This window comes from Pteronotus mesoamericanus, unplaced genomic scaffold (assembly GCF_021234165.1).
Source record: "Pteronotus mesoamericanus isolate MK-2021 breed Mesoamerican mustached bat unplaced genomic scaffold, CSHL_Meso_final contig_752, whole genome shotgun sequence".
In the NCBI taxonomy this organism is placed as follows: domain Eukaryota; kingdom Metazoa; phylum Chordata; class Mammalia; order Chiroptera; family Mormoopidae; genus Pteronotus; species Pteronotus mesoamericanus.
Genome location: NW_026555251.1, coordinates 1,325,143 through 1,469,321, shown reverse-complemented (window position 1 = coordinate 1,469,321; position 144,179 = coordinate 1,325,143). Strand labels below are relative to the sequence as shown.

The 144,179-nt window shown below is 43.7% G+C and overlaps 1 protein-coding gene, 1 long non-coding RNA gene, 3 other non-coding genes and 2 pseudogenes across 10 annotated transcripts; 3 read left to right on the top strand and 4 right to left on the bottom strand.

The window, feature by feature from the left end:
* Positions 1–9,954: 9,954 nt before the first annotated feature.
* Positions 9,955–14,372, bottom strand: LOC129079086 (collectrin-like; annotated as a pseudogene).
* A 60,231-nt stretch (positions 14,373–74,603) lies between these two features.
* Positions 74,604–78,799, bottom strand: LOC129079106 (voltage-dependent anion-selective channel protein 2-like; annotated as a pseudogene).
* Positions 78,800–81,127: 2,328 nt separating this feature from the next.
* On the top strand, positions 81,128–81,269 carry LOC129079109 (small nucleolar RNA SNORA48). Its single transcript, XR_008530046.1, has one exon. It is a non-coding gene; the product is annotated as a small nucleolar RNA SNORA48 (small nucleolar RNA).
* A 4,875-nt stretch (positions 81,270–86,144) lies between these two features.
* On the bottom strand, positions 86,145–86,216 carry TRNAE-CUC (transfer RNA glutamic acid (anticodon CUC)). The gene has a single exon. It is a non-coding gene; the product is annotated as a tRNA-Glu (tRNA).
* Positions 86,217–86,481: 265 nt separating this feature from the next.
* Positions 86,482–86,586, bottom strand: TRNAL-CAA (transfer RNA leucine (anticodon CAA)). Its single transcript has 2 exons — positions 86,549–86,586; positions 86,482–86,527 (listed from the first exon to the last, which is right to left on the bottom strand). It is a non-coding gene; the product is annotated as a tRNA-Leu (tRNA).
* Positions 86,587–86,742: 156 nt separating this feature from the next.
* Positions 86,743–109,297, top strand: LOC129079075 (uncharacterized). Its single transcript, XR_008530041.1, has 3 exons — positions 86,743–87,556; positions 107,908–107,959; positions 108,527–109,297. It is a non-coding gene; the product is annotated as an uncharacterized LOC129079075 (long non-coding RNA).
* Positions 109,298–119,897: 10,600 nt separating this feature from the next.
* On the top strand, positions 119,898–126,936 carry ZNF692 (zinc finger protein 692). 6 transcript variants are annotated; one of them, XM_054584039.1, is made up of 11 exons: positions 119,898–120,132; positions 120,401–120,432; positions 120,772–121,035; positions 121,531–121,579; positions 121,667–121,792; positions 122,083–122,304; positions 122,392–122,469; positions 122,570–122,648; positions 123,909–124,023; positions 126,294–126,393; positions 126,492–126,936. In XM_054584039.1, the coding sequence occupies exons 1-11, from the start codon at positions 119,957–119,959 to the stop codon at positions 126,793–126,795; spliced, it is 1,545 nt and encodes a 514-aa protein (XP_054440014.1). In that variant the 5' UTR covers positions 119,898–119,956; the 3' UTR covers positions 126,796–126,936. The 6 variants fall into 6 exon arrangements, with proteins under 6 accessions (XP_054440014.1, XP_054440016.1, XP_054440017.1 ...); XM_054584041.1 differs by having other exon boundaries at positions 119,945–120,132; positions 120,772–120,795; XM_054584043.1 differs by having other exon boundaries at positions 120,048–120,132; positions 121,705–121,792.
* The last annotated feature ends 17,243 nt before the right edge of the window (positions 126,937–144,179 follow it).

Here is a 144,179-nt window from a genome sequence, read left to right as displayed (position 1 = left end):
ATATTGGAATAAAATATTCAAAGCAATAACAGGCAAGGACCTACAACCAAGATTCATGTACCCCACAGAAATATCATTTAAAATTTAAAATCAAAGGATAGATCAAGAACTTCCCAGACAAGAAAAAGCTAAAGGAGTTCATCATCACCAAGGCTACATTACAAGAAATGTTAAAGGAACAAGAAGAGGAAGAAGAGGAGGAAGAATAAGAAGAATAAGAATAAGGAGAAGAAGAAGGAGGAGGAGGAGGAGGAAGAGAAGAAGAAGGAGGAGGTGGAGGAGGAAGAGAAGATGGAGGAGGAGAAGAAGGAGGAGGAGAAGAAGGTGGAGGAGGAGAAGAAGGAGATGAAGGAGAAGAAGAAAGCTCAAACTATGAATAACAAAAAGCCAATAACTGCATATCTAACAATAATTACTTTAAATGCAAATGGATAAAATGTTTTAATCAAAAAAAAAAAACATAGAAGTGGCTGAATGGATAAGAAAACAAGACCCATACAATATGCTGTCTACAAGAGACTCACTTCAGGTTGATAGATGCACACAGACAGAAAGTAAATGGATAAAAAATATTTTATGAAAATGGAAACAAAAAAAGCTAAGGTAGCAATATTTAGACAAAATAGACCACAAGAGATAAGAAGGACCAGATTCCACTTCCGGATATTTATCTGAAAAAATCCAAAACACTAATTCAAAAAGACACATGCATCTATCTATTTATTGCGGCATTATTTAAAATAGCCAAGATATGGAAGCAACGTAAGTGTCCATTTATTGATGAATGGATAAAGAAGAAGTGGTGTGTGTGTGTGTGTATATATATATATATATATATATACAATGAAATATGACTTAACCATTAAAAAAATGAAATATTGCCTTCTACTACAGCATGGATGGGTTTAGAGGGTATTGTGCTCAGTGAAATATATCAGTGAAAGACAATGCAATATAATTTCACTTATATGCAGAATCTAAAACCAAATAAATAAACAGAACAGAAAAAACCCCATAGACACAGAATATTTTGATAGGTGACAAATAGGAGATGGATTGCAAGACTAGGTGAATGAGGTGAAGGGGTTAAGAAGAACAAATTGGTAGTTATGAAATGGTCATGGGGATGTAAAGTACAGGATAGGAATACAGTCAATAATATTGTAATGACTGTATGCAGTCAGATGAGTACTAGAATCATTGGGGTGATCATTTTATGAGTTATATAAATGTCTAATTACTAGGTTATGCACCTGAAATTAATAAAATATTGGTATGTCAATGGTAATTGAAAAATTAAATATTATTTTTAAATTAATATTTTTTATTTTTAAATCATGTTTATTCTATTACAGTTGTCTCAATTTTTACCCCTTTGCTCCCCTCCACCCATCCTACCTGACCTCCCACTCCCCCAGTCTGTTGTCCCACTCTGTTGTCCATGCCCACGGGTCATTCATACATGTTCTTTGTCAGGTCCCTTCTTCTGTCCACCATTGTCCTCCTTCCCCATCCCTTCTGGTCACTTCCAGTCTGCTCCACGTTTCGATGTCTCTGATTCATTTTGTTTGTTAGTTCATTTTATTGAATAGATTCCACTTATAGGTGAGATCATGTGGTATTTATCTTTCACCGACTGGCTTCTTTCACTTAGCATAATATTCTCCATTTCCATCCATGTTGTTGTAAAAGGTAGGAGTTCCTCCTTTCTTTCTTTTTTTTTAAGAAAAAGTGCAGATTGATTTTATTTATTTATTTTTTAAATGTCAAATCCATTATAAAATATTAAAAAATTTAAATCCATTATAAAGTCTCAGCAATTAAAACAGCATGATACCAGCACAGAAATAATCAAGTAGATCAATGAAATATTATGAGCATTTCTAGAGACAAACATATATAGCTAAAAATATAATATATGATCACGTTGATATTTCAAATCAATAGGGGAAAATAAGACTTATTCAACAAATAAGGTGCATGGACCACTATTACTTGAAATAAAACAAATACAGAGCCCTATTTCACACATTATACAAGAAATATTCAGGTGAGTTAAAAATCAATATGTAGAATCTAAGGAGTTTTAGGAGAAAATACAAACAAATATTTTTCTTACCCTGAAGTAAAATATTCAAACCCAGAAGCAATAAAGTAAAATATTGACAATATGACTATATTAAACATTTAAGCCTATACGGTAATATACATATAAAAAAGTTAAAAGATAAGTAATAAAATAGGAAAGTATTTGCAACACATCTAAAAATGGGTTAATAGATTGTTTTCTTTAGGGGAAAAAAATCTATAAACATTTAATCAAAAAATGAGTGAAGAATACCAAAAAGTCATTGAAAGCTTTTAAAAATAATAGAAATAGGCAATAAATATACAAAAAACAGGTTTAGTTTCAACAAATAATAAAGGAACAATTAAAAACAAACATATCACTGTCACAATCAGATTAATAAGTATTAAAAATATTGGTAATATCAAGTATTGACAACTGTGAAAAGAACTAGGTATTCATAGAAACCTTTTCTTATCTTCTTAAAGCAGTCCCTTTAGCATATCTTGCAATGCTGCTTTGGTGGAGGTATATTCCTTTAGCCTTCTTTTGTCTGGGAAACTCCTTATTTCATCTTCCATTTTAATTGAGAGCTTTGCTGGATAGAGCAGTCTTGGTTGCAAGACTTTGCTTGTCATTACTTGGAATATTTCTTGCCATTCCCTTCTGGCTTGTAGTGTTTCCGTTAAGTCAGCTGCCAGATGTACTGGGGCTCCCTTATATGTTACTACCTCTATCTTCCTTGCAGCCTTTAGGATTCTCTGTTTGTCTTCGATATTTGCCATTTTAATGATGATGTGTCTTGGAGTGGGCCTCATTGGGTTTCTCTCAAATGGGACTCTGTGCTACCTGGACTTGTGTGACTTTTTCTCTCCTCTAGCTAGGGAAGTTTTCCATCATGACTTTTTCAAAGAGGTTCTCTATCCCTTCCTCCTCCTCTTATCCTTCTGGTATCCCTATTATATTGGATATTATTATGTTTCAGGCTGCCCTGCATTTCCCTCAATGCCTCTTCATTCTTTTTGAGTCTTTTTTCATTTTCTTGCTTTTTCTGGGAGCTTTTTTCTACCTTGTCCTCCAGCTTACTTATTTGTTCCTCTGTTTCATCTAGCCTGTTTTTGATTCATTCTACTGCATTCTTCAATTCAGAAATTGTAGTCTTCATTTCCTGTTGTTCTCATTGATAGTTTCGATGTCCTTTTTCGTGCTGATATAGTTTTCTGTAAGTTCCTCGTAGTTTCCCTGTAGTTTTTGGTAATTCTCTCTGAGCTCAATGAAAAAAACCCATAGATACAGAGATCATTGAGCTTCCTTAGCACCATTGTTTTGAACCTAATATCTGATAGTTTACTTGCCTTATTTCATTGAGTCAGCACCAGGATCCCATCAGCTACTTTCCCTGTTCTCTCCCTAAAGCTTCCATCTCCAGTGTCTCCTCGGGCATCTATAGCTCACTCTGCCCCCGCCTTTGCCGGAGACCAGGGTAAGTGGCTGCAAAAAAAACTTATGTGTTGGCCCTTTAAAAGGTTCTTTGCATCTCCAGCTGCCTGTCTCTGGCAGTGAGCAATCCTGCAAGTTTTCACAGCTCAGATGTTATCTGTGTACTTTTGGGGCTCTGGTGCTATGGGCTGGAGATCCCTGCTTATGGTTTAGACCCCACTTTTCTCAGGGGGATCCAACTGGCTGTTCCAATATCCTTCTGGTGCTGCCACCAATGGGCACCCCGCCCGCCTTCTTGAGTCTCCACCACACTCCTTACCAGTTAGATTGCGCTAAGCCGATTCTTTTGTGTCCAAGGTTACAAGGCTCCTCTCTCGCCATTGTTCAGTTGTTTTGTTCCAGGGGATTTCTCCACAATTTAGTTGTAATTCCAGATTGGTCCTGGGAGGAGGTCAGTGTGACTTCTATTCACTCCTCCGCCATCTTGATTTTCCGAAATTACTACACACCAGCGAGCACAGAAAGAGGCAGGAAACCAGGTCCAAGGCCCACCAGTACTCCTTCATCTTCTCCTCCTTCTCCCCCGGCCAGACAGCAACACATCCTCCTGGCAGCCGCCGCTTCTGAGGCCACGATGGAGGAGCTGGAGCAGAAGTGCAGGCATCAGAGCGAGAGTCTGAAGGGCTGTGGTGCCTGGAGTGCCTTTTTTAAAATTACTATTGTTAAAGAATATCCATGGAGACAATAAATGTGTGCACAGTTACATATAATATGTACTACATAATATCAAGAATACAATGTATATGCTTATAGTAATGTACTACATGATATTAATGCATGACCGCATATAGTGTTTTCTACGCAAAATTAAACATATATAGTGTTAGTCCAAAAATGATTGGGGAAATAAACTAAAGCACAGCATGTAGAAGAGTAAATTATTCTTTTTCATGTCTTCAACACTGATATGACATAGGAAAAGAGTTGCAATAAGTATAAATAATTTATTATTTTGATTGTTTTTGGTATATATGCTTACATTTTTTTAAATATTCATTATCTGCTCATCAGTAAATGAGTTGACCAAAACACTGTGGTATATTTATACAATGGGATATCATGCCACAGAAAGAAAGAAGGAACACTTACCCTTCAGGACCTCATGAATTATGCTAAGTGAAATAAGCCAGGCGGTGAAAGACAAATACCATGTGATCTCACTTATAAGTGGAACCTAATCAACAAAACAAAGTAGCGAGCAAAATAGAACCAGAGGCATGGAAATACAGAACAAACTGACAGTGACCAGAAAGAGGGGGAAGTGGGATAACAGGAGAAAAGAAGGGGAAGGGTCAGCAAGGAATGTGCATAAAGGACACATGGACAAAGAACGGGGTGGGGAGGATTGAATGTGGGAGGTGTGGGTGGGTAGAGCAGGGGAGAGTAATGGGGGACAACTGTAATTGAACAACAATAAAAAACAAATTAAATAAAAAATATTCATTATCTGTGATTCATATTTAATTGAGAGTTTTTCAACCCATAGTATATAGTCCCCTCATTTGTAGGTAAAGTCATGGAGGTAAGGTCTCCTGCTGCTCTGCTGACAGTATACAAGGAGAAATGGCAGATACAAAGAGAGGAGGGAGCGAGCTGTGAGGTTGTTATGGAGACAGCCTGGCAGAAAGTGAGGGTGGGTTGAACAGGGTGAGAGCAGTAAAAGTGACAGAGATGTGGTGGATTTTGGAGGTAGAACTCACCTAGTTTGCTGAGGTGTGCAAGACAGGAGTCCAGGATGATCCTTCGGTTTTGTCTTGAGCACCGGGAAACATGGAGGAGCCATTATTCAAGGCCAGAAAGTCAGCTGTGGTCGATGCAGGCCTGTCTGGGTGGGCAGAGATCAGGAGCTCAATGATCTATGTTAGGCGCTTATTTGGTATGCTGGGAGACCCCGTTGGAGGTCAGGAAGGAACCCTACCTAAAGAAATGAGTTGGCTGGAGAGCACAGTGGTATTTAAAGCTGCAGGCCTGGGTGAGAACACCAGTCATGAGGGTAAGTGAGTTGAGTCACAGAGCAGGAGCTGAGCCCCTTCCTGACTGACTGTCCTTCCACCAGGAAAGCTGAGCTGGGTGGACTTAGATCCCTAAGCTGGCCTTGAAGCTTGCCTGTGCATGCAGGCCAGATCTCCAGTGCCACACTGATCTCCCAGACATGAACTGGGAGCTGAGGGAACTCAGACGGATCTCAAAGAAGAGCACAGAGTTCTATATTCAACTCAAGTTTTTGTTATGTGGAGATAAAAAACTTCAGGTTGAACTCTTCCTGAAACCCATTGATCATGCTCATAGTACAGTGACCATCACTAAGTCACTCTCAAATCACTGGTTCCTTTTTCCTTTCAATTTTATTTTGTACTGGTTTCAGGTGTGCAGCTTACTGTCCTTAACACAGTGTTCTCCTCAGTGCTTTCAATACCCAACTGACACCACACATAGTTGTTAGGATGTCCAGCAATGTGGGCTGTGAAAGAAGGTTTTTTTCACCAATGAGTTCTGCTGAAGGCAAAATTTAAGTCCATCATGTTTGTATCTCTAATACTTAACACAGCACTCACAAGAAAACATGAACAATTATGCCTTCTAATCTAAAGGACAATAGGGTTAAATTAAGATAGCAGAAGGAAATTTCTAGAACTGTGCATTCAAATATAAGAGATTTTTATACTGCAGTCAAGGCAGACATAAAGAGTTAAGAATGTTAATGAAAAGGTCAAATAAATTATTTACCATATACATAAAGTAATTGTAGCAGGAAACAAAATTTGCTGAGCTGCTCAAAGATTCTATGTTCTGACAAAGAATGTGCAGAGAGCAAAGTTTTATTCACTTTCCAAGAGAGGGAAAGTGGCTTGATGTGGAGACATACACCAGCAGCAAAAAGGTGGGCCTGCGAGCTTTTATTGGGTGATAAGTGGGAAGGGGGCTGCAGTTGGGTAGTCCTGGTAATTAGCTGTAAATCAAGAGGTTTCATCAAGAGGATTGTGCAGCTTCAGTGTGTCCTGCTGTTATCTTTGGGTTCAGGGTCCGGGCGCTCTGGTCTGATATGTCCTATTTGTATAAACACCTGCATGGGAATTCATTTAGTAATCTTTCCTGTCCTGAGAATAGGGGCTCAGAGAAACAACAGTTAATTGTGCCTAACACGCTCAAGAAACAGAGAGCTGGCTCTAGCAAAGGGGGCCTTTTTATCCTTTCAACAGTTACTGCAATATTATTGACTATATTGTCTACCCTGTACTTTACATCCCCATGACTATTTTGTAACTATCAAACTGTACTTCTTAATCCCTTCACCTCTTTTGCCCAGTTTCTCAACACCCCTCCCATCTAACAACCCCCAGTCTGCTCTCAGTTTCTATGAGTCTTGAAATTTTTTTTGTTCACTTACTTTGTCAGTTAGATTCCACACATAAGTAAAATCATACGGTCATTTGTCTTTTTCTGACCGGCTTATTTCACTGAGCATAATACCCTCTAGATCCACCGATGCTGTCGCAAATGGTAATATTTCATTCTTTTTAATGGCTGAGTCATGTTCCCTTGCATGTGTATGTCACAGCTTTTTTATACATGTGCCTATTGATGGGTACTTGGATTGCTTTCATACCATGACTATTATTGTAAGCAGGCTGTAACAAACATAGGAGTACATATAGTCTTTTGAATTAGCATTTTGGGTTTCTTCATATAAATTCTAAGAAGTGGAATTGCTGGGTCATAAGGCAGTTCCATTTTTAATTTTTTCCTGACTTTTAACATGTTTTTATTAAATTTATTGGAGTGACACTGGTTAATAACATTACATAGGTTTCAAATGTACAGTAATATAATAATCATCTGTATATTGCATTGTGTACCCAGCAGCCAAAGTCAAATCTTCTATCACCATGTATTTGACCCCTTATACCCACCCTGTACTGTCCGTGCCACCTCTTTCCCTCTGGTGACCTGTATATTGTCACATGTCTATTAGTTTTTGTTCATTCTTTTTTTAAAGATTTTATTTATTTATTCTTAGAGAGGGGAAGGAAGGGACAGAACCATCAATGTGTGGTTGCATTTTGTGCACTCCCTGCTGGGGATCTGGCCCGCAACCCAGGCATGTGCTCTATACTGGGAATTGAACCAGCGACCCTTTGGTTCACAGACGGGAACGCAATCCACTGAGCCACACCAGCTAGGGCTGTGTGTTTATTCTTGCTTTCCGTTATATACCCCATATATGAGTAAAACCATATGGTTCTTAATTTTTCCTGTCTAAATTATTTTGCTTAGCATGATATTTTCGAGGTCCATTCATGTTGTTGCAAATACCAGTATCTCAACATTTCTTGTAGCTGAGTAGTATTCCATTGTGTATATGTGCCATTTATTTATTCAGTCATCTACTGAAGGACAATTTGGTTGTCTCTGTGTCTTGGCCATCATGAATAATGTTGCAATGAACATAGGGATGCATATATCTTTGCAAATAAATATTTCTAATTTTACAGGTAGTTAGCAAGAAGAGGGGTTGCCGGATCATGTGGTAACTCCATTTTTAATTTTCGAGGAAACTTTGTACTGTTTTTCATAATGGGTGTATCAGTTTACATTCTCACCAGCAGTTAATGAAGGTTCCCTTTTTTCCACAACTTCTTCAACAGTTGTTATTACTTGTCTTTTTGATAATAGCCTTTCTAACAGGTATGATTTGGTATCACATTGTAGTTTTGATTTGCATTTTTTAATAGCTAGCGAAGTTGAGCATCTTTTCATATATCTGTTGGCCATTTGTATGTCTTCTTTGGAGAAGTGTCTGTTCAGGTCCTCTGCTCTTTTTAAATTAGATTGTTTGGTATTGAGTTGTACAAGTTCTTTATGTATTTTGGATATTACCTGCTTGTCAGAGCTGTTGTTTGCAAATATCATCTCCCATTCAGTTGGTTGCCATTATGTATTTTTGTTAGTTTCTTGGACGTGCAGAAGCTTTTTAAGTTGGATATAGTCCCATTCATTTATTATTGTCGTTACCTCTCCTCCCTTTGGAGTCAAATTCATAACATCGTCTCTAAGACCAAGGTCCATAGGTTTAGTACCTGTGTTTTCTTTTAGGTAATTTATTGTTTCAGGTCTTACATTTAAATCTTTGATCCAATTTGATAATTGTTGTTCATGGGAACAAATAGTAGTCTAGTTTCATCCTTTTGCATGTGGCTTTTCCATTTTCTCAGCACCATTTATTAAAGAGGCTTTCTTTTCTCAATTGTATGTTTTTGGATTCTTTGTCAGAAATGATTTTCCCATGTACATGTGGGGTTCTGCAAAGGGCTCTCAATTCTCTTTCATTTGTCTGTGTGTCTGTTTTCTGCTGATACCATGCTGTTTTGATTATTATTGCTTTGTAGCATAACTTGAAAGCAGGAAGTATGATACCTCTGGCTTTGTTTCCCCCAACCCATGATTGCTTTAGCTATTCAAGGTCTTTTGTGATTCCATACAGACCTAATAATTTTTTGTTCTATTTATTTTTTAAAATGTCATTGGAATTTTTATGGAGACTGCATAAATCTGTATTTTGCTTTGGGTAATATGGACCTTTTAACTACATTGATTCTTCTAATCCGTAAAAATGGAATATCTTTATATTTCATTGTGTTTATTTTACTTTTTAAGTCAAATTTATTGGGGTGACACTGGTTAATAGGGTCATGTAGGTTTCAAGTGTACATTTCCTTTTTTTTCCAAAAAGAGATAATTAGCACTTTATTATATTAGCCTAGATTGTACTTTTACAAATTGCAGGACTACTCAACAAACAGAGCTGCCCTATTAGAGACTGATAGAAATTACACAAGCAACTGTTGGTATAATTACAGGATCAAATTCCACCTTGTTTATCAACACTCCAATTTTTAGCCATCGCATTTACAATAATTACTTTTATTCTTGCTTATTACTTGTCATATACAGAGTGATATAAACAATATTCAAAAGGATCAATTTTCAATGATTTCTACACCATATTATAGGTATTTGCCACAGGAAAAATGTTTTTCCTTAGGTTTTTCTTCAGAGTGTGAAATATATATTGTGGCCTGACCTTATTTTTAGAAATGCTTAAATACAGATGGGCTTTTAAATCAATAGTTACAAACGCCAAATGACTACACTTACACACTGTGTTGTCAGGAAAATATTTTAGAATTCCTTGAGTACTCAGCAGCTTATGATTCCAACGGTCTTCATGGGTATAACTGATTGCCTTTCACTTTCGTGTGCATTCAAAATTTCTCACAAAAGAAGAAAGGTGAAAAAAATATGTAATCTGCCCTTGATAATTTGTGGTGCTCAACAGCTGCACAGAAACAAGTGTTGAGTTCCTTGGGAAGCAAAACTGCAGCCCTTCAAAGAGGGATGAGCCACTCATCCTCTGTCATAAAGGTATCATTAATGTGCCATCTCTTCGTGTCCAGGGGGGTCACAGGGAATGCCATTTTCAATTGTGACAGTGTTTTTACACTTATCTTCAGTGTCCTCCACTTCAGATGGTCCTTTGTTCTTCCTTCTACGTTGCCAGATTCCTGATAAAATCAATAGTGTAAATGTAAGTATGGCGATACAAAATATCATACCAAATATAATAATCCAGATGGGCACAGATGGGTCAACGGGTGGTGCAAGAGTGGAAGGAATTTTTTAAAATTCCAGAGTCTGGTCTTTCAAAAAGAAGGCATTATTGATCCGGTTCCTATTCATTCTATGGCTGACTGTATCTCATCACAGGAAGGGTGTGATTTTTCGAAGGATCTGTAACCACAAACCAGAATGACACCCACTGGGTTACATTGCAAGGTAGGACATGGGAAATTTCTGGTTTTTCTCTCTTGGGAACTTTTCTCATGAAGAAAACTACCATTGCTTTGAAGAGATATTCTTCATTTGTATCCCAGGCATATGCTTTATCTCCCAGAGCTGTTTTGATACTAAGCCTAACTTGAAACCCATTTTCTGCACCTTGAATGTGAGAGCGTGCCCCTTCCGTGGGGCGTAGCTTTGTCGCTCTCACAGGCGTCGCAAGGCTGGCCCAGCTGGAAGGAGGACTGGACCCAGGCGGAGGGTAGGGGTGCGACCACGTTAGCGGGCGCGCGCATGGCCGCTGCAGAGGTTTGGAGCGACCTAAGCAGAGGTGCCATTAGGGAGCATGGCCTGGCCGGGGCGGGGGCTCAAGTGCGCATTTCTGTAATATATGATCTGAATATTGCACTGTGTGCCCACCACCCACACTCAAATAATCTCCCATCGCCATATGCTTGGCTACCCTTTATACTTTACTTCTCTCCTCACCCCCGTCCCTCTGATAAACACCATACTATTGTCTGTGTCTTTGAGTTTTAGTTTTATATCCTACATATGAGTGAAATCATATGGTTATTAGTTTTTTCTGACTAATTTATTGCGTTTAGCATAATCTCAAGGTCCATGCATTTTGTCGTAAATGGCAGTATTTCATTCTCTCTTGTGGCCAAGTACTATTCCATAGTTATATATACACTGTATTTTCCTTACCTAATCATCTATCAAAGGACACTTTGGTTGTCTTCATGTCTTAGTCACCATGAATAATGCTGCAGTTAACACAGGAGTGTGTATATCTTCATTAATAAATGTTTTCTAGTTTTGTGGTTAGCCAACCAGAAAAGGAATTGCTGAGTTATATGGTAACTTTATTGTTAATTTTTTGAGAAATCATTGTAGTGTTTTCTATAGTGGCTGCATCAATTTACATTCCCACCACCAGTGAATGAGAATTCCTTTCTCTCCACAGGCTCTCCAACACTTGTTATTAGCTTATTTGTTGATTAAAACTATTACAACAGATGTCGGGTGGTATCTCATTGTAGTTTATTTGCACTTCCCTAATAGCTAGTGAAGTTGAATATCTTTTAAAATATCTGTTGGCCATTTGTGTGTCTTCTTAGAAGTTTCTGTTCAGGTTCTCTGCTCATTTTTTTTAATTGGATGTTTGTTAGGTGTTGAGTTGTTGGAGTTCTCTATATATTTTGAATGTTAATCCCTTATCAGAGCTGTCATTTGCAAATATCATCTTCCATTCAGTTGGTTGCCATTTTGTTTTGTTGTCAGTTTCTGTTGTTGTGTAGGAGCTTTTTAGTTTGATATAGTCCCATTCACTTATTTTTGCCTCCACTTGCTTTGCCTTTGGAGTCAAATTCATAGAATGTTCTCTACAACCAAGAACTATAAGTTTAGAACATATGTTTTATTCCTTGTAATTTATTGTTTCACATCTTATATTTAGATCTTTGATCCATTTCGAATTAATTTTTGTACATGGAGAAAAGCTGTAATCTAGTTTCATTCTTTTGCATGTGGCTTTCTGTTTTTCCCAGCACCATTTGCTAAAGAGGTGTTCTTTTCTCCATTGTGGTTTTTTATTGACCACTTTGTCAAAAATTACTTGCTCATATATATGTGGTTTTGTTTCTGGGCTCTCATTTCTGTTCAGTTTGTCATTGTATATGTTTTTCTGCCAACACCATGCTGTTTGATTATCGTAGCTATGTAGTGTAATTTGAAGTCAAGTACTGTGATACCTCCAACTTTATTCTTTTTTCTCATGATTTCTTTGGCTATCCAGGGCCTTTTGTGGTTCCATATAAATCTGATGATTTTTTGTTCTCGTTCTTTAAAAATTAGGATTTTTATAGGGATTGCATTAAATGTGTATAATGCTGTGGGTAACATGGCCATTTTAACTATGTTAATTCTTCCAGTCCATCAACATGGAATATCTTTCCACTTCATTGTGTCTATTCCAATCTCTCTTAATAATGCTTTATAGTTTTCAGCACATAGATCTTTCACATTCTTTGGTAAATTTATTTATTCCTAGGTATTTTATTCTTTTTTGTTGCATTTGCAAAAGAATTTTTATTACTTTTTTAAATTGATTTTTTTCTAAAGATTTTATCAAAATCTTTATCTAAATTGATTTTATCTAAAGATTTATTTATTTTTAGACAGAGGGGAATGGACAGGGAGAGGGAGAGAAACATTGAAGTGTGAGAGAAACACCGATTGGCTGCCTCTCTTGCACACCCCAACTGGGGACCTGGCCTGCACCCCAGGCCTGTGCCCTGACTGGGAGGTGAACCCATGGCCTTTCCGTTTGCAGGCTGACACCAACCCACTGAGCCACACCAGTCATGGCTATAATTGCTATATATTCTTGATAAATCAATCCTTTTATGATTACATGACTTCTTTCTTTGTCTCTTGTGACAATTATTTACCTACAATCTCTTTCGTTTGATATAATTATGGCCACCATTGATCTCTTTGGGTTACTTCTGGATGGAATATCTTTTTCTGTCATTTCACTTTTATGCTATGCCTCCTCTTAAATCTAAGGATAGTAACTCATAGATAAAATGTAGTTTTTTTTGTTTATATCCACTCAGCCAAATTAAATTTATTTTTAGAAAAAGAAAGAAGGAAGGAGGGGGGGAGAGAGAGAGAGAGAAAGAAAGAAAGAAACATTGATTTTGTTGTTCCACTTATTTATGCATTCATTTCTTGCTTCTTGTATGTGCCCTGACTGGAGAGTGAACCCACAACCCTGGCATATCCTGATGACACTCTAAAGAACTGAGCCACCCAGCCAGGGCTGTTTTTATTATTTTTTTCTGAAGTTTTATTGTTAGTATATAGAAAAGCAGTGGATTTTTGTACATTGATTCATTTCATATCCTGCAACTTTACTGCATTTTTCAATTGTTTCTAATAGTCTTTTGGTGGAGTCATTAGGGTTTTCTATATACAGAATTATGTCATCTGCAAAAGTAATATTTTTACTTCTTCCTTCTAAATTTAAATATATATTATTTCTTCCTCTTGCCTGAATGCTCTGGCTAAACTTCCAGAACTATGTTGAATAAGAGTGGTGCCAGTGGGCATCCTTATCTTCTTCCTGATTTTAGAGGAAAAGCTTTCAGTTTTTCACCATTGAGAGTGATACTGGCTGAGGGTTTGTCACATGTGGCCTTTTTTTGTTGAGGTATTTTCCTTCTATGCTCATTTTATTGGGTGTTCTAATCATAACATGATTATGATTAGATAGCATGTTGTATTTTGTCTAATGTTTTTTCTGCGCCTGTTGATAAGATCATACAGTTTTTTTTTTATTTTGTTAATATGGTGTATCACGTTGATTGATTTGCATATGTTGAACAATTTTTGTGCCTCTAGAATGATTCCCACTCTATCATGGTGTATTACTTTTTAATGTATTGTTGCATCCAATTTGCTAGTATTTTGTTTAAGATTTTTGCATCTGTATTCATCAGAGAACTTAGCCTGTAGTTTTTGTGCATTATCCTTGTCAGGTTTTGATGTCAGGGTTATATTCATCTCATAAAACATGCTAGGAAATATTACATAACTGTGCAGCATAAGTTCAGCCACTTGTGACCTAGTATACACCTGACCTAAAGATTTGTGTGGAAGGAAACAGGTTTTTATTAACAGGGTTCCAATTTTGGTGGGCAGGGTGGTGCTGAGAGTACTCCTTCTCTGAGCACTTCTCTCTCATGAGGCCCAGAACTTCTCTTGCTCCCCAAAAGATTACAAGCCAAAATCATGCCCAGAAGTTCCCCATTTCCTAATCTGTCATTTCAGAGTGTAAGCTAGCCATGCAACCAGATCTCCATCCTCTCTGGAATGTGCACTCACAGGTTTCAAAGTCGCCATCTTTTTTCAGCAGCTCTTTTCTCAGGTTCTGGGGTGCACTGCTCTCAGTCTCCATGTAGCTGTCCGGGACCCACGTGCCTTGCTGCACTGGATCATAACATCTCAGAGACTGGAGCCTGGTAAGGCACTCATCCCAGTGTAGAACTCTGCCTCCAGGAGCAAGCTTCCCACCCTTCAGGGCCTAAGCCCCTGGTGGGACCAGCAGATACAAGTGTTCCCATCCAATCTGGGAACAAGGGCCAGAGACCCAGAGCATCCTAGCACATGTAAGACCAAGAGCCCCGAGTCAAAGCACCATGATCCAAGAGCCAAGGGAACAAGCTTCTCTCCTCCTGCTATTTAAAAGTCCTCTCTCCTGGAATCCCATGTGCTCTGGAAGCCAGTGGGAATGTCCAGCTTTCCAACCAATGAGGGCTATTATTGGCCATATTTGCTTTGCCCCACCTCTAGCGGAGTAAGAGACAACATGTCCTCCCACTCCCTCCCTGCTGTGAAGGCCTAGGCTGCCTGGTTGTCAGGGTAATGGGGGCTTGCTTCTTCACAGTTGATGGCTGCCTTTGTTATGCAATATGCCTTCTGCTCCGTAAGCTTCTCCCTATCTTGGAGAAGGCAGGGTGCTTTTAATCTGCAGCCTGGGCAGCTTTCCCTACCTCCCTGCCTTTTCTTGGTGGGGGAGCATCCTCTAGTCCTGAATTTGGGGGAGTTCCCCTTGATCTGGGGTCTCCCCTACTTTCCAGAGATCTCAGGTCCAATCTACCTTGTTACATTGCCCCTTCAAATTTTTGGAAGAGTTTGAAGAGGATAGTTATCAAATCTTATTCAAATGATTGCTAGAATTTACTAGTAAAGCGATCTGGCCCTGGACATTTACTTTTGGGGAGGTATTTGATGGCTGTTTTAATTACTTCACTATTGATCAGCCCACTTATATTTTCCAATTGATTCAATCTAGGAAGGTTATATATTTCTAGAAACTTACCCACCTCTGCTAGGTTATTGAATTTTGTGGCATACATAGTCTTTCTTAGTATTCTTTTATGAGCCTTTGTGTTTATTTGATGGCTGTGTAACTTTTTCTCTTTCATTTCTTATTTTGTTTATTTGTGTGTTTTCTCTTTTTTTCACAGTGAGTTTAGGAAGAGGTTTGTCAATTTTATTAATATTTTTAAAGAACCAGCTCTTTGTTGCATTGATTTTTTTTTTGTATTGTCTGCTCTCTATTTTATTCAGTTCTGCTCTAATGTTTATTATTTCTTTTCTTCTCCTGACTTTGGGCTCCTTTTGTTTTTCTTTTTCCAGTTCCTTAAGATGTAATGTTAGGTTATTTGCTTGGTGTTTCTCTTGTTTCTTGAAAGAAGCTTGTAATGATAGAAACTTCTCTCTTATTATTGCTTTTACTGCATCCCAAAAGTTTTGACATATTATACTGTCATTCTCATTTGTCTTGCATATATTTTGATCTCACCTTTTATTTCTTCTTTGACCCAGTCATTTCCTTAGTAGCATGTTGTTTAATCTCCCCATATTTGTATATGTGTTTTCACTTTCTTTTAGTAATTGATTTTTAACTTCAAAACATTGTGGTTGGAGAATATGCTTTGTATGATTTCAGTCTTCTTAAATTTGTTGACACTAATTTTGTGTCCCCACATATGGTCTGTTTTTGAGAATGTTTCATGTGTGATAGAGAAGAATGTATATTTAATGTAGTGTGTCATTTAAGGCTGATATTTCTGTATTGATTTTCTGTTTGGAAGCTGTAAATGAGTATTTAGGTCCCCTATTATTATTGTGTTTTTATCTGTTTCAGACACACACACACACACACACGCTCTGATGGGGTGTCTTCTTGATGTAGTGTCCCCTTTATCATTATAAAGTGTCCACATTTATCTTTTTTTACTTTTGTTGTGCTGAAATCTGTTTTGTCAGATATAAGTATGGATATACTTGCTTTTCTATAGGTACTATTTGCTTGAAGAATCATTTTCTACCCTTTCACTTTAAATCTTTGCAGTGCAAGCTTGTCTCCTGAAGGCAGCATATGGTTGGGGTTTTTGTTTGTTTGTTTGTTTTTGTTTTTTAATCCAATCTGCTACTCTCTGCCTTTTTATTGATGAATTCAGTCCATTCACATTCAGGGTAATTATTGATGTTTGAGAATTTTCTGTAGCCATTTTATCTTTTGTTTCTTTATAGCTCTGTGCCTCCATTGTGTTTCCTTTGTGTTTCTGTCTGTTTCTTTTGTTTTGTTGTATTCTATACTTTTTCTTTTTTTAACTTATGTGTTTCAGTTTTGGGGTTTTTGTGTGAGGTTACCATTTGGAGTATGTAAAAGAAACTTCCTTATATACATAGCTTTTTTTTTTCTTCTGAATGTGTCTAAACCGCATTTCCCTGTGCAAATTCAGACTTATTCCTTTTTTGTCACATATTATTCTTATTTACACTCTGAGTTCATTTCTAAGTTTCAGTAGCTATTGTCTTTTCTCTTTTTAAATGTTATTACTGCCTTTAAACTTTATGTGCTATTTAAGTGTATAGTGCCTTATTCTGAAAAATAGTTGTAATTTTCTACTTCTGACTGCGTGTTGGTGATCATACTTGTAGTTTTTGTGACATATTGTTTGTTGTTTCAGGTAGACTAACCCCTTGAGTGTTTCATCAAATGGGGGCCTTCTGGTGGTAAATTTTTTCAGTTTTTATATGTCTGGAAAAGTCTTGATTTCTCCTTGTATCTAAAGTATAATTTTGCTGGATTTATTATTCTTGAATGGTAATTTATCCCTGTTGGTAGTGTGAATATTTGATTTCCCTCTCTCTTAGCATATGGAGTTTCTGCTGAGAAGTCCAGTTCCATTTTAATAGGCTTTCCTTTATAGGTTGCTGTTATTCTCTTTTCCTGGCTGCCTTGAGATTACTTTCTCTGTCATTAATTTTTGACAGCTTTAATACACTGTGCCTTGGAGAAGGCCTTTTTGGATTGAGGTAGCTGTTTTCTTCTTAGATTTGAGGATTAGCTCTTTCCATAGGATTGGAAAGTTCCTGTCAACTATATATTTGAACAGGCTTTCTAATTTCCCTTCCTCTCTTTTTCTTCTGTAATGCCTGTTAATCTTATATTGCTCTTTCTGATGAAGTCAGATAGTTCTCATAGAGTTCTTCCTTTTCTTTTGTTCAAGTTTCTCTTACCTCTGCATCATTTTTAGATTTCTATCTTTGATGTTGCTAAGTGTTTCTTCCGTCTCATCAGTTCGCTAGTTAATCCCCTTTTTTGAATTGAATTCTTCATGTCCAAAATTTCTATCTGGTTCTTCCTTAAAGTTGTAATCTCTTTTGTAGAATTCTTCTTTTGCTCATTGGTATCATTTCTGAGTTCATTACACTGCCTGTCTGTCCTTTCTGGTAACTAGTTGAGTCTTTTCAGAACTGCGGCCTTGAAGTCCCTGTCATTATGTCACATATTTCCATGCCTTTATGTTTATTTTCTGGTGATTTTTTTTTATCTTCTTTCTGAGCAGCCTTGTTGCTTTGGTTATGTATGGTATTCAATGAATTTCTTCTTTTTCTAGGTATCTGTGTATTAATGGCATTTCTCTATCTATCAGATTTATAAGAGGTTTTTCTGTTGATTCTCACCAATTCAAAAGATCACATACACCTCAATGTTCATAGCAGCACAATTTACAGTGGCCAAGTGCTGGAAGCAGCCTAAGTGCCCATCAGTAAATGAGTGGATCTAACAACTATGGTACATTTGCACAATGGAATACTACACAGCAGGAAAAAAGAAGGAGCTTCTACCCTTCACAACAGCATGGATGGAACTGGAGAGCATTATGCTAAGCAATATAAGCCAGAACTGAAAGACAAATACCATATGATCACACTTGTAAATGGAACCTCTTCAATGAAACAAATAAATGAGCAAAATAGAACCAGAAACATAGAAATAAAGAACAGACTGACAGTGACCAGCGAGGAGGAGGGTGTGGAACAATGGGAGAAAGAGAGGGAAGGGCCCAGTCGAGGCACACGTGGAGAGGACCCATGGGCTCGGACTACGGGGTGCAGATCGGCTATGGGAGTGGGGAGCACAAGGAAGGGGAGAGCCATGGGCAAAATGTGGGACAACTGTGACTGAACAACAATAAAAAAATAATACAAACAAGCAAGCAAAATAGAACCAGAGACATGGAAATAAAAAGCCAACAGTGACCAGAGGGGCGGGGGAGGGACTGATTACCGGGAGAAGAAGGGGAAGGGCTGTCAAGGAGCAGGTATGAAGGACACAGGGACAAAGACAAGGGGGGAGGACTGGATGTGAGAAGTGGGGTGGGTAGGGTGGAAGAGAGCAATGGGGGGGGAATGGGGACAACTGTAATTAAACAACAATAAAAAAAGGAAAAATATAAGTTTTTCTATTGTTTCTTAGTAGGTGGTGTTGAAACACAAATTTTTTAGTTCTCTTGCACTTCTCTGGTTTTCAGATTTTTGTGGAGTGATAGAAAATGTCTTTTGTCCCCTGTTAAGATGGGTATTTTCTCTGCATTCAGGTCATCTCAGTTGCAGAGCACCACCCCTGCAGAAAAATGTGGTGGTTGGTTGGGTTCCAAATTCATGACACCCCAACCCTGTGTCCCCCAGCCAGGCGGTGCTGACAGTGCAGCCACTGCAGCTGCAGTTGGGAGAAGCTGGGGGACGCTGGCTACTTCTGTGTTCTCCGGCCGTGGTTAACTGGCGTGTCTCAGTGGCTTCCCCTCTGTACCTCCACCTGACCGCGGGAATAGTTGCTGAGCTGCCTATCGCTCCAGAAAATGATGATTCTATTGCACAGCTTCTCAAGTTTGCATGTAATGTCCTCTGCCACCCAACAGTTACTGCTACAGCTTCTTCTAGGGCCCACTACTAGCTCTGGGAGAGTGAGAGTAGACAGTGAGGCTCCTGGCTTTGTTTCTCTACATGTAATGCTGACAGCCAGGCAACCATGGCTGCACCTGTGTGCTTTGTCCCTGCCCAGGCCACTGGGTTCAGCCATAGCAGGTACTGACCACTCCTGCAGAAATGCTCACTGCAGCTCTCTGCTCTTCCTGGCTGGAGTCCAAGTAACAATCTGGCTCCTCTCCTCTCTGGGCTGAGGCCTGCAATGAGCTTTGAGCTGTGAACTCCAGGCTGCATCCCTAGCATGACCTCAGCTCTTGTTCCTTTCCCTCTCCCCAGTTTGCTTCCACTTAGCCACCTTCAGGGATTTCAGAGCTTCAATCTCTCAGATGTGTTTGTACATTAAACAGGGAACCTTTGATAAACTATAGCTGTTCAAATTGTTGAAACTTCATGGGGAGAGTCTAGGGGGACTTCTCACACCTCCATTCCACTGACCACTTTTAATTTTTTCAAGAAACTCCATAATGTTTTTCCACAGTGCCTACACCCATCTGTTTTCACCACAGTGCACAAAGGTTCCCTTTTCTCCACATCCTCTCTAATTCTTGTCATTTGTAGATTTACTGATGGTAAGCATTGAGACAGGTGTGAGGTGATGTCTCATTATGGTTTTAATTAGCATCTCTCTGACAATTAGTGATGTTGAGCATCTTCTCATTTGTTTATTGGCCATCTGTGTATCATCTTTGGAGAAGTGTCTATTCATGTCTTCTGCCCATTTTTTAATTGGAGTGTCCATTTTTTGGTGTTGAGTAGTATGAGTTCTTTATAAATCTTGGATATTAACCTCACCATATGTATCATTGTTGAATATGTTCTCCGATTTATTAGGCTGCCTTTTCATTTTGTTGATGGTTTCCTGTTCTGTACAAAAATATTTTAATTGGATGTCATCCCATTTGTGTAGGGTTTTTTGTTTTGTTTTGTTTTCCTTGACTGAAGAGATATATCAGCTAAAAGAAATGTCAGATTTTACTGCCTGTGTTTTTTTCTAGAATTATTATGGTTTTGTATCTTACATTTAAGTCTTCAATCTGTTTTGAAATTATTCTTGCATATGGTATAAGAAGGTAGTCATTTCATTTTTTGCATGTATCTGTCCGATTTTCCCAACACCATTTATTGAATAGACTGTCTGCCCCATTGTATGTTTCTGCTGCCTTTGTTGTATGTTAATTGATCATATAGGCCTGAGTTTATATTTGTGTTCTCTAGTCTGTTCCATTGATCCGTATGTCTGTTCTTCATGGAAGCGCCATGTTGTTTTGATTACTATGGACTTGTAGAACAGTTTGATATCAAGTGGCCTGTTACCTCCAACTTTTGTGTGTGTGTGTGTGTGTGTGTGTGTGTGTCAAGGTTGCTGAGGTTACTAGGGATCTTTTGTTGTTCCATATAAATTTTTTGAATATTTATTCTAGTTCCATGAAATATACCTTTGGTATTTTGATAGAATTTGCTTGACTCTATAGATTGCTTTGGGTAGTATGGACATTTTAACAACTTTTTGTTTGTTTGTTTTTTATTTAGGGTCAGAATATGTGTCTAACAGGTCAAAATGTTAATACCATAAGTAGAAACCAATTTACCAGTTTATCTTAGTAGAATAAGTCTTGTGGAAAGTTGCATGCAGTCAGATACTAAGAAAAGGAATTTTTATCCAAATAAGCCAGTCAAAGCTTCCAGCCACTGTCCTTGTTGGGGACCACTTTGTGTGGTATTGGGAATTGTAGCCCCGCCTGAGTTAGGCCCTGCCTATAAACCTCCACTGGAACCCCTGGAATGCTGGGAGGCACATGGACCGATATTAACACCTAGGGTCCCCTGGGAGATCTGGCCATAAAAAATGCAACGTAGTTACTGAAACAACATAGTTATCTTGCTGTGCTTCCCACTGCCGGATAAAGAAAAAAACAGGTGTTTTACCTCACAGTGAAGATAATTCTTGAAACCCCGAAACTGTGCCTATGAGCATCTGGCACCAACTTGTCTGACAGACCTTGATTTAAGACAAACCTCTTTATTTCTCCAATTTATTATCTATAGCCTTTTTGATACAGGTTGCTAGGCTTTGCGTGCAGGCTGTATACCACTGCACGCAGCTCGTTCTCAATAAAAGCCACTTTTAGGGAAGGGCTCGGGGCATTCTCCACTAGAGGGAATCGCCACCCCCTCTCCTGACAGGCACACTGTGTCTGGTACAATTTATTTCTCCATCCGCAGCGACCAGGAAGGCTCTGTGGGGCAGGGTCTCCCTCAGTCCTTCCCAATAATCTGGTCCATTTCTCTAGCTGTAGGTTTTTTCTTTTTAAGAAACATTCAGTTTCCTGTTATTATAAATAGCCACCTTTCTGGCCAAGCTCTTAATAAATTACAGGGTTAGATACAACAGGGTAGCTCTAACCCTTGCTAAATGGAATTGCAAACACCAGAAGCCCAAGAGAAGTGGGAGGTTTTCTGGATAGTAACCTAGTAACACCAGTCAAGCAATTGTAACCTAGTTACCTTTTTTATTTAGTATATATTTTATTGATTTTGCTCTTACAGTTGTCCCATTATATTCTCTCCTTTATTCCCCTCCACCCTGCACTGCCCTGCCACCCAGCATTCCCTCCCTCTCTTAGTTCACATCCATGGGTCATACATGTAAGTTCTTTGGCTTCTCCATTTCCTATACTGTTCTTAACCTCTCCTGCCTATTTTGTACCTGCTATTTATGCTGCTTAATCCCTGTACCTTTTCCCCCATTCTCCCTCCTCTTCCTCCCCTCTGATCTTCATTTCTATGATTCTATTCCTGTTCTAGTTATTTGCTTAGTTTGTTTTTGTTTTTTAGGTATGGTTGTTGATAGTTGTGAGCTTGTCATTTTACTGTTCATAGTTTTTTATCTTCTTCTTTTGCTTAGATAAATCCCTTAACATTTCATATAATAAGGGCTTGGAGATGATGAACTCCATTAACTTGACCTTATCTGGGAAGCACTTTCTCTGCCCTTCCATTCTGAATGACAGCTTTGCTGGAGAGAGTAATTGCGGCTGTAGGTCCTTGCCTTTCATCACTTTGAATACTTCTTTCCAGCTCCTTCTTGCCTGCAAGGTTTCTTTTGAGAAATCATCTGATAGTCTTATGGGAACTGCTTCGTACATAACTGTCTCCTTTTCTCTTGCTGCCTTTCACATGCTCCCATCTTTCATCTTGGGTAATGTAATGATGCTGTGCCTTGGTGTGTGCTTCCTTGGGTCCAACTTCTTTGGGACTCTCTGAGTTTCCTGGATTTCCTGGAAGTCTGTTTTCTTGGCCAGATTGGGGAAGTTCTCCTTCATTGTTTTTTCAAGTAAGTTTTCAATTTCTTGCTCTTTCTCTTCCCCTTCTGGCACCCCTATGATTCAGATGTTGGAATATTTAAAGTTGTCCCAGAGGTTCCTAAGCCTCTCTCTCTCTTTTTTTTTTTTTTTTTTTTTTTTTTTTTTTTTTTTGAATTCTTACTTCTTCATTCTGTTCTGGTTGAATGTTTATCTCTTCCTTCTGCTCCAAATGATTGATTTGAGGCCTGGTTTCCTTCCCTTTACTGTTGGTTCTCTGTAAATTTTTCTTTATTTCACTTTGAATAGCCTTTGCTTTTTCCTCCATTTTGTGACCATACTCAACGAATTCAGTGAGCATCCAGGTTACCAGTGTTTTGAACTCTACGTCTGATAGGATGGCTATCTGTTCATCACTTAGTTCTGTGTTTTGAGCTTTGATCTCTTCTTTCATTTGGGCCATATTTCTTTATCTCAGTGGCCAGTTATATTGGAAGGGGTGGAGCTTTAGGTTTCTGCAAGGGCAGGGCACTGCAGATTGCTGTGTTGTGATGCTGTATGGGGGGGAAGGGTCTAAGAGGAAACAATGCCACTTGCTAAACTCCCAGGTAGCTTTCAGTCACTGCCCCTGCAACCCACAAGCAAATTGTGCCCTTCTAGTGCTGACTCCTGGGTGGGTGGTTTTGTGTACATTCTAGGATCCTGTGGGTCTCTCCAACAGACTCTCCTGTGAGACTGGGACTTTGTCCTGCTGCTGCAACCACTGTAGGTTTTGCCCTCAGAGGTTTTGAGGCTTTAGTTTCCTCACTGAAACCCTGGGTTGCATGGTCTGTCTTGCTCCCCAGCTGTTCCTCCTGGTTTACCCAAATGCAAATGTGGGACTGCCCAGTCATACAGCCACCACCTTGCCTCAGGTCCTCTCTACCCAGCTGCCCATCTCCGCCCCTCCTACCAGTCTGTATGAATATTTCTTCTTTCACTCCTTGGTTGTCAGATTTCCATACAGTTTAATTTTCTGGCAGTTATGGTTATGTTTTTGTTTTTAAATTTGTTGTCGTCCTTCTTCTGGTTCTGTGAGGAGGCAAAGTGTATCTACCCGTGCCTCTGTCTTGGCCAGAAGTTCATTCCAACAATGTTAGTTCTTTCTATCCTTGAACACCGTATATGCTTCCACTTACGTGTATCTTTAGTTTCTTTCTTCAGTGTCTTATAATTTTCTGAGTAGAGGTCTCTTACCACCTTGGTTAAAGGTATTTCTAGGTTCCTTATTCTTTTGCATTTGTAAATGGGGATGTTTTCTCAGTTTCTCTTTCTGATCATTTATTATTAATGTATAAATGTGCCACTAACTTTTGAATATTAATTTTGTACCCTGCTACTTTACTGAATTTATTTATCAGTTCTAATAAATTTTTGGTGAAACCTTCAGGATTCTTTTTATACAATATCATGTCATATGCAAATAATGACAGTTACTTCTTTCCAATTTGAATGTCCTTCATTTTATATTATTTTTTGGTCTGATTGCTGTGGCTAAGACTATGTGGAATAAGAGCGATGAAAGTGGACATTCCTGTGTTGTTCCTGATTTTAAGGAAAATGCTTTTAGGTTTCCTCATTCAGTATAATGTTAGCTGTAGGTTTGTCATATATAGTTTTTATTATTTTGAGATATGGTTCCCCTATTCCCACTTTGCTGAGAGTGTTTATCATAAATGCATGCTGTATTTTTAAAAATACTTTTTCTGCCTTTTCCTGCCTATGGAGGCCCCTTCCATGGCTAGTGGCCCCTCTCTCTGCCCTCTAAGGGTGAGCGCCCAGCTGAGCCCTTTTCACACCGCATGGCTCTGAGCTACTCCTCTGTCTTCTTTCCTATTTAAGCACCAGTGAGTGCATTCAGCTGATCCAGATAATCCATGGTTATCTCCCTATTGTGAGGTCCACTGAATAGAAACTTGACTCTATATGCAACCTTTGCTATGTTATGCAATGTATTTGCAGTTTCTTGGCATTAGCATGTGGACATGTTTAGGGGCCATAACTATTGTCCCATCACAGGTACTTAAGAGTGAGCATAAATGTCCTAGACCTCTGCAAATTTTCACCCATGGATAGAAGCTGTCACTGGAAACATTTTTAAGAGACTGTAGGAGACATATAAAGTTGTGTTTAACCACTTCAGAAATGGTGATTATCATAGCAAAAGAAGCAAAAAGACAATATTTAATTTGGAGGAACTCACACTGAGTGTGTTCCAGATGTGAGTAAAACTCATAGAGTCATCAGTAAATAACGTATGACAGAGGCATATGAGTAATGTTAAACTGTGTGATATGGCTACAGGCTACAAATATGAGTTCAGGAAAGGGGGTGAATAAAATCATCCTTGTAATTTAGAGAAGGTGGCCTCATAAACATTAATGGAATATTTTTCAGATTATGATTATACATGTCCATTATAATATGAATATAATAATATAATAAATATATAATAAATATAATAAATCAATATAATGTAATAAATATAACATATAATTAATATACTATAGATAGTTCAGGCAAGGCAGAAAGCAGTGAGAAGACAGTGCACTTCACCCGCCCAGCAGGTGGTGTCACCCCTGACTGAGTAAATCCAACAGACACTCAGATAGTATGTGACCAGTTTTTCTGCATGTTAACACATACCACATGCTTATGTTCTAAGTAAAAAATGTGTTCAGGACCTGGCCAGGTGGCTCAGTGGGTTAGAGCATCCTCTCTATATGCCAAGGTTGAGGGTTCAGTCCCCAGTCAGGGCACATACAAGAATCAACCAATTAATGCATAAATAAGTAGAACAACAATTTTCTCTCTCTCTTTCTCTCTCTCTCCCCCCTCACTCTCCAAATCACTAAATAAATTTTTTAAAAATGTGTTCATATTACCACATTTTGATAGCTAGGTTTTTTTTTGGGGGGGGGGGGGTTGGTAAAACAACAGCAATTTATTACTTTTCGCAGTTCTACAACCCAGGGCAGGCTCAGCTGGGGGACCTGATGAAGGCTGGAAGGCCTAAGATGGTTTCTGCACTCCCCCACCCGCTGTTTTTTAAATTTTTGTCTTCTTATATTATCAACGTCTCTCCATTTCAATAAATTTAGCTCTATATCATCATTAGTAATGATTGAGAAGTATCCTATTGTTTCACTTTACAATGATTAAACATATACCCCAATGAATGAACAATTTAGAATTTTTTCCACTTTTCTCCTATAAATATGATGCTTTTGTGAACCTCTTTTACACATCTTTGCAACACTTGAATGATCATTTTCCCATGGTAAATTCTTAAAAGTGTTATTGTTGGATGGGAGGGAATGTGTTCTTTAAGGGTTTAACACATATATTGCTATATTGCTCTCCAGAAAAGTTATGTCAATTTATTTTGTTAAACTTTGCAAATCTCATACTCTTAAAAAGATTGTCATTTTAATTTGCATTTTGTATCTTTCTTGGCCATCTTATTTCTTCTTTTACAAATTGGAAGTTCATTTTTTAAATTAATTTGTAAGAGCACATATATTAAGAAAATAATTTCTTTACTGTTAATTGCACGTTTCCTCCTGTATCTGTTTTGTCTTTTATTTTCTTTGTGCCAGATTTCATACTCAGATGTCCTATTTTTATTTAGTCAAATATATATAGTTTTTTATTTTTCATTTCTTTAATGTTTGGTTAATGTTATGTTTAGAAAAGCCTTCTGTACCTCAAGATAATAAAAATTCACCTACATATGCATCTGGTATTTTTACAGGTTTCTTCTCTGTTGATGCATTTAAATTTTTAGTTTAGAGGATTTGGGGAAGTTGGTGTTGGTCGAAGAGTTTTTACTCAAGTCTTTTACAAAAACAACAGGAGCAATAAGATAGTTAAATCTCATCAACAATACACATAACAAAATTCAGTGACAAAGTGACACTAACAAACCCAAAATACCAGTGGATGAAAACAGAATACTGAGCCACAACACAAGCAGGGCCCTGGCGCCTGCGCAGAAGCAGCAAAGGGACGGAGGAGGCTCTCTGACAACCTAAAAACAGAAGAGCCACGCAGTTGCCATATGTGGTCACCAGGAAGTTCCACAGGCCAATTTCAGAGCAGCAGATGAAACTGGGAAGGGTTTTGCCCAATTCAATCATGATAGTGCTCTGGAAGAACAGTACAGAGCAGGAAATGTCAGAGAGCGAGACACCATGTCTCTGAAAGCTTTTACATCTGGGACCAGAGGCCAGCACTAGCCTGTACTTCCAAAGATTTGGAAGGGATCCAACATAGTAGAGGACTAAGTGGAAGCTACAGTAGCCTCCTCCCAGGACCAATCTGGAATTACAAATAAATTGTACAGAAATCATCCAGGATAACCAACTGAACACTAGCTTGAGAGAAGCCTTAAAACCAGAAAGAGAGAAGAAAGCACTTCACTACAACATGAGAGGTAGGGAGTGCAGAGAGGGCAAGAGAGGGCTGGCTGGGCTCCCACAGGTGGCAGCTGAAGTTCTGGAGGGACATATCAGCAGCCAGGGGTTTCCCCCTGAGAAGCGTGGGGTCTAAACCCCAAACTGGGCTGCTGTCCAGCCTACAGCACCAGAGCCAGAAAGGAAACCAGGTAACACCCAGCTGTGAAAAACAGCGGGATTTCTGCCTGCCTAAGAGAGACAGCTGGAGATGCAGAGAGCCTCTTAAATGGCCAAAGCACAAAATCTTGTTTGCAGCCACTTATGCTGGGTGCCAGCAAAGGGAGGGCTAGAGACACTTGAAGAGAGTCTGGGGTGGTGGCTCTGAGGCGAGAACTGAGGGAACAGCAAGGCTGAGTCACCCCCCGCAGTGCAGGAGCTACTCCTCTCAGGCGGAGCACTTCTCTCCTAGGGGCATCAGCCTGAGGGGAAGCAAAATTCCCACCTGCAGGAAATACTCTGTCCCACCCTGTGGTGCTTAAGCCTGGTTGCTGATTACAGCTTGATTAGATTAACAGCTAATCAGTTTAATGGGTAATTAGTTTAACAACTAAGGTAGAAAACACAAAGAAGCAGCCAAATGGGAAGACAAAGAAACAGACCCAAAATGAAAAACAAGAGAATTCTCCAGAAGAAGAACTAGGTGAAATGGAGGCAAGCAATTTATCATATAGAGAGTCTAGAGTAATGATTATAGGGATACTCAACACCATGAAAAAAGACACAGAAACCATAAAAAGTGGACCAGTCAGAAATAAATAATGCAATATCTGAAATAAATTACATACTGGAAGGAATAAACAGTAGATTAGATGAAGCAGATAATCAAATCAGTGTTTTGGAAGACAAGTTAGGAAAAAATCACCCAGGCAGAGCAGCAAAAGGAAAAAAACAACATTTTTCTTTTTAAATGAGGAGAGCTTAAGAAGCATTTTGGACACCATGAAATGTAACAACATCTGCATCATGGGAATACCAGGAGAAGAGAGCGAGCAAGGGATTGAAAACATACTTGAGTACACAATGACTGAAAACTTCCTTAACCTGCTGAAGGAAAAAAGTCACAGAAGTCCAGGGAGCTTAGAGTCCCAAACCAGTTGAACCCAAAGAGGCCTACACCAAGACACATCATAATTAAAACAACAAGGCTGAAAGACAAGGAGAGAATCCTAAAAGCTGCAAGAAAAAAATCAGGTAGTTACCCACAAGGGAGCATCAATTAGACTGGCATCTGATTACTCAACAGAAATTTTTCAGGCCAGAGACCTGGAAGATGGCAGCCAAGTAGGTGGAAGCTGAGTTCACTTGCTCTTGCACCCAACTCAGACACAACTTGGCTGATCTTCCAAAAAGTAAAGTGAGCAGTCAATGGAATCTTAGCTGATATGAAGTTTAGAAGTGAAGGAGTACAAGAGACACTTCAAAACAGGTGGTAAGGAGGTTTTATAGGTGGATGGGGAGAATCCCTGGGCCTGGTGCCAGCAGCCACAGCACCTGCATCCCTGGAGAGCCTGGTCAGAGATGGCAGCTGAGCACCTCCCTCCCCTCCCAGGGCAGGGCATCCGCAGACCTGGCGCAGGGGCGACTTGGATACACAATGTTGTCAGGTAGAGCCAGGCTATACACACATAGCTAGTGGCACACCCAGAGCTGCAGCAGGAAATGCCAACCAGAAGAGTGCCAGAGAGTGGGAGAGAGACTATCTGCACCTGGATCTGGTGAGGAGGAAGGCCGTGGCTAGCCATGACTGTAATAGACTCCTAGATTTTTGGAGGGGTGGCATGTACAGAAAGCCGGACAGCAGCTCAGCACTATAGAAGGACCACCCAGAGAGACTTTTTTTAAAGAGGGGCTGAGGAGCACTGGGCAGGGACCCACATGCAAAATCCCCACCAGCAAGGAAAAAGGATTGAGGGCTCAATTTGCTTCCACTCAGTACAGCTGGGAAGATTGATCAGAAAAGTGGAAGACAAGGTGATTTCTTGGTCCCAGTCCAGCACAGCTGCACAGAGTGCAGAGTGTGGGCTACTGTGCGCTGTGAGGGCAGTGGCCTGGGAACTGTGCACCTGAGATTATTTAAAGCCATACTGAGTCCTCTTCCTTGAGGGACCCTACAGAAAGGGACAGTTATGCCCAGCCTACACCTCCTGTATGAGTAGGGGAAGATCTGCAAAACTGGCTGGGTAGGCTTATCGACCCAGCAGGGGGCATTTCCCAAAGAGAAAAACAGCAAGAGGAATACCTGAAAGGGTCCATTTTGAATTCTCCGCAGGAGACAAAGTGCATTGGGTCCTAAGGCCCTATTTCACTGAGGCCATCAAAACAGGAAGCTAAGGAATGGTGCAACAAGGGGGACTCAGAGCTCTGCCCAGCCTCCGCTCGCACGCAGAGCTGCAGACTGCACCAAGCAAGTAAGAGCTGACGCTCTTACACAGGTTGTCCTCTACCCCCCATGAAACGGACAGCTATTTAAGCAGAAACTACAATTTTGGAAATAAACTGGAACAGACTAAAATGGGAGGTATAGAGGCAGGGGGAAACGCACCCACAATTTTCTCGGAAGACTGAACAGTGCCTCCCAAGGGAGACACAGAGACCTCACCCTCCTGATCCCAACATAAGCTCCCTCTAGAGGCAGGGAAAGGAGGTACAGGGGGTTCTGCCAGAAGATGGACAACCCACGCCAGGACCTTAAGCTGATAAAAAACCAGAGATGGATCCAGAAAGAAGTCAGAACGTGAACATCAACAGCTGAGTCAAATTTCACCTCACTCTTCCTCAGAACTTGCATGTTTTTTTCTTTCTTCTCTTTTTCCCTTTCACATAGCCTTTTAACATGTCTCCCTTTGCTTTAATTGTACTCCAACTAACTCACTACTCTTGATTTTTTTATTCTTTTTATTCAGATTATATATTTTTTTCATATTGTTGTTATTTCAAATGCCACACAGCACCCTTCATGGGTCTTACACCATTTTGCCTTCTTCCTGACATTACTGTTGTTGTAAACTTTATTTTCTCCCACACTATGTCATGTTCCTATTCCTTACTCTAATTATGTCCCCTCCATCCATCCTCACAGGAGCATTCTTTCTTCCTTAAGCCAGATCACAGTCTTTTTCCCCTTCTTATAACTCTCTTATTTTCTTACCACTTTTATAAACTGTGGGTGATGATATCATGGTTATTGCTGTTTTTCTCTAATGGTATTCTTATTTCTTCCTATTTCTTTGTATTTCAAATCCCACAGAATACTCTCCCTCACCTAACTCTATTTTGTGTTCCCCCTTCCCTTGATCAGTTGAGTTAGGAATTTTGTTTTTCTTTTTTCTCTTTCTTAGCATGGGTTCTATTGCTTACTATTATTAGTTTTCCTCCCCTACCCTCAGAGCTCTGAGGCAGAGCTCTGAGTCCCCCTTGTTGCACCATTCCTTAGCTTCCTGTTTTGATGGCCTCAGTGAAATAGGGCCTTAGGACCCAATGCACTTTGTCTCCTGCGGAGAATTCAAAATGGGCCCTTTCAGGTATTCCTCTATCCTTGAGATGGAGATATCTCAAAAAATTAAAAATGGAACTGCCTTTGGATCCAGCAATCCTACTGCTGGGAATATATTTGAAGGAACCCAAAACACTAGTTCAAAAGAACAAAAGCACCCCTATGTTCATTGCAGCATTATTTACAATTGCCAGATATGGAAGCAGCCCAAGGGTCCGTCAATAGATGAGTAGACAAAACAACTATGGGATATTTACACAATGGAATTCTACTTGCAAGTAAAAAAGAATGAAATTTTACCCTTTACAACAGTATAGATGGACCTGGAGAACGTTATGCTAAGTGAAATAAGCCAGAGAAAGACAAACACCATGTGATTTCACTCATATGTGGAATCTAATGAACAAACTGAACTAATAAGCAAAAAAGAGACAGACTCATAGAGAACAGGATGACAGCTAGTGGGAGGAAGGGGTTAGGGAATGGGACGATTGAGCAAAAAGGAATAAGGTCTCATGGACAACAGTGTAGTGATTACTAGGGGTAGGAGGGTATAAGGGGACTAATTTGTAATGGAAAAAAATACAGTAAAGGTTAAATAAAAAAAGAAAATAAGAAACATGAAAGAACAACAGAAATCAAAAATAGAAAAAGTAAGAAGCAATGTTTCTATTCAGGAAAAAAATAGAATAACAGAAAAATTCATTACACATGGGAAGGTTAAACTAGAAGGAATATAAGAATAAATAACAATACCTTAAAATGCCAAAATAGAAATAAAAGATTAAAAATAAAATTTTTTAATCAATAAATGAAGAAACAGATGAAAAGGATTCAAAAGAAATTGAAGGAGTATTTAACATAGTTAAGGAACATTCACCATATGTATAATTGGAGCTCATGATAAAGAAAAATAAAGCAAAGTAACAACAAATTCTAAAAAGTATAATTCAAGAAAATTTTCAAGAAAATAAAAAAAGATTTGAACCTGCATTTGAAAGAATATGCCATATACCTAAGTATAATAACAGCATAGAATGAGTAATACCAAGACGCATACTAGTAAAATTGTTGGACTAGAAAGAAAAAGAAAAAAAGCATTTGGGCAGGTAGGCAAAAAGAGCAAGAGACTTGTAGTGAAAAGAAATTAGACTATCATCGAACTTTTACATAGCAACAATTCATACCAAAATAAATTGAGTAACATTAAGACACTCGAGGAAAGAAAATGCGAGTAAATGATTTAATGAGCAGCAAAATTGATGCATGTTGTAACAAAGGAATAGACAAGTTGATATCATCATGCAAGAGCTCAGAGAAGATTAACAGCACAGAGGAAGCCCAAACAGAGCCAAGAAGAACAAGGGACCCATACCCCAGCCACCTCTACCAACACCTTGCCTGCCTTGTGGCAGATGACAATGGCCCCAATGTGGGGTGAAAGGGCGGAAGGGATAGGAGTAAGACAGCAGCCCATAGGGCAAGGGAGGAATGGGATTGGGCCATAGGTGCCCCTCACTAGTGGATTCCCCACAGCCCCTCCCCCCCCCAGGAAGTATCTGAAAGCAGAGGTCCTTCCAGAACTTCCCTCCATGTGAAGCTCTTGGGAGAAGGAAGACCAGGTTTCAAGTTGGAGAGGTGAGCCATGCATGAGGCCACTTCAGGTCACCCCAGCCAACCCCTGCAGGATTCACACAGGCACTGGGTGCAGGAAGGTGGTGGGAGGCAGAAGCGAAGGCAGCTCCACCCACCAGCCCCAGGTGGCTGTTACTTTGCTTTATTTTTCTCATACATGTGCCTGCTGCATCAGGAGGGAACATCTCCCTGCATGTCTGCTGAGGGGAGAACCCACCTGTTTAGGCTACGTCCCTGACATCCCTTTCTCCTCACCTGCATTCCACAGGCTCTGTCAGAAAAGACCTGGATAACAGGGTGAGGAAGGCCAGGAAGTCCAAGGACATGGAGGCAGGAGCACAATGTCATGACTTGTCCTGGACCCTGAACTCCAGCACCCTCCCAGATGCTGGTATTTGGCTGGTTTCAAGCCCTGGCCTTTTGTAAAGGCCCTCCCCAACCCAGGCGGGCTCTTGGAAATGTGGTCCCTCACCTTCTGTCACAGCTCAGCCTTTAGGATGAACCCGGAACACCCTGTTAAGTGACCCCTCTTTTAACAGGCCTACCACCATGAAGGAGCTGTGTTCTCCTCTCCCTGGCCTTAGGCCTTTCTACTTCCACCTGGACCTGCCCTTTCCCTGGCCACATCTTCCCTGGGGCTGTCTTCTTGGTGAGAAACCAGCCAGGGTGACAGGGAGAGAGAATGGTACAAGGTCTGGGGTGGGACAGACCCTCATCTGGGTGACCAGAGGAGGGACTCCCCATCCCTGCCTCCTGCTGTCTCATCTCATAAGACCAAGATGGTCCCAGGGTGGCCCAAGGACAACATGCCTCTCCTTTTCCTGGAAGCCAATATAGACAGGGGAGGACATCTCGTGGGTCTGGTTTTGTATGACCTGTGGGCCAGTCGGCACTGTGGGAGTCTGGGAAAACTGGGTCTGGAGCTGTACAAAGTCAGGTTGTGAGCTGCATGCTGCCCCCTCTTTCTGGGTTCCTGTTCTCACTCCCCTCTTCCTGACCTGCATGCCCCACCCTCTCATGGACCACCAGGCAGTTTTCGAGGTTATACACTACACTTGCTTGGGAAATGGGGACAAGCAGAGATAGTGGTGGTGCGCCTGGTGCCCCTGTGAGGGTGGGGAAGGGGCAGTAAGACCCACGTAGCCCACCTGCCATGTCTGTTTGACTCTATTTGACACCTGTGCCAAGAGGAGGGCACCAGGACATAGATCAGTGGTCATCTGAGCCTCTGTTGGAACAGGGTGAGCAGGCTGGGCCCTGGGAGGCACCCAAGGATGGGTATGGAGGAGGTATAGAGGAGGTGCAAAAGAGGCAGTCAGAGCCACAGTTGAGGGCCAGGGACAGGCCCTGGGGCCAGGGACAGCACATCTACTCAGGGTCTCACCACCTCAGGCGTAGAGTATTGTGCCTTCCAGCTCCTGGACCCTCCCTGTCTTGCTCTCATCGCCTCCCAGCCTCCAGTAGCCATACCCTCTGTGTGCAGACTCAGGCAAGGCGACTGTACAGAAAATTCATCACTAATCCAAGCTTTATGGACTCCCCTTTCCTGAGCTCTGTCTGCTCCCAATGGATTACAAGCAAAACAAACCCCATTAGCACAGATATCCCCAGCCAGCCTTCCCCCAACAAGGACAGATATCCAACCCCAGTGAGACAGGAGAGTAAGAAGCTAGGAAAATTCCTTGGCAGATAGAATAGGGAAAATGGGACAAAGAGCTAAACACAATGTCCAAGCAATTTAGAGCCAGGTGCAGATGGTCACTGGGAAGAAGGCCCTAATGCCTGGCAGGGTGCAAAACTGGGTTTTTAACCAGAATAACCTTTCCTCAATGGAGATAACATTTAGGCCTCAGTTGTATTTCAGTCCCAGGCCCAGAAAAGCAGTAAAACCAGGTGGTGACACCAGAACCAAGTGTAATGACTAAAGATCCTCTTCTCTGTAGCTGACCAATCAGTAAAGACCACAATATTATTTTAATTTTAATTATATTTAATTGATTATGCTATTAAAGTTGTCCCTATTTTCCTCCTTGCCCCTCCACCCAGTGTGCCCCCACTCCTCAGGCAATCTCCCCACCATCGTTCATGTCCATGGGCCATACATCTAAGTTCCGTGGCTACTCCCATTTCCTATACTGTACTCTACATCCCCATGGCTGTTCTGTAGCTACCTATTTGTACTTCTTAATCCCCTCACCTCTTCACCCATTCTCCCTCTCCCCCTTCCCATCTGGCAACCTTCTAATAACTAGCTACTTTTCTGTTGCTTTTAAGAGTCTCTCTTTATCTTTAACCTTTGGTATTTTAAAAATGATGTGTCTTGGAGGGGCCTCTTTGCATCCATCCTAATTGGAACTCTCTGCACTTCCTGGACTTGCATGTCTATTTCCTTCACCAAACTAGGGGAGTTTTCTTTCACTATTTTTTCAAATAGATTTCTAATTTCTTGTTCTCTCTCTTCTCCTTCTTGAACCCCTATGATGCGAATGTTGGAGCTCTTAAAGTTGTCCCAGAAGCTGTTTATACCATCCTCCTTAGTTTGGATTCTTTTTATTCTTGTTGTTCTGGTTGATTGTTTTTTGTATTTTTGTTTCCTTATGTTCCAAATCATTGATTTGATTCTTAGCTTCATCCATTGTACTGCTGATTCCCTGTAAATTATTTTTTATTTCAATTAGTATATCCTTCATTTCCAACTGGACCTTTTTTATGCTGTTGAGGTCCTCACTAAGTTTCTTGAGCATCCTTATAACCAGTGTTTTGAACTCTGCATCTGATATATTGCTTATCTCCATTTTGTTTAGCTCTTTTTCTGGAGCTTTGATCTGTTCTGTCATTTGGGCCATGTTTCTTTGTCTCCTCATTTTGGTAGCCTCCTTGTGTTTGTTTCTATGTATTAGGTAGAGCTGCTTTGACTCCATGTCTTGGTAGTGTCGCCTAACGTAGCAGGTGTCCTATCGGGTCCAGTGGCACAGCCTCCCCCATCACCCAAGCTGGGTAATTAAGGTGCACTCTTCATGTGGTCTCACTGAGTACACCCTCCTCTTGTGGTTGAGCCTTGGTTGCTGTTGGCAGATTAATGGGAGGGATTTACCCAGGCCAGTCAGCTGCAAGGACTGGCTATGACCACGGACCACCAACCTCTGCCCTCCGTGAAGGATTAGCTGTGCATGGGCAGGGTGGTGGTGCTCTAATATGGTCTGTAACTCTCCACTGGGTGTGTTGGCCCTAGATTTTCCCAGGGGGTGAAGGCCAAGGTCAGCCCCCACCTGTTTGTTGCCTGGGGCACCCTGCCTGAGCTGTAATGCAATCTGAGAAGGCTGCTATTTGTGCTAGGCTTGGAGATTTCCAGGTGAAGCCAAGCTCTGATTCTAATATGGCTGCTGCTAGGGCTCACTGAAGCCAGCTGTTGCTTGTTTGATAGGATTTAAGAGCCAAGACCAGCCATTCTCATGGAAAAGCAGCTTGGGTGGGCCTGTAAGTTGGGTAGGGTAGAGCCTCTGTGGATCTCTAAGCTGGGTCTCACAGTGTTAGCCAGGCCAATGGAGTCTCAAATATGGCACCAGCCTATGGGCTCTGTGGGGAGAGGGCTTAACAAAGGGACAATGGCCTCTGCTCTCCCTGATGCCAAGCACTTCAGTCTCTCCCTGTACACCAACTCGATATACCACTGTACACCACTGGTGTCCCTCAAGCTGCCACCTGGTGCTGGAGCTCAGAGGGAGCGAGTCTGTGTAGTAAGTCTGTGTGCATTTCCCAAGAAGAACTGCTTAAGGCTCCAGCAGCCTCCCCCACACAATCCGTGCTGGTTTTCTCAGCCAGAAGTTGTGGGGACTTACTTTCCTGGCACTGGAATCCTGGGCTGGAAGGCCTGGTGTGTGTATAAGACTCCTTGCTCCTGAGATATCCCTCCCAAATTTTTATCCATATTGGTGTGGGACCTGTCCATTCCACATCCTTGCCCATCCTCCAGTCTGGATGGATGTGTTTTTTTTCAGTTCTGTGGTTGTCAGACTTCCATTCAACTTGATTTCTGACATTCCTGAGTGATGGTTGTTCTATATTGTGTTGTAATTTTGATATGGTTGTGTGAAGAGGCAAGCCATGTCTACCTACATCACCATCTTGACCAGAAACCAAGACCACAATCTTAAAAGGACGCACCTGGAAAACTGATGAATATTCTGCTGAAACCATCCCCTGAGACCTCCCCTAGATTTCTACCTGCTAGAAAGAGATAAAAGCTTCAAGACAAAGGACCCGGCATGCACTCTCCCTCTGGGGAGCCGCTGCACCATTCCCTGCCCCTCATTTCTTTTCACAGGCACTGTGAAAAGCTCTAGGCACTAAGCTCTAAGGCAATGGGCAGCTGAAAGATTTGCCAGGTTAGTCCCCTGAACCTGACCCCCAAAGTCTCATTTTCTCTGACTTCCCAGCGAGCTAAGGCAGCCCAGCCTAGGCTCTTCTGTTGTTTCTTCTATGCTAAGCCCTTCCTTTTTTTACTGTCTCCACCTTTAATAAATGCATCCTCATAGTCACCTAGACTTGTGTTGTGAAATGTTTCCTACACAAAGCCAAGAACCCATACACTACCACTGGCCCTAGACAGACCCACTGAGGGCCAGGGCTGCTGTTTGCACCAGGACATGCCTTCCTAGCACAGGCTCCTACAGAACAACCTGAGGTCTTCAAAACCATCCTTTTGCCAATGTCCCCACATTCATGCAGCATTAGGACCTTTTCTTTCCTTGCTCTGATAGATTGAAAGACATGTCCAGGATGCTTGCCCAGCAGGGCTCACTGCCCACCGAGGTGTTGTCAGAAACTTGGTTTTTCCTGATGACACAGTAAAGAATTACTGATCAGAAAGTTAATTAATATGAAAGAATTTATTAGTAATACATTCTTGGGGAAGAGAACGGGCCTTGCCAATGTTGATGAAAGAGGCCTCAGGTCCCATGTCCTAAAGACTTATACATGATTTGTGAGGTGGGATGAAGGATGCTATGATGTTAGAAGATGGGAGTTACATATTTATTGGCAGGGAGTTGTGGTGCTGACCATGCATGCTTTCTCATGGAGGACACAACACCTAAACATAGGCTTGGGCAGGGGTCTGTTCCAGGGTCCTTGTTTTTTGCTCCAGGTGACATCTGGACATCGATTGTGAAACAGCTACATGAACAGAGGCAGTTATTCAAAATTATTTTGGGTTGCTTTTCTGTTAAGAACAATGGACACTGTCTCACCCCTCTTCCTCCTAATTTTTTAACTCCTACCTAATATTTCCCCCCTCAAGCATTAGGAACCCAAAACTTTGGGAACATCAGGGTGGTGACAACTCTGTGTACTTACTGCTGTATAGGGATGTTGATACTTCTTTCTGTTTGCCAGCTATCTGTCAGAGGAGGTGGATGAAAGGGTCCATCCATCAGCCCATGATAGGTGTCTGGAGCCTGTGGTCCCAAAGTTCAATCGTCATTCATGACAATCTGTAGCTTTATAGACTCTATTCTAGAAGATAAAAACCTAGTGTAACTTGGTGATCATTGGTACAAATGGTAATAGCATTAGTATGATTAGTAATGTAACTGCAAAGGAAAGAAGTAATGACCCATAATTTTTACTCCCAGAAGTTGAAGTTTTGATTCTAGATGCATACTCAAGGATGCACTGGTTGTTCTTTTTTTTCTATTGTTCTATTACAGTTATCCAAATTTTCTTACTTTGCCCTCCTCTGCCTAGCCCACCTCCTGTTCCCACAGTCATTCCAACACTGTTGTCTACATCCATGTTCATCCATTCATACATGAACATCCATTCATGCACGATCCTTGACTAGTCCCTTCTTTCCACCTTTATTCCATTCTCCTATTTACTCTGGTCAGTGTCAGTCTGTTTCTTGCTTCCATGCATCTGGTTCTATTTAGCTCACTTGTTTTGTTCATTGATTTCCTCTTATAGGTGAGATCATATAGTATTTGTCTTTCACCGATGGGCTTATTTCACTTAGCACAATACTCTCCAGTTCCATCCATGCTCTCATGAAAGATAGGATTTCCTTTCTTCTTTCTGCCATATTCCATTGTGTAAATGTACCCCAGTATTTTTATCCATTCATTTACTGATAGGCACTTAGGCTGTTTCCAGCATTTGGCTATTATAAGTAGCGCTGCAATGAATATAGGGTGCATAAGTTTTATCGAGTTGGTGTTTCAGGATTCTTAGGGTTAATTCCAGCAATGGAATCACTGGGTCAAAAGACAGTTCCATTTTTAGTTTTTTAAAGAATTCCATACTGTTTTACACAGTGGCTGCACAGGTCTGAATTACCACCAACAGTGCATGAGGATCCACTTTTCTCCACATCTTAACCAGCATTTATTATTTGTTGACCTATTAATGATGGCCACTCTGACCAGTGTGAGATAATATCTCATTGTGGTTTTAATTTGCATCTCTCTTATGGCTAGTGATGTTGAGCATTTTTTCATATGTCTATGGACCATCTGCATGTTCTCCTTGGAGAGGTGTCTATTCAGGTCCTTTGCCCATTTTTAATCGGATTGCCTATCTTCCTCATATTGAATCATATGAATTATTTACATATTTTGGACATCAAACCCTAATCTGAGGTATCATTGGTATTAGTTTTCCCATATGCTCAGTTCTCTTTTCATTTTGATAACAGTTTCTTTAGGGATGCAGAAGATTTTAATTTGATGTAGTCCCATCTGTTTTTTTCCCTTTATTACCCTTATCTTAGGAGATATACCAGCAAAAATACAGCTGCATAAGACATCTGAAATTTTACTGCTTATGTTTTCCTCTAGGTCTTTCATAGTGTCATGACTTATGTTTAAGGCTTTTACCAGTCTTCAGTTTATTCTGGTGTATGGTATAATTTGGTGGTGTAGTTTCTTTTTTCTTTTCTTTTTTTTCTTTTTTTTTTTTCTGCATGTACCTGTACAGGCAAAACACCATTTTGAAGGGACTCTTTTAACTCCATTGTATGTTCATGCCCCCTCATATTACTGCTGCAATAGTGCTAGTTGTTATCAGTATATTCAGGTTTTATGCTTCATCCTGATTCAATTTTGGAAGATTGTATGTATCTAGAAATTTTGCCCAGGATGTTGAATTTGGGGGGATATAGCTTTTCATTTATTTATTTATTTATTAGGTTGTTTGGTCAAATATCAACTGGCCATAGAGACATGGGTTTATTTCTGGGCTCTCTATTCTGTTCCATGTTCTATGTGTCTGTTTGTATGCCAATACCACACTGTTTTGATTACAGTAGCCTTGCATGAGAGTTTGATGTCAAATATTGTGATTCCCTCCTACTTTGTTGTTCATTCTGAATAGTGCTAAGGCTATCTGGGGTCTTTTTCATTCCATATAAATTTTGAAATATTTGTTCTAGATCTGCGAAATATGTCATTGGTATTTTAATAGTGATTGCGTTGAATCTATAGATTGTTTTGGGTAGTATGGACATTTCAATTATGTTAATATTCTTCCAATCCAAGAACAAGGTGTATGCTCCCATTTATTTGTATCTTCCTTAATTTCTTCAGTGTTCTGTAGTTTTCTAATTAAGAGTATTTTACCTCCTTGGTTACATTTATTCTTAGGTACTTTATTTTTCTTGTTGCTATACTAGTTAGGATTTTTTTTCTAGTTTCTGCTTCTGATATTTCATTGTTAGTGTACAAGAATGCCATTGACTTCATATCCTGCTATTTTGCCAGATTTATTTATTAGGTTGTTTGGTGGAGACTATAGGGTTTTCTATGTACATAATCATGTCAACTGCAAATAATGACAGTTTTACTTTCTCCTTTCCAATTCAAATGCCTTATATTTCTATTTCTTATCTGATCATTGTGGCTAGAAATTCCAATACTATGTTGAATAAAAGTGATGAAAGCAGACACCCTTGTCTTGTTCCCGATCTTAAGGGGAAAGATTTTACTTTTTTCCCATTGAGTATGAGGCTGGCTGTAGGTTTCTCATATATGGCCTTTATTATGTTGAGGTATGCTCCCTCTGTTCCCACTTTGCTGAGTGTGTTTATCATAAATGGGTGCCATACTTTATCAATGCTTTTTCAGCATCTATTGATATAATCATGTGATTTTTGTCTTTCATTTTGTTTACACGGTGTATTACATTTCTTCATTTGTGCATATTGTACCATCCTTGCATCACTGGGATGAATCCCACTTGATCATGATGTATGATTTTCTAAATGTATAGCTCGATCCGGATTGCCAATATTTTGTTGAGGATTTTAGCATCTATGTTCACTAGAGATATTCACCTGTAGTATACTTTCTTAGTTGAGTCTTTACCTGCTTTTGGAATTAGGATAATACTGGCCTTGTAAAAAAGAGTTTGGGAGTCTCCCCTCCTCTTGAATTTTTTTGGAATAGTTTTAGAAGGATAGGAGTTAGTTCTTCTTTGAATGTTTGGTAAAATTTGCCTGCAAATCTATCTGCTTCAGGGCTTTTGTGAGTTGGTAGTTTTTTGATTACTGCTGCAATAGTGCTAGTTGTTATCAGTATATTCAGGTTTTATGCTTCATCCTGATTCAATTTTGGAAGATTGTATGTATCTAGAAATTTTGCCCAGGATGTTGAATTTGGGGGGACATAGTTGTTCATAGTAATTTTTTACAATCCTTCATATTTCTGTGGTATCAGTTGTAACTTCTCTTCTTTCATTTCTGATTTCATTTATTTCAGTCCCCTTCCCTTTCTTTCTTGATGAGTCTGGTTAAAGGCTTGTCGATTTTGTTTATCTTTTCAAAGAACCAGCTCCTGTATTTATTGATTCTTTAATTTTTTTTTTTTGTCTCTAGGTCATTTATTTCTGTTCTGATCTATTTCCTTCCTTCTACTTGCTCTGGGCTTTCTTTATTGTTGTCCTTCTAGTTCTTGTAGTTGTAGGGTGAGGTTGTTTTTGTGAGATTTTTCTGATTTTTTAGGTAGGCCTGTATTGCTTTATACTTCCCTCTCAGTAAGGCCTTTGCTGTGTCCTATAGGTTTTGAGCTGTTGTGTGCTCACTTTCATTTGCATCCAGATAATTTTGATTTCTCCCTTTCTAACCCATTCATTATTTAATAGCATATTATTCAGTCTCCATGTATTGCAATGTTTTTGAGTTTTTTCCTTAGGATTGGTTTCAAGTTTCAAGCCATTGTGATCTAAAAAGATGCTTGATATGATTTCAATTTTCTTGAATTTGCTGAGGCTTTTTTGGTGTCCTACCATGTATGTGGTCTATCTTTGAAAATGTCCAAAGTGCATTTGAAAAGAATGTATATTTTTCTTCTTTGGAGTGAAACTTTCTGTACATATCAGTTAAGTCCACTTGGTCTAGAGTGTGGTTCAGTGTCACAATGTCCTTGCAGATTCTTTGTTTGGAATATCTTTCCATTGTTGACAATGGAGTGTTAAAACCCCCTACTATAAGTGTGTTGCTGTCTATATCTTTCTTGAAGTCCTCCAAGATTTTCCTTCTATATTTGGGTGTTCCTATGTTGGGTGCATAGATGTTTACAATGTTCATATCTTCTTGATGGATTCTTCCCTTGAGTACTATGAAGTGTTCTTCTGTGTCTCTTTTTTATGGCTTTTGTTTTGAAGTCTATTTTGTCTGATATAAACATTGCTACCCCAGCTTTTTTTATGTCCATTTGATGGAATATTTTTTCCATCCCTTCACTTTAAGTCTGCGTATATCTAATATTCTGAGGTGGGTCTCTTGTAGAAAGTATATATGCAAGTCATGTTTTCTTATCCATTTAGCTATCCTATGTCTTTTGATTGGAGCATTTATTCCATTTACATTTAAAGTTATTATTGATAAATATTTATTCATTACCATTTTTTCTCTTTGTATCTGTGTTCCTATCTATCGATCTTCTTAAAGCAGCCCCTTTAACATCTCTTACATTGCTGGTTTGTTGGAGATACATATTTTTAGCTTTTGTGTGTGTGTGTGTCTGGGAAACTCCTTATTTCACCTTCCATTTAAATGAGAGCCTTGCTAGGTAGAGTAGTTTTGGTTGCAGGTCTTTGTTTTTCTTGGAATACTTCTTGCCATTCCCTTCTGGTGTGTAGTATTTCTGTTGGGAAATCAGTTGATAGCCTCATTGGAGTTCCCTTGTGCATTACTAGTTGTTTTTCTGTTGCTGCCTTTAAGATTCTCTCTTTGTATTTAAATTTTTCCATTTTAATTTAATGTGTCTTAGAGTGGACCTCTATGAGTTCATTTTGATTGGGATCCTCTGTGCTGCCTGAACTTGTGTGACACTTTTCCCTCACTAAGTTAGGGGAGTTTTCTGTTATTATTTTTTCAAACAGCTTTTCTATCCATTGCTCCCTGTCAACTCCTCCTGGTATCCCTATAATGTCAGCATTGTTATGTTTCATTTTTTCCTGAAGCTCTCCTGAACTTTCTTTTTGTTATTTTTTAATCTTTTTTTATTTGTTGCTCTGATAGTGTGTTTTCTTCTACTTTGTCCTCCAGCATCCTGATTCAATCATCTGCTTCATCTGGCCTGTTTTTAATTCTTTACAGTGCATTCTTCTTCTCAGATATTGTAATCTTCAATTCTTTCTGGCTCTTATTGGTAGCTTCTGTGTCCTTTTTCATGCTTATGTAGTTCCCAGGAAATTTCTTGTCACTTCCATAGAATTCCTTGTAGTTCTTACTGAGCTCCTTGAACATAATTATAACTATTATTTTGAACTCAATGTCTGATAGATTGCCTCAATTTAATTTAGCACTCTTTCTGGATATTCTGCTTTTCCTTTTGATTGGGGGTTGTTTCTTTGTCTCCCATTTTAGGTGACTCTTCTTGTTCTTTTTTTTTTTTTACTTCTTAGATTATCTGCTTTGACTCCCTGTCTTTGTACCATGGACTTCTGTGGTAGGCGTCCTGTGGAACTCAGTGGTGCAGTCTCTTTGATCTGACCCAGATGCTCTTGGGATGCCCTTTAGGCCATTTTTGTGGATTCTCTTGTTGTAATTGGGTTTTGGTTGTTGTTGGGTCCTTCTGTGGTGGGTTCTTCCTACTGGCTGGCTGACTGTTAGTCATACTACCCACCACATCTAGATTGCTGTTGTACAGGTACTTCCAGAACAATACAAAACAACCCAGAAACAATACTCATACTGGCAGTAATAGCTCCTACACACAGCCACACTATCAATAGCAAATTAGTAAATATTAATAAAAGTATAAAGAGATTAAGAATATTATAAGCAAGAAAAAACAAATATTAAATGACTAACTGAAAGAAAAATTATTTTGAGAGGGTAGAAAGCAGAGAAATAATAAGAGTAGGGAATTGAAACAGGTGAAGAAAGAAAAAATAGAATTTTTACATTGTAATTTAAAAAGGGAGGAGAAGGTAAAATGGAGTAAGAGAAGAGTATAGTATGAAGTTACTAAAAAAATTAAAAACAAAAGTGAAAAAATAAGAAACAAATTGGAGAAAAAGATCCACAACAGCAATATGAAGAACAAATGAGCAGAGATTAATACAGGTGGGATGGGAATAAGAAGGAAAAGGGAAAGAAAAAAACTTATGAAATGTCTAGAAGAAAGAAAAGTGATTTTGAGAGGATGGGAGAAGAAGAAATACTAACAGTGAGGAATGAAAACCAGGCTAATACAGGAAAAAAGTAAAATTTAAAACAAGTGAAAAAGGAAGAGCAGGAAGAAGACAATGTGGAGTAGGAGAGAGGAACGGTAAAATTTGAGATTTGAAACACAAAAATAGTGAAGACCTAGGAATAAAATTGAAGAAACACAACAACAACTACCATATCGACAACCAATGAGCAAAGATTAATAAAGGTGGAGAGAGAATCAGGTTATTTTAAGAATGGGAAAAATAATGTGAGATGACTAATGTAAAAAAAATGGTTTTGAGAGGTTGGAAGGAGGAAATAGTAAGAGTGCAGAATATAAACAAGTCATAGCAAGTGAAAAAGACAAATTTAAACAAGAATAAGAAGAGGAAGGAAGAAGGCAAAATGGAGTAAGAGAAGGGAGGAGAAAAATATGAGATTTGAAATAAGTTAAAATAAACCAGTGAAATGATAGGATCAAACTTGAAGATATGAATGTTAAGCTCTGCAGAAAATAATACAAATAATGATGAAGACTGTGGTGGAATTCATCTCAGTAGAAACCAGTGTTTACCACTGTCTTCTCTTTCAGGATCCACCCCTGGTGATGTCAGATGGGGTTCTGGTCTGGCCCTAGGCAGCCTGGTTGAGACTAGCGATCCCCAGTCTGTGGCTGTCTACTTCAGGCGTGGCTGGTCCTCATTATTCTGCTCTGCCAACTTTCCATCAGCACAGTGCCCAGGAGTGGTTCACTTAATTACCCAAGAAGACTGCTAGTACCTTCTCCACCTGCCTCCAGAGGGGGGCTTCTGGTGGGATTGGAGGGTGGGAACCCTGGGTCACCCCTGGTGGAAGGGTTGCTGTTCAGTCTTCAAGGAAGATTGTAGGAGTGTTCCCCTGCCCCCTTGCCATGCATCTTGGTCCATCCCAGATTCTTTCTAATAATGTATGGTTTATGGTGAATTAGCTGTCCATTTCCTGTGAGGGGCCAATCTGTGTAAAAGAGGCAGCTCTTTTCTGCTTGGTGCATACAGCTGACACCAAAGCTGGGTGGGAACCTGAACATACCTTTCTGTGCCTGCCTCTAATCTCTGTCTTCTGCTGGTTTTAATGGATCAGGGCTCAAGGAACAATGTAGCTCATAATGTCTGGAAGAAAAGGCCCTGTCAGAGCTTTTCCTTCTTTCCCCTGTGGATATGTGCCCAGCAGGGGGCTCCTGAGCCTGGTCTTGCTGAACCTGGCCTTACCGATCTGCAGAGCCTGTAATCCCACAGATGGGGGTTGGGCATACCTGCCTGTGAAGGGACTTGACTGGCTGCTGCAACTCGCAGGTGTTTGTCTCCTGGCTGTCCTGTCCCCAGCCTGCCACTCTCACAGGAGATTCAGGCCTGGACTCTCACTCTGCACAGTCCCTTTCTTGCTAGTCATGCTGGGCCAGGTCCTACAGTCCCTTCAGCGTGACACTATCACTCTGAGTCCTTTATTGTCAGAGCCACTGCACATGCCTCAGCTCCTCTTTCAAAAGAGTTTCTGTGTGGCCCCCACACTGCAGCACTGAATTTTGGGGGGCCCGTTCTCCATGTGCTCCCCTCCTAAAAAAGCACAAAGTCTCTCTTGGTCAAGGCTGACCTCAACCTGCCAGAGCCCCCAACAGTTTTAGATAAAGTTTCTCTGCAGATCTCTCTCAGGTGGTACTGGGAAGAGTCCTGCAGCGATATATAACATGGAGTGGTGGCCAGGTGCTCTTGCCACCCCCTCCGGTGACCCTCGGCCTTGGGTGGGCCTGCTCCCACCATGCTGTTTCTGCAGCCAGCACTGCCCCAACCATCTTTCTCTGTCCCCAAAGCTCATGGATCCTGAGCTGATTTGCAGCCTCCTCAGTCAGATTCTGTCCCATTCACAGTTCCTGTGACACCTGGGGTCAGGGAGCCAACAGCCCCTTCCCCAGTATGTGCCACAGTTCCCAGATCCTGGCTCCTGGTGGCAGTGGGTGCATGGCCCTGCCTGGGATGGAGGGGCACAAAGACACATCTGGGCACCGAGGGGTGGGCATTCAGGAGGCTTCTTGCTGAGGATATTTTAAGTCCCTCAAAATGGCTCCCACCCCAAATCTGCAGAGCCAACAGTGCCAGGTGGGCAGTGGCAGTGGAAGCTGCACCCCTAGGAGAGCCAGAGCGGCCCTGCCAAGCTCTCTGCAGGCAGAGCCCACCCGCACACATGACGGCACACTCAGCCACATACAAACTCACTCGTGCCTGCTCTCACTCACTCTCTGCTCTGGATGTTCTGTTGGACTTTTCCTAATTTGTTAACATGGAAGCAGCACTATTTCGTAAAGCAGAGGCATGTTTCCCCTTCTGAGGCTGTAAGGAGGTGTAATCCCCTGCATATTTGGAGGGCAACACCAATTAATGAATCCAGTTGTTCTTGGAGTACCACAAGCATTTCCCCTGTTTTAGTTAATGAGTCAGTTGTTTCCTGACATAGGCAGTGGTGGGTTCCTAAAGAGGCACCCCTATCACTGTTCCCATAAGAGAGAGAATACCAATAAGTGATATTAAAGGAATGAGAGGACTAGCCCTTGTCCTCATAGTGGGAATGGGAGGGTGGCATTTCCCCACACTATGGAAACATCAGGAAGAATATACCTGAAAGAGCAAATTCCTCTCCATTGTAGAGGGAAGGTCCAGTATGCCTTAGACCTGCAAATCCAGTATACTGCTGTTGGGAAGGTAGTTCTGCTGCCAGGGAGATATCAATGAGTTTGACAGGTGAGCCCTTATTGGTATATTTGCCATTCACTAACCATCAGATATTTGTCTCTGGTTTCCCACTACTGTACCCCTGGGACCACTAAAGAAGCTGCTACCAGAGGGTCAATAACAGTGTAGTGAAATTTAGCGTTGTTTATGAATTGAGGAAAGATGGAACCTCTTCTGGACCCAAAGTGTATAGTTACTTTGAAATTATAGAAGAGAGTGACACGGTGTCTGTTTCTTCAAACTCAAGAGTAGTCCTCCAAAAAAGGAACCTGAGGTCCTCCACTGGCTCATAGGGGTACATAGCATTGTCCTGCTGTTTGCATGTCCTGAAGGTTCAGGTAGCCAGCTGGAGATGCCAGGGACCTTGATGGCAGTCAGGGAAGACATAAGAACAGGGAGGGGTCTTTCCATGAGGGTTGTAGTTGAGAATTAGGGGAACTGTTCTTCCAAACTTTTATTAAAACCTGGTTTCCCAGAGGATATAATAAGGTAGCTGAGTCATAGCCAGGTTTTTGCTGCAGGCCAAATTCCCTGAAGGTGGTGTGAAACTGAGTTACCATTTATGTGTAGGCTTCTAGGGAGGAAGTCTCTGTGTCTATTAGGGATTCTGAATATAGGAAGGGTTGGCCACATAAGGCCTCAAAGAGCTGAATGTTAGCCAAGCCTTAAGGGCTGCTCTAGTCCAGAGTAAGGTAATTGGTATAGCCTCCTTCCAGTTGAGAGAAATTTCCTGAGTAATTTTTCTTCATAAATTTAAAACTTCTACAAACTTTTATAACCTTCTCAAACCTGTCTGCAACTTTCTTATCCATTCAGAAATAACCATCTTTAGAATAACTCACTTTTAATCCTAGTCCTTCAAAATTGCAATTCTATGACTTACGCCCTCTATTACCAAAACCATTCAATTTCTTTCCAACTTAACTTGAACTTTTAACTCTTAGAAACCAATGATAAGCAGAAATCAAGCAACCCAGCATTCCTCAGGTTGACTTTTATGAATACATTTCACAACTTTTAGGGACATAGCTTTCTCTGCTGGCAAACATACTCTTGCTTTATTTTTTTTTTTAATTTTTTTAAAAAAAAGTTTATTTACTTATTTTTAGAGAGGGGAAGGGAGGGAGAGAGAGAGGGAAACATCAATGTGTGGTTGCATTTCACACATCTGCTAGGGACCTGGCCTGCAACCCAAGCATGTGCCCTACACTGGGAATTGAACCAGCGACCCTTTGGTTCTCAGGCCATGCTCAACCCACTGAGCAACACCAGCTAGAGAGCTCTCACTTTTACTGAAGGAGGGTAGAGGAGTCGGGCACTCTGGGAATTAGAGAAAATAATGAATGAAGTAATACCCATCACAGAGACAACCTAAAGAAAGGTGAAGTTTTTAGTGGTGGGCTTTCCTGCCAAACCCAGGAGAGTGTCAGTTTGAAAGAAAAGCGGTCTGAAGAAGGTGATAAGAACAGAGTAGGTGTCCACAGTATTTAACAAGCTTATTGTTCTACCTGCCACAGCCATGTGTACCCTGGGCTCTGGTCCAGTACTGCTGACCTCTTGAGGTGGGGCTGACTGGGGCGGGCAGCTTCATTCCCAGGTTACCATCTGTTGGGTAGTCATGGCCTCAGGCCCAGGGGCCCCTCAGCCCAAAGGACAGAGAGCTTCTCAATGTCTTGCAGCCTTACATGTGTAGCAGGACATTTGAGGAAGCTTATTATGTTTAGGACGCTCCTTTGCCCAATGCCCTGCCTTTTGGCACAAGCTACACTTAGTGTCATGTGGAGCAAACCATTCAGGGCCTGTAGCATGTGACTGGGAATGTCCCCCAGCATGGCTAAAAGTTGGATGTCCCCGGTCTCCACCCACTTTTCCCTCTCCTGAGCCCTGGCCTCCCTCTCCCGGTCATGGTTGTAAAAGTCTGCATTGGCTGTGGTCAGCATTTCATCCAAGGAAACCCCAGGTCCCTGGAAAAGTTTTTGTAATTTTATCCTGATCTCAGAAATCTATTGGGTTAAAACTTTGTCTTTTGATATTACTTGTCCCTCATAAGACTGTAGATCTAGGCTAGTTGGTCTAATGAGAGCTTTCTTTTGCCTTTCAGGGAGGCTGCTGGAGGCAGAGCTGAGCCTGCTCCTCCGGGGGGCTGTTGGCGGCAGAGGTGAGCCTGCTCCTCCGGGGGGTTGTTGGAGGCAGGCACAAGACTACTCCTCTCCTTTTCTGAGGGTTGCTCACCAATTGTAGGAAGAGTCTCGGTAGTTCTCACATTCTCCTGGGAGCCAAAAATAGTTGACCAGAGGTAGGAACAAAAAGGCTGGACCAGGGGTTGAGGAGGAAATTATAGAAGGCTAAATGGGAAAATAGGAAGAGTGGAGTCATGCAGAGCTTAGATATGGGTATGGCAGAGGCAAAAGCTCCAGTCCCTTTGAATCTGGTCGGCTTGCTGGAAGGGGTTTACAAGCCAGATTCTTGCCAGAAACTGTATCACTGGATCTGAGTGAGTCATTAATCACATGTTCTGTTAAGATTATAGGCCTAAACTACATTGACTGACCCAGTAACAATGAGTTTCAGAATTAGAAAACACTCTCCAGAATCAATGACTCAGTCTCATGGGTCCTTGGGCCTGAAATAAAGGAGATGTTTAAGGAGGGAGACCCTCATCTCAGTAGAGAACCAGAGAGATAGACTGCAAACCCTACTTTTCCCCCTCTCTCCCTCAAAAGCATATAAAGGACAGGTTTATAATTTGTCTGCCCTTTCAAGATACTTGAGAAAGCAAAATTGATTTGAAAAAGTGCACAAGAGACCCCTGAGAAGGTACATGCAAAAAGTCCCTTGTTCCCATTTGATGTGCGTACAGCAAGGCCAAGCCCAATTCAAAACCGGAGTGGAATGCAGGGCTTGGATTGGGCAGCTAAATCTAAGAATCTTAGATTCAATATGATGGCCCAAATTTAGGGGGAACCATAATTAGCCACAAAGTATTAGGATTTGTCTATTGATAGCCTCTGGCCAGTGGCAATGCAAGCAGTGTTCATAGATGCAAGAGAGGGGAGGGACAACATGACCCCCTGTTAAGTAATAGCAATTAAAATAGCATGACCTTGAAAAGAAATACAATCATTATTCTGTCAGCAGGATAAATGGAACTGGAAAAGTGGAAAAGTTGGTGTTCATGCTCCCTGTCACCTACCAAACCCAATAAACAGAGAGAGGGACTGAGTCTTTGTGGGCGCTTTATTCAGGTGGTCAGCAATCTGAGAAGACGGCGGGTTTGTACCCTAACAGACCATCTTACATTCCACTTTAAACTGACCCTTTTTATAAGGAGAAGGAAAGCATAGAAAAGGGGTTTGGCATTCAGGGAAAAACCGAATCAGATAAAAGCTGCAGCGTTCTTTCACCCGTGCCCCGGGCAGTGGTCTGTATCCGTGCCCCAGGCGGTGGGCCTCTCCCTCGGGCACAGGGGCTCAGATGCCATCTTCACTGCCTGCAGTCCTCCTGGGTCACCAAGGTGGGACTGCTTACCGTCTCCCGGAGTCAAGGTGGGTCATACCTTCAGTTCCTGAAAGAATCGCTTTTTGCATACTTTGATTACGAAGGTTATTAGCTATTACCTGAAACTAAAATTTTTCCAACATTTGAGCCCCCCATCATAAACACAGCGGAGGGCAGAAATGTAAATAAAATGGCCATAAAAACTGTGGGAAAAGCTATATTTAAAACAATAGCTGAAGATTTATGTGCAACACATATTGAACAGGAAGGTATGGTCAGACAAAAGAGGGTGAAAAGTCCAGGATTTTCTGCAGAAGGTTAAAATCTTGCCTCCTCCTCTCGAGAATTAAACCTGCGTAGAGGATGCACTACAGGGGTGAGAGTATGGTTGCTTTTACAATGTGCCTTGTTGCATGGACATTTACTTGTGGCTGGTGGGGAACCTAGCATCTTTCCCCCAGTCCATAACTTGCTCATTCTGTCACAGGCATCTTCTAGCAAGGAGTGCCCTTGTGGCTTTTAAATGCTTCACCTGTGCCCGCAGGGTGTGGCTATTCCTCCAGAGGGAGAAAGCAAGATATGCTGCCTGGCACACACAACATTGCCCCTCTCTACAGCTCTTATGAGGGGAAAGCAGATGCAAATAGAGTTTCCTGAAGCCACCTGGGCTGGAGAGGTGTAGCAAACTTACAACTAGCCAATGATTTAATGCAGATGCAAATAGAGTGCCAAAAGCTACATGGAGCAGAGTTGCAGCAAGACTGACGATTTTAAACTTATTTTTTTCCTTGGCCATGTTTTACAGGCAGAAAGGACTAGGGGATTTATCTAGTAGATCTAAGTATGCTGCTTGTGAGTGGGGCTCCCAAAGGCCGTTACACCTTTCGTCATCCCCAGCTCTCTTACGTGCCTCAGTCTTTCTCCCCAGGCTCTCTAAAACAGCCAGGGGGGTTCAGAGTGCTGGGTGACCAACCCCTGTTTTGCAGGTCCCTGGACAAGCCAGAGTTAGATTGCAGTGATGGGAGGTCCCTACAAGACCCCTATGCAGCTTAGGGGTTAAACCCCAGGCACCTACACAAGATTCCCTCTCACATAAGGATGCCCAAGAATTTGAACAAGAGGAAGTTCCTCTTCAATCTTCACAGTCCAAGCAAGCCTGAGCACTCATTTTAGATTTTATCCTTGTTTCTTTCTCCAAACACAGGCCTAGCATGTTTGAATAACCCTCCCCCAGAGTGCTCCATCTCCCCTTTGACCTCAAAGGTGAAAAAGTCAAGAAAACATTGCTGGTGGGACCATACTCAAAGTGTTTCAGATGGCTGGGGACAAAGGGTAAGCAGGTATCTGCGATCTGAGTCATGGCATTGGAAACGTCAGAAACTCAGTTCTTGCTGAAGCAGTAAAGAATCACTGATCAGCAAGTCAATTAGTATGGAAGCAGAATTTATTAGTAATACATTCTCAGGGAAGAGAACAGGTTTCGCTGATGTTGATGAGAGAGGCCTGAGGTATACAATTGTATATAATTTGTGAGGTGGGGTGAAGACTGGTATGATGTTAGACTGTGGAAGTTACATATTTCTTGGCAGACACTGATGGTGCTGACCATGCATGCTTTCCCACAGAGGATGTGACCACCTAAACATAGGCATAGATAAGAGTCTGTTCCCAGTGTCTTTATCTTTCACTCCAGGCAACATCTGCTCATCCATTGTGAAACAGCTACATGACCAGAGGCAGTTATTCAAAATTATTTTGGCCTGCTTTCCTGCTAAGAACAATGGACCCTCTCCCACTGCTCCTAATTTTCTAACTTCTACCTAACAAAGGGACAAGTTCCTTGGAGGCTGTTAGCCATAGCCACGTAGTCAGGTCCCAGGCCCTGGTCTGCTTTGTCACTACCCATCTTAAGAGGCTGTTCATCTGGGGCCTTCTGGCCAAGATGGAGATGTAGGTAGATATTCTTTGTTTCCTCGCACAACCAAAAGAAGGATAACAACCAACTTAAAAACAAAAAACACCAGAACTGCTAGAAAATTGAACAGTATGGAAGTCTGACAACCAAGGAGTTAAAGAAGAAACATTCACCCAGACTGGTAGGAGGGGAGGAGACCAGTTGCTGGGGCAGTGGGGAGGATGTGCAGCAAGATGTGGGCTGACAGACTGGGTGCACAAGGTGGCAGCTGGCAGGTCAGGCAGGCGAGATGGCTGCTGGTAGACTGACTGGTCCCACATTCACGTGCAGATAAACCAGGAGGAACAACTGGGGAGCGAGACAGACTGCACAGCCCAGAGTTCCAGAACTGGGATATGAAGCATCAAAACTTCTGTCTGTAAAAACATGTGGGGGTTGTGGTGGTGGGAGAAACTTCTAGTCTCTCAGGAGAGTCCATAGGAGGGGCCCAGAAGACCCTAGAATGTACACAATCCTACCTAACTCGGAGTCAGGACCAGGGCAGCACCTGAAAGTGTGCAATTTGTGTGGGGGAAGTGACAGAAAGCAAGGTGAGGGCCAAGCCAGTGGCATTGTCCCCTCTCTGGCCCCTCCCCCACATACAGTGCCACAAAACAGCAAAGTGGGTTGCCCTGCCCTGGTGAATACCCAAGGCTCTGCACCCTATGATGTAACAGTTGCGCCAAGACAAAGAAACATGGCCCAAATGAAAGAACAGATTAAAACTCCAGAAAAAGAACTAAGCAACAAGGAAATAGCCAACCTATCAGATGCAGAGTTCAAAACACTAGTAATCTGGATGCTCACAGAAATGATTGAGCACAGGTGCAAAATAAAGGATGAAATGAAGCCTATACAAAGTGAAATAAAGAAAAATATACAGGGAACCAACAGTGAAGGGAAGAAAATCGGGACTCAAAACAACAATTTGGAAAAAATGGAAGAAATAAACATTCAGCTGGAACAGAATGAAGAAACAAGATTTGAACAAATTAAGGAGAGTCTTAGGAATCTCTGGGACAACTTTAAACGTTCAACATTGGAATCATAGCAGTGCCAGAAGGAGAGGAGGAAGACCAAGAAATTGAAAACTTATTTGAAAAAGTAATGAAGGAAAACTTCCCCAATCTGGCAAAGGAAATAGACATACAAGTCCAGGAAGCTCAGAGACTGCCAAACAAGTGGGACCCAAAAAGGAACACACCAAGACACATCGTAATTAAATTGTCAAAGATAAGGAGAGAATCCTAAAAGCAGCAAGAGAACAGGAGAGAGTTACCTACAAAGGAGTTCCCATAAGACTGTCAGCTGATTTCTCAAAAGAAATCTTGCAGGCAAGAAGGGGCTGGAAAGAAGTATTCAAAGTCATGAAAAGAAAGGACCTACATCTAAGATTACTCTATCCAGCAAAGCTATCATTTAGAAGGGAAGGGCAGATAAAGTGCTTCCCAGATAAGGTAAAGCTAAAGGAGTTCATCATCACCAAGACGTTATTATATGAAATGTTAAAGGAACTATCTAAGAAAAAGAAGATCAAAACTAAGAACAGTAAAATGACAACAAACTCACAATTATCAACAACTGAACCTTAAAAAAAAAATGAAGCAAACAATTATAACAGGAACAGAATCACAGAAATGGAGATCACATGGAGGATTATCAATAGAGAGGATGGAGGAGGAATGGGGGGGAGGACAGGGAATAAGAAGCATAAATAGTAAGTATAAAGTAGACAGGGGGAGGTTAAGAACAGTACAGGAAATAGAGAAGCCAAAGAACTTATGTGTATGACCCATGGACATGAACTAAGCGGGGGGGAATGCTGGAGTAAATGGGGGTATTGTGCAGAGGGAAATAAAGGGGAAAGAAAAATGGGACAACTGTAATAGCATAATCAATATAATATACTTTTTAAAAAGTAATTCATCTATGCAGCCTGGGATTCTGGGACAATGCTGCCGTGGCAGCCCCACAGCCCACTCTAGAGAGCTGATATGCTTGCTGGACCTCCAGTGTGCGCCTGTGTGGTGTCTGTGTGCACACCTGTATCATCGATGCAAAACCAGGGCTAGAGCCAAACGTTCTCACATTTCTTCTGGGCTGTGGCCCTGATGGACTTCCTCCTAAGAGGCAACGCTCAATGCATGCTCAGAAGCCAGCAGAGCTGGATTCAACATCAGCTCAGACAAGTCTGTTTAATGAGTCCCAACCTCCTTTCCTCCAGGCTTGGTTTCCTCAGCAGGAAAGAAGCAGTGATAAGAGTAACTGCTTCCAGGAACATGGATGAGGAGGGACCAAAAGAGCACAGCTTGGTTAAGAGTGATGCCAAAACCAACAGCTTTCATCCTGGCTACACAGGGCACTATCCAAAGAGGGTGAGGGCTCCCCAACAATTCAATGGTGGATATTTTTAAAACATGAAAATCACAATGTTGTTAGATCTTCTGCTGGAGTTTCACAATGTTTTACTGAGAATTTCATTTGTCATAGCTTGTGTGGCCTTCATTAAGTCCTAGAAGCAATGCAGGCAATATACAGGACAAGGAGGCCACAGGAGATGTCACCTGAAACCCCTTAAGCCTCACACCTCGCTTGTCTCTCCATTTCCTCTGGGTTCCAGCCCCTCCCCTCCTGGCTGCCCCTGTGCCCTGTGCCCTGTGACTACTTCTCCTTCACAAGACCCCTTTTGTCATCTGACATGCTATGTGGTTACTTTATTTTCTCTCTCCTCCACTGTTATCTCCCTCCCTCCTCTTTCTTTTATCTGGAAAAAAAAAGCCATTTTAATTTCAGCACGAGGTTCCTTTCTATCATTTAGAATTTGTTTTTAAATCTTTACTATGGTATAATTAGTATATTTACAGTTCTGATATCTTTTTTTAAAGATTTTATTTATTTGTTTCTAGAGACAGGGGAAGGGAGGGAGAAAGAGGGAGAGAAACGTTGATGTGAGAAAGAAACATCAGGTGCCTCTCCCATGAGTCTGGATCCGCAGGAGGATCTGGATCCAGAAACCCAAGTATGTGCTGATCAGGAACCAAACCAACAATCCCTTGCCCTACAGGATGATGCCCCACCAGCTGAGCCACACCAGCCAGGGACAGTGCAGGGACATCTTCATCAATAAAGTTGTATGTATTCATACCCCTTATTGACCACCACCAAGATGAAAATATAAAACATTTTCATCAACCCAGATAGTTCTCCTATGCTCCTTTCCAGGCAATACCCTCAAGATATAGTCCGTGTTGTCACCTTTAATGCCACTGACTAATTTTTAAATTGTCATGTAAATAAAATAATAAAGTATGTATTCTTTGATTATTTTTTTTGCTCAATGTTATGTTTGTGACATTCATCCATGTTGTGGTGTACATCAGTGGTGTTGACAAAAGATGGCCCAGCCTAAAAAAATTTTTAAGAGGTTTTTTAAATAATTTTTAAATTATGGTTGGCATACAATATTATATTAGTTTCAGGTGTACAGCATAGTAGTTAGGGATTTATGTAACTTACAAATGGATTCCCCCAATAAGTCTAGTACCCACCTGGCACCATATTATTGGCTATATCCCCAATGCTTTAGGCCACATCCTGTGATGGTTTTTGTAACTACAAATTTGTACTTCTTAATCCCTTCACCTTTTTCACCGATCCCTCAACCCCCTCACATGTGGTAACCATCAGTCTGTTTTGGTTTTGGGATTCAACAGGTAAATAAGATCACATGGTACTTGTCTTTCTCTATCTGACTTATTTCACTTAGCATAATACCCTCTCCATCTCTCCATGCTGTTGCAAGTGGTAAGATTTCATTTTTTTTTTTTTTGTGACTGAGTCATATTCTATTGCATTATATGCTTATAGAGGAATTCAAGTGTTAAAGATTTTAGCTGTATTTTTAGGCTTAAGTGATTAATGCATGTGGGAAGCTGTTGATCCAGGAACTGGAACACCTGACCTACATGATTCCAGGAGGTCCCCACACAAGTCAACTTATGCGCCCCAAGGGGTCTGCAAGCATTGAAGATGGTTTCTGAGCCATTGTGTCCCAGGGACAAAATGTTCCATGACGCAGATAAAGAACTGTTGAGCAGCAAATAAATATCAGGAAAACCACTGCTGGACTGCAGCTCTTATCTGATTAAAATTTTTTTCCAAACCCCTTACCTATCTTTTTCTTCTCCTTATAAAAAGATTGATTTGAGATGAGATGTGAAGATGGTTTTTAGGGTACAGAACCTGCCATCTTCTCAGATTGCTGGCATCTGAATAAAGGTCCCATAAAGATTCAATCCTTGTCTCTACTTATTGGTCCTGGTAGTGACAAAGAGTGTAAACACTGACTTTTCTGGTTTCATTTTCTGGCAACTCTGGAGGGACACCTTTGGAACTTTCCAGGAAGCCTGGGTATTTTGTGGGGCGTCCCATTAGCAGCCTGAACTGGGGGGTGGGGCCCTCAGGGTGTGCACTTGGAGACTCCCAGCAGCTTCCAAGTGATTTCATTTGGGGACTCTCCTCTGATTCTTGCCACCCCCTGTTGCCTTCACTTTCAATTGAATCACTGTACTTTCTGGTTCAGAATTGCACTCCTGGGTTATGATTTAAAATGGTCGTCAGGAATTAAGGTGTCTTCTGGTTTGTGTGACATTACAGAGTTCTCTCTGGTAGAATGGGTGGCAGAGCCTCCATTCTGGGAAACAGCCCTTTGGGGTGAATTTTGGCTTATTGGTCTATCTATGCTTATGAACCTAAGAAAATGGATTTTTACTGTAATACTGCTTGGTTTAATCTGGACTCAGGAGAACATTGGCCACTGAATGGGTCTTTAACTACTATACAATACTGCAATTAGAGTTGTTTTGTCAAAGTTCAGGGAAATTGGATGAAATACCTTATGTATGAGCTTTTATGACTTCACATAATAAATATGAAGAACTATAAGGTCCCCAAAAGAGGGAATTTTCCTGTGGCAGATAGCAGAAGCTCAGAAGAGAGGGTCCAGGGAGATCAGGATGGCTGCTGCAAGCATGGTCAGGATTTCCATGCCCTGCCCCCGGCCTGGAGGATCCCCCCGCTTGCTTGTCTGAGGGAGCTGAAAGAGATGATCCTGAACTGGCCTCTTCATCATGAACCCATCAGAAACCAAATTCACTGGAGGACAAGCTCCTACTGGGGCAGGGCATTCATATTGCAAGGGAAAGGGGCCCTGGAAAAGTGAGGGCCCCACGGGAGGGAAAAGTAGGCAGATTCTGAGAACTTGAGATTTATGCTGGGAAAAGAAAATGACTCTGCCAATAAATGACAGGGCCCAGAGGTTCAATGATTACAACAACCTATTAAAGTGACCCCCAAGAACCTTGGATAAAACTAACAGTGAGGGGGAAATTGTAGACTTTTTGATTAATGCTGGAGTGGCATAGTCGATGGTCAATAGACCTCTCACTGAACTGTAACTGGAATTTCTGGAAGTCCTGATAGCCATTTTTGCCTTGAAGCAATTAGAATGTGCGGTGGGGGATATGGTTTTCCTCTTCCTGGAAAGGATTTATGCTCTTGCTCAAATTACTTTCTTTCCAGAAGAACAACATCTCCACCTGCAGGTCCCTCCAGAGCACAACTGGCAATTTCTTATGAAACCATGGGAAAAAGAAGACAAGTGACCCTGGCCAGAAGACATTGAGAATCAGGTAAACTCCATTATGTGGGCTACTGAAAGATCATGGAGGGATAGGTGAGTCTACCCTGTTAAAATTGACTTCAAACCTGGGGTGGAGACTCCCAAGAGGCAGTATCCTTTGCAAAAGAGACCCTAGAAGGAATACAGTCAATATTTCAGAAATTTCAGGAATATGGACTTATTCAGCCCTGCCACTCCCCATACAATACAAGATTTAAGGGCCAGAAATGACATTGTACAGAACAGTATACCCAGGGATGGCCTCTGGTATTCAGAATTGGACTTAAAAGATGCTTTCTTTTGCATTCTGGTTGACCATTGTTTACTTTTGACTGACAGAACCCTGAATCTTGGGTCCAGACCCAGTACTTCTGGACAGTCTTACCACAAGTGTTCAAGAACACCCCTGTGATTTTAGGGGGTCCCCTGATCCAGGACGTAAAAGATCTAAAACTAGAAGGAAGAACTCCATTACAATATGTAGATGCATCATTTAACTAATACTATAGCTATCTTGAACAATTTGGCATCTTGTGGATATAAAGTATCAGTACAGATGGCCCAAATTTGCCAACAAGCAGTAAGGTTTTTTGGATTCCTGCTTGAACTGGCAAAAGGAGTTTCCTTGGGCTTGTCAAAGAAACTGAATCACGCTGTCCAGGAGTCCTAACCTGCGTGAGAGCTTTGACAGCCACCTGCAGCCTTTTATAGGACACTGAAGAGGTTTTCTTGGGACAGCTTATCACCATTTATGCACCCACCAAGTGTCGAGCCTTCTGGAGCAAAAAGGAAATTTGTGGTTCATTGCAGGAAGAATGGGCAGTTATCAAGAAATTAAACCTGTAACTTAAGTCCTGCTTCCCTTTTCCTGGAGCCTGCCTTGGCCATGCTAATGCATGGCCGTGCTGAAATAATAGATAAAGTTTATTCTAGTAGAATTGACTTAAAAGAGAAAATGTGTATCTGGAAGGAAAGAGGACTATTAACTTCCAATAAAAAGGAAATTAAGCATGCCACAGTAATTGTGATTTATTAGAGGCTGTTTGGGCATCTTTACAGGGGACAATTATGTACGCCCCCAGGAATCAAAAACAGGACACTAAAGTGACTACAGGGAACAATCTGGCCAATTGAGCAGTGCCAGGCTGCTTTTTATAAAGGGACATTTATAATGCCTTTGGTACCTTCTCTAGACTTGTCACAATTCAACCTTGAATATTTGACTGCAGATACTGAGAAAGTTAAGAACTGGGTTTTTGAACCACCTATATTCAACCATGGCTCACAGGTCCTGGAATTTCTAAAGCCACATGTGCCAGAAAGAAAACCCTAAGACAGATCCCCATCAGAAAAAAAGAAGAGAAACAATACCAAGGTCAGTGCCTGTTTGAGGCCTGGCAAATAGACTTTACCCAGATGCCAAGAGTCTGAGGATGGAAATATTTATTGGTCTTTGTTGATACATTTTCAGGAAGGGTAGAGGCCTATTCTACTATTAGAACTGTGAAATTCTCAGAGGTAGCGAAAGCCCTACTGAAGGAAATAGTTCCTCTCTTTGGCCTACCTGGTAACATCCAGAGAGGTAATGTCTCTGATTTTGTTTCTGAAATTATGTGGAAATTTAGTAAATTTTTAGGAATCAAGTGGAGACTCCACATATCATGGAGACACGAGACTTCTGGGAAAGTAGAGAAGATGAAACACACCTTGAAAAAAAAAAAGTACCAAACTGTGTCAAGAAACTCATCTTCCATTGAGATCAGGTTTTACCTATTGCTCTGCTCAGGACAAGGATTCCTCCTCGAAGGATTCAATTGAGTCCTTATGAGGTTGTGTATGGGTGACCATTTCAGTCTATGACTGGGGTTGAAGAAGTGTACATAGATCAAGAAGTGAAACTAAAGAACTATGTACAACATCTAAGACTTTAGCTGCAATTAATGACCTTGCTTGTATCGAAGCCTCTCCCCCACAGGTTCACCAAATTCCTTTGAGCGTGGAGATAAGGTGTTACTCAAGATTTGGAAGACAGGATCTCGAGAAAGCCAACTAGAAGAAAATGGACTTGACCTTGGGATGTCCAATATTCATAATTGGGGTCCTATGGTAACTCTAAAGGTCGGGAAAATGTTTTCTTTAAAAATCGCTAAAAGCCCCAACTGCATAGTGTACAACTTCTGTCAATTGTACTAACAACAGCTTTAGGCTTTCAGCAGATGTAGAGATGAATTGAAACATCACCACTAACGTATCCTATGCCTTTAGTCACATCAAAATGCCAGCAAGATAATATCTAACATGTGGAAGGACTGTTTATTCAACAACAAAATGATTACTTTTCTATGAAATTAATCTCACAGAAATGAGATAATTATTCCAATCCATAAGCATGTTATATGCTTCCATTTATTTGTATCTTCCTTAATTTCTTCAGTGTTCTGTAGTTTTCTGAGTACAGGATTTTTACCTCCTTGGTTAAATTTATGCCTAGATACTTTATTTTTCTTGTTGCTATAGTAAATAGGATTCTTTTTCCTAGTTTCTGTTTCTGATATTTCATTGCTGTTGTACAAAAATCTCATCGATTTTTGAATATTGACTTTGTATCCTGCTATTTTTCAAAATTCACTTACTAGGTAGAGTAGGTTTTTGGTGGAGACTACAGGGTTTCCTGTGTATATTACCCTGTCGTCTGCAAACAATGATGGTTTTACTTCCTCCTTGCCAATCTGCATGCTTTTATTTCTTTTTCTTGTCTGATCACTGTGGCTAGAACTTCCAGTACTATGTTGAATAAGAGTGGTGAAAGCAGACACCCTTGTCTTGTTCCTGATCTTGCTTCTGCATGGCTAAAGAAACCATCATCAAAATGAAAAGGGAACTGACTGTATGAGAGAACATATTTTCCAATGATACCTTGGACAGGGGTTTGATCTCCAAAATAAAGAACTCACACACCAGGAAGACCAAAAAAAATCCAATTAAAAAATAGACAAAGGATTTGAATAGACACTTCTCTGACGAGGACACACACAGGGCCCATAGACAAATGAAAGGATGCTCAACATCACTAGCCATTAGAGAGATGCAAATATAAACCACAGTGAGATATCACCTCCCACCAATCGGAGTTGCCGTCATTACTAAGTCAATAAACAAGTGCTGGTGAGGATGTGGAGAAAGGGGAGCCCTACTGCACTGTTGATGGGAATGCAGACTGGTGCAGCCACTGTGAAATACAGTATGGAATTTCCTCAAAAAAACTAAAAATGGAACTGCCTTTTGACTCAGCAATTCTCGTGCTGGGATTATACCCTAAGAATCCCTAATCACCAACTCAAAAGAACCTGTGCACCCCAATGTTCTTAGCAGTGCTATTAACATTAGTCAAGTACTGAAAATAGCCTAAGTGCCCATCAATAAATAAGTGGATCAAAAAACTGTGGTACATTTATACAATGGAATACTACACAGCAGAAAGAAAGAAGGAACTCCTACCCTTCGTGACAGCATGGGTAGAATTGGAGAGTATTATCATAAGTGAAATAAGCCACTCAATGAAAGAGAATTATCTATAATATCACCTATGAGAGGAATCAAATGAACAAAATAAACTAATGAACAAAACAGAACCACAGGCATGGAAATATGAAACAGACTGACAATAACCAGAAGGGCAGGGGGATGGGGATTATGGTGTGAAGGAGGAGAAAGGACTAGTCAAAGAGCATGTATGAATGACCCACGGACATGGACAACAATGTGGGAATTGACTGTATGAGTGAGGAGTGGGGTGGACAGAGGAGGGCAAAGGAGGAAAGATTAGGACAACTGTAATAGAATAACAAAAGATAAAAAAAGAAATGAGATAATTAAAAACTAACACTGGGAAATGATGGGGAACTCACAAAGATGTTTAGCTGTAGTTACAGTTGATAGGCTTAAGTGATAAACGTATGTGGAAAGCTGTTATTCCAAGAACTGGTACACATGACCTGCGTGACCCCAGAAGGTCCACAAGCAAGTCAACCTTTGTGCTCCAGGGGGTCTGCAAGTGACCAGAGTGGCATCTGAGCCATTTTGTTCTGAGAGCGAACCGAAATCAAGAATTGTTGTTCAGCAGATAAGCATATATAGGAAAATCACCCCAGACTGCCGTGCTTATCTGATTAACTTTTTTCCCCAAACCCTTTACATACTTCTTTATTCTCTTTATAAAAAGTTGGCTTGAGATGAGATGTGAAGATGGTTTTTAGGGTACACAAACTGCCATCTTCTGAGATCCCTGACATCTGAATAAAGCACCCATAAAGCTTCAATCCCTGTCTCTACTTATTGGTTCTTAAGTGACAGGCAACATAAATGCCAATTTTCCTGGCTTCAATACCACTTCTTATCTAGTCATCAATTGATTGGAGCATTTAACCATTTATATTTAAAGTAATGATTGATATGTATACAGTTATTGCCATTTTATTGATTTCTGTGATTGTTTTTGTAGCTCTTCACTGTCCCTTTCTTGCTCACTTCTCTTGCATGCTAATGACATTCTGTAGTGTTGTTTTTAGATTCCTTTCTCTTTATTTCCTGTATATCTTCGAGATTTTTAGTTTGTGATTGCAATGTGCTTCATATTTACCAAGCTATGTTTATAGCAGTCTATTTTAAGTGAATAATCACTTAATTTTGAAATCATTCTAAAATCACTATAATTTTTACTTACTTCTACCACATTTATGTTTTTGTCATTGTTTTTTGCTTATTTTGTGTGTTTTATGAGTAACCCTTAATTTATTGTTGTAATTACTGTGGACTCTGAGAACAAAGATACTAAGAAGGGCTCCTGGTGGCCAACTAGGTTCAAGTTAAAAAAAAACAAACAGAGCCTGGCAGCCATTCCTACACAGGAGCCTGTCACACAAACTGCACTTCAGGGAGAAGGGAGAAGCCTACGCTGTGCTGCCCACCTGCATTGTGTTTCTGTCGCCTGAGCCAGCCCTTGTAAAGGAGCTCCTGGAATCCTATTTTAGCCAATAGAACTATGGCTTTCCCCATACAATCAGAGCTGCCCAGCTTCAACCAAGCAGAGCAACTGAATTCTGACCAGTCAGGACAGTGCTATTAGAACCAGTCAAACTGTGAGAATGTGGAGTCCTCATTTGCATGAGGACAAACCACCCAAGGACCAGGAATAGGGAATTCTGTCCATATAAGTCAACTTTCTGACTCTGAGAGCACGCTTTCCCTTTCTATCAAAGATTGAAGACTGAGTTTCCCAGGCTGAGCTGGAACACCAAAGATATCTCACCAGAGCAGAACAGACCAATGAAGAACAGAGCTGTTTGGCCTGAAGGGAGGCTGGCCCCAGGGCTGCCTCACAGTCATGCTGTTTTCACAGCTGTACTGTACTGCAATTGAGCTGTTTTGCACTGAAAAAGTTTCCTTTCTCACCACACTCTAAATTTGGGATTCCTGTTGGCATTGAATTGGTGCCAATGACCATCGATTGACTTTACACATGATCCTTCTACTTTTGCCTTTTGACTTTTGTACTCGTTTTAGAGTTGATTTATCCACTGCTTTTATTATGTTTGCCTTTGTCTGTGAAAATTTTGAGATATTATTCATATTTATATATTTTTCTTCTTCTTCTTAAGAAAGTCCCTTTAACATATCTTATAATACTGATTTGGTGGTGATGAACTCCTTCACCTTTATCTTTTCTGGGAAGCTCTTTATCTACCCTTCAATTCTAAAGGACAGCCTTGCTGGGTGGAGTAATCTTGGTTATAGGTCCTTGCTTTTCATCACTTTGAATATTTCATACCAGTTCCTTCTGGCCTGCAAAGTTTCTGTTGAGAAATGAGCAAACAGTTGTATTGGAGCTCCCTTGTAGGTAACTAACTGCTTTTCTCTTGCAGCTTTTAAGATCCTCTTTGTCTTTAACCTTTGCCATTTTAATTATGATGTGTCTTGGTGAGGGCCTCTTTGGATTCATTTTGCTTGGGCCTCTCTGTGCTTCTTGAAGTTGTATATCTAGTTTCTTCACCAGGTTAGAGAAGTTTTCAGTCATTATTTCTTTAAATAGGTTTTCAATGCCTTTCTCTCTCTCTTGTCCTTCTGTTACCCCTATGACGCGAATGCTGGGATGCTTGATGTTGCCCTAGTGGCCCCTTAAACAATCTTCATTTTTTAATTCTTTTTTCTTTTTACTGTTCTGACTGGGTGTTCTCTACTACTCTGTCTTCCAAATCACTGATTCATCTAATCTACTCTTCATCTAATCGGTTCTTGAGTCTTTATTTCAATTATTGTATTCTTCATTTCTGACTGGTTATTTTTTTATGTTTTCTATCTCATTGTTGAAGTTCTAAGATTATTGACCAGCTTTGTAACCAGTGTTTTGAACTCTGCATTTGATAGATTGCTTGTCTCCATTTTAGTTCTTTTTCTGGAGTTTTGTCCTGTTCTTTCATTTGGGATATGTCTCTTTGTCTCCGTATTTTGGCTACCTCCTTTTATTTGTTTCTATATATTAGGTAGATCTATTATATGTCCTGGTCTTGGCAGAGAGTAGTAGGTATTTTTTAAAGATTTTATTTTATTTTTACTTAATTTTAGAGAGGTGGAGGGAAAGAGAAAGAGAGGGAGAGAAACATCAATTGGTTGCTGCTCATACACATGCCCTCACTCAATGGGAGACTGAACCTGCAACCCAGGCATGTACCATGACTGGAAATTGAACTAGAGACTTTTCCCTTTATAGGACAATGCCCAACCAACGGAGCCACACCAGTCAGGGCCTGAGCCAGTTTATTCTATGCCTCACTTCTACCTCTGTGACTTTCTAAATAAAATTCCTCTATTAAAAAAAAGTAGAAGTTGACAATAATGATGATGGTGATGCCACCTGAGTTTCATGTGTCTCCAGCCGGACTTCATCTCACCAGGACAAAATCTCCACTGATTTTCATAGACAGATGTTGTGGGGGTTTGTCTTCCCCACACTGGTGATCCAGGCTGGGGGCTGGTGTGGAGTTTGGACCTCTTGCTCCCCACCAGAGGCCCTCTGCAGCTGTCATATCCCTCCTGATTTTTCCCCACAACACCATGGGTGTCAGACCTGCCCATTTCATACCTCCATCCCTCCCACCAGTTTCAACTTGGTTTCTTCCTTATAGCCATAGTTATAAGAGTTCTGTTCAGTTCACCTTCAGGTGGTTCTCAAGGTAGTGGTTCTATAATTTAGTTGTAATTTTGATGTGGTTGTGGGAGGAGGTGAGCACAATGTTTACCTACTCTGCCATCCTGACCTGAAGCTTTATAAGCATTTATTTAAACCAAACTGATGACAATTGTAAGAAAGAAAAATTTCAATGGATTAAAAAAATTCTCCAGAGAATGGCAGTTTTGCACCTTATTTTATACATTAGAATAAAAGGAAGAGATGTAAGGAGGATTACATGAAATCCATTCGTGGTAGATTAGGGAGGCAGGAGGAAGCAAAGCAAAGAAATCTCTGAGATTGAATAAAAACAAAATGGAGAGGCATGTACTCCTTTTATGTTAGTGGGCACAGGATAGTTAACATTTATAGCACATAGCGATGGTGTGTGGGCACCAAGGTAACAACATGGTCTCTGCAGCTGTACCTGCCGCGGGAAAAGAAGATTACGCTGACATTTTAAAGGTGTGTTACATCAGATGCAGAAAGACAATAGATAATTTCAAAGATAAAGATTGGCTTTGCTCAAGGAAGCTACCAGCCTAGGATGTGACTGCCCACTCTGACTCATTTTTAGTTAGGAATTTTTATATCCAGACCACCCTGTGTTGTTATTTTGGGTCTCTGAGTTTGTTAGACCCACCATGCAAGCCTTCCTGGGACTAGTCAGGTTTAGTATGTTTCCTTTGTTTAATTGCTTTTCTTTTGCTAGGCAGTATTGTATGAATATATAATATATATAAACTATATATGTATATATAGTTTCCATGTGGGTTCAAGTTTAGAGCCAATAGGAGCATTCCTGTCCATGTTCTTGGTGGCATATGTACTCATTTGTGGATATACACTAAGGAGTAGAATTTCCACATCCTGAAGTATTCATATGCTAATATTGGTAGATAGGGGCAATTTTCCAAAGTGAGTATACCAAGTCACACATCCACCAACACTGTATGGAAGTTCCAGTTGCTCCACACGCTAGCCACCACTGCCCACTATGGATAAAAATGAGCTGCAATAAATCTATCTGAAAGTAACCTCACAGGGTGATCTGATCATAAATTCTTAACTGAGCAGGTCATGGGAGGCAGCCACACCCCAGGCCTATGACTTCATTAGTACAAGATTTATCTTTGCCTTAAGCAAGCCCTGTGCATTGTTCTAGTGCATCTAGGTGAACACACCCTGAAATGCCAGAATGATCCTATTTTTCAGACCCCTCAAGGGAGCACATGATTTTAACTGTCCTGTAATACAATCCCTGCCTTGCTTTCTCCCACCTTCTGTAATCTTCCTTAGGTTCCCTTCTGAATTCCAAATTCATAAAAGAAACTGCAAATTGCCATTTTCCAGAGCATTTTAGATCTTACTTCCGGCAATTGTCATCAGTTTGGTTCAAATAAACTCATAAAAATTCTCTACAGGTTTTGATGTTTCTTACACTACCATTATTTTAATTTTAGTCACTCTTTAATGGGTGTGAAGTGTGTTGATGTAAGAACATCCACATACATAGAACATTTTGTAGTTACTTTGAGACAAATTGAGGACATACCTGGAAGAGAGATCTCATCTTAAGGGACTGAGAAAATGCTGCTGAGAATAGCAATTTTGTAGTTCTTCTTATGCAAATGGAATTAAAGGAATAAATATAAGAAGATTACATATAATCCATTGGTGATAGGTTAAGAAGGCTGGAGAAAGCAAGGCAGGGAATCTCTATGATCAAATAAAAGGAAATTGAAAGATACAATATTTAATATTTAGAGTAAATAAGGATGGTATACAGACAACAAGATCGTGTGCTCCCTTGAGATGTCTGGAAAAGAGGGTCACTCTAATATTTCAAAGTTGTGTTAACCTAAATGAACTAGAACAATGAACAGGGCTCACTTAAGGCAAAGATAAACGTTTTACTAAGAAAATCATGGGCCTCAGACACAACTGCCTATCATGACCTGCCCAGTTAGAAATTTATGATTAGTTAGGAATTTATAACCCTGTGGGGTTACTTTCGCTCACTGAGCTTTCCAGATATATTACAGAGGCCCCTTTTTGTTCACAAGAGGAATCTCACTGGGATTTTAATCTGCATTTCTCTGAGAACTAATAATGTTGCCAGTCCATGTGCATATCCTCTTATGGAAGTTCTGTGTTTGATTCTCTAAGGGATTCCAACCACCTGGAGCAGTGCCTGGTCCATATAAGGTGTTGAGCAAACATGTACAGAATAAATGAATAATTAATAAACAAATGAACAAGGTCTATCAGAATAAGAAATGGCTAGACTTAACCTCATCCTGGCTGGCACTATACCTAATGATAGAGATACAGAACAATCTGATCAGAGCACCTGGGAGGAATTAGGGAGGGACAAAAGAGGAAGTTGCCTGAGGTGATAGTAAACAAACAAGTGACAAATCTCCCTACCCTCTGGCAGAGCCACAGCAGGGAGAAGTACAGATCTGCCCATCTAGGATGGGATTGGCTAAATGCCTCTGGTGTGCGTTGAATTATGGACTGGAAGGTTGAACTGAAGGAAAGCAGAGACTGGCTTGCTTTCTTTCTTTTCCTCAAGGATACCTGGATGATTGTGCTATAGCTGCCTACATTTCCCAAAGGACAGTGTTTTAAATAGGAGAAGAAACTCTGGGCACAGCCTGGGATTGGTCTGGCCTGGCAGAGGGTGGTGGAATTGTTTTTCTTAGCGTGTTCTAGAAGGGACGAGCTCTCAGGCAGAAGACTGCCACTGTTCCAAAATTGTGTAGCTTTTGTATCTTATGTTTTTTAGTTTGTAAACTAATTTTACAAAAATAATTAAAAACTAGCAAGGGGGATGATGGAGAACTTAAAAGTTAAAATTTTAGCCTTAATTGATACGCTTTAGTTGATTAAAGCTAGAACTCAAGAGTTAAAAATTTCAGCCTCAGTTGCTAGGCCTAACAGACTAATTCTTGTGGAAAGCTGTTATTCCAAAATTGTGTAGCTTTTGAATAAAGACTCCTTTCCTTTTTCACCAAACCTGTGCCTCTGGAATTTTGCCCAGAGGGTGGCAGCAGGGAGCAGAACCCCACTTACTGTTCAGTAACAACAGAGGAACTCAAGAGTTAAAGATTTTAGCTGTAGTTACAGTTGATAGGCTTACATGACTAACGCAGGTGGAAAGCTGTTGTTCCAGGAACTGGAATACATGACCTGCGTGACCCCAGGAGGTCCACAGGCAAGTCCACTTTTGTGCCCCAGGGGGTCTGCAAGTGACCAGGGTGGCATCTGAGCCATTGTGTTCCAGGGGCAAACCCAGATCAAGAATTGTTGTTGAACAGATAAAGATATATAGGAAAGAGGCTGAAACTCTTATCTGATTAACCTTTTTTCCAAACCCTTACCTACACTTTTCTTATCAAAATGTCAGTTTAAGATGAGATGTTGAAATAGTTTTTAGGGTACCTAACCTGCCACAGTCTCAGGTCCCTGGCATCTTAATAAAGTGCCCATAAAGATTCAACCCTTGTCTCTACTTATTCTGGTTCTGGTAATGACAGACATCATGAATGCTGACTTCTCCAGTTTCACTCTCTGTTTATAAAATTTCTTGGGGCCAAGAGACCTACAAAAGAGGCAGAAGACACTATCATTATCAGAGTTTAAGAGAATTTTTATATGCAGCTCCTCTTGGGCATCAGCAACACAACATGAATATCCCCCACACCCCACGGCAGGGGCTAAAGGCTTACATTAAATAGGGCAGGACAGATAGGGGTACTGGGGTGTGACCCGCCCTAGATAAGGGCAAAACAGCTTACACACTTGCCTGGGGCACAGGAGAGGGGCTGCTGAGACAGGCTGTGAGGGGATTTATTGGAAGCAGTCTCTGTTATGGCTGGATCCAGCTGAACGATCAATTGGTGGGACGGACTCGCCTCTAGACTACCTGCAAAGGTCTCCAGTGCTTTGAAGCTCTGTTTCCCCTGGTTGCTGTTCATGACGGTGGGGGTGCAGGTGAGCACTTCAGGAGGTGATTAGAAAGGTCTGAGACATGATTGCTGAATGCCACCAGCCTTGAAACACCCCTTCGTGGCTCTGCACTTCAAAGAGCAGACAGTGAAGCTGTTAAGCCAAGAGCAATGCTAACATATTGAGGCATTTACTCTTGCTCACAAACCTCCACTTTTAAAAAAAATATATTTTATTTATTTTTAGCAAGAAGGGGAGGGAGGGAGAAAGACATCAGTGTGAGAAACATCAATCGGTTGCCTCTTAGGCATCCCAATTGGGGACCTGGCACACAACCCAGGCATGTGCCCTGACTGGGTATTGTACCAGCGACCTTTTGGTTTGCAGGATGATGTCCAACACATTGAACTACAACAGTCAGGGATACTTTTTAAAATTCCCCCATGATGATATGTTCAATGATTTTTAAGAGAGAGGAAAGGAGAGAGAAAGAAAAAGAGAAGAAACATCTATGTGAGAGGAACATTGATTGGCTGCCTCCTGTATGTGCCCTGACCTGGAATCAAACCTGCAACCTTTTATTGCACAGGATGATGCTCTAGCCAACTGAGCCACCAGGCTAGGGCATAACCTGTATTTTATAACCAGGCAAACCCTGCACCTTCTCTCCAGCCCGGCCTGTACCTGAATTCCATGCTACCCTACCTCCCTTAGGAAATCCTAAACCCTCACCCCCAAGCAAATGGTAGGACAAAGGAAGGTGGCAGTTCTTAGAATCGGAGGGCTATAGGAAGTACAGCAGACTTAAGCTCTGGGAGATGAATGTATGCACAGAGAACAAAAGTGCACATGGAAGCCAGAAGAGCAGAAATTGTGGGCTCACACCCAGAGTAAAACCCCAGATGGATAAATGTGCCCTGAACTTCCCTGAAGCACAGGAGGAAAAGGAGAGAGGGGGCCTGTGATAGGATCCAAGTCCTAAGAAAACACAAAGGGGAGATCAAGAACACTGCCTGAATTCAGAGAAGCAAGTGTCATAGTCTTCTGTCCTCCCTACTGACCAAGAGGGGCACACAGCCCCATGCCTCACTCCTGCATTCATTGATGGATCACCACTGCATTGCCGGCACTCTATGAGGCATCCCAGGTAAAGAAACAAGTGCTCTCATATCGTGGTATCATGCCGTTCACAGCTCACAGACTAGATGAAGACATAATATGTAAAAATAGAGCTTTAGCAGAGAAGAGGGCAAAAACATGCCAGTAGCTAAGGTAGGGGCTGCCATAATCTGATTTGTGTTTAGAGTCATTCTGGCAGAAGCGAAGGGAGAGAGGGGTACAGCAGTGTGAGGCCAGAGGCAGAGACCATTGAGGGGGAGGGGGAGGAGGCACCTGGGCCAGGAGAGGGAAGGACCCTTAGAGCAGAAGGGGTAGGGGCTGTATGAGAGACCCTGGAGAGGCAGAGAAGAAGGGGTTGGAAACCTTGAGCCATAGGAGAAGACTCAAATGTCCTTCAGGGTTTCCAGCCAAGGAAATGAGCAAGGCAAGGGTCCACTCCACTCTTGTGGAGAGGCAAGGAGCAGCAGGTGTGGCAACAGGTGGAGAAAAGGAGAGCGCTGAGCTCCGCCTGCTTACCCCACCGCCACCCCTCTCCTGGGCCTTCTCCCTAGCAGGCCCCCAGATCAGGGAGTAATTAAAAGTGTGCAAGCTGTGAAGTTTAGAGGCAGAAGAGAACACATCGCCTGACTCTGCCCACGTCTCTCAGACAGACCTCAGAGCCCAGCAGAACCAGCCTGTGGGAGCAAGCTCTCTCCTGAGGGCCCAAGAACCATGTGTGAGAACCCACAGGTCACCTGCCAGGCCCAAGCTCCGGGCCAACCTCTGCCACTGCCCTGCTTCTGAGCCTAGGGTGGTGACATGTCATCTGACATGTATATTTTGGAGGGGACAAAGGATAGAATGTCTTAAAGTTGAAGATTTAGAATGTGTGCCTTTAATATCTACTCCCTATTCATTTGTCCACTTATTCATTTATCCAGCAAATAGTCACTAAGTGCACAGTGGAATTGCATCTGTGCCGCGCATGGGCCAAACCAAGGTGGGCAAAGCAGACCCAGTCCCTGGCTTGCAGGGCAGGCATCTGAGATGCTCAGCAATGCCCCCACCTCAGAGACCTGATGAATGGCTTTTCAAGGTAGTGGGTCATTATCTCAGGGGAGTAATGGGTGTATGGAAGGGCACAAGGCTGTGAGTTTGTGCAAATATCGTAGCTTTGCAAATAATGAATATTTGTGTGGAACCAGGCCAACTTAAGCTCCCTGGGTCTGCTTTCTTCTGTGTGATATCAAAGACTACTCTAGTTGTGACAGCTCCCCCAGCTAGGAGGCACTTTGTTCTGCTTTCGTGTCCAGCTAGGAGGGAGCCCTCTGCCGGAAGGGCTGACTCTCCAGGGCTGGACAGTAGATGTCCGAGTATGACTAAATCCTTGCAAACCTCCTCCACTCCAAGCCCTTGTGTTTCCTGGAAGGCCCAGCTGTGCACCTTCTGGTTTCTTTAAGGGCTAAGCAACAGGCTACACTGCTTATGACTTCAGTTTTTCAACAAAACATCTCTGAGGTTAAAATACAAGCATCACAGGGGACAGAGATTTGTGACTTCAAGATGAGTCAGACTGCACTTCCTTGCTTTCAGGAAGGGAAGAATAAGCCCACCCCCCTTCCTTGAAGAAAGAAGAAATAGGTGAATTAAAAGGATGGATAATGGCTGAATTTAAAATGTAGGTACTTAGAGTAAAACAAATTAGAAAGCCAGACAAACAGATTTTCAGAGGGAGATGAGAGAAGCATAGGAGGTTCTCAGAAGAGTGGCCAGAGACAGGGCGAGAGCAGACACAAGGCCTGAAAGGAAGTGTCTGGGCTGGGAACTGCTCCCAAGCCCAGACGCTCTACCACATGCAGAGCCCTGAGGCAGGCACACAGAGGCCCTGCAATGCCCTTTCCTGCATCCTGTCTTACCTCTGCTCGTCCATCCACGTATTTATTTGTCTGCCTATTTTTCCATCCATTTGTCCGTCCATCCGTCCATACCACTATTAGCCAGGCTCTGTGCAGAGGGATTGACTTCTGGTCTAAAATGAAGCAGACAGGAGACTGAGCAAACATCTTACATCTCACCATGTAAGAGTCGAAGGGATGGAAGCAAACTGTTTCTGGGGAGGGAGGGTGAGACAGGAGGCATGCAAATTATTTCTCCCTCTGCATTTTCTTTTTCCAAATGCCACTATATGAAGGGGGAAAGGTGGCCAGAATTAAACATACATCCTAAGGTTGGAATCAAGAGTACATCTGTAATGCCTGTGTGGATACACATAAAACGTGAAGACACATTTTTAAAATGTGGGTGGGGGAAGTCTGACCCAAGAGCAAGGGGCCACAGCCAGTTCTTCTCTCCTCCACTGGGGGACAATGCAGAAGGAAATGCAGTGAGCAGATTACATTAGTCAGCTCAAGCTGCCGTAACAAAATAGCATAGCCTGAGAGGCTTAAGCAACAGGAATTTATTTCTCACAGTCTTGGAGGCTGGGAGTCCAGGATCTAGGTATTGGCAGGCTGGGTTTCTGCAGCCTCCCTCCTTGACTTCTACATGGCCACCTTCTCCTCCTGTCCTCATGTGGTCTGGTCTCTGTGCCCACATCCCTGGTGGCTCTCTGTTAGTTCAAATTAACCCTTCTTATAGGAACACCAGTCAGATAGCATAGGGCCCACCCTAACCAGCCTCATTTTAAATTTATACCTCTTCAAAGGCCCTATCTCCAAGTACAGTCCCCTGCCAGACCTGCTCCCTGAATGTCCAGCATTCAAGGCTGCCTGCAATGATGACAAAGATATGAACTTGGCCGTGGACACCCTTCAGCCCTGCGCAAGACAGACAGCTGACACCCTAACTGGCGAACCCCTCCCAAACACCTCTGTTGTACACACTCTGGCCTTGCCTGGGAGAAGGGAACCAACGAAGCTCAAGGCACCATCTTCTGTGACGGACACACAGAAGTAGAACCTCAGGGCCACCTCCTGGGGGGCTGGCCAGGACTGTGGCATGAGATGCTGGTGAGGGCAGGGTGAGAAAAAATATTAGGTACCAGATTCCTCCCAGGTCAGTGTAAGGGCCCAGTGCAGGTCAGCAAATCCAGGCTAAGCCCAACATACTTACAAGTGGACATGAAGACTGGGACTCAGTTTCTCCACCTAAAATAGGGGTCATAAGTAACTTTTTAGGGTTATATATTGGAATTATACAAAAGAAGGACTCAGAAGAGTGTGTGTATATAGCACTGAGTGTTAGCTATTTCTCCATGGTAAGGATTCAAGAGAGCAATGTAGCGCTCTCAGAGCCCAGTGTGCCAGGCAGCACTGGGGACCCAGCTGAGTGTGCACCTGCCATTCTGCCTTGTCCAACTCTGTTCCCTACTGCCTCTGGATGAGAAGCAAGGGCTCTTGCATGGGCCCCCGGACAACCTGACTCCCCTGCCTTTTCTCCCCGCACATGGTTGTCAGTTGGCCACAGGAATACCTGATCAAGGTGGAGAACCTGGGCCACTGGGCCATGCAGATGATTGGGAACTAGCTGAAAACAAATGCTGGCTACTGTAAGACCTTTCTGGAGCCCCCTTGTGACATGGTGTTCTTCCAATAGCCCCAGTGGGAAGTGGGGTGGGGAGCTGGGAAAATGAGTGTGGGTGGGCCAGTTACTAATCAGGACAGTGGTAGAAAGAAAGATGAGATAAATCAGGTGGAAAATCCAAAAGAAATAAAGTAGGTGGGGAACGCAATGGATTCAAGCGTCAGGCAGCCTTCGAATCCCTGGGCAGCTTGGTAAACACAGACGGCTGCACCTCCCTTGAGTCAGCAGCTGGGTCGGGGCTGGGCTGGGGCCTGACAGCAGGCATTTCTGACGTGTTCCCAAAGCTGCTGCTGCTGCTTTGGGAATGGGAACCCGACTTTGAGGACCTCTGGTTACATACCTGCTTTGCTCTGGGCCTCAGCTGCTCTCCTATTACACAGATGAGGGTCCTTAGCCCAGGAAGATGTATCAGCAGACCTAACTCCCCACCTCAGCCCCCAGGCCCGCGGCCACCATCTGAGCAGCCTGCGGCTGCAAAGACAGAACAGACAGGGACTCACTCTTCTCAGGGTCCTGTGACCTAACGCTGACAAAACAGGCCGCACGTAGTTACCAGGGCACAATGAGTCCTGCAGGCCCTCATTGGCTGAGGGCGCTGCCGTTATTTGAGCATCCAGGCCTCTTCTTTCCCAGCAGCATATTTTCCTTCCTCCCAGAATTTTTATTCAGTGTAAATCCATTTAAATTCAGGCCAAAGACTGTCTTTTCCCCCCACAGTTTTCATAAAGGCCTATTTCATTCCTGGTGGGTGGCGCATTTAAAAGTTAAATGCATTTAAATAATGGGTGGGTGGCTGCACAACAGCAGCATGGGTGACGAGACAGAGCCAGACACCCAGTCCACCCGGAATTCAGCTGACAAGTAACTGTCTGAGTATTTACAGCCCAGCTCTTATTTAGCTCATCCTTTGTTTTGTTCGCCTTTTCAGAGGGAAAACATCTTCTAGTCACACTAGAAATATAAAGCCAAATCTTCTGATATCCATCCCTAGAGAGTTTGTTTTTTCCACTGGATTAAGCCTCCAGCTCCAGGGCAAGCCCAAGATGGTGGCCTCCAGCATTAATGCTCTTCTCATCCACCAGAGAAGACAGAGTAAGCTTCACTCTAGGCCTAAGAGTCTGAGTGCAGCCCGCTCCGATTAAACTAAAGTGGTTGACTTTTGCAGAAATGGAAGCAGTGAGATACAACTGATATTCAGCTGCAATGCCAAAGCAAGTGTGATTAGTACCTGATGTCGAAGCAAGGTTTACTGAAGTGTCAAGATCTTCACAACCTTTCTTTTCTTTTTTCTTTTTTATTATTTTTTTAATTTATAAATCATGTTTTTCCTATTACAGTGGTCTCAATTTTTACCCCTTTACCCCCCTCACCCATCCCACCCCTCCCCCCAGCTCCCACAGTCAATTCCCACTCTGTTGTCCATGTCCCTGGGTCATTCATACATGTTATTAGCCTAGTCCCTTCCCCTTCTTTCCTCCATTATCCTCTTTCCCCATCCCCTCTATTCACTTTCAGTCTGCTCATGTTTCCAAGCCTGTGGTTTATTTTGTTTGTTAGTTTATTTTGTTGAATAGAGTCCACTTATAGGTGAAATCATATAGTATTTGTCTTTCATCAACTGGCTTATATCACTTAGCTTAACATCCTCCAGTTCCATCCATGTTGTCGCAAAAGTTAGGAGTTCCATCTCTCTCTCTCTTTCTTTCTTTCTTAAATGCAGATTGATTTTACTTATTTTTTTAAATGTCAAAGTTAATTATAAAATATTTTAAAAATTTTAAACCATTATAAAGTCTCAGCAATTAAGCCAACATGACACCAGCACAGAAATAATCAAGTAGATCGATGAAATATAATGAGTATTCTAGAGAAAAATGTATGTATCTGTCGAACAATATATGATTAAGTTGATATTTCAAATCAATAGGTAAAATAAGGCTTATTCAACAAATAAGGTGCATGGACCACAATTACTTGAAATAAAACAAATATAGGGCCCTATTTCACATATTATACAAGAAATATTCAGGTGAGTATTTGTAAAAATCAATATGTAGAATCTAAGGAGTTTTAGAAGAAAATAGAACTAATATTTTTCATGACCTGAAGTAAAATATTCAAACCCAGAAGCTATAAATAAATATTGACAATATGACTATATTAAAAATTTAACTATATAGTAATATACATATAAAAAAGTTAAAGGACAAGGAACAGATAGAAAAGTATTTGCAACACATCTAAAACACGGTTAATAGGTTTTTTGTTCTTGTTTTTGTTTTTAGGGAAAAAAGTTCTACAAATCTTTAATCAAAAAATGGATAAAAAATACCAAAAAGTCATTTAAAGCTTTTTTTAAAAAATAGAAATAGGCAAGAAATATGCTAAAACAGGTTTAGTTTCAACAGATAGTAAAGGAACAATTAAAATAATACGTCATTGACACAATCAGATTAATGAGTATTAGAAATATTGGTAATATCAAGCACTGGCAACTGTGAAATGAACTAGCTATTCATAGAAACTTTCTTCATCTTAAAGCAGTCCCTTCAACATATTTTGCAGTGCTGGTTTGGTGGAGGTGTATTCTTTTAGCCTTCTTTTGGCTGAGAAACTCCTTATTTCGCCTTCCATTTTAATTGAGAGCCTTGCTAGGTAGAGCAGTCTTGGTTGCAGGTCTTTGCTTTTCATTACCTGGAATATTTCTTGCCAATCCCTTCTAGCTTGCAGTGTTTCTGTTGAGAAGTCAGCTCCTTGCCGTACTGGGGCTCCCTTATATGTTACTGCTTGTTTCTTCCTTGCTGCCCTTAGGATTCTCTGTTTGTCTTTGCCATTTGCCATTGTAATGATGATGTGCCTTGGAGTGGGCCTCATTGAGTTCCTCTTGCATGGGACTCTCTGTGCTTCCTGGACTTCTGTACCTTTTTCTCTCCTCCAGCTAGGGAAGTTTTCCATCATGACTTTTTCAAACAGGTTCTCTATCCCTTCCGCCTCCTCTTCTCTTTCTGGTATCCCTATTATACGGATATTATTACGTTTCAGGTTGTCTTGCATTTCCCTCAATGCCTCTCCATTCTTTTTGAGTCTTTTTTCATTTTCTTGTTCTTTCTGGGAGCTTTTTCTACCTTGTCCTCCAGCTCCCTGATTCGGTCCTCAGCTGCATCTAGACTACTATGTTCTTCAATTCAGAAATTGTATTCTTCATTTCCTCTTGTCTCTTATTGATAGTTTCCATGTCCTTTTTCATGCTGATATAGTTTGCAGTAAGTTCCTTGTAGTTTCCCTGTAGTTTTTTTGTAATTCTCTCTGAGGTCACTGAGTTCATTGAGCTTTCTTAGAACCGTTGTTCGGAACTCAGTATCTGATAGTTTACTTGCCTCTGTTTCATTTAGTTCTGTTTTTGGGGATTCCTCCTTTCCCTTCGAGTGAGGTGAATTTCATTGTCTTCCCATTATTTGTGAGACTCTTCTCTTTTGCTTCTGATTCTTAAGTTGATCTGTCTTGATTTCCTGACTTTGTGGTGTGAACTTCTATGGTTGGAGACCGCTGTTTTAACTTTCTGGATCTGCCTCTGATGATGTCAGATGTTGACCCTGTCTGACCTTAGGCAGTCTGTTTGAGACTTCCAGTAATCTACTGTCTGTGGCTGTCTCCTTCAGCTGTTTATCTATTCTCTCTGCACTCAGCAGGCGGCCTTAGACAGCTCAGGGCGGGGCCGAGTCCCTCCTGGGGGCGGGGTTATTGTGTCCTCTCACGCTGCTCTCCTATCGGGGAGGAGTCTGCCCTGGGATCCCACTGACCACTCTCTTCATTCTCTCCCCAAAGCCTCCATCCCCAGTCTCTCATCAAGTGTCTCCAGACCTCTCTGCACCCCCTTTAGCCAGGGATCTGCTGTCTGTGGCTGCCACTCTGCACTCAGCAGGAGGCTTAGACAGAGCAGGGTGGGTTGGAATCTAACTTGGGGCGGGGCTATTGGGTCCTTTGATGCTGGTGCCACTCAGGGGCGTGGTCTCTGCCTGAGCAAGATGGCTGCTGCCGCATGGGGGATGAGTCAGCACAGAGACCCTGCCGGTTACTCTCTCAGTTCTCTCCCCAAAGCCTCCTTCCCCAGCCTCTCCTCAGTCATCTCTAGCCCACTCTGCTCCTGCCTTTGCTGAAGACCAGGGTAAGTAGCTGCAAATAAAAGTTTTACGTTGGCCCTTTAGAAGGTTCTTTGTGTCTCCAACCGCCTGTCTCTGTCAGAAAGCAACCCTGCCGCTTTCGCACCTGGCTGTTTCGTGTGTGGTTTTTGGGCTCTGGTGCTGTGGGCTAGAGATCCCCGCTTTTGGTTTAGACCCCACTCTTCTCAGGGGGATCCAACTGGCCGTTTCAATATCCTTCTGGTGCTGCCGCCCATGGGTGCCCCGCCCGCCTTCTGGAGTCTGTACTTCCCTCCTTACCAGTTAGGTTGTGCTAAAGCCAATTCTTCTGTCTCTGAGATTACAAGGCTCCTCTCTCGCTATTGTTCTGTTGTTTGTTCCAGGTGATTTCTCCACAGTTCAGTTGTAATTCCAGGTTGGTCCTGGGAGAGGTCAGTGTGACTTCCACTCACTCCTCTGCCATCTTGATTCTTGATCTTCACATACTTTCTAATAAGTTGAGCCTCCAAATTCTGCCCCATCATTGACATTAGTGTGTACTGGTAGTCTCCAGTACTATAGCTTTCTGCAAAGTTATTCCTTGTCAGCTTTGATCTGGCACTCTCAAAGTTCATCTGGTATCCAGCAAGCCAGCCCTCCTAACCAAAGACAGTTGAACTATGGATTGCAGGTCCAGCAAAATCAAAGTCAACATCACAACCAAGGTTTATAGATGCCCTCTTATAAAAAGACTTGATTTTACCATTTTTCTTTCCTCTGTATGGGGAAAAGGTGGTATCAAACGTCGGTTTCAGACCTTGACAAACCTGGTCTTCAATTGCAATTTCTGTGCCCGGAGTGTCATCAGTGTTCCACTTCTCTGTGAAGGTCACACCACACTCACACCATTTATATTTGGTGTCCAAGGTACCAGTAACTTTACCAGTGTCTGTAATAGATATTGAGAACTCCAGGCCACTGCATTACTTTGTTTTCAAGTCCAGTCTCACCAACCCAAAGCCAAATCCTTTGTTGAAAATATCTCTGGCAGCTTTGCCAAGGTTAGCAGCATATGATGGAGGGATACACATTAGCCGGGAAGCTCTATCTGTAGGTGGCCAGAGTGTGGCTGCGGGAAATAGTTGTCTCCTGAGAGGGACCATGGCCGCTGCTCGGCCTGCTCCGGGTGGAGCCGCGGGGCCTCAGCTGGAGGGCAAAGTGAAGGAAGGACCAAGCCAAGGACCAACTTAAAGGGAGAATGTAAGGACGAGTGGGTTCTTAAGGCAAGTCTAGCAGGGGGATCTTAATGGTGCTATGCTGAGGTCACCCCATGCTGGGTTCTCCCTGAGGACATTACGGAAGGGGCTGAGAGGACCTGTGAGAGCACTGGGTCCAGCAGTCCTGTGTATAGGTGACCCCTGAGAGCCAGACACACTGTGCATCACACCTGGAGCTCTGGCAAGGGGCTCCATCTGCCCAAAGGGGACAAATTTTTCTGATTTGTCAGTCCAAATGTGACACCTTCATCTAGTTGCCAGGAGCTAAGTGCCTGCCCTCCGGGTTGAAGCAGGGCTCAGCCTCCGGCCAGTCAGAACCACCCATCCTCTGCACAGCCTTGCTCATTAGCCAGCTTCCCTTTCCTCCTTTGCCTGCTGGCGCTCAAGTTCAATGAAATCACCAGGGGCTTCCCCCAGCTACCCTGCGCTGTGAAAGCTGCCCTCCTGCCCAGCTGCCCAGCTGCCCCGGACAGCTGGCTCCACTCATCAGAGGGAGAGGCAGAGTCGTCTGGAGACCACATCACCTCCCCTATCCCCCACCCTCTTCTGCCCAGGGCTCGCGCGGCCACCAATTCTGTGATCCTGGCCAGCACGGCCCAGGCTGCCCTGCCGCTCCCGTTCCAGCAACCTCTCCCCCCTGACATGCAAGATGCCCTGCGATCACTCTGCTACAGCGACTCCGCCAAGGTGGTCCTGGCCTGCAGGCAGCACTTTGGGATCACGAAGGCATCTCTAGGGTCAGGTCCAGCACCACTGGCCTTTGCCGCCATCCACTAGTCGAACCACATCTTCCCCGGCAACACAGGCCTCATCCTGGCCTCCTCCACAGTGGACGACCACTGCGCCCTCTTCACTGCAGTGGACCGCGCACGGTGCATGCGGTCCTGGACCGCCCGGCCGTGGTACACAGACGCCCAGGGAGCAGCGGCAGGCCTGGTGCTCCTTACCCACAGCCAGGCGCTGGAGTCCGGACTCCCATGCCGTGGGCAGCTATCCTGCATTCCCTCCCTACCAGTTTGTGGACGGCACCCAGGAGGCCTGCGGGCCAGAGGGATGCGTCGGCTTGCAAGGAAGCACAGTCCCCGCCCACGGGCGATCAGCACCGCTGTCAAATCCTGGGATGGGACCATGTGCCGGTCCAAGAGGTCACCAGCTTGGCTCTGACAAAGGGCCCCGGGGCCCCAACAGTCCCGCTCCAAAAGCAGGCTGTAGCCAACTTCAGGACACCCAGGAACTGGGGCAATTCCAGTCACCGTGGTCCACCAGGAAAAGGCTCAAAGCCCACCTTCTCACTTTATCTCCACCGTCTCCCAAAGACGCCAGACCAAGAGGTGCCACATAAGGCTCAGGAATCTAGTGCCTGTAACGGATTTAGTAGTGATGTCTCCACAACAGCATGTGATATATGATTAAAACAATAAAGCATTCATTGAGGTTAAGGCTCTTACCCAGTGTTTCATCCACATTCTGGGTGGCATCAAAATAATTCTAAACTTGAGTGCTGAGACCTTTGACTTCCAATTGTTGCAGTCACCTCTCAAAATTCAGGTTCATGTGCCCAATAAACTAGTTAGCCAAAACATTGAAACACCAGCCTTTGGAGACAGAGAAAGTTTTCTTTGATTTGACAGAAGTGAGAGGACAGAGAGCAAGATGTCCCAAATCCGTCTCTCCCAAAAAGCAACACAGGGAGTTTTTTGTGTGGCTAAGGACTAAGCCAGTGGGACAGGGGAAGCTTCAGGAAACAGAGAGAGAAGTCCATTTTCTTTAGTCACAAAAAAAACAAAACACCGCTTTTTTTGTAACAGGATCCTTGTGGCCCTGGAGTTATCTCCAGCTTGACAAAGAAATAGCACATGAGCAACACAAAATTGTATTGTGAGAGAAGGGGCGCTTGGGTTGAACAGCCAGGATTCTGCCAACTATCTCACAATTGTGCGTCAGTGACATCTGAAAAGCAAAAAGCAGAAACTAGACATTATGTAACTATCACATTGTTTAAGTTATTGTTGTTTTGCACTTAATTGGCTTCATTATCCTATTACCTGGGACAAAGCGTACTTTTAAACATTTCTCCTGGAGCTTGCTCTGCGGGAGATCCTTCACAATATGACTGACATATTTTCTTAATCTTGGACTATAAGCCCCCTGACAATGGACAAGGAGATACCTGATTGGTGTTTCTCTTATATCGGTCAAAGGCAAAGCAAACTACAGTCCTTAGTTCATCCTAGTTTGACACCTGTGTTGGTGGCCAGAGCGGTTTCATGCCTAGGACACATTAAAAAAAAGATTCCTGGACTATAAGTGACATGACAACCAAAGCAATTGAATCATTTTGTTAAAGACTATATCTCTATACTTACATCCTAATTAAGAATTTAATTACTTAGTTCTAGCTGCCAAAAATACTAGGGGCATTAAAACAACAAGAGGCTTGGCTCCACACGGGCCTCCTCTCGTGTCCTTGGCCCCTCTCGTATCCCCTTATTCTGAGTTGAGCCCCAGCTCCTCTCCCCATCTCCAGTTCTCCGCCTCTACAACTGTAAACTCCAAGACATGCTTGGAACTTAGGTCCTTAGATAAAGGCAACTGTGGCAAGCAACATGCTCAGTGCTTTTCCATGTAACTGAAGCCACCCTGACATACATGTTCTAATGTTGCTTCATTTTATAGAAGAGGAAAACTGATTTTCTAAGACATTCAGTAACTTGGCTGAGGTCACAAATGCTAGTCTAGGGGGTCAAAACCTAAGATATCTAACCTCAAGTCTTCCTGCTTCTTCTGTGCTCAGCAGCTTCATCTTACTCTTATGTTCCTGCAACAGTGATTCACTTTGGAAACATTCAGGACAAATATGTTGAATGTTTGAATAAATGAAGTTCTCAGAGTACACAGGTCAAGGCCGCATGGTCTCTTCTCATTCCTTTCCCATTTCCCTGGTTTTTCTTTGCCTGGAAGCACTGAGGGATGAGGGGGCAAATAGATGGAGTCAATACTAATGAGGCCTTTCAGACATGAGACCTAAGAAGGCCTACCTTTTCGCAGTGACCTCATCTGAATTTTATCTCTAAGGGACTTCTTGGGGGTATAAGTAAATGCCCAGAGGGCCACAGGAAGTGCCCAGGTAGCTAGGAGGTAAAAGGCCAGTTCATCACCAAAACAACAAGGGGCCTTTAGGAAGGCCTTCAGAGCCAGCTGAGACAGCGCCATTCTGCCCTTCTACAGGGTCTGCGATTTTATCCTACGTGTAGGCTAGTAAGTTCTCCTGCCACCATTTCATGAATGTTGGCAGAAGACACTAGATTCATGGCTTAGAGACAAAGGGTTTTTTTACCCATGGCACTGTAAGCAGCATGAGCACCCCAAGCTCTCAAGTCCCAAGGGGGCAGTGCAGAAGGACCCAGGTGGATACTGTGCATGCAGTGGGCTTCCATTGCAGCTGAGGAACATTGAGCTCAGAGAATATACCAATTCTATAGAAAGGTCACTCTTATTTTGGAGGTTGGGGGAGCACCTCATCCCTCAAGATTCCCTGCTAAAATACACCTCTGCGAAACAGCCCAGGCAAAGAGCGGTGCGGGCCTTGCATCCTGAGCACTCCCAGCAGGAAAGTGCAGGCAGGCCACGTCAGAGTGCTCTCCCAGCACCGACTCGTCTAGAGCCCACTCAGCTCCAGGCGACAGTGGCTATCTGTCACCTTCCTCACTTGGAGCCCAGCTCCACAGGGGCCACAGTTTCACTGAGTCCCCCTCTCTCACTGCACACCTGAAGTTCACGTGCTTTAAACAACCGCTTTGTAGCAGCTCTGAAACCTGCTGCATCAGACCCAAGCTCTGCCCTAGGTGAACCTGAAGAGAAGCTTAGGGACTGTCTTAGTCCATTCTGGCTGTTATAACAAAAATACCACAGATGGAGGGCTTACAAATGACAGAAATTTACTTCTCACAATTCTGGAGACTGGGATGTCCAACATCAACATGCCTGCAGGTCTGGTAGATTTGGGTCCCCTTACTGGTTCATAGACTGCGAATTTCTTGCTATGTCCTACCATGGCAGCAGGGGCAAGAGTACTCTTTAGGGTCTTTTTTATAAGGGTACTAATGCAATTTATGAGGGCTCCACCCTCATCACCTCATCATCTTCCAAAGGTTCCCATCTCCAAACACCATCACATTGGGGATTAGGTCTCAACATGAATTGGGGGAGGAAACAAATGTTTAGTCCATAGCAGGGACCATGACTACATCCAAGGAAATGCAACAGCTGACTGACGGTGGTTGCGTACAGAGGTTGGCTTTTTCCTGGATTATATATTCTGGAGGTTGGTGCCATCGACTATGTAGAGAGGAAGTAATTTTTAAAAAAATAATTATAGATTCACAGGAAGTTGCAAAGAGAGGACAAAGAGGTCCCAATGTACCTTTCACCCAATTTGTGCCAATGGTTACATTTTACATATTTGTAATATACTACCAACATCAGAAATTGAACATTGGCGCACTCATATGTATGTTCAGATTCTAATACCCCCACCACTGCAAGCACACAGAGCCATCCCATCACCACAAGACATCTCTTCTGCCAGCCGCTGACAGTCGGTCACCCCCACTCCACTCTGTATCTCCCAACATTCCCGACCCCTGGAAACTACTAATCTGTTTTTCTAGAATGTTATGTAAATGGAATCATATTTTATGTGGCCTTTTGAGATTGATTTCTCATTCTGTGTAATTCCCTGAGCTCTATCCAGTTATTGTCTGTGTCAATAATTCATTTGCTTTTATTGCTGAGCAGCATTCTGTGCTGTGGGTGCCACAATTGATTTAACCATTCACCTCCTAAGGGCAATTTAGCTGTTTCCTGTTTGGGGGCTGTTACAGATAAAGGTGCTACGAACATTTGTGTACAGGTTTTTTTGTGTGTGAACTTGTTTTCATTTTGGGGGGATAAATGCCTAAAAATGTCATTGTTGGGTTGTAGGGTAAATTCTTGTTTAGTTTCATAAAAAATGTCCAGACTCATTCCAAGAGTGGCTAGAACATTTTATATTCCCACCAGCAATGAGTGATGCAGTTCCTCTTTAATCTTGCTAGCATTTGACGTTGTCACTACTTTTTATTTTAGCCATTTTTAAAAATATGTCGTGATGTCTCATTGTGATTTTAATTTGCACTTCAACAATATTGAACATCAATCTCCTTTCATGTCTTTGGTTCATTTTCTAATTGAATTATTTGTTTTTTACCATTGAGTTTTGAGAATTCTCTATATATCTGAGACATGAGTCTTTTGCCAAATATGTAGTTTGCAATTTTTTCCTGCCTGTGGTTTGTTTTTTCATCCTCTTAACAAGGCCTTTTGCAGAATGAGCTTTTAATTTTGATGAGGTCTGATAGAATGATGTTTCCTTTTATGGATCATGCTTTTGTTGCCATTCCTAAAAAACTCTTCACTAAGCCCTAGGTCCTGAAAGTTTTCTCCTACATTTTTAAAAAGTTTTATAGTTTTATTTGTTACGTTTGATCTATGATTCATTTTGACTTGATTTTTATGTAAGATGTGAGCATTTTTAATTTATCTAATAAATTTTATATACCCATGGTAGAAAAATCAACATATGCATGAAAGTACAACAAAAAAAAATTTTTAATTACATAATCCTACCACTTACCAAAAATCACAGGTGCATTTGAGTGTTTGTCCTTCTTGCTTTCTTTCCTTTTTCCTTTTGTTCTTATATACAGGGTGGGGCAAAAGTAGGTTTGGAGTTAATCATATGAAAAATAATATAATGATTAACAAATAAAAATAAAAGAATGAACTCTGTGTTTCACTTACTCACAGTGTAAACCTACTTTTGCCCTCACCCCTATATGTTTAGATTCCTTTCCATTACTTTTGAAGATGAGGAAAGATTTCAAAAAGAAAATTAAAGATTAGCTGGAATTTTATTCTTTTTCTTCCTTCCATCGACCAGTTTTTCAGGTAAGAAAACTACGGCTTAGAGAAGATAAACGTGTGTTCAGCTAGAAAGGCCCAGCCAGCCACTGACCTCAGCCCTGCCTGGCTGCCCACCCGGCCAGCACCCCTGGCGCTCAGCTCCACACTAGGCTGGCTTAAAACAAAGACTGTCAGTCAGTAGGGCGCAGTGAAGCAGAGGACAGGCTACAAGCCACAAGAACGTAGAGTGTATCTTGACACAGCCCTGACCTGGAAAAGGTGCCCAGGGAAAAAATGAATACTTTGAAGAACAACAAATTAGGCACAGAGGCTCAGAATATTATACTAATGTTAAGAATATAGAGCCTAAATATGATTCAAATGGTTTCATTATTAAAACACAATAATGTTCCAAAGGCGTCACAATAGAAAAATCAGCAATGAAAATTCCTAAAATAAAAATTTTCTAAAAGTTTTTGAATGTGGACTGGCATATAACGACAGGTTAATGTTGATTTTCTTAGATGTAGCATGAGGTAGTAGAACGATGTCTGCAGCTTTTAAATAGGTGGGAGGCTGGGAAAACTATCACTTATCTATCGTCTATCTATTTGCCTGCCAATTGAGCAAGAGAGGCAGCAATGTGGCAAAAATATTAACCAATGTTGTATGTAGGTAGAGAAAACACCAGTGTTCGTTGTGTCATTATTTTTACTATGTAAATGTATGTTCAAGTTAAAAAGTAGATGTGGAGGTGGGGAGAATTGACTTCTTTCCATAACGACAATTGCCTGGGCCGTTGTTGGGAGATAAAGCCTTCCTAAATCGCCCGGTAGGTGACATGTGCCATTCTAATGGCCTTCTGGACACTTGTGGAGACTTTAAAAAAATTATTTTATAAGAATTTATTTGATCCGAACTGATGACATACCAGTCAGCAGGATCTCCAGTGCTCCCCGGAGACTGTTCGATCCCACTATTGGAAGACCAGGCGCTTGTGGCAGTCTCAGGGTAAACTTCTTGGATCATTTAGAGTTGCCGTCATCTTTCTTTCCTTCCTAGTTAACATATTGTAGAAGTAGAATAACGTTCTACACGCAGGCGAAGCTCGTTAACCACAATAACACTCAGTCATGGTAACAGCTTTCTTCGGAAAGAGAAAAGTACAGAATAAACAACAACGGAAAAAAACCAAACAAACAACAAAAAATGTCTCTTCCCTGACCGGGAATCGAACCCGGGCCGCGGCGGTGAGAGCGCCGAATCCTAACCACTAGACCACCAGGGACGACACAGCAACCTGCCTTCTAATAAACTATACTAAGTTTCTAATACGGGAAGTAACTCGTGGCTGTAGTTGTGATTGGATGAAATTCGGATGCCTAGACCGCCTCTTTCTCCGCCCCTGGCAGCCTCGGGTAAACATCTGATAGACAGCGGCAGTTGGCGGGGCGCCCGACGGTGGAGGTCTCGAAAGATGAGAAGACACGAGGGACTGGAGGAAAATAGGAAGGGGTTCCCCTGGAGGGGCGGGGGAAAAGTGAAAAAGCATGTGTCAGAAGTGGGATTCGAACCCACGCCTCCATTCGGAGACCAGAAAGCCCGCAGGCAAGGAACTACCTTGAGTCTGGCGCCTTAGACCACTCGGCCATCCTGACACCGCTCTCAGCAAGCCCGAAAGCAGCCTACTACCCGTACTAGGCCTACTACAGAGGCTGCTGGATTTCTCCTGGCCCGACCGCCCCAGAAACCTGGGGGCCTTTCTGCTCGGGAGAGCCAGACGCTGTACAAGCAGAGGTCCAGCATCTGGGGCCGACAGGACGCCAGGCAACAGCGCACTACTGATCCCCTCCGTGTCTCATCGCCTTGGACCCCTGGCTGCAAAGGAGGTCTTGGGTACTGGGAGGGCAGAGGGAACGCAACTCTTTTGGCGGTCCAGCCGGCCTCGGACTTCCGGCCCGCACGACTTCTGTGCGCCGCGGAGGCCCCGCGCCCCCAGAGGAAGGGGAGACAAAATTCGCTACAGGAGCCCGTGGTCCCGCAGAGCAGAGTGAAATAGGCAATTAAGGTGCTGGCAACGAGGAGCTCTGCGAAGAACGCAGGAAGGAGGGTACAGGGTGCAAGCGGCTCAGAGCCGCTGGGGACGAGCCTTTGGAGTTCAACACACCATCCGAGGAATCGAGCAGCAGTTCCCTACCGGTGCAGCGCCAGTGGGAGGCGTAAATTTGAAAGTTGTCAGCCAATCGCTGGTGTCAAGGCCACGAAACCTGGTGAGCTCACCAAGAAAGTGCGTGTAAAGGACAGGGACTGAGCCCTAGGACACTCGGAGACTTTGAGAAAGGAGAGGAAGCATTATGGAAGGCTGGGAAAGAGTGCCCAGTGAGGAGGAACGACACAGGGCAGCGTGCTGTTGCGGAGGCCGCGTGGAGGAGTGTGGACACGGAAGGTCCAGTGCTGCAGAGAGGGAGGAAGTTGAGGACCCGGTGGAGCAGGGCTCTGCGGAGGAGGGAGGACAAGCGAGATGGTGGCAGCACCTGTGAATGTCCTTTGGGAGGAGGTCTCCTGTAAAGGGAACCAGCAAAATGGAATGCCAACTGCAGGAGACCGTAAGACTAAGGAAGGATTCAGGTTTGTTTTAAAAACAGGTATTACTGGGTGTGCCGTGCTGATGAGAATAATGATTCCGGGTTGCTGGCCTTGTCAACATTCTTGAACCCGTCTGGCTCTGTGGTGAAGCTCGCACAGAAAGTTTCTCATGTCTTTTGATTGTTTTTAAAAACAGGTGAAAGTGACATAAAAGTAACCATTCAAGGTAGTATTTAATACATTCACAGCGCTGTCTACCTCCATCTCTATTTAAGTTCCAGAATATTTTCATTATGCCAAAAGGACACGTTGTACCTATTAAGCAGTTACTCGCTGTCTTACAAGCAACTTGGGCTACTGGAACAAAATACTATAAACTGGGTGACTTAATTAATAGAAATTTATTTTCTCACAGTTTTCAGGACGCTGTCCTCATGATTGCCTCTAAATCTACTTCCCAAAGGCTCCATCATAAAATTTTGCTGAGCCGCATTCTGTGGAGGTTAGGACTTCAATATGTAAATTTGGGGGATGGGGCACAAGTCCGTAGTACTTCCCATTCCTCCCTTCCCTTAGCTCCTGGCAATCACGAATTTGCTTTTTATGTCTATGAATTTATCTATTCTGGATATTTCATGTAAATGGAGTCACACAGCATATGATATGACCTCTTATGTGGGATTACTTTTACTTAGCATACGCCCTAAGTGTTCATCCATATTGTACAATAGCATTAATCAGTACTTTATTCCTTTTTAGGGCTGAATAATATTCCATTGTATGGGCATACCACCATCTGTACATGGATAGACATCTGGGCAACTTAAGTTATTATAAATAGTGTTCCTATGGACATATATGTAAATGTGTTAAAGTACCTGTTTTCAATTCTAGGAACACATTGCTGTCAATAGTAATTCTATATGAAACATTTTGAGGAACCAGCAGACTACAACAGGTCCTCAAATAACGTCGTTTAGCTCAATGTCATTTCCTTAAAGTGTTAATGAGATGCCTAGGAACCTAACTATTGTTTATATCAATTAGCCTGTGGCAAAAATTGGTTTCATTTCATGTACTTTCACTTAAAGTCACAAAACCTATTAACAACATCAAATGCAGACTTTTCCACAGTGGCTGCACCATTTTACAGCTCACTAGGAAAGTATAAGGACTCCTATTTTCATTGTTGTTTTTTTTTTAAGATTTTATTTATTTATTTTTAGAGAGGGGAAGGGAGGGAGAAAGACAGGGAAAGAAACATCAGTGTGGTTGCATTTCAGGCACCTGTCGCTGGGGACCTGGCCTGCATCCCAGGCGTGTGCCCCGACTGGGAATCAAACCAGCGACCGTTTGGGTCACAGGCCAGCACGCAATCCACTGCGCCACACCAGCCAGGCCTGCTCCTCCCTCCTCCCTCTTCCCTCCTCCCTCCTCCCTCCTCCCTCCTTCCTTCCTCCTCCTGCCATCACAATGGTACCTCATTATGATTTTCATTTGCATTTCCCTCAAAATTAATATCTTTTCATGTGCTCATTGGCAAATTTCATGTCTCCTTTAGAGAAATGTCTCTTTGTCCATCTATTTATTTTAAATTTTTTAATTACAATTTATATTAAAAATTATTTTGCTAAGACAACCATATACTTTACAAAGTGTTCCCTCTGATATTTCAAGCACTGAACTGGAAACACATAGTTATTACAAGATCATTGACTATACTTCCTATGCTGTACTTTACATCCCCCTGGCCGTTTTACAACTACTAATCTGTACTTCAGCCCTTCATCTTTTTCACCCAGCCCCCCAACCCATCACCCCTTTGCCGACCATCAGTCTGTTCTTTGTATCTATAAATCTGTTTCTGTTTTGTTTATATTGTTCTTTAGATACACATAAATGAAGTTATTTAGTATTTGTTTTTCTCAGAATGACTTATTGCACTGTGCATAATAAACACCCTCTAGGTCCATGCACACTACCGTGAATGGTTAAGATTTTGTTCTTTTTTCTGTATTGGAGAAATATTCTACCATATATATGTAACACAGCTTTATTTTCTCACTTTTCTATTGATAGGCACTGGGTTGCTTCCATAGCTTGGCTATGGTAAATAATTCTGCAATGAACATGGGTATGCATATGTTCTTCAAATTAGTGATTTAGGTTTCTTCAGATATAGTCCCAGAAAAGAAATTGCTGGGTCATAAGGCAGATCTATCTGTAATATTTGAGGAACCTCCACACTGCTCTCCACAGTGGCTGCGCTAGTCTGCAGTCCCACCAGCGGTGCGCGAGAGTTCCCTTTTCTCCACAGCCTCGCCAGCACTTGTTTGTTGATTTATTGATGATGGCCACTCTGACAGGCATGAGGCAATATCTCATTGTGGTTTTAATTTGCACTTCTCTGATAATTAGTGACATTGAGCGTCATTTCATATGTGTCTTGGCCATCTGTACGCCCTCTTTGAAGAGTCTATTCAGGTCCTTTGCTCATTTTTTAATTGGATTGTTTGTCTTCCTGGTGTTGAGTGGTGTTAAGTCCCTTATAAATTTTGGATGTTAACCCTTTATCAGATGTATCACTGGCGAATATGTTCTCCTATTCAGTGGGTATATTTTCATTTTGTTGATGGTTTCCTTTGCTGTTTAAATACTTTTTAGCTTGTAGTTAGTTACATTTGTTTATTTTTTCTTTTGTTTTTCTTGCCTGAGAAGATATATCAGAGTAAGAGAAATGTCTGAGATTTTATTGTCTATATTTTCTTTTAGGATTTTTTTATGGTTTCAAATCTTACATTTAAGTCTTTAATATATTTTGAGTTTATTCTTTTATATGATATAAGAAAGTGGTCTAATTTCATTTTTTCTCACTCATCTGTCCAATTTTCTCAACACTATTTATTGAATAGACTTTCTTTACTTCCTTGTATGTTCCTGCTGCCTTTGTCACATATCAATTGACTATATAGGCACAGGTTTATTTCTGGGTTCTCTAGTCTGTTCCATTTATCTATATGTCTGTTTTTATGCCAATACAATGCTGTTTTGATTACTATGATCTTGTAGAATAGTTTGGTATCAGGTAGCCTGTTACCATCAACTTTGTTCTTCTTTCTCAAGATTCCTGTGGCTATTAAGGCTCTTTTGTGGTTCCATACAAATTTTTGGATTATTTATTCTAGGTCTGTGAAATATGCTATTGGTACTTTCATAGGAAATGCATTGAATCTATAGATTGCTTTGGGTAGTATGGGCATTTAATAATATTAATTCCTCCTATCCTTGAGCACAGCATATGCTATCATTTATTTGTTTCTTCTTCAATTTCTTCAGTATCTTACTATTTTCCAAGTACAAGTCTTTTACCTCTTTGATTAAATTTATTACCAGGTATTTCATTTTTTTTATGCAGTTGTAAATGGGATTGTTTATATTTTTATACACTAGATTTCTGGAGGTTTATTTTGTATCCTGCTATTTTACTGAATTCATTTATCAGTTCTAGTAGTTTTTTGGTGGCATATTTAGTATTCTCTATATACAGTACTATGTCATCTACAAATTATTAAAAATTTACTTCTTCCTTTTCAATTTGAATGCCTATTGTTTCTTCTTCTTGTCTGTCCATTTTTCAAATTGAGTTGTTTGTCTTTTTATTCTTTACATATTCTGGAGACTACACCTTTGTTATCTATATGACTTGCAATTTTTCTCCCATTCTGCAGGTTGTCTTTTCACTTTCTTCATAATGTCCTTGATGCACATAAGTTTTTAACTTTAATTAAGTGTAATTTATCTACTTTCCTTTTGTTATATCTAAGAATGCATTGCCAAATCCAAGGCCATGAAAATTTACTTCTATTTTTTCCTAATAGTTTTATGATTTTAGCTCTCATGTATAGGTTGTTGGTAAATTTCGAGTTAATTTTTGTACATAGTATGAGTTAGGTGTCCAATTTCATTCTTTGCATTGTTTGCCAGTTGTGCTGACACCATTTGTGAGAGGAGCTATTTTCCTCAGTTGCTCAGAAACGGTTGACCGTAGATAACACGGGTTTACTTCTGGACTCTCAATTCTATTCCAGTGGCCTATGTGCCTATTACTATGCCAGTACCATTCTGTTTTGATTGCTTCTGTTGTCGTTTATGTAGTAAGTTTTGAAATCAGGTAGTGTGAGTCCTCCAACTTTTCCTCCAACTTCTTTTTCTTCAAGAGTGTTCCGGTTATTTGGGGCCCCTAGCAATTCCAGATGCCTTTAAGGATTAGCTCTTCCACTTCTGAAAAAAAATCCACTGGAATTGTGTTAAAGATTGCACTGAGTCTGCACATACCTTTACGTAGTATTGACTCTTAACAACATTGTATTCCAGTCCATTTATTTAGGTCTTTAATTTATTTCAACAATGCTTTATAGTTTTCAATGTACAAGTCTTTTACCTTCTAGATTAAATGTATGAGTACTTTATTCTTTTGAGGCTATTCTAAATTTAATTGTTTTCTATTGTAAATAGAATTACTGGTGCATAGAAACTACTGAATTTTTTTGTTTTCACCTCATGTCCTGAAACTTTGCTAAACTTGTGTATTAACTATAGTAGATTTTTTGTGGATTCTTTGGGACTCTTTATATACAGGATGAGCATGTCATCTGCACTAAAGAATATCTTACTTTTTCCTTTCCAATTTGGATGTCTCTATTCCTTTTTCTTGCCTAATTGTATTGGCTAGAACTTCTTAGTACAGTACTGAATAACAGTGATGAAAGTGGACACCTTTGTCTTGTTTCTGATCCTAAAGAGAAAGCTTTTAATCCTTGCACATGGATTCTGATGTTAGCTCTATGTTTTTTATGCATGCCCTTTATCATGTTAAGGAGGCTTCTTCAATGTTTCTAAATGAATGAGACAAAATTTATAGGCTTACAAAGGAAACTAATTATGTTAAAATTCTGTTATCAAAATACTAAAATTAATTTGTGATATTGTAATATGTGTACTTATTTATTAACACATTAAATAAGCTATAGTAGCATTTGAATTAGTGGTAAATATAAATGATGTGAAATGTTTATGACTGTAATGTGATTTTAAAAAACTAAGATGTTAATTCCTGACAGTAGGTCCCGCTAATACTTCTCTGGTTTGCTGTCTTGATTATTTTTTAAATATATTTTATTGATCATGCTATTACAGTTGTCCCAATTTTTCCTCCTTTGCCCCCCTCTGTCCAATACCTCCAGTCCCTCCAGCAATCTCCCCGCCTTAGTTCATGTCCATGGGTTGTGCATATAAGTTCTTTGTCTTGTTCATTTCCTAAGCTATTCTTAACATCCCCCCAACTATTTTGTATATACCATTTATGCTCCTTAATCCCTATATCTTTTCCCCATTCTCCGTCTTCCCCAACCCAGCTGATAACCCTTTAAGTGATCTACATATCTATGATTCTGTTCCTGTTCTGCTTGTTTGCTTAGTCTTTTTCAGATTCAGTTGTTGGTAGTTGTGAATTTGTTACCATTTTAATGTCAATAGTTTTTTATCTTCTTTTATTTCTTAGATAAGTCTCTTTAACATTTCATGTAAGAAGGGCTTGGTGATGATGAACTCCTTTAGCTTTACCTTGTCTGGGAAGCACTTTATCTACCCATCAATTCTAAATAATATTTTTGCTGGATGGAGTGATCTAGGTTGTAGGTTTTCCTCTTCACTTCAAATACTTCTTTCCAGCCCATTATTGCCTGCAACGTTTGTTTAGAGAAATCAGCTCATAGTCTTATAGGAACTCCTTCGCAGGTAACTCTCTGCTTTTCTCTTGTTGCTTTTAAGATTCTCTCTTTATCTTTAACCTTTGGCGTTTTAATTATGATGTGTCTTCATGTGGTCCTCTTTGGGTCCAACTTGTTTGCGAGTCTCTGTGCTTCCTGGACTTGTATGTCTATTTCCTTCACCAAATGAGGGAAATATTCTTTCAAGTAAGTTTTCAATTTCTTGCTCTTCCTCTGTCCTTCTGGCATCCCCATGACTTAGATGTTGGTACATTTGGAGATGTCCCAGAGGCTCCTTATACTATCTTTATTTTTTTTTTTATTTTTTTTCTTCTTGCTGTTCTGGTTGGATGTTTGTTTCTTCCTTACATTCCAAATCATTGATTTGAATCCCAGCTTCCTCCTCTCCTCTGTTGGTTCCCTGTAGATTTTTCTTTATTTCACTTAGTGTAGCCTTGATTTCTGCCTGGGTCTTTTTTACAGTGAGTTCTTTGAGCATCCTGGTCACCCGTGTTTTGACTCCTGCATCTGATAAGTTAATTATCTCTATTTTTTTTAGTTCTTTTTATAAGTTTTGTTCCGTTCTTTCATTTGGGCCATATTTCTTTGCTTCCTCAATTTTTCAGCCTCCCTGTGTTTGTTTGTTTGTTTGTGTGGATCAGATAGAGCTGCTTTGACTCCATGTTAGTAGTGTGGCCTATTGCAGAAAAGGCACCTGTAAATTGTGTGGGGCAGAACCTCAGGTAATCACCAGGGCAGGGCAACCCGCTTCCCACGTTGTGGCTCTGTGGGGGGTGCATGGCTTGGAGAGGGGCCCCGCCACTGCCTGGCTCCTGGAGGTTCGCCCAGCACTCACCGTTTCCCGTCTCTTCGGTTACTCCCCAGCTGTGATGGGCGCCCTTCCAGTGGGTGCCCTGGTGCTGAACCCTAGAGGGGGTAGGTTTGCATACATTCTAATTCTGTGTGAGCCCTTTAAGCAGAGTCTCCTGAAAATCTGGCAGTTTTTTCCACCACCCTAACCCCCACTGGTTTTAATAACCAGAAGTTATGGGGATTTATCTTGCTGGTACTGGAATTTTGGGCGCTGCGGTGTGGCCTGGGGCTGGGACTGCTTGCTCCCAAGGTGTCCCTCCTAATTTTTATCTGCCGCACATGAACGCGGGACCGCCCGTTCTGCTGTCACACTGTGTCTCTGCACCTCTCCGTCCGTCTCCTTGTCTCTGCCCCCCTACCTGTCTGGATGATGTGGCTTCTTTAAATCCTTGGTTGTCAGACTTAAATACAGCTCAGTTTTCTGATGGTTCTGGGTATTATTTGTTTTGAAGTCTATCTGGAATTCTTTTTGTGGTTGCCAGAGGAGGCAAAGCATGTTTACCTGTGCCTCCATCTTGATCAGAAGCCCTTACAGTCTAGATTATTAATGGAAGGAGATACTCAGCTATAGGTTATTGAAGATAAAGACTTACATTGTTTCCATCCAAATTCATGGGTCCCTGAGTTCTATCCGCTGGAATCCCAGGTTAAAAGCCCCTGAAGTGAAGAGAAAATTGATTATTGAAAAGATGGACATGGCTGGGGCAAAGGCCTGAGGAAGGAGGATGCTGTTGTGCCCAGTATATGTTTGGCCACCTGAGTGCTCTAGGGACAGTAGCAAAGGCTTCTTGCCAAAAGATTAAGATTTAGTGAGAGGGGACAAAGGCATTAAGGGTACATGCCAGCAGAGTGACTACTGTGGTAGAACCTGGACAGGAAGGTGGGTGAGGCGGGGAGGGGGGACAGTGACAAGGAGACAGGCTGGAGTTTCCGTGAGGTCAGGTGTGGACCAGAAGGAGTATACTAGAAAGACAGGTGGTTTGGGACATAAAGATGCTTTTGAAAAGTTCCCAGGTTTCAAGAAGACCAGCTTTTAGTACAGTCTAAGCAGGACTGGGAAAATGCTTTAAAGATGACATTGGACTAAATTGTACTGCTGATGGAATGCTTTATTTCCTAGATTCATTCACTGTACATTTTTCAGTGTTAAAAATGTTTAAGTTCCCTAAAACTTTTCACATATATACTAAAATTTGTACTCACCAAACATATTGTACTTTGCAGCTCACTCTCTGTTTCACTGTTTGGCTTCCAAGCAAATGGCTATGAAGAATGACAGCATTGTCCAACCCAAGTTGATCTTCCATCTTCACCAGCACTGTGCTATGGTTTATTTCACACCGTTTAAACTCAGGCACATGTGGTACCTTCAGTCGATGTCCACATGAGCTCAAATGGCTCCAACCAAACTGTTAGAAAGTAACTTTAGAAGTGAACGTGTGTAGTTGAATGGGCCTGTGTCCAGAGCTGACTCAATGATAAGAATTTTCCAAATTAACTTGCACATAGACTATAATGCTTAGCAAAGGGTAAATGGGCCATGCCCGGTGCCACTCAATGGATGGAGTGCCAGCCTACAAACCAAAGGGCCGCTGGTCTGATTCCCAGTCAGGCACTTGCCTGGGCTGCAGGCCGGGTCCCCAGTGGGGGGCGTGCGAGAGGCAACCGCACATGGATGTTTCTCTCCCTCTCTTTCTCCTTCCCTTCCCCTCTGTATAAAAATAAACAAACAAAATCTTTAAAAAATAAAAAGGATAAATGATAATGTGCTAACGTAAGTATAAGGATCTTGAGATAGACTAACTAAACTGTTATTCAGCAGTTTTTTTAGAACTTAGGCCACTGGACAATTTTACCCGAGAGAAGTGTTTTATCAGACATTATTTATGATTGACAGGTTATGGTGGTAATAAAAAACACACTGACTTGTTTTACATATATTTTATGTGTGTGTGTGTATATATAAGTTTTATATATATACATATGTGTATATAAAATATATAAAGAATTTTATATATATATATATGTAAAGACATATATATGTATATAAAATACATACATATTATATATATATGGGGGCTTTGGCCCTGGCTCTAGTTCTAGTTCTGCTGGGCCGCCCACTTGCAGTTTCACCTTCTGGGAGTAGTTACACACATTTGAGGTAACTATACCTGTGGACTTGTCAGGCGGACTTTTTACTTTGTAGGGAGTGGGCTGAGGGGAGAGGAGGAGCAGGGCAAGAAGCGTGGACGGGATGAAGAAGGGGCACCAGGCAAGAGCAGGGTAGGGGTTGCGGGGTGGAGGGTGAAACGGTAATGAACAGGGAGAGTTTGGACAGGGCCATTTAATGTGCGTCCAGAGGAGGCCCTTTGTTCCTGCTCTCAAACCTTTTGCCCCCTGTCTCCTTAGTGCCCCAGGGTCCTTCCTCAAGTGTCCCAGGTGTTTTTCTGCTCTTTGACCTTCCCCCCTCCCCCAAAACAAAAATCTCCCAAGATAAACTGAACTTTGATAAGTCAGCAAGACCCAGACCCTCCGCCAGTGGTGGTCTTGGACATACTCACATAGCATCACACCTACCGCCTCCTCAGCCCCAGCATAGGGTGTGAGCAGGGGAGTGGAGGACTCAGGTTTATGTGCTCCAGTTACAAAATGAGGATCTTATAGTCACCCCTGAAGTGCCTCCCCCGGCGCTCTGCCATACTCCCTCCCTCCGCAGGGGACCGCCGCGGCGCATGCGGTGGGAAAGCCCAGCCACTCCCCACGGCCACCCCCATGTCATTGTTCACACGAGTGCCTTCACCGTAAAGCCCTCGAAGGAAATACAGACTCATTTTTGAGTCTCAGTGAAGATATGAACCCCCTCACTTTAACACCATCTACTACTTGTTACCAAGCAGTTACCAGATCCCACCTCCTCTAAGTGTCCATCCCGATCTCAGTCCTTCTCTATTCTGAAATTACTGCCTTCAGAATATCAAGACTTCTGTTAACAAATTTGAAATATTGAGTAGGGCAGTCATGTCAATATACTCAGTAGCCAGTCTTGCATTTTCCTAGTGGAGAAGGCTGAGGGGAAGGCATTTGTCTTTGGGCATCATGAAGGGCATCTTCACAGCACAGGGAGAAGGTTGGCATAGCCAATGGTGGGCCTTGGAACAAAAGTTCTTTCCAACACATATCCCTACCAAACACTTTACTCACTTTATTTTACTACTGGGGCTGTTAGCATGTTATATCTTTTCTAGGCATCTTAAATAAGGCTATAGGAGGGACACATTTTTATGCACAGCTACCGCAAGCTTCTGGGACTCTTAGAGATGCTTTGTGATCAAGTCCAGCCCATTTAAGCCTTAAGACAGAGCATCTTTCATTAGTTTTGATCTAAGAGAAAAGGGATAGTATGCTTAGCCACTGTCAGTTTAGGAGACAGCCTAAAGGGTGTCAAGGCTGATGAGGCACGCAGCCCAACACTCTGATCCAGTAGACTGCAGCTTCTACACAGGGCTCCAAATGGGAAGTTTACGTACAAGCTGTTATAAGTGCTCCTGGAGACAGTAAACTAGAAACTGACAAGCAGGGAATTCCAGACATGCTTCCCAGGCCTCACCAGCGGAAAGGGTGTCAGTTCTCCAGCTGAATCGCAGCCTGGGGAGGGCAAGAGGCCCCCAGCCCTGGGAGGTATGTTACAGGTCCCAAACAGTAAGGGTCCCACCACTCACCACCAACAGGCAAAAATTCCGGAGACAGAGTTCAGTGGAAAGGAAAAGAATCTTTTATTTAACTAGCAAAATATCTGGCCAAAATGGCTGTTTAAATATTTGTTATTACAATTACTACAGAGATTCAAGAGCTGAAAATAACACAAGAACAAAAATCTGTAAAACAACTAAGATGTTAAAAGGACATAGTGTATATTTTCTGAAAAGCAGGGCTAGAAAAGAAAGGAATATTTTATTTAACAATCATATGTCTCTTCCTCTGGCCATCGACAGGTCCACAGGGCTGCGGCCATCGACAGGTCCATGCGGGGCCATCTCCCTAGCCTTTTCTTCTTCCCTCCTACGGTCGTCCAGGCCTGGGGCCCAGGAACCGCTGTACTTGGTAGCCAGGGAGCAGAAGAGATGGCCGCCCAACCACTGGATCCCCCCGGCCCTGCCCTACCCTCAGCAGCCAACCGTGGATACCATGCAGGCCACTCTGGGCTCAGCCCCAGAGACTTCCTGTGCCCGCCTGCACGCTCACTCTGCACCCCTTCCGCCTCAGACTCCTCACCCACCTCCCACCGCCAGGTGCCTCCTCCTCCCAGCCAATGCCCACTCTTCCCCCAGGGCTCGGAAACCCCTCCAGAACCCCTCTTGGAGCCACTCTTCTGGGACTTCCCGTGCATCCTGCCCTGCCCCTCCTGCAACCCCTAGAATCCTTTGTGCACCCACATGTGTCACCCTGGTTGCCAGGGCAACACACTCGTTACAATCCCCCCTTTTAACACTCTGGATGCTTGTAATCTTACGAGGACAAATGGACAAAGGTCTCATCCTTTATAACTACTTCCTCCTGGCCAAATCCTACCAATCCATTGGTCCAGAGATTCCTGAAGTAGGTGGTCTGGCATGGTCACACAAGGGAGAAGGATCTTACAAGGTCCAGGTGAGTTGGTTGTCCCTGGAAAGCAGTGTGCACGTTGTCCGAAGGATGGCATTGCTGGACAGGTTGGCAACCTTGTCGTATTCTAGAGGCAACAAATTTGGCAAGAGGGTTAGAAGGTATAATCAGAACCACAACAACTAAATAACCAACGTAGGGACTGTCACAATTCTCCCCTTTAAATTTTTCCATCTAAACCATTAAGGCAGGAAAGAAAACCAGTTCCAAAATGAAGCCGATAGGTCACCCCATACTTCACCAACTCGACCATCTACTCCAGCCAAACAACTGAGTCTTAGGAGGCGGTGATGCAGGTGGGCTTCTTAAGTGGGGCCTACACCATCTCGGGGTCTGCTAGATTCTCTTTTGAGAAGACGTTCAGCTGCACACCCTTTGCCGGAAGGATATCAAGCCGTGGCAATTTGACAAATCCTTCATGTCTACAAATCAAATACCTCTGGGGATGCTATCAGATGCAGAGGTACTTTACTTTCTAACTTAATATGAAGTGTTAACCCTTGGAAACCTACATTTATTTTCAAAAAAGAAACAAAACAGCAGAAAGAAAAAAAGAAGAGGGCTAGAAGTAGCTTTAGGGACGTATCCCACAACAACCAGTCTTACTAACTGGTCACACAGACAACCTTTCCCAGGGCCCAACTAGCACAAAGCCCCAATGGCAGAGATATTATCTCATGTCAACCAGTATCACAGATGTCCCTGCCAAGGCCCAAATGGCATGAAGTCCCAATGGCAGAGACACTCTCTCACCTCTGCCGAACTCTAACAGACAACCTTTCCTAGGTCCAAATAGCAGAGGTGTTCTCTCATCCACTGACCTAATAGAGACAGAGGATTCTTCATGTGCACAAAATAGCAAGTTGCCCCAAGATCAGAAAGTAAGCAAAAAACAACTATAACCAAGAACTAAGATTTCTCTTCAAGTTTGAAATTTTCGCAACTTTCTATACTCATTTAGAAATAAACATAACTCTCTTTCAATATGTTTGTACTTTTTAACAATGGGAAGGACCATACCCTGACTCATTATCAAGCAGCCAAAAGTCCCTAGATCTGCAAACACACAGTAAAGGAAAGGAACATTGTCACTTTGCATTGGGGGTTGCTGTCTTGTTCCAAAAGAGTGATTTCAAATCTCCTTCCGGAGGGCAGGTCCAGCTGTCCTTGTAAGCATCGACCACAGCAGCAGGGTTCCAATCCTCAGGCGGTGCCCGTTTTATCCACGTGTGGTGGATCCGAGGCCTAACTCCTGTGAGCTTTAGAGAAGAGTGCTTGTCAGTAGGGTGGCAGAGGGGCCAGTCCATGTCTTGGCTGACTGCTGTTCAGGGTCTTGAGTCTTCTGAGTGTTTGGTAAGACTCAGACCCCCAGCTGGAATGGGTGTAAGGGCTTGTCAGATGGGTAGGCAGACCTGCAATGAGAAAACTTGTGCAGAGTGGTTGGTGTTTGCCCTGAATGTTGCCTATATTGCTTAATTTTTGACTTGTGCTCCAAATCTAAAGGGGGCATTCCTAAAACAAAGATTTGGAAGGGTCTCCCATAGACTATTTCAAAAGGGCTTAACTTAAGCCCACATCTGGGTGCCACCCTAATTTGGAGCAAAGCAATAGGGAGTGCCTGGACCCATTTCAAATGTATTTACTGGCATATTTTTGCCAGGATCTGTTTTACTGTGTGATTCATTTTCTATCTTTCCCATACATTCAGGTCTCCAAGATGCATGTAGCTTCGATCATATTTGCAGTGCCTGTCCAAACGTCTTGTCGGGGGGGATCTCCAAAGTGAATGATGGTCCATTCTCTCTCTGAATACTGTGAGGAAATCCAAACCTAGGAATAACTTCTTTAAGTAAAATTGCACTACTTCAGTTGCCTTCTCAGTTCTAGTGGGGTACTACTCTAGCCATCCAGAAACAATGTCTACAGAAAGTAATAGAAATTTAAAATCCCCTTTGCTTTTAGGTATTTGTATAAAATCCACTTGCCCATCCTTTCCCACTGGGGCATGCACTGTCTTAGGATTGTTCTTGGCACATATCTGACAGGCTTCAGTGATCCTCTGAATGCTCCTTTGAGAATGAGGGACCTTCAGATGTGGCCTAATAAAGTCCATCAAAGCATCCATTCCATAATACGTCCCTTCATGTAGGTGTCTGAGGATGGGATGCACTGGAGCCCCAGGGAGTAAGAACATACCACGGGTGTCGACTTCCATATAAAATTAGGGTCAGTGTTAGTGAATCCTCATTCAAGGGACTATTCCTCACCTCATTCTGTGTAGTGGGGTTTAAATTTTGACAAGTCCAAATGGAAACAAAGACCCTAAGTGCAGTGGCCCTCTGGCTGCCTGTCTTGCTGCTTTATCAGCAGTTTGGTTTCTCTGGCTCATTTGGTAGCTGTCCCTTTGGTATCCTGGGCTGTGCATTATGGCAACCTAGTCTGGTAGATTCATTGCCACTGGCAATTGTAAAATCTCCTCTGCACATTTAACATCCTTGTTCCCCAAGGTTAAGAGTTCTCTCTCCTTCCATATTTCTCCATAGGTATAGACCACCATGAAGGCATATTTGGAATCCATGTAGATGTTAACCTTTCCCTGGGACAACAGAGGTTCTTGTGAGAGCTGTTAACTCCACCTTTCGGGCTGAGGTTCCAGGCACAATGGCATGGGCTTCTATTACCTTGTCTAGGGTGATTACTGCATACCCTGCTCATCACTGACCATTTTCCATGAAGCTGCTCCCCTCTGTGTACAGTTCCCAGTCTGGTGTTGCCAGTGGTTGGTCCAGTAGATCCAGCCTGCTAGAATAAACTTGGTCAGTGACTTCCCAGCAATCATGCTGGAGGGTGGAGTCTCCTTCCATGTCCAGGAGAAAAGTGGCTGGATTCAAAGTTGCAGTAGTCTGCAAGGTGAAATTTGGGTTATTTGGGCATGCAGTTTGCAGTTTGGGCATGGCCTGGTATTTTACCATGTGCCCTGCCATAAGCCAATACCCTCCTTTCTCTTCCAATAAAGTTAGGGCCTGATATGTTACCAATACTATAGTTGACTGTCCCAAAGTTAACATCTCAGCTTCATGTAATATGTCACAGGTAGCTGCTACTGCCCAGAGACATGGTGGCCATCCTTCCCTCATGTGATGCAACCTCTTTGAGAGATAGGCTAGGAGTCAGGGAATGTTTCCCAGAGTCTGGGTTAGTAAACCCACTCCAAGTCCCTGCTTTTCATGAACCTAAAATTTAAAAGGCTTCTGTAAATTGGGCAATCCTACTGTGGGAGCCAAAACTAGTTTTTCCTTCAAGGTATCAAATGCTACGTGACAACCCTTGTTCATTTGAAAGGTTCAGAGTCCAGTCCTTTTAAGGAATTGTACAGTGGTTTTGCTATAAGTCCAAAGTTTAGAATCCAAATTTGGCAGAATCCTGTAATCTCCAAGAACCCACAAAGCTATTTCCAGCTCTCTGGGATTTTTATTGTAGCAATGGCTTGCTTTCTATCTGTCATCAAACTCCTAGTGCCCTGATACAACTGAAATCCCGGGTATGCCACCTCCTGTTTGCAAATATGGGCCTTATGAGGTGACACCTTATACCCCTTTTTGCCAAATGACTTAGAACCATGACGGTGTTGAGCAAACAGTCTTCATAGGTATTATTAGTTATCAATGTGTCATCTCCTATTTCAGAAGAACTCCTGATCTCAACTGAATACCCCTTAGGTCCTTGGCTAATACTTCACCAAATACAGATGGGTAGTTCTTCAATCCTTGTGGCAGCATGGCCTGGCAGTATTGGGGGCGTGGCTTTAATTTCTGGGTCCTGCCATTCAAAGGCAGACAGTAGTTGAGCCTATTCATCTATTGGGATGCAGAAAAAGGCATCCTTCAAGTCTAGCACTGATAACCATTTGCTATAGCCAGGCACCATGGTCAACAGAGTACAGGGGTTGGGCGCCGTAGGATGAATGTCCTGAACAATGTCATTTATCGCTCTAAGATACTGTACCCATTGATATTCATTAGAGTGAGGCTTTTTGACTGGCAAAATGGGAGTGTTATAAGGAAACTGGCATGACCGAATTAGTCCCAATTTTAAGAATTTCTGCAGTATTGGTCGAATCCCTCCTAAAGCCTCCTTTTCAGGGGGTACTGTTTCTACCATGGGATCCGTGCCCCTTCTTTTAGGTTCACTTTTATGGGATGGACATTAACCATTTTAGTTGGGGTTCTACCAGCGCAAATGGTTTGATTGACCTGTTCATAGATTTCAGGTGGGAAGAGTTCACCTCCAGGACTTTCTGTGCAAGTCAGGAGCACCTGGAGCTGGAGAGCATGTTCCAGTGGGACCTCTATACCTAGTTGCTGCTTTTCAGGAGAAAAAGTTATTTGGGCATGCAGTTTGCAGAGTGAGTCTCTGCCCAGCAATGGAAGGGGACAGTCCGGCAGGCAGAGAAGGCGGCAGCCCTCTGGCCCCCGCGCCGGCATTCTAGGGGTCGAAGGGACGCCTGTTTTTGTGATCGTCCAGTCACTCCAGCAACTGTTACTGCATCGAGCTTTTCGTGGTTACTTTTGTATTTAACGCTAAATACCTCCACTATCTACAAGGAAATTAATTGACTTGCTCCCCACTGTTAACTGTATGCAGGGGTTGTGTGGAGAAATAGTAATAGGCCGGGAGATGCCCAAGGGGGCCCCTGGGCCTCTTCATTCATCACCAGACTCCCCGGCCTTCCTAGCATTTTTGGTGACAGAGTCCACCTTACTTCCCCTTTTGGATTTCTGGCACTGCTTCCGCCCATGGCCCTCCCCTTGCAATAGGCACATTGATTGGCGCCTGGGGGTGCTCTTCTCTGTCCTTTAGGGTCCCATTTCTTCCTCTGGCCTCGCCACCCTGCTTCTAAGAACACCATGGCCTGATTTATCTTCCTTGCTTCCTGGGTGTTTGGATTAAAGGCTAAGCCTACCAGCTGAGATGGGTCCATCCCCAATGCCCTGTCTAACTTCTGGAGTTTCCTTCCAATATCCAGGGCACTTTGTCCAATAACAGTCATGTTCACCATCCTCACATTCTCTGGTGCCTGTGGGTCAGCATCAGTGTTCTTCCTACAGGCCTGATAGATCCTTTCTAAAAATTCAGAATGGTCTTCATTTGGTTTTATTTTTTTTAAGGGCCTGTATCATATTCATATTCTTTTGTACAGACACCCACTTTTAAGCCCTTCCAGTATGCACTTTATGAAAAGGTCAGGAAGGCTAGGCCCCAAACATTTGGGTTCCAGTCAGGCTCTGTCCAAGGAATTGCCTCAGCTGGGTTAGGGGTCCCACTGGGATTCTCTTGGTGGAAATGTTGGGCCTTATTCATTTGCCTTATTTATAACTAGCTATCCCCCATCTGCAGTTAACAAAATGTTAAGGAGAGCCTGTACAGCTGCCCAGTTTGGATAAGTGTCCCCCATGCAGGAAACAGGGGTGATGTCTGCCCATTAGCCGATTTCCCCCTGCCCCACTACCCGCTCAGCTGCCAGGGGCAGACACTGCGCAGGAAGCTCAGGGCTTGGTCGGTTGGGGCCTGCCCATGCCACCCCCACACTGGCTCCTCCTCCGCCCTCCCCCCTTCCCCTTCTCCCCCTCCCCCCTCCCCCACCCAGCCCCCTCCTACTCCCAGCGACAGCTTACTCACCGCCCCCATGCTCCCCCATCCCCTCCAAAACCTCCCTCTGGGGACTTCCGGTGCAAACTGCCCCGCCCCTCCTGCAACCCCCAGAATCCCTCGCTGCACCCACACAAGTTTGCCCTGGTTGCCAGGGAGACACACGCAGTTACACAAGCAAGAAAAGATGGTCATTTTGGAAACCACCCAGGTACGATCTGCTTGCTGAGTGCACTGAATGGACCAGGAAGGGAATGCACCAAGAACAGAATTAGGAGACAGAACTTGGAACGGCAGTGGCTCACAAGTTCTGTAGTAGATGCTGGAAGATGGCAGAAGATAGCTCGGATCCATTTGGGGCTGAAACATAAAACTTTCTACGTACCGAGGGAGAAGAATGAAAGAATGAGACAAGGAAAAGGGAAGACACAAGGAAGGAAAGAAAAAGAGGGCAAGAGTGTGCAATGAGGGCCAGAAGGGAGAGAAATGCGTAGTTAGACGCAAAATGGAAGAAACGACAGTAAATGGAAAGAACAGGAATGAGAGAACAGAGATCAGAGGGAAAGAATAAGCACAGGAAGTGGAGCTGAAGGAGAGGAAGGCTGCAGGGAATTCCAGCTGGAGTCCTAGCTCAGGAGGAGGGAGCAGGAGAAAAGGCAGGGGGCGCAGTGGGGGGTGGGGGTGGGGAGGGCCCTCCGTCCAGGCTGCTCTTGCCCCTAGTAAGCCTGGCCTAGGGAGGGCACTCGTGTTTTGCCAGCGCCTTGTCCTTGCCGGTCTGACCTCCTTCTCTCTCATCACGTCCAGTGAATGCGCACAGGCGCAACAGTGCAAAGGCCTGGTGCAGGGGTCGGAAATGACTCTGAGGGAAAATGCTGTACTGGGGGAGGGCGGGGGACTTGGGGGGCAAGGCACTTCCTCTACCGCAGGAACACCCTCTTTGAGCTCTCCTCACCCGTCCACTCCACAAAAAGCCAGATTCTACGAAGACCAAATCAGGTTTCCGTCTTCACAAGGGGGTAAGGAGTAGGAGTGGCGCGGAAGCTTGGATTTCAAATGCCCAAGACCTCCCTGTCTGACTTCGATCCTTTTTTCCTTCCCTGTGCATTTATTCTGGAAACACCTTTACTTCTTCGGCAACACACTCAGGGCCCGGGTGCACGGATTTCTGCCCCGGCCCGGGTGATAACCAAGTTATACACCCGTACATCGTCTGCAAGCACTGGGCAGGTTGGCGGGTGGCGGGATGGCCGCACTAGGACGGGCCATCCTGGTGCACAGGGACATGCGGGCACGAAGGGCAGCCTGGGGAGGAGAGGGATGGCAAGAGTGACGGGGTCGTGGCACGCACCCTCCTGCCTAAGCTGGGTCACCACGCTCTCAGTCGGGTCCCAGAGGTCCCGCTCTACCACATGCAGCACGTAAAACACAAGAGGAGGGGCAAGCAGCACCCCTGCTGTGGCAACATTTCTGATGGCGAATCTCAGTGCAGACTCCCCTCCCTGAACCCAGCCTGGGATGCAACCAGCCAGGAGCAGAGTGAAGAGCGTGCGCATACACCTGATACACAGCCTCGCTCCTCACCACATGCTGTCACAGACCATGACGCCACGCCTGGGTGGAATCTGCCACGCGATACAGGCCTGGCCCACTGAGGTTCCCCGCGATGGTGACGCTGTAGGAAACAGACAAGGACCGCCGCTGCCTGGACAAGGAGTGAGACTACGGGGAAGCCCCGGTGCCGATCCTGCCTGCGGCCGCAGCAGGACCGAAGCTGTGGGTGTGGCAAAAGGGCAAAAACTGCAAGGGAGCCTTGTCAGGGTCTTAAAACAGTGAGCTGACGACATCTTGGGCCAGGGGTAGAAGATGGTTTTTCTATTCAGAGAGAAAATACTGATAACCAGAGGATACAGCAATATTATTAGATTTGGTTTATCCCAAGGAAGGAAATAAGAAAGGTGTCACTCGAGTACAGACAAGTGTCATGAGGGTGTAATGTCACCCACAGGAATCCCCCCACCCCAAGTTAGTGCTAGTTCCTCGTGAGGGAATTTAGCAACTTTGTTGCTGGTGGAACTAGGGTTCTTGCCCAGAGTCACAAGGAAAGCATTTCAGCGACCCACACGTAGGAGGATGAGGTGTAGTGGTAAGATTTATTGGAGCAAAAATAAAAGACTACCCCCGGTGCCTTGTGTCTTATCCCCAACCAGGTAGCTTAGCCCTGTCTAGCTGTGCATTAAGTACTGGGCCTGGTGAGCACAAGTGTCCACCAGGAGGGTCAGGATTCAGAACTGAAATGCCATCACCCTGGGCCCTGGGAGCCCAGCATCGTCTCTGCTCCCAGCTGCGCGTGCAGAGCGCTGCCCTGTGGCACCTTGGCCCACCCTTGGGCCTGCGCTTGGAGCCACACCGCTGCTACAGATAGGGACCTGCAGAAGCAAAGAGGTGGCGTGCTACCAAGAGGTGCCTTTGTTAAGCTTTGACTATATTCTCTCCAGCTTGGGAAAGGCAGGCTTTCTTTCAAACTACAATCCCTTTCCTGGCTCTTTGGTGGGCTTGTGCTGGTCCCTCCCCCTTACCAATCCCTTGTGTGGATCTTCCTGGGTTTTATGTCCCTCATCAGATCCGATCCTTTTTTGAGGCTAGCCACCTCCCCTTTATGATTGCCGTGCTGGCTTTTACTCTGCATGCCCCTAACAAAGGAACTTCCCCTTTACTGGCCCTTCTTTTTCCCTTCCCCCTGCAATCTGTGGGGAATAATGGGGTGTATCCTGGGGAGATTTCTTCCTGCCCACTGGAGGGTTGGTCAGGAATTAAGTCCTTTCAGGAGGATGAGGCAGTCCCCTTGGGAGCCTGTGAATGTTATAGCTTCCTAGTAAGTCAGGCTTAATGTTCAACTCAGCTCCCTAGTTTATTAGGCTTAATACTGATTTCATTTGCTTCTTTCCTTAACGAACTAGCTGCCTATGCTAACGACTTCACATGTGAAAAGAAACTGGCAGGTTCAAAAAGCTGTAAACTCTGTAACTCAACAGTTAAAACTGCAAAAACCTCAAATTTAATCTTAGCCTTTGTAACGGCATGATAAAATGGAATTCTCTAAGTCAGATTTGGCTGAGGCAGAGAAAAAATATGGAGAATTCCCCTCCCCTCCATGCCAAAGAAGTTAGCGCTCGTGTTCAGGACTTACAAAGGAGGGGGCTGGTGACTGTTTTGAGAGACTTGGCTCATCCCTGACTTCAATGATGTAAGACATTGAAGAGAAGATAAGAGGGGAAAGGGGTTTCTTTGAAGAGGAGTATTGGAGGATTAAGGAGGTTAGTTTTATTATTTTGAACAGTACCATACTGAGAAAACCAAGAATGTCTTGGGTCTCAAAGCGAGTAAAGGAACTTACCTAAGAGTAACCAAGATTATAGAAACTGTTTGTGAATTCATCCACAGGACAGAGGAGAAAGGATTTTGCAGATGTCTATTAAGGGACCATGAGGACAAGGTGGGTAATCTTCCCTGCTACCTTATACTTGGCAATATTGAATCACTGGTACCACAAATTAAGATGACAGTATGAGCAAGGCATACTGGGCATATCCTAAGCATAACATCATTAAACACCATATCATGTGGGCTGTTTAGGCTGCAAAGCAGAAGCCTGAGATAGCCAAAAATCATATACCAACAACAAACATATAAACAAGATTTCAGAGAATGAGGAGTGCCATGAAAGAGATGGAATAGTGTACAGTGGGGCAGAGAACAAAAAAGGATCTTCATCAATGAGTGATCTTGGAGTTAAGATTTACATAAGGAGGAAATAGCCACATGAAGAGCTTGGGGGGTGAGCACTCCAGAGTGAAGGAATTCCTTCCCCCACACTTGCACACTTGAGAAATAACAAGAAGATGGAAGCAGCTAGGATAGAGTAGACCAAGTAAGGGAAGACAGGAAAGAGTCCAGAGAAGCAGGCAAAGGCCAGATTTCACAGGGCCTGGAGGCCATGTAAGGGTTTTGGATTGCACTAGAAAATATTGAAAGGTTTTAAGCAGGAAATTTTCTCTTTCAGGTTACCCTTCCTGCTTTGTGAGGCTGAGTGGAAGGAGCAGGCAGATCAGTTAGGAGGAGCTGACAACAGACCAGAAGAAAGATGATGGTGGTCTGGTAGTCTAAAAGAAGTGGTCTGGAGGATAGATCCAAGATGGCAGAGGACTGAGTAGAAGCTACACTAACCTCCTCCCAGGACCAATTGGGAATTATAAATAAATTGCAGAGAAATCATCCAGAATAAACAACTGAACAGTATCAGGAGAGAAGCTTTATAACTATGGACGGACAGAAGAAACAGCTTCACCACAACATGACTGGCACAGAGGAATGTGAGAGGGCTGGCTGGGCTCCCACAGGCAGCAGCTGAAGTGCTGGAGGAATATTTCAGCGGCCAGGAGGACCCCAATGAGGAGTGTGGGGTCTAAACCCCAAGCTGGGAAAAAGACTACAGCACCAGAGCCTGAAAAGTACTCGTATAAAGTCCATCTGAGAAAAGTGGTAGGGTTTCTCTCTGCCAGAGACAGACAGCTAGAGATGCAGAGAGCCTTTTAAGGAGACAACACATAAATTTTCATTTGCAGCCACTTACCCTGGGCTCTGGCAAAGGGAAGGCAGAGTGGACTAGAGACACCTGAGGAGAGACTGGGGCCGGTGGCTTCAGGGAGAGAACTGAGAGAGCAGCCACCAGGATCCCTGTGCTGAGTCACCCTTCACACTGTAGCAGCCACCTCTCTCAGGCACACCACCCCGCCACTGAGTGGCATTAGTCTGAGGGGAAGCAATAGCCCCACCCAGGAGATACTCTGCCCCACCCTGTGATGCTTCCTGGCAGCTGAGTGCAGAGTGACTAGATTAACAACTGAAGGATTCAGCCACAGAGGATATAGATCCCAGGTAGTCTTGAACAGACTGCCTAAGACCAGACTGGGACACAACCTGACGTCACCAGAGGTGGATCCAGAAAGAAAAAAAAAAAACAATGGTAACTACTAGACACTACCAAGATGAAAACCACCATGGTCTTATTCATGATTTGCAATATTTTCTCTCCTGCATAGTTTTTTAACATTCATCTCTTGTCCTTCAAGTTTGTTCATATTAAGTCACTAGATTTTATATTATAGTTTATTTCAAATTTCATATTTTGCTCCTCCCTTCTTTTACCCCATTTCACCTTCTCCTTTCCTTTCTTATTTTCATTTTAAATTTTGCTTTCTCTCTTGCTCTAACTTGTTTCCATTCTGCACTCTTACTATTTCTCCCCTCTCTGGCCTCTCAAAACCATTTTTCTTGTCATTGGTTATCTCATATTCCTTTTCCCACTCTTAAAATACCTGTGTTCAGTGGGCGGGGGGTGGAGGGGGTGGAATGGAGACAACTGTACTTGAACAATAAAAAAATACCTGTGTTCTCTCTCCACCTTTATCAATCTTCACTCACAGGTATTGGATAAGGTGATTGCTGTTACAGTTCTTCAATCTTATTTCTAGATATAACTATGTATTTCAAATCTCAAATATCACTGTTCCCCTCTCCTACTCCATTTTGCCTTCCTCTTGCCCCTCCTTTTTTTCATTTTAAACATTAATTTTTCCCTGTCTTAGCTGGGTTTTCATCCTGCACTCTTACTATTCCTTCTCCTCCTATCGTCTCAAAATAACTTCTCTTTTCTCTAGACATCTCTTAGCCCTTGTTTCTTTCTTTGTGCCCTCTTATTCCTATTCCGCCTATATAAATTATAGCTAATTGTTTGCTCATATCTCTGTGGTGGTGATTTTTCTGCAATGAGGGCCAGTGTGTGTGTGTGTGTGTGTGTGTGTGTGTGTAATATGATATAATAATATATAAAAATATAAATTTGATGTGGCTGTCCATTTTTTCTCTCACTAGGTATGCAGAAATACACACACACACACACACAGATATATACTTTAAATTTCAGTTTTAACTTAATACTACACGCTTCTCCTCTCTTACTCCATTCCACCTTCATTCCTCCTTTTTCTAGTTCTGAAGTAAATTTTATTTTCTTTCCTGCTTTGCCTTGTCTCTATTCCCTACTCTTATTATTACCCCTCCCTCTACCCTTGCAAAATCTCCTTTCTTTCAGTTAATCACCTCATACTCATTTTTTCCTTTCTTATATCATCTTAATCTCTTTACACCTTTATTAATATTGGTGCATTGGCTGTTGATAGTGTAAGTGTGGGTGCAGGGTATCTTTCTGAGTGCGGGTCTGTTTCCTGGGCTGTTTGGTTTCTGTTCTAGCAGCACCTGTACAACAGTATACAAGATGTAGAGGGTGAAGTAACTCTGTCAGTCAAACAGAGGGAAGAACCCACTGAAGAATGACCCAACAACAACCAAAATGCAATTACAACCACATAAAAGGCATAAAGAGCCGTGCAAGGGCATCAAGCGCAGGTGATGAAGGAGATGCGCCACTAAGTGCCACAGGTCTCCTACCACAGAAGATCACACCATGAAGACAGGGAGTCAAAGCAGATAAATCTAACAAGCAGAAAAAGACAAGAAAAGGCACCTAAAATGGGGATACAAAGAAACAACCCCCAATCAAAAGGAAGGGAGGATTCCCCAGCAAGACTGCCAAATGAAATTGAGGCAACCAAACTATCTGATATCAAGTTCATTATAATGGTTATAAGGACGCTCAAGTAGCTCAGTGAAAAGTTCAGAGAACTCCAGAGGAGCTTCAAGGAACTTACTGTGAACTGCACCAACTGAAAAAGGACATAGAAACTATAAGAGACTGGAGAAAATGAACAATACAATTTCTGAAATGAATAACACAGTAGAAGGAATTAAAAGCAGGCTAGATGAAGTAGAGGATCAAATCAGCGAGCTGGAGGAAAAGGTAGAAAAAAATTCCCAGACAAAACAAAAAAATGAAAAAGGACTCCCCAAAAATGAAGAAGTGTTAAGGGAGCAACAGGACAACATGAAAAGTAATAATATCCATATAATAGGGATACCAGAAGAAGAAAAGGAGCAAACAGTAGAAAGCCTGTTTGAAGAATTAATGACAAAAAAAACTTCCCCAACTTGATGAGAGAAAAAGTCATGCAAGTCCAGAAATCACTGAGGGTCCCATTCAAGAGGAACCCAATGAGGCCCATTCCAAGATACACCATAATTAAAATGGCAAAAATCAAAGACAAAGAGAGAATCTTAAAGGTAGCAAGGGAGAAACAGGTACTAACATACAAGGGAGTTCCAATAAGGCTAGCACCTGACTTCTCAAAGAAAACACTGCAAGCCAGAAGGGAGTGGTAAGAAATATTCCAAGTAATGGAAATCAAAGTCCTGCAACCAAGACTGCTCCACCTACCAAGGCTTTCATTTAAAATGGATGGTGAAACAAGAAGTTTCCCAGGCAAAAGAAGGCTAAAAGACTACACTTCCACCAAACCAGCACTGTGAAAGATGCTAAAGGGACTGCTTTACGAAGATGAAGAAAAAGAGAGAGAGAGGAATGCAGGTACAAAGAGGGAAAATGGCAATGAATAAGTGCACGTCAATAATAATCCTAAATGTAAATCGATTAAATGCTCCAAACAAAAGACATAGGGTACCTGAGTGAATAAGAAAACAAGACCCGCATATATGCTGCCTACAAAAGAACCACCTCAAAACAAAAGACCTACACAGACTGAAAGTCAAGGGGTGGAAAAAATATTCCAAGCAAATAATGGGCGGTGGGGGGGAAGCTGGCATAGCAATACTTATATCAAAAAAATAGATTCCATTTAGTAACAGAACTTGCAGACAAGATGGTGGCATAGGTAGCTACACTTGGCCTCCTCATACAACCCAAAAGACAACAACAAATTTAAAAACAAAAAATAACCAGAACTTCCAGAAAATCAAACTGTATGGAAGTCTGACAACAAAGGAGCCAAAGAAGAAACATTCATCCAGACCCCAAGGAGTGGCAGAGACGGACAGCCAGCTTGGAGAGGATGCATGGCAAGGCGGCGATTGGAGGACCAGGCGGGTGAGGTGGCAACTGGCAGATGGGGAGGTCCCACAATCATGTGCAGATAAACCAGGAGGAACAGCTGGGAAACAATGCAGACTACACAAGCCAGGGTTCCAGTGCAGGAAAAGAAAGCCTCAAAACCTCTGGAGGTAAAAACCTGTGGGGGTTGCGGTGGTAGGAGAAACTCCCAGCCTCACAGGAGAGTCTGTTGGAGAGACCCATGGGGTCCTAGAATGTACACAAACCCACTCACCCTGGAATCAGCACTAGAATAGCCATATTTGCTTGTGGATAGCAGCGGAAGTGACTGAAAGCCGGCTAAGAGCTGAGCAAGCGGCATTTTTCCCTCTTGGACCCGTCCCACACACACACTGTCAAACACAGCAACCTGGGTTGTCCTGCCCTGGCAAATACCTAAGGCTCCACCCCTCCCAACAGGTGCACTGAGACACAGAAATATAGCCCAAATGAAAGAACAGATCAAAGCTCCAAAAATAAAACCAAGCGAATACACAGACAGAAAACCTATCCGATGCACAATTCAAAACACTGGAATCTGGATGCTCACTGCATTGGTTGAGGTTGGTCTCAAAATGGAGGGAAAAGTGAAGGCTATACAAAGTGAAATGAAGAAAAATATACAGGGCACCAACAGTAAAGGGAAGGAAAGCGAGACTCCAAATCAATGACTGGGAGCAGAAGGAAGAGATAAACATTTGACCAGAACAGAATGAAGAAACACGAATTCAAAAAAATGAGGAGAGGCTTAGGAATCTCTGGGACAACTTTAAATGTTCCAACATCTGAATCATAAGGGTGCCAGAAGGAAAAGAGGAGGATCAAGAAATTGGAAGCTTATTTGAAAAAAATAATGGAGAACTTCCCCAATCTGGCCAAGGAAATAGACTTCCAGGAGATCCAGGAAGCTCTGAGAGTCCCAAAGAAGTTTGGCCCAAGGAAGATCAAGCTGGATTTAACTAATATATACAGAACCTTTCACCCCAAAAAAGCAAAATATACATTCTTTTCAAATACATATGGAACATTCTCAAAGGTAGACCACAAAAGAAGCCTCAACAAATACAACAAAATTGAAATCATATTGAGCATTTTCTTGGGTCACACTGCCTTGAAACTAGAAACCAACCTCAAGGAAAAAACTCCAAAACATTCAAATTCGTGGAGATTGAATAACATGCTATTAAATAATGAATGGGTTAACAATGAAATCAAGGAAGAAATCTAAAAGTTTCTAGAAACAAATGAAAATTAACACATAACAGCCCCAAAACTATGGAACACAGTGAAGGCAGTCCTGAGAGGAAAGTTCATAATAATACAGGCCTACCTACAAAAGATGGAAAATTTTCAAATAAACAACCTAACTCTACAACTAGAAGAAGTGGAGGAACAACATAATAATACAGGCCTACCTACAAAAGATGGAAAATTTTCAAATAAACAACCTAACTCTACAACTAGAAGAAGTGGAGGAACAACAATAAACAAAGCACAGAGAAAGTAGAAGGAAGGAAATAATCAAATCAGAGCAGAATTAAATGACATAGAGACTAAAAGAACAATTTAAAGGACCAATAAATCTAGGAACTGGTTCTTTGAAAAGATAAACAAAATTGACAAGCCTTTAAACAGACTCTTCAAGAAATAAAGAGAAAGGACCCAAATAAATAAAATCAGAAACAAAAGAGGAGAAGGAACAACTGCTTCCACAGAAGTACAAAGGATTGTAAGAAAGTACTATGAACAACTATGTCTGAAGAAATATGAAACCTGGGTGAAGTTGACAAATTTCTAGAAACATATAATCTTCCAAAACTGAATCAAGAAGAAGCATGATGTCTCAGTAGACCGACAACAGCCAGTGAAATTGAAGCAGTAATCAAAAGACTCCTGGCACACAAAAGTACTGGACAGGAGAGTTTCACAGGAGAATTTTACAAAACATTATGGGAAGAGCTAACCCCTGTCCTTCTCAAACTATTCCAAAAAATCCAAGAAGAGGCAAGTCTCCCAAACTCTTTATGAGGCCAGCATCCTAATCCCAAAACCAGATAAAGACACAACAAAGAAAGAAAACTACAGGCCATTATCACTGATGAAGATAGATGCGAAAATCCTCAACAAAATATTGGCAAACCAGATCCAGTGATATATTAAAAATTTCATACATGATCAAGTGGGATTTATTGCAGGTATGCAAGGATGGTACAATATTCGAGAATCAATAAATGTAATATGTCACATAAACAAAATGAAAAACAAAAATCACATGATCATATCAACAGATATTGAAAAACATTTGATAAAGTAGAGCATCCATTTATGATAAAAACACTCAGCAAAGTGGGACTAGAGGGAGCATACCTGAACATAATAAGGCCATATATGAAAAACCTACAGCCAGCATCATACTCAACGGGCAAAAACTAAAAGCTTTCCCTCGAAGATCAGGCACAAGACAAGGGTGTCTGCTTTTACCACTTCTATTCAACATAGTATTGGAAATCCTAGCCACAGCAATCAGACAAGAAAAAGATATAAAAGGGATCCAAATTGGAAAGGAGGAAGTAAACTGTCATTGTTTGCAGATGACATGATAGTGCACATAGAAAACCTTATAGACTCCACCAAAAAACTACTCAATCTTATAAGTGAATTTGGCAAAACAGCAGGATACAAAGTCAATATTCAGAAATCGAAGGCATTTTTGTACACCAAAAATGAAATATCAGAAGCAGAAATCAGGGGGGGAAATCCCATTTGCTATAGCAACAAGAAAAATAAAGTACCTACAAATAAACTTAATTGAGATAAAAGATCTGTACTCAGAAAACTGAGAACACTGAAGAAATTTAGAAAGACACAAATAAATGGAAGCACATAGCAGGTTCATGGAATGGAAGGGTTAAAATCATTAAAATGTCCATACTTCCCAATGCAACTTACAGATTCAATGCAATCCCTATCAAGATACCAATGACATATTTCACAGATATAGAACAAATATTTCAAAAATTTATACAGAACCATAAACAACCCCAAATAGCCTCAGCAATTTTGAGAAAGAAAAACAAAGTAGGAGGGATCACAATATCTGATGTCAAACTACATTACAAGTTCATTGTAATCAAAACAGTCTGGTACTGACATAAGAACAGACACATAGATCAGTAGAACAGAATAGAGAGGCCAGAAATAAATCCAAGTCTCTGTGGTCAATAATTGACAAAGGGGGCAGGAGCATAAAATAGAGTAACGATAGCCTCTTCAATAAATGATGTTAGGAGATCTGAACAGCTCCATGCAAATAAATAAATGAATGAATGAATGAAACTAGCCCTCCAATTTACACCATGTAGAGGACAGTGAAGGCTGGTGTCAAAGCCCAGGTTAACTGCTTGGCAAGGCCACGCTTGACCGCTTGCATCTGCAAGGCAGCAGCCCGAGCCTGTGAAGGTTGGGATAGTTAACTGCGAGCTTCAGCCGAATGCGACTACAGCCTTGGCAGAAGAAAGTTTTATCATTTAGGCAGCCTGGGAAACGAATAATCTTTCCCTGCAGCTGTAGAAATGTCCTTGAACTTCATCTAGCCAACCCCCGTAAAATAACACAGGGACCATGCTCGGGGTCATTGTCTCTCCATCCGAGGACAATGCCCCACCCGGCCCCTGCTTTTCTCTAAACTGTCTTGTGTTGTGTCTTTGTGTTGCGTTGTCCTTTTCTCAATCTCCCATTGCCTCCCCTCAGGGACCACCACTCCACGCGGGTCACAGCAACATCATACATCAAAATAAATTTGAGATGGATAAAAGACTTAAATATAAGTCATGACACCATAAAAGTCCTAGTGTAGAACTTAGGCAGGAAAATCTCAGATCCCACAAAGCAATATTTTCTCCAATACATCCCCTAGGGCAAGGGATGTAAAGGAAAGAATAAACAAGTGGGACCTCATCAAAATAAGAAGCTCCTGTGCAGGTAAAGAAAACATCAACAAAATGTAAAGGGAACCAACCATATAGTAAAACATATTTGCCAATGATACCTCAGACAAGGGTTTGATCTCCAAAATATATAAAGAACTCATACAACTCAACACAGGAAGACAAACAATCCAATTAAAACATGGACAAAACATCTTAATAGACACTTCTCCAAGGGGGACATACAGAAGGCCTGTATGCATATGAAAGGATGCTCAGCATCACTAGCCCCCAGAAAGAAGCAAATTAAAACCACACTGAGATACCTCTCCACACTGGTCCGAATGGCTAACATTAACAAATCAACCAACAAGTGCTGGCAAGGTTACGGAGAGAAGGGAACCCTAGTGCACTGTTGGTGGGAATGCAGACTGGTGCAGCCACTGTGGGCAACAGTATGGAACTTCCTCAAAAAACTAAAAATGGGACTGCCTTTTGATCCAGCGATTCCACTGCTGGGATTATACCCTAAGAATCCTGAAATACCAATTCAAAAGAACCTATGCACCCCAATGTTCATAGCAGCATAATTTACAATAACCGAGTGCTGGAAATAGCCTAAGTGTCCACCAGTAAATGAATGGATAAAAAAAACTGTGGTTCATTTACACAACTGAATACTACACAGCAGGAAGAAGGAGCTCATATCCTTTGCGAGAGCATGGATGGAAATAAGCCAGGCAGTAGAAGACAAATACCATGTGATTTCACCTATAAGTGGAACCTAAACAACAAAACAAACAAATAAGCAAAAACAACAGGAGACATGGAAATACAGAACAAACTGACAGTAACCAGAGGGGAGGGTAGAGGGGAATAACAGGGTAAAGAAGGGGGTGGGTCAAGTCAAGGAACATGTTCAAAGACCCACGGTGAAGGACAATGGTGTGGGGATTGTCTTTGGGAGCAGGGGTTGGATGGGGTGGGGGAGATCAATGTGGGAATAAATGGTGACAACTGTAACTATACAATAATAAAAAGTATGGTCTGGAAAAAAGGTGCCCATCTCATAATCCCTGGAGCCTGTATTCCCTTATCTGGCAAATACTTTGTAGATGTGATTGTTTTAGTATACTGAGATGGGGAGATTATTTGTATTATCCAGGTGTGCCCTAAATGTCATCATTCTTGATACAGACAAAAGAAAAGAAGGCAGTATCATAACTGAATGCAGGTTCGCCTACCTGCCACAAAAAAAAAAGCCAAACACATGAGACAGGTGCTGGTAAAAAGGAAAGCGGTTCACTCAGATACCAGCATTCTGAGAAGGTGGGGACTCTTGATCATCTTCACACTGCAGTGCAGACACAAGTGTTTATAAGAAGTGAGAGGGAAAGCAGAAAAAGAGATCAAGGGGAGGGGTTAAAAAGTTCTCTATGTGCAGACCAGTACAGTTCATTCCAATAAGGACCTCAAAATCGGTGAATTTTCTGCTGTCCCACTGTATAGTTGAAGGTTAGCAAATGTCTCAATCTGAGGTGACTGAAGGTCCAAGTCTCTATCTTTTGAAGTTAGTTCCTAGGATTCTTATACAAACATGCTGTGTATCTATAACCTACATATTAATCAGAGTCAATATTGACAGAAACAATGTCAAAAGAATGGTGGATGGGTTAAATTCTTCACTCTTAGAACATGACCAGGGAGACAGTGATTCAATGATGTGGCCACAAGTCAGGGAATGCTGGCCAAAAGAAAACAAGGATTCTCCCTAATATGGACATCTGATACTAAAATTTCTGGACTCTGGAACTGTGAAAAAAGAAGTTTGTTTTCAGCCACCAAGTTTCTGGTGATTTATTACAGCAACCACAGAAAATACATATGGGTGGCTTGGAGTAGGGTTTTTAACAGCAGAGAGGCCCAGAAGTGATTGGATTCGAGATTTGTTTTTGGAGACAGCATCAACAGCACTAACTGATGTATATAAGGTGGCGATATCATAGAAGAGCCCAGAATGATTTCCAGGTTTTTGTTCAGTGCAAGTGGGTGGCTGATGGCAACATTACTGAGATGGGGGAGGGGGCAAGAATTATTAATAGTCGTGTCTGAGAAAATATCAAGTAGCATGTATCGCTGCTAAGTTCATAATTCAGTTATCTGTGGAGAGTCCAGCAGTCAATTAGATATGATTGTGGAGCTAAAAGGCTAGGTTGGAAATATAAATCTTGGAGTTATTAGTTGTAGTTAATTAAATCCATTAGGCCAAGTCGATAACCGAAGAAGAGAGAAGACTTGGTCCAAGGACTGAATCAGGGGACCTTCAATCTGTGTTTCAGTGGGACAATAGAGGACGGTCCAACAAAGGAAAGGAGGACCCTCCGCAGGAGGGTGCGAAGTCACAGAAGCGAGGGGGCTGTGGAGAGAAATATCTACATCATCACATGTTTCTCTAACGATGGAGAGGCAGAGAACTGACTACTGCCTTTGGCAACGTGGGCACCACAAGCAGCCTTGAGAAGGCAAGGAAAGCTCCGTTAGTCTATTGCAGAAAGTATGGCAAGTGAAGAAGGATCCCTAGCGAATCGAGGCAACTTTTCTGAGAATCCGTGATATGGCTGGTAGAGGCTTTGGGGTGCAGCGAGGGCTCTAGTTGCTTTTGAAGACAGCTTATTCGCCAGCTCGTGTTTGTCAGTGTTAACGGGGAAGGCAGAATTTACGGGGAAATACAGCTGGGGAGGCATCACCACTCACTCAGTACATTCAGTACACTGGGTACTCACTACCCAGGTCAGCGCACCGTTTCCCCAAGCCTTTGGTCACCAGGCGCGCGCCACCAAGGTGACGTCAACTCCCGCCACTCCTTGCACTACAGTACACCGCGCGCGCGATCTGCGTAGGAACCCACAGCTCCCGGCAGTCGTTGCGCGGAGCTACAGTGCGCAGGCGCGCGTCACACTCCTCCCCCGCCTCTTCCTCCTAGGCCAGGACTCCAGTTCCGGGCGGGGGCCAACGACACGCAGAGGGACGGGTTGCTCTTAAAGGGGAAACGGCGGCGACGCACGGGAGGTGGGCCCCATCCTCTCGCCGCTGTCCGCCCGCGGCGGCGCAGGCGGTGGGGCTCAGGTAAGGCAAAGCCGGGCGCGCGTTCGGGCCGGCCCGTGGGGGGCCTTTGCAGTGTCCGGTCCGCGCCCTGTACGCGTTACATGCTGCGGCCCGAGACCGGGCAGGGCGCCCTGCAGAACCCCGGCCCGGCTACGATGACCCGACTATGCCGAACGCCCCCAGCTCGGAAGACGCATCCTTGCAGTTTACATTGTTCCCCACCCGGCTCCCCTCCCGGGAGGAGTTCCCCAAGAAAGGCCCATGCCCCTTTCTGCCACTCCTGCCCCTCATCCGCAGCGAGTGCTATGGTAACAGTTTGGTCCTGCCCATCCCCCGCGGAGGCCGCCCGGGCGGGTCAGGTCGGCCCACGCGCGTCCTCCGTCTGGCAGGCCCCGGGCCCATGGCTGCTTCCCCGGCGGACGCGTCCCGCAGGCGGCGGGAGAAGCGGCGGCAGCTCGACGCGCGCCGCAGCAAGTGTCGCATCCGTCTGGGCGGCCACATGGAGCAGTGGTGCCTCCTCAAGGAGCGTCTGGGCTTCTCCCTGCACTCGCAGCTCGCCAAGTTCCTGCTTGACCGGTTAGGGCCAGACGGGGGTCGGGGGTGGGTGTTACCCAGCGCCCCCCACCCTAAGTGCTGGCCCACTACTCCTATCTACTGGCCCATTTCTCACTTCAGCAGTATGGCCTGTGAGCTTTGCGGCCTGCCGGGGTCCTGCCGCACCCCTCCTGGTCCCCGGCGAATAGGGACCCCTTGTAGGACTTGCCCCTTAACTGTGTGAGTGCCTATAGATGAATGCACTTGTCCGGCTAGGCCCTACCTGACCTGCTTCTTGTCTCTCTGGCAGGTACACTTCTTCAGGCTGTGTGCTCTGTGCAGGTGGGTAGTTAATGGGTAGCGGAAGGGGCTCAGGAGCCACAGAGGGCAGCGAGTGGTGTGACCTAGGAACGCCTTCTCCAAAGGGGTTGGATCAGAGGGAACCCCGAGCGAATTTGAGGAGAGGAGTTGGGGAGCCCAAGGCAGTTAGATGGGAGCAGCCTGTGGGGAAGGGAGGAGTTGCTGAGGACCTTGAGGGTCAGGGCTCTGAGGAGGGGTAAACTGGACTCAGGACCACGGTTGCCCGGGCATGTTGAGGGGCAAGACTGTCTGGGTATGGCTCTCAAGGGTGAGAGTAAGGGGCAGCCCAGCTTGTCCTGACTGTCACCTTCACCCCTTTAGGTTCCAAGCCTTTGCCCCCCAAAGGTCTGCAGTATCTGGTTCTGCTCTCTCATGCCCACAGCCAAGAGTGCAGCCTGGTGCCCGGGCTGCGGGGGCCTGGGGGCCAAGATGGTGGGCTTGTGTGGGAGTGCTCCGCAGGCCACACCTTCTCCTGGGGCCCCTCTTCAGGCCCCACACCTCCAGCGGAGTCCAAGCCAGCCCTCCTTCCAAGCACTTCCCAGAGAAGCTGGTGCCCAGAGGCCAGGGGTGGGCAGGAGCCTGCAGGTAGGCTGGGGAAAAGGAGTTGTAGAAAATAGGAAAGGAAAAGGGTTTCCATCTCTAGACCTCAGGACCCTACTCTTTAAAATCGATCTTTTCTTGATGGAAAAACCATGCTGTCAAGAGAATATATCAAAATGCAAAATAGGATGCCTCATGTGTATTTTGGTGGGGAAAAAAGGGGAGAAAGTACTTTTGAATGAACGAAGTATCTCTGGGAGGGCAAGTTGGGACCAGGTTGCTTGTGGGAAGAGGTAGGCCACTGGGGGACAGTATTGGAAAGGAGATTTTTCATATTGTACCTTTTTATACTTGTAATTTTTTTTGAACCATGTGAATGTATCATCTTTAAAATAAAATACCCTTTCCCACTCTAGTAGTCTCTGCCCCTTCCTCCTCCTCCTTTCTAAGAGTCCTCCGACGTATTCAGGCCTCAGAGTCCACCTGCCCTCATCCCTGCACCCAAAATCTCTTCCCCTTTGACTCCACCTGTGCCAACAGGTTTGGAATCTGAGCATGAGGAGAGGACTCAGGAGACGAGGTTGCTCAGGTGAGGTTGGGGGGAGGGACAAACTAGACCGGTGGACAATGGGGATGAAGGATCAGAACCTCAGGCTTGCCTTCTTTGCTCCTACAGGGGAATAAGACCCCCACCAGAGTTCTTTCTGCCCCCAGGAGAAGACGAGGGGGTTGATGAAGATGAGAGCGAAGAGGAGCTGCTCAGTGATGCCAGCCCATGGACCTACAGCTCTTCCTCAGACAAGCAAGTTGGGGCTGCGGGAAGCACTGCGCATAGCGGGAGGGCAGGGGCAGCCGGCAGGGACAGAGCTCTGCAGAGTTGAGGAAAGGGCTTGTTGGTGGGAGGGCGGAAGGAACTGGAGGGCTGCGATTGGGTGCCAAGGGGCGAAGGTAGGCTCTCGGGGGAGTGAAGTCTGAACACAGATGGGAGCGGAGGCCTGGGTAGGGCTGTTCTGAGTTTGGGATCTTTGCGATCTAGGGGCTGGGGCTGTCTGGGGGCCCAGGGAGATAATGTCCCCCTCTTCATTGTTTCAGCTGTGAGCCAGATGGCCCCAAACCGCCTCCTTCCCCTGTTACTCATGCACTTAAGGAAGGAGAGATAGCCGCAGCCCCTGCAGCTGCCCCCACTTCTCTGGCTAGGCCGCCCTCCTCAGCACCCTCGGTGGGTTCTGGAGCTTCTCTGCCTGTGGAAGGCAGGGTACAGCTGGAGCTCAGTCGGACCCCTCAAGCAGCCCAGCAAACTGAGCCCCTGGCCAGGTAACCTGATGGCTGAGACAGAGGGCAGGGGTATCCTGGGCCATGGCCCACCCTCGAGGCCCTCTGCTCCTTCTTTGCTGCTCGTAGCCCTGGGAGTCAGGCCCAGTCTTCTCTGGCTGTAGCCTGGGACGAAGACAGTGCACAGATCGGCCCTAAGAGAATCCGGTAAGACTGAGGGAGGGACTCTGGGAGGGGCTGAGAGGAGAGAGGGAGGCTGAGGAGAGCCTGCAGGAGTCTTCTTACTTCTCCCCATTCTCACCCCCAGGAAAGCTGCCAAAAAGGAGCTGCTGCCTTGTGACTTCCCTGGCTGTGGGAGGATCTTCTCCAACCGGCAATATTTGAATGTGAGGATGCGAGGGGCACAGGTTGGGCTCCTTGTGGCTTCAGGTGGAGGAGAAGGGCTGAAAGAGAAGCTGAGTGAAGGAGCCTGGTGTGCCGGGGAGTCCGGGATCAGGAAGAGAAGGGCCGGGGTGGCATGCAAAGCCTGCCTGCACTTAATAATCACTAAACCAAGTAACAGGTGGGGAAAGCAGAAAACACAACCGTGGACGCACAGCCACTGCCCACTACTGCTTGTTGCCTGGCCTCTGGGGATCACAGGGGACAATGGTGGCACCCTCAGGTTCCCTGGGGGATAGCGACGATTGTAAACATTTGACCTGTTGATCTTCACCATGTCTCTAAGGAGTAGGCGCTGATACCATTGCCACTTTCCAAATGAGGAAACCGAGGCACAGGAGGCTAAGCACTGCCCCAGGCTCCTCAGCTTGAGTGTATTAACAGTGCTGGGGATCCCCAAGTCTGGTCGCCTTCTTCACTGCAGGAGGAGTTTGAGGCACAGAAAGGGTAGGGCCCACCCCTAGACTCAGCCAGAGCCCTCGGGGCAGGTGTGGGGGCTGAGGAGGGCCCACACTGGGCCGGTGAGGTCAGGGGTGGACCCGGAGGAAGTAGCGGGAGGCGATCCCCAGGTGGCAGCAAAGCTCCATGCTTCAGACACTCAGCAGGGCTGGCGGGTGCACCTGAGCCGTTCAGGGAGCAGATGAAGCAGCCCCCGCAGCAGTTTAACTACAGAAAGTGGGAGTGTGGAGGGGAAGCCCATGTGATTTAATTAGGCAGGATATGCACCTGGGGTCACATAAGAGAAAACTACATCCCAAACGTACTTGGTGAGTTAAGGCTGAAAAACACACTACCCTAAGAATGTTTCAGGTTAGGAACGCATGTATGTATCCACTGCAGGTGTTGGAGAAAAACGTATGATGTGTACCCGTGGGGATCTCTCACCAAAAAGCAGGCCGTCTGGGTGGTGCTGTGCTTCAGTATGGATAGGGAAGAGGGCAACCATGCCCTCCCTCAGGCGGCCTGTCCCCAGCAGACAGCACATTCATAGTTCGGGAGCTGGGCATTGCAAGGGGAGGTGGTCGCCAGGAGCTGAGGTCACAGAAATGAAGGGCACCGTCGGATGGGGGCGTTTTGTGGCCTGGATGGGATGGTCGTGTGTAGGTGATGTGACCTGGCGGTGACCGTTTGGGGCAGGCAGAGGAGCCTGCCTGCTGCGTCCACCCCGGGGTCTCCCTGAGGAGGGCACGCCCTTCCTTCCGTAGCACCACAAGAAGTACCAGCACATCCACCAGAAGTCCTTCTCCTGCCCAGAGCCAGCCTGCGGGAAGTCCTTCAACTTCAAGAAACACCTGAAGGAGCACGTGAAGCTGCACAGTGGTCAGTGGGGGGAACGCCTCCTCGCCTAGCCCTGCAGGTCCCCTCACCTCCCCCCGCGGGGCCCGCCCGCTGCCTGCAGTGCCCATCACGCTCTCTGTAGGGGACTTCCACGCACTTCTCAGTGTGTTGGGCACGTGCCTGCCTGGGACCGTCGATGCTGGGACACCTCAGTGAGCAAAGCAGGCAGCCCTCACCTCGTGAGATGTCCAGTCACGTAGAAAGTGGAAGGCGTGTGGAAGCAGGGAAGTGAGGAGAGCACGGGGAGGGGTTGCTATTGTGCAAAGGGAGGTGCTCTGAGCAAAGACCTCAGCGAAGGGAGAAATGGAGACTTGTCCACCTCTACGGGCAATACGTGGGGAGGAGGAGGGGGCGGACAGGTGGTGGGGGTCCCAAGACTGCCATGAACATGGCCTGCCTCCGGGCCCGATGCGGTGGGCCTCATTTCAGGGTCCTGAGCAGGGAGGGGACGCAGCTGACTCTGAAGGGAAACGGGCTGCCGTTGGAGGAGGGGGTGGCAGCGACGGGCTGGGTGCCGCGGTGTCGGTCTGGAGGCTGCCGCAGGCGCGACGCCGGAACCAGGAGGGCTGCCCTGGGGAGCACCAGTTAGCACCCGTGGGACAGGCAGGGAGGAGTTGAGGGTGACTGGGAGGACCCCAGTCTGAACAACTTGGCAGAAGATTATGTGGTTTCCTGAGATGGAGACATTTTATTTGGGGTGTGCTAATTAGATATTCCACAGCATGTGAGTCTGGAGTTCAAAACAGTGAGGGAAAAAAATGTGTTTGTCACGAGCACATGGAAGGTGTTTGGAGCTGCGGGTGGCATGCACTTAGGGGAAGGAGTGAGCCTGGGTGACGAGCTTTGAGGAGGCAGGTGGGAAAGGCAGCTGCGGGCACCAGCAAGGCAGGGGAGGAAACTGGTATCTGTGGACCAAGTGCTGGGAAGGGGGCAAGGAGAGGGTTGTGCCCGTGCCGCAGGGCTGAGGAGGGGGGTGAGGACAGGCCGACAGACCTGGTGGGAAGCTGTCATTGACCAGATGGGAGAGATGACAGCCACCATGGAGCGAGCTCTAGGCAGGAAAGAAAGTGGAGACAATGAGTGTGGACAGTTCTTTGGGTTTTGCTGGGAAAACAAGCAGAGAATTGGAGCCTTAGTTAAGATGGCTGCGAGCTTGGAGCACAGAGATGGGACTGATCCCCTCAGAGAGGACAGGCTTGCTGACTCGGGTGGGGTGGGCAAGCTCTGGTTGGTGGGGGGGGGCGTCTCAGGCACAGTTCGAGGCAGCTGCAGAGGAGCAGGCGGCAGCCACACGTGAGGTAGATTTGGGGGCAGGATATCAGCGTTCTGTCTGGCGTCACTCCTGGTGACTTTCAAAAATGAGTTCAGCGGCCGGATGGGGCTGCTGGAGAAGAGGTGGTGCAAACACGGCTGGGACTCCAGAGAGGGGAGCGCTGGCTGACGGTGGAGCGCAGAGGCACGCGTGGGCCCATGAGGCTGGCAGTGGGCTGTTTCTGCGCCCCACCCCCCACCCCGTGCAGGCCTGGAGCAGGCCACGGGTTGTGTTTATCCTGCATTGGTTTTAGTCTAGCAGGTACTGCAGAGGGAGAGAGGGATTAGGGAGTCGGTGTGAATGAAGGACGGCCACACAGCCACCCTCGAAACAGCACTGGGCAAGGAGGGGCAGGGGGTGGCACTGGGCTGGTCTGGCAGCCTGGAGTCGTGGGATTATCACAGCAGGACACGGTGGAGTGTTGGAGCCAGCTCCCTGGCTGGAACTCGGATGGTTGAAATTGGGGTGATGGATCGTGTCTTGGGAGTGGTGGTTAAGAAGAGTAGGGGGCCAGGTGAGTGAAGGTCAGGAAACAGAGCTGAGCACTGGCCGGCCAACAGCAGGAGCGGCTGGAGAGAAGGCCTAGAGCCAGTATCGTATGGGGCACAGGGGAGGGATGGGGGCGAAGGCTGCTGGCGTGTGTGTGTGTGTGTGTGTGTGTGTGTGTGTGTGTGTGTGTGAGAGAGAGAGAGAGAGAGAGCTGATGGCAGGGCGTACAGAGGTGTAAGGGCCACCTGCAGAGATTGGAGGTGGCAGGGAGGGCAGGCTCCAGGACAAAAAGAGGGCATTGCTGCTGACAGCCACAAGCCAGTGCCGGGGGCCAGGGTGGATGTGATGTGCAGGCTGAAGGGGGGGCAGTACTCCTGTGGGGGCTGGTGCGTGGGCTGAGAAGGGGCCACAGCCTGGGGACGGATGCTGGGGTGTCCCCGTGCCCCCGCAGACACCCGGGACTACATCTGTGAATTCTGCGCCCGGTCTTTCCGCACCAGCAGCAACCTGGTCATCCACCAGCGCATCCACACTGGGGAGAAGCCCCTGCAGTGAGTGTGGGGCTGGGTGTTGAAGGACGGGGCTGGCGGGACACTCAGGCAGCTGCGCTGAGGCCCCTCTCTTCTGTCTGCTGGTCTTCCTGGCTCAGGTGTGAAATCTGCGGGTTCACGTGCCGCCAGAAGGCCTCCCTGAACTGGCACCGGCGCAAGCACGCAGAGACGGCAGCCACCCTGCGCTTTCCCTGCGAGGTCTGCGGCAAGCGCTTTGAGAAGCCAGACAGTGTTGCGGCTCACTGCAGCAAGAGCCACCCGGCTGTGCTCCTGGCTTCCTCAGAGCGGCCGGGGCCAGAGGAGCCCTGTTCCAGCACCTCTGGCCCTGCGTTCCTGGGGTCCAATGATGAGTGCAGGCCGCCTCAAGTTCCTCAGGCTCTGACCCTGCTTCCTAAGCACTGACCACAGAGGCTGAAGAGCAGCAATGCCAGACACTTGGTTCCTGGGGACTCGGGCGATGGGAAGGAAGTACAGGGCAGGGCTGGATTCCAGGACAGCCAGGCTCCAGTAGTCTTCCTACAGGACAGAATAAACCCAGTATTTTACAGGGACATGTGTGGGCTGAGTGAGTGTTTTCACACTTGAGGCACAGGATTCCCCTTCCTTTGGAGGCTCTCTGCTAGGTAAGCAGCTCAGGTGCGAGCCCTGTACTGCTCGGCAGGCCCCCGCCTCAAGGACCCAGCTTTCCCAACTTGCCTGGGCACTGCTGCCCTTTCCCGGGGAGTGTCACACCCTCTCCTGCACTGGAGCAGGCCAGGCCCTGGGCAGGGAGCGCACTGGGCCATCCCAGAGGTGTGGAGAAGCAGGTACACAGGCATGTGACCCTGCTCTGCACTGACCTGGAGAAGCCAATGTGCAGGCCCCAAGAGTCTGGCCTCCCAGTGCAAAATCAAGGGGCTGTGCAGCAGCATTGTGAGCTGCCTTGGGAAGGGCAAGACCTAGGACTTTGGCGTGGGCCTGGTTCTCAGGTCCCTTCTCAAGTCTGCATACATACACCTCTTTTATTTCACTATCGACAGCAGTAAACTGCTGGCTCAGGAAGGTGCCACGCTGCCCAGTTGCCTCTGTGGAGCTCTGAGCTTAATTCAGGTGTTCCACCTGGCTGGAGAATATTGTCCTCACAGGCACCAGACACCATTAAGTCTGTCTCCTGGGACAGGTGAGCAGCCATGCTGAAGGCTCCCACCTGCTTTCACAAGGACAGGCCACCTCTCCAAGGTAGTGGGCTGGTGCTTCTGGTGTACAGATGGCCTTCCATGAGGCAAGCTTCCCACCATTTCTGCCTGCAAATTTCCAATCTCAGAAGCTCAGGGAGGAAGCAACAAAGGCTAACAGTCGATTGGAACCATGAGGCAGGAAGGGCAGGTAGAATGAAACTGTAGCTACATCTGTGATCATTACCTGAAGAGGTAGGACATCAAAAGTGCCCATGCAGTAACCTGGCCAGGTAGCTCAGCTGGTTAGAGCCTTGTCCCAACAAGCCAAGGTTGCAGATTCAATCCCTGGTCAGGGCACATGCAAGAATCCGTCAATGAATGCATAGATAAGTGGGACAACAAATCAATGTTTCTGTCTCTCCCTTTCTGAAACTTTTTTTTTTTTAAATACCCAAGCAGGAGAGGTAGAGGACACTTAGGCTGGAAAAAGATGGGACAGAAGGAACAACCCAAGTAGGGAGATAGCAAAGAAACACCTGAAGCACAGGCTGTGAGGCATCCAGCCCTAGGTTCTGACGCATGTGGACCTAGGGACTTGTCCCGAGTACACCACCAACTCCGAGCCCTTCCCCCTGCCCCGCTCCCGCCAGAGGAAACAGGACTGAGTAAGGGACAGGGCTGACAAGTTGAGTGTAGGGACGTGTCAGGAGGCGGCACAAAAGGCTACCGCCTGTGGTCGGTAAAGGTGACAGGCTGTGCTCTGCACACAGATCCCGCTTTGTGAGCTGGCCTGTCCTCGCTGACACTGTCCTTGCCCAGCACAGTCCGGGGGAAGCCTCAGCAAGGTTCCTTGGCTGGGAAGCGAAACGCCCCTGCTTGCACTGCACTGCTTACACAGCCAAGGTGAGGGCGGTGGCTGGGTTGTTTTGGGTGGAGGCAGAAGGGGCGCAAGCACACGTGTAGGCCCACTGGTGTTGCGAGAGCGAGCAGCTGTGGCTGGAGCACTTGACACCACATTGTGAGGCCCGCTGGCCTAGGTGCATCTTGTGGTGCAGCGCCCGCCTGGAGCCCATGCCGGAGGCCTTGCCACACTGGAGGGGTTTGTGGGCCCTGTGGTTGCGCTGGTGCACATTGAGCTCGAGCACACACGTGAAGTGCTTGCTGCACGACTCGCAGCAGTAGGGCTTCTCTCCCGTGTGCGGGCGCCGGTGCTTGGTGAGGTCCGAGTGGTCACTGTAGCTGCAGGCACACTCCAGACGTGGGAAGGGCCTCTCCACTGTGTGGATGCGCTGGTGCACCAGCAGGTCAGAGCACTGGAGGAAGCCCTTGCAGCACATGGTGCGGGTGTGCAGCTGCACGCCCTGGTGGCTGTGCATGTGTGGACTTCTCACTGAAGCAGTGCCCACAGTCACCGCATATGTAGGGTTTCTCCCCAGTGCGCGTGTGATGCAGCTGCACCAGCGTGGCACTCTCTGGGAAGCCCTTGCCACAGTCGGAGCACCTGAAGGGCTTCTCGCCCAAATGCCTTTGCAGGTGTCGTCAGCATGGTGCTCTTGCGGAAAGCTGTTGCCACACGTGACGCAACGTGTGTGTTGGAAGAGCGCAACTACTGGGGAGCGGGGTCACTGGGGCTACAGGCCGCGTGGCTGCGTGTATGGCTCTGCAACCCTGCGCCGCTGCACAGGGCCCCGCCCTGCCCTCCCCCGGCCCCCCGCCCCCAACCCCGCGCACTGTGCGCAGCAGCAGGGAGCACTAGCGGGCACTTCCCTCGGGTGCACCCACGCCCGGTGGAAATGCAGCGCACACTGATGGAAGACCTGCTCGCGTGTGAGCCCGCTTGGGCGGTGCAACTGCAAAGCCAGAGCGGGCGGTGTGGGAAGGGACGGCCACAGGCACTACAGGGGCAAGGAAGGCGGGCTACCGATGCACACCCTGGTGCAGGCCGCGGCGCCTACTGTTACTGAAGCTCTGGCCGCACTCCTTGCAGATATGAGCGTTTGGCCAGCGTGGGTGCATGGACACACCTGAAGCTCTGCTGCCTGGCACAACGCCGGCCACAGTGCAGGCAGCGGACGCGGCAGTCGCCGCCGCCACCACCGCTGCTGGGGAGCGCTCTGCCTCAGCGGCACCGAACTGTAGGGGAAGCTCCCGCCACACTCACCGCCTCTGTGCGTCATGCCCACCCCCGCTTCTGATGCAGCAAACCTGGAGAGAAAGCTGCAGGGTCCGCCTTCTGAAGCTGCGGGTTATTTTCCGTTTTCTTCCTTTTTTCCTTTTATATTTTCACTTTATTTGTTAAATGGGGATAACAATAATATTTGTTAATTTGAACAAAGTAAGCACTCAACAACAAATGCTAGCAAATAAAAAAGTATCCGGCAGAGGAGAGTAAAAGGGAGAAAATGGGGACAACTGTAATTGAACAATAAAAAGAAAAAAAAGTAGAAAGTATAAGCCAATATACATTTGTGCTTATATTTCTAATAAATATTGCCAACTTTCTTTCAAAAGGTGCATCAAATTATACTTGTACCAATGTTCCAAGCCTTTTTTTATTTTTAATATATATTTTATTGATTATGCTATTACAGTTGTCCCGTTTTTCTTCCCTCCTTTATTTCTCTCCGCCCTGCACCTCCCATCACCCCCCTCCTCCCGCCCTTAGTTCATGTCCGTGGGTTGCACATGGAAGTTCTTTGGCTTCTCCATTTCTATACTATTCTTAACCTCCCCCTGTCTAATTTGTACCTACCATTAATGCTGTTTATTCCCTGTACCTCCCCCCACCCCATCTCCAATTATATGATTCTGTTCCTGTTGTAGTTGTTTGCTTAGTTAGTTTTTGTTTTAGGTTCAGTTGTTGGTAGCTGTGAGTTTGTTGTCATTTTATTGTTCATAGTTTTTGATCTTCTTTTGTGTAGATAAAGCCCTTTAACATTTCATATAATAAGGGCTTGGTGATGATGAGCTCCTTAAACTTGACCTTGTCTGGGAAGCACTTTCTCTGCCCTTCCATTCTAAATGAGAGCTCTGCTGGAGAGAGTGATCTTGGATGTAGGTCCTCTCCGTTCATGACTTCGAATGCTTCTTGCCAGCCCCTTCTTGCCTGCAAGGTTTCTTTTGAGAAATCAGTTGATAGGCTATGGAAACTCCTTTGTAGGTAACTGTCTCCTTTTCTCTTGCTGCTTTTAAGATTCTCTCCTTATCTTCAATCTTGGGTAATGTAATGATGCTGTGCCTTGGTATGTGCTTCCTTGGGTCCAACTTCTTTGGGACTCTGAGCTTCCTGGAACTCCTGGAAGTCTATTTCCTTGGCCAGAACTTGGGGAACTTGGGAAAGTTCTCCATTATTTTTTCCAATAAGTTTTCAATGTCTTGCTTTTCTTCTTCTCCTTCTGGCACCGCTGTGATTAAGCTGTTGGAACGTTTAAAGTTGCCCTGGAGGTTCCTAAGCCTCTCCTCATATTTTTGAAGTCTTGTTTCTTGCTTCTGTTCTGGTCAAATGTTTATCTCTTCCTTCTGCTCCCAGTCATTGATTTGGAGTCTCAGTTTCCTTCCCTTTACTGTTGGTTTCCTGTATATTTTTCTTTATTTCACTTTATATAGCCTTCACTTTTTCCTCCATTTTACAACCAAACTCAAGCATTTCTGTGAGCATCCTGATTACCAGTGTTTTGAACTGTGCGTCTGATAGGCTATCTGGTCATCGCTTAGTTCAGTTTTTGGAGCTTTGATCTTTTTCATTTGGGTCATATTTCTTTGTCTCAGTGCGCCTGTTATGTTGAGAGGGACAGAGCCTTAGGTATTCGCCAGGGCCCGGCAACCCACGTCGATGAGTTGTGACACTGTCTGTGGGGGAGGGGTCCGAGAGGGAACAGTGCTGCTTTCTCTGCTCTCGGCCGACTTTCAGTCACTTCCCCCGCTACCCACAAGCAAATCGGGCCCTTCTAGTGCTGATTCCCAGGTGGGTGGATTTGTGTACATTCTGGGACCCCGTGGTCTCTCCAATGGACTCTCCTGTGAGGCTGGAAGTTTCTCCTGCTGCTGCAACCCCCACGGGTTTTTACCTCCAGAGGTTTTGAGGCTTTCTTTTCCTGCACTGGAACCCTGGGTTGCACCGTCTGTTTTGCTCCCTAGCTCTTCCTCCCAGTTTATCCACATGCAAATGTGGGACCACCCAGTCCGCCAGCCACCATGTTGCCACATCTCCTCTCCACTCCAGCTGCCCGTCTCCGCCCCTCCTACCCGTCTGGATGAATGTTTCTTTAGCTCCTTGGATGTTGGACTTCCACACAGTTCAATTTTCTGGCAGTTCTGGTTTCTTTTTGTTTTTAAATTTGTTGTTGTCCTTCTTTTGGTTGTGCAAGGAGGCAAAGTGTATGCACCTACGCCTCCATCTTGGCCAGAAGTCTATTTTCAGTTTTCTTAAGGCCTGGGAAACTGGCCCGTGGATTTCATGGTTCCTTTTCCCCTGGGCAGGTTCCATGGCTGGTTTGGAGGTGGTCTGCAGCCAAGTTCACCCTGTGGAGAGTGGGTCACTGTAAGCCCCACCAACAACTGCAGCAGCATTCACCTGGTGGCTAGAAGGGTGAGCAGATTCCTGATTGCATGTAGCACCCTCAGCAAGGTCATCCCCCAATTTCGTTCTCCAAGAGGAGGCAAAGCCATAGGAGTCCTCAAAAATGTGGGGATCCTTGTGCCACCAGGAAGGGCAGGAGGGACTTGGGGGATGAGCTCTGAGCTCTGACCTTAGACCAGGGGTCTTGGGCTGGAGATGTTTGAGGAAATGACAAGAGCAATGAGAAGGGTCCTGGGCCTGGACCACAGCAACACCCTTCTCTGAGACCCAGGTTTTCTGAGTCACCGATATGACCCCCACTAGGCCTAGGCTGGAAGCATAAAGGCATCCAGCAACAGCAGCCTAAGCTAAGCCTCAGAAGGGGCTGTGGCCAGATAAGGGATATCTTCCATTCTGACAGGTTCCCGAGTATTGCTCCATGGCTCTGTACAGTGACTGATAATCACGCCACACCAGTACACAGGCTGAAGTTCCCTGGCCTAATCTTGAGAAAGCAACTCCGGACTCAAGAAAGAGATGGGAGCAAAGCATAGAAAATACACAAAGAATATTATCAAAAGTAGATGGCATTACCCAAGGAGTGCTTTTTACATGTTCAAGGAAGGCTGGGGGAAAGGGAAGGGGCAGCCTTTCTAATTCTTAGGGCTTCCAAGTTGTTTGCAAACATTCTGCAGACTTTCCTCACTGTCTCAGCCCCAGAGGTCTGAGAACCTAGAGTAACAGAGAAGCTCCTTTATGGGGACAAAAATGTGCATTGCTATCTTTAATCCCCAATGGTACCCACAAATCCTTCTAGTAAGTTGGTCCACGCAGCTGTCTGGGAGCAGGTCAGCCTTCGTGCACAGCAGCTCCTATGCTCTCCAGGCTGCGTCCTCACCTGGCTGGCCTCACGGATGACTGCCTCCCTCAAGGCTCCTGAGTCTATACCCAGCTCAGTTCCAGGGGACACTGGAAATTAGGTTTAGTCCTTATCAGTTATAGGCCATGTCACCCAACAGATCAGGGAGAGAAAGCAAACAAAATTGTCAGAACTCATTTTCTTAGCAGCAGATGTTAACTCATAAATACCCAGAGCTCTGGATAAAACACCCCATACATGGGGTCCAACTCTTCTGGATGCAAATGAGGTCAACTGAAAAAGCTGTGAAAGCCACCAACCTGGAGGCAGTGGGCCCTAACACTTCTGCTCCTCTCCACACTGGGCCTGAGTGGCCTACAGGGCTCTGTTCTGGTGCCTCTGGAGCAGGATGTGCAGTGCCTTGCAGGGCGGAAGTAGAGGGGCAACACGGGTTGAAGCTGAGCAGAGGGAAGAGAGGCAGGGAGGGAAAGAAGTGGGAAATATTTCCTGGAGGAGGGGATTTTTAGTGGACTTTTTCAATAAAACAAGAATAGTATCACCAGTCACTCGCCCACCTTCAGCATCTGTCAGCATTTTGCTGTGCTGTTTCATCTATGACACTATCCCCCACCCACTCTTTCTTTCGGTGGCAGTGGGGGGTCTGCAGTATTTTAAATCCCAGACATCTTATTCAAAGAGCATGAGTTTTAAGCAAACTACAAACTAGGACAGGAGTCCCTCAGCAGACCCCAGGGTACACTTCAGGGGGAGTCTCTCAGCCCTTCCAGGAGGAACTTTCAGCCCAGACACTTGGGCTGCTGATTCGAACTTGTCAAATCAAAGAAATGTTTGCCCTCATGTGAATAAAACCTTCCCTCAGGATTCAGTGCTTGATTCCAAATGCCAAATAGAGCAATGTTCATCTCCTGATTGCTGCCTCCTAGAGTATATGCCCAAGAAAGGTAAAACAATCACACAAACACAGCATGCACGCATAAGTGGTCCATAAGCAAAGATACCATCTCCCCGCCATTGCTGATGTGGATTAAGAGAGACCCTCTTCAGCGGTGCAGATCTGGTGCTTGAGTGTAAGGTACACCCTTCAAGCCATTTGCCTCTACCTCCCACCCCACCGTCCCATGCAGGAGCTTGCTCTGGAAGCAAAGGAAGGGTCTGTACTTGGGAGAAAATCTGAAAGAAAAAGTAAAATATTACTGTGCCAAAAATAAGAATGATTACTAGACTGCCCTAGCCACCATTTTTCTGATGGAGTTTTGATGTTGTTATACCACCAAATTTCTCTTACTTTGCATAAAAATAAATATAACGTAAGGTTACAAAAGGGGAAACAAAGGGATAGACATGTCTAAATTGGTGAAAAGTCCTAAGTGTTCAAAACTTTAAATTATTGTTGTAACTTTCTTTTTTTCCTAATTTTTTGTTTTAAATCATGTTTATTCTATTACACTTTTCCTCCTTCGCCTTCCTCCACCCATCCTACCTGCACCCCCCGCGCCCACAGTCAGTTCCCACTCTGTTGTCCGTGTCCATGGGTCCTTCATACATGTTCTTTGTCTAGTCCCTTCTCATTTCCACCAATGTCCTCCTTCCCTATCCCCTCTGGTCACTTTCAGTCTGCTCCATGTTTCCATGCCTGGGGTTTATTTTCTTTGTTAGTTTATTTTGTTGAATAAATTCCACTTATAGGTGAGATAATATGGCATTTGTCTTTCACTGACTGGCTTCTTTCACTTAGCATAATATTCTCCAGTTCCATCCATATTGTCGCAAAAGGTAGGAGTTCCTTCTTTCTCTTTTTTAAAATGCAGATTGATTTTATTTATTTTTTAATGTTAAAATCCATTATAAAATATTAAAAATTAAATGCATTTTAAAGTCCCACCAATTAAAACAGCATGACACCAGCACAGAAATAATAAAGTAGATCAATGAAATATTATGAGCATTCTAGAGACAAACATATATATCTAACAATATAATATATGATTAAGTTGATATTTCAAATCAATAGGGGAAAATAAGCCTTATTCAACAAATAAGGTGCATGGACCACTATTACTTCAAATAAAACAAATATAGAACCCTATTTCACACATTATACAAAAAATATTCAGGTGAGTTAAAAATCAGTATGTAGGATCTAAGGACTTTTAGGAGAAAATACAAACTAATGTTTTTCTTACCCTGAAGTAAAATGTTCAAGCCCAGGAGCTATAAAGTAAAATATTGACGATATGACTATATTAAACATTTAAGACTATACAGAAATATACATATAAAAGTTAAAGGACAAGAAATAGAATAGGAAAGAATTTGCAATACATCTAAGAAAGAGTTAATAGGGTTTTTTAGGGAAAAAATTCTACAAAAATTTAATCAAAAAATGGATAAAAAGTACCAAAAAGTCATATAAAGCTTTTTAAAAAAAATAATAGAAATAGGCAAGAAGTATACAAAAACAGGCTTAGTTTCAAATAACAAAATAACAATTAAAACATCATTGTCACAATCAGATTGATAAATATTACAAATATTGGTAATATCAAGTAGTGGTGACTGTGAAAGGAACTGGGTATTCATAGACCCTTTTCCTTCGTCTTCTTACAGCAGCCCCTTTAGCATATCTTGCAATGCTGGTCTGGTGGAGGTCTATTCTTTTAGCCTTTTCTTGTCTGGGAAACTCCTTATTTTGCCTTCCATTTTAATGGAGAGCCTTGCTGGGTAGAGCAGTCTTGGTTGCAGGCCTTTGCTTTTCATGACTTGGAATATTTGTTGCCATTCCCTTCTGGCTTGCAGTGTTTCTGTTGAGAAGTCAGCTGCTGGCTGTACTAGGGCTCCCTTATATGTTACTACCTCTTTCTCCCTTGCTTGCTTTAGGATTCTCTATTTGTCTTTGATATCTGCCATTTTAATGATGATGTGTCTTGGAGTGGGCCTCATTGGGTTCCTCTCAAATGGGACCCTCTGTGCTTCCTGGGCTTGTGTGACTTTTTCTGTCCTCCAACTAGGGAAGTTTTCCATCATGACTTTTTCAAACAGATTCCCTATCTCTTCTTGCTCCTCTTCTCCTTCTGGTATCCCTATTATATGCATATTGTTACATTTCAGGTTGTCCTGCATTTCCCTCAATGCCTCTTCGTTCTTTTTGACACTTTTTTCATTTTCTTGCTCTTTCTGGGAGCTTTTTTCTACCTTGTCCTCCAGCTTGTTGATTCGATCCTCGGCTTCATCTAGCCTGCTTTGGATTCCTTCTACTGTGTTCTTCAATTCAGGAATTGTATTCTTCATTTCCTCTTGCCTCTTATTGATAGTTTCCATGTCCTTTTTCACGTTGATATAGTTTGCAGTAAGTTCCTCGTAGTTTCCCTGTAGTTTTTTGTAATTCTCTCTGAGCTCACTGAACTCATTGAACTTCCTTAGAACTGTTGTTTGGAACTCAATATCTGATAGTTTACGTGCCTCTATTTCATGTAGTTCTCTCTGTGGGAACTCCTCCTTTCCCTTCAATTGGGGGGTGTTTCTTTTTCTTCCCATTATTTGTGAGACTCTTCTTTTTTGCTTGTCGTTCTTAAATTGATCTGTCTTGACTTCCAGACTGCGTGGTGTGAACTTCTATGGTTGGAGACTGCTGTTTTAACTTTCTGGATCTGCCTCTGATGATGTCAGATGTTGACTCTATCTGACCTTAGGCAGTCTGTTCGAGACTTCCAGGAATCTGCTGTCTGTAGCTGTCTCCTTCAGCTGTTAATGTATTCACTCTGCACTCAGCAGGCCCGCTTAGACAGCTTAGGGCGGGATGGAGTCTCTCCTGGGGGTGAGGCTTTTGGGTCCTCTCATGCTGCTGCCACTCAGGGGAGTGTTCAGCCTGAGTAAAATGGCTGCTGCTGTATGGGGGAGGAGTCAGTACTGGGATCCCGCCAGCTACTCTCTCCGTTCTTTCCCCAAAGCCTCCATCTCCAGCCTCTCCTCAAGTGTCTCCAGACTACTCTGCACCCCCTTTAGCCAGGGATTGTCTATCTGTGGATGCCACTCTGTACTCAGCAGTCAGGCCTTAGCACTTTTGGGCCAGGGCAAAGTTCCTCCTGGGGCCAGGGCTATTATGTCCTCTCACGCTGCTGCCACTCAGAGGAGTGGTCTGCCTGAGCCAGATTGCTGCTACCATATATGGAATTAGTCAGCACCAGGATTCCACCAGCTTCTCCCTCAATTCTCTCCCCAAAGCCTACTTCCCCAGTCTCTCCTCAGGCATCTCCAGCCCACTCCGCCCCCGTCTTTGCCAGAGACCAGGGTAAGTGGCTGCCAATACAAATTTTTGCGTTGACCCTTTAAGCGGCTCTTTGAACCTCCAGCCACCTGTCTCTGGCAGAAAGCAACCCTGCCGCTTTTCGCAGCTGGCTGTTATATGTGTACTTTTGGGCTCTGGTGCTGTAGACTGGAAATCCCTGCTTATTGTTTAGACCCCTCTCTTCTCAGGGGGATCCAACTGGCTGTTTGAATATCTTTCAGGTGCTGCCACCCATGGGTGCCCGGCCCATCTTCTCATGTCTCTACCACACTCCTTACCAGTTAGGTTGCGTTAAAGCTGATTCTTCTGTCTGTCCAAGCTTAGAAGGCTTCTTTCTCACTCTTGTACAGGTGTTTGTTCCAGGTGATTTCTCCACAATAGAGTTGTAATTCCCAATTGGTCCTGGGAGGAGGTCAGTGTAACTTCCACTCACTACCCTGCCATCTTGATTCCTTGTAGTAACTTTCAAGCATTCACTATTTACAAATACTTACAAACACTAAACATAACTAATAAAAAAACAGGTACTAAGGAGTAAGATAAGCTAATGGACAAAGTTAACATTTACAGATTAAAGATAAACTCTGAATTTTAGACATCACTTTATTTTTTTTCTAGATAGATGTCAGGCATCTCACACCATATCTAACTGATCACACATTTCCAATCCAGAGTGCAGGAATTAGGAGTGCAGACATGTACTAACAATCTGCTATGAGACAGTTTAGTCCTCCCTCTTTTGAATCAATATGAAGATTTTTGTCCTCAGTTATCTGTGCTGCCTGGGCAACATTTGTGGGGCAGGGGAAAGTGGTCACCTTGCAATTCCTCCACCTGTGATCCAGGCTCTGGGAAACCAGGCCTGGGCCACAGGAATTGGGCCTGAGGGCTGTCCTAGCTGTGTTGTCTCCTACCACAGCAAGGAGCCGCCTATGGCAACTGAGCACTTAAAAGGTCCAGACTAAAATGTGCTGTAAGGCTCAAGCACACTCCTGATTTAGAAATAGAATGATAAATATCCCATTAAAAATGTTTAATGTGCCCTGGCTGGTGCGGCTCAGTAGATTGAGCGGCAGTCTGCAAACCAAAGGGTCACTGGTTCAATGCCCAGTCAGGGCACATGCCTGGGTTGTGGGTCAGGTCCCCCGTGTGGGGCGTGTGAGAGGCAACCACACATGGATGTTTCTCTCCCTCTCTTTCTCCCTCCCTTCCCTCTAAAAATAAATAAAATCTTTAAAAATAATGTTTAATGTTTTTTATCTGTTGAAATGATAATATTTATGATACACTGGGTTAAATGAAATATATTATTAAATTTCACCTGTTTTTAAGAAAAATTATGGTGATTGCTGGAGGAAGGAGGGTATAAGGGGACTAAATGGTCCTCTTAAAAAATACAATACAATCCAATAAAAAACATAATAAAGATTAAAAAGAAATTTTAAGAGAAGAAAAATGAAGGTTAGAAATGTGGCTCACATTTTATTTTTATTGGATAGTTCTTGCTCAAATGGCCCTTCCAAATCCTGGGACAATATACAAAGGGAGGCTGGCCCCGCTCTCAGTGCCTGGGAGGTTTGGCTGGGAAGATGTCCCTGACTGCCCTCACCCTTAAATCCTTGGTAACTAGAGGAGTGGGTCATTCCCGTAACCTCCCAAGACTCTGGACCCTGGCTACCCCTCCAGAGGGAGGCTCCACCTGCTCTTCTGGAGACCAGACGTCTGTGCTGCTGTCTAGGAAACCAGGTTGTGACCCATGTTGTGTCTCTCACTGCTAATGTCCCAGCTGTTAACATCATCAATACATGAGGTCTGTCCAGAAAAAGCCCAGCCATTGTTAATATAATGAGAATGGTTTGCACAACATCGATGTGACCTGGCGGCAAGGGGGAGTGGACTGGAATGTGCATGCGTGAACAAAGACAACTTCACTGTACTAGTCAGTGGGGGTGTTAGATGCCATCGAGTGAGCATGTGTACTGTGTGGCTGTCACATTCAAAATGTCTAAGCAAGTAGAGCAACAAACGTGCATCAAATTTTATGTTATTAAAAAAAATGGCGTTAAGCTTAAACATTCCTCCAGGGAAACTAGTTCAGTGATTCAGAAGGCTGCAGCTGTGGGCAACTGGTGATTGGCAGCTTCATCACAACAACGCACCCACTCATGCATCACATCTTGTGTAGAGTTTTTTGGCAAAACATCAAATCCCCCAGGTGACTCAACCCCACTACAGCCCAGGTTTGGTGCCCTTTCTGGCTTTTCCCAAAACTAAATTCACCTTTGAAAGGGAAGAGATTTCAGAGAATCAGTGAGATTCAGGAAAATATGATGGGGCAGCTGATGGTGACTGGGAGAACTCTGTGAGGTCCCAAGGTGCCTAATTTGAAGGAGACTGTGGCATCATTGTCCCATGTACAACATTTCTTGTATGTTGTATCTTCTTTAATAAATGTCTCTATTTTTCATAGTACCTAGCTGGATACTTCCTGGACAGACTGTGGTGACTCTGACAAGCAGAAAATTTTGAGACATTCTAAATTAAATCATAACAAAGAGGCAGAACTGCTAGCTTATCCTGGCAAGGAGCAGGGCTAACAGGGAACAGAGGGAGACTCGGATCCTGCTTGCCTCCCAGGCCAAGGCTCCATCTACCTTCCAGCCTTAGCAATCCCCGCTTCTCCGTTGCCCACCTGAGAGGACACTGCACGGAGCCAAGTGAACTGCCTCCATTGCAGTAGCTGAGAAGGTTGTTCCACCTGGTCCTCCCGTGACTCACGCAGCCCCTGGGCCACAGACGCATGTTCCCACAGGTGCTGCCACCCATCGAAACCATCCCAGTAGTGGGACTTACTACAGTGAGTCCAGACAAAACCTGTTATCTCATGTAACCCTAACCACAGCCCTGCCAGCAGGGCTCCCCACAGGTTAGTGACCGAATAGTGTTTTCATCCTAGCATTCCAGTTTCACTCCCATACACCAGCAATTTTCAACTTTTTCACCTCATGGCCCACATCAACTCATCATTCAAATTCTGCGGCCCACTAAAAGTATATATTGTTTGCTGAGCTGACAAAAATAAAATAGGTATGATTTTGATTCATTCACACCAGATGGCTGCTGTCAGTTTTTCACAATCTAAAGGAAAAGAGGTCAGTGTCCCTGACTAAATAGTCAGATATCGCATGTTTTAAACATTTTTGTGGTGCTCTGGTTGAAAATTGTTGGCATGTACAATAAAAATGGTAGCTTCTAGTGCTTCCCCAAATGGCACACAGATGTCATCGGACACAATTTCCCAAGCACAGAAAAGTGAGATCTAACAATCTGGAATAATGAGAACAGGAAAGAATCTATAACTTTAATGAAATCCTGAATTGTAGATTTTACCTTTTTTAAGAAATGAGGATTTTTATTAATTTTAAGTTGCAAACATAAAAAAGCTAGATCAAAATGGATTTCAGGAGACGGAAGAGGGCTGACTTACAAATCGCATCAATAACACATTCATTTGAAGGATGTGACACAGGGACTAAATGTCTTTTAAATTAATTTAAACAGAACTCTTAATAGAAAATGATTGGAGCCCTGGCCAGGTAACCCAGTTGGTTAGGAGCAGTTGGCCCTATACACTGAGATCGCAGGTTCAATTCCTTGTCAGGGTACATGCAAGAATCAACTAATAATGCATAAATAACTGGAACAACAAATAGACGTTTCTCTCTCACTAAAAATCAATAAATTAAAAAAATAAAAAAGAAAATGATTGGTTGTTTTGCTGCTTACTGAGTGCTGCCAATTTCAAGGTCTCAGACACTGATCCCATGAGAGACTGCTACTTATTTTCACATTTATGCAGATAAACTAATTGTGAAGAACTATAGCAAACTAGATAAGGTGAACTAAATAAACTTTGCATAGCATAAGAATAGAATATTTGTTGAGAGTATATTTAAAGATCCACTTTCCTTAAAATACAAGCTTTTTCCTTGTCCTCAATGATGAAGTTTCTTAGTCCTTAATAACTTAAAAAAGAGTTACATTAGATAAAAATTATGTTCCAGATCACATCTAGTACTAGTGGTTCACAAAATAAGATATAGAAAATGAGCTTAAAATTATGAAACAGAACCTTCGGAGGAAAATCAATTTCAAAGTAGAATACAACGTAGGGTTAAAATCAATTTTTATGATTTAAACCAAAGGCTAAGAGCAGTAGTATAAGTAATACTAGTGTTAGGTAGGATAGATAGTAAACCAAGGCAGGGAGGAGGAGGAGCCTTGTCTCAGCCACTAACTCAGCAGCCCTGAGCCCGGTCCAGCTATAGTGCCAGGTGTTCCAACAGCACAAAAAAACACCACACTAGCACAGGAGGAGAGGAGACCTTGAAATTCTATGTGTGTTTCCACTACCTGGGAAAGAAAGCCTGTGAAACTATGTATTCAAGTTCCAGAAGGGGAGGGAAACCACAGTGCCCAAAGAAAAAGTCCACAAAACAACTCTGGTTAATTACCTACCTTTGGTCACTGCCTGTTTTACCAGTGGGTCCCAAGTGCTTACAGAAAGAGCCCATAAATAACTTTGGGGAAGTGCCTCAACTTTAATTACTGCATCATGTCACATACCTGTTTTACAACAGGATGAACAAATGGGGCCTGGAGCAAGATAAGGACTCAGGCTAACAGATCCCCACACGTGCCTGTGTTTGGTGTGTTTGGTATGTTTGGGTCTGTTGGGTAGTCACGTACCTCCTGGGGGAAGCTGGCAACACCTTTACCCATCAATAAATATGTAACTTCCTCACTCCACCCCCTGCACCAACTATAGAAGTCTCAGAACAAAGGACTTCATGCTCTTGCCACTCCCGCTCTTACCCTGCCCTGAACCTGTGTCTGTCACCCACCTTGGAAAGGTCCATTCTCTTCCACAAGAACATATCGCCCATAAACTCTGCTTGCACACTAACAGACTTGCTGATCTACAATTCTTTACTGTGTCAGCAAGAAGAACTGAGTTTCTCCCCTAACACTAGTATCACATGCAAACTTGTAGCATCTTTAGAAAATATTTTGATTTTTGTTATTTTCACAGATTAGAGCATTTAAATTTTAAGGAGATGCATTTAAACCTAACATATAATGCATTGTTTAAAAAATGTTAAATAATCCTAAATACTTTTCTTCATAAAGCTTGAGGTAGTATATTACTGTGCCTAAGGGCATGGATAATACTGGTGCCACCACTTACCAGCAGTATGACCTTGGGAAAGTTATTTAATCTCTAGTTTCTCATTTCCTCAGTTTTAAAGTGGAGGAAATATACCTTGATTGATTGTCCTGAGGATCAAATGAGTAGATATAAACCACTGTTCCTGGCACAGGTGAACACTGCATTGAGTATCTGCTGTTTTAATTATTAAGAGAGATGAGCAACTTGGAAAAATAATTTACTTTTGGAAAACCCAGCAGATTTGTCAAGGGCAGAAATAATTCAGGGACTTTAGCAATACAAATTTTCCCTTTTATTAACATTTATTAGCAGATTTGACATTATATATTTCTGGGAGCAAATTTTCAAACAGGTTTTTTGTTTAAAACAAACAGCTTTATTGAGGTATAATTGACATAGAGTCTCACACACTGAAATGTACAATTTCAAAAGTTCTGACATCTGTATACACAAATCAAATCTTCACTACAATCAAGATAAGAACACATCCACTACCCAAAAGTTTCTGTGTGCCACTTTGAAATCCCTCCCACATTTACCCTAAGCAACCACTGATTTACTTTCTGTTGCCATACATTAATCAACTAGTGTGTTTAATTAGCAATTGATGGTGATATTTATCAAATATTTGAGGGGTGGTAAGAAAAAAATGAAAGACCATAAAAAGGTAGTTTCTACTGGCAGGAAAACAAACTAAATAGTTTTTAAAGATGAAGGAAATTTAAAATTTAAATTTGGGTGAAGAAATTAATAAAAATTTATGAGGATATTTTATTTCACTGAGAAATTGTTGACTTGTGATGCTACCTAGTAGTTAATGGCATTACTAAAGTCTTTATATGGCTATCATATTTTTATATTTCATTCATTAGCTTAGTCAATAGGGGTTGGTTGGTTGTTTATTTGTGCCAGTGACTGGGATAGGGGAACTCAAGAGTTAAAGATTTTAGCTGTAGTTATAGTTGATAGGCTTAAGTGATTAACGCATGTGGAAAGCTGTTGTTCCAGGAACTGGAATACATGACATATGTGACTCCAGGAGGTCCACAGGCAAGCCCACCTTTGTGTCCTGGGGGTCTGCAACTCTACAAGTGATCGGGATGATATCCGAACCATTGTGTTCCAGGAAGAGAAGTCAGTAACATAGATAAAGAATTGTTGATCAGTAAACAAAGAAATATACCAGGAAAATTCGCCACTGGACTGCAACTCTTACTTGATTAACGTTTTTCCCCAAACCCCTTACCTACCGTTTTCTTCTCCTCATCAAAAGGTTGGCTTGAGATGAGGTGTTGAGATGGTTTTTAGGGTACATAACCTGCCATCTTCTCAAATCGCTGGCATCTGAATAAAGTGCCCATAAAGATTCAATCCTTTTCTCTACTTATTGGTTCTTATGGTGCCAGATGTCATGAATGCCGACTTTTTCTACTTAGGAAGAGGGTAAACTTGTGGTGGCAAGATCATGTAGACTTGTGCTGTCCAATACATTTGCCACTAGCCACATGTGGCTATTTACACTTAAACTAAAATTTAAATTCTACAGTTGCACTAACCACATTTTAAGTTCTCGACAGCACAGATAAATTCCCATCATTACCGAAAGTTCTATTGGACAGAACTGATTCAGAAGACTCTTGAGGTACATTATCTGCAGTGAGGGTGAGGAGGGTCAA

Bases quoted from the DNA above. Each gene is read 5' to 3' on its own strand.
- ZNF692 (XM_054584039.1), top strand. From the start codon at position 119,957: ATGGCTGCTTCCCCGGCGGACGCGTCCCGCAGGCGGCGGGAGAAGCGG. The intron at 121,036-121,530 runs GTAGGCTGGGGA...CTGTGCCAACAG, and splicing joins GGGTGGGCAGGAGCCTGCAG to GTTTGGAATCTGAGCATGAG. The intron at 122,305-122,391 runs GTAACCTGATGG...TGCTGCTCGTAG, and splicing joins CAAACTGAGCCCCTGGCCAG to CCCTGGGAGTCAGGCCCAGT.